Source organism: Gambusia affinis, linkage group LG05 (genome assembly GCF_019740435.1).
Source record: "Gambusia affinis linkage group LG05, SWU_Gaff_1.0, whole genome shotgun sequence".
In the NCBI taxonomy this organism is placed as follows: Eukaryota; Metazoa; Chordata; class Actinopteri; order Cyprinodontiformes; family Poeciliidae; genus Gambusia; species Gambusia affinis.
In genome coordinates, this window is record NC_057872.1 from 21,281,046 (window position 1) to 21,425,224 (window position 144,179).

At 36.6% G+C, this 144,179-nt stretch overlaps 6 protein-coding genes and 1 long non-coding RNA gene across 8 annotated transcripts in view; 3 read left to right on the forward strand and 4 right to left on the reverse strand.

Annotated features, from left to right (window-relative positions):
- Positions 1-15,534: 15,534 nt before the first annotated feature.
- On the reverse strand, positions 15,535-29,624 carry tlr18 (toll-like receptor 18). Its single transcript, XM_044116548.1, has 4 exons — positions 29,499-29,624; positions 20,942-21,946; positions 19,200-20,382; positions 15,535-18,286 (listed from the first exon to the last, which is right to left on the reverse strand). The coding sequence occupies exons 2-4, from the start codon at positions 21,934-21,936 to the stop codon at positions 17,954-17,956; spliced, it is 2,511 nt and encodes an 836-aa protein (XP_043972483.1). The 5' UTR covers positions 21,937-21,946; positions 29,499-29,624; the 3' UTR covers positions 15,535-17,953.
- An 8,387-nt stretch (positions 29,625-38,011) lies between these two features.
- si:ch211-113g11.6 (uncharacterized protein LOC559008 homolog) lies at positions 38,012-77,364 on the reverse strand. Its single transcript, XM_044116549.1, has 14 exons — positions 76,973-77,364; positions 68,770-68,909; positions 65,104-65,166; positions 60,021-60,116; positions 59,624-59,729; positions 56,091-56,198; positions 55,631-55,770; positions 52,945-53,123; positions 51,357-51,465; positions 50,942-51,152; positions 43,789-43,904; positions 43,147-43,319; positions 42,633-42,688; positions 38,012-40,999 (listed from the first exon to the last, which is right to left on the reverse strand). The coding sequence occupies exons 1-14, from the start codon at positions 77,049-77,051 to the stop codon at positions 40,650-40,652; spliced, it is 1,926 nt and encodes a 641-aa protein (XP_043972484.1). The 5' UTR covers positions 77,052-77,364; the 3' UTR covers positions 38,012-40,649.
- Positions 50,163-51,006, forward strand: LOC122830838. The gene is made up of 3 exons (XR_006370602.1): positions 50,163-50,246; positions 50,733-50,798; positions 50,928-51,006. It is a non-coding gene; the product is annotated as an uncharacterized LOC122830838 (long non-coding RNA).
- A 7,849-nt stretch (positions 77,365-85,213) lies between the features above and the next one.
- lingo4b (leucine rich repeat and Ig domain containing 4b) lies at positions 85,214-102,643 on the reverse strand. Of its 2 annotated transcripts, none has more exons than XM_044117397.1 (3): positions 89,503-89,646; positions 88,343-88,453; positions 85,214-88,258 (listed from the first exon to the last, which is right to left on the reverse strand). In XM_044117397.1, exon 3 carries the CDS (start codon positions 88,244-88,246, stop codon positions 86,432-86,434), a length of 1,815 nt encoding a protein of 604 aa, XP_043973332.1. In that variant the 5' UTR covers positions 88,247-88,258; positions 88,343-88,453; positions 89,503-89,646; the 3' UTR covers positions 85,214-86,431. The 2 variants fall into 2 exon arrangements, with proteins under 2 accessions (XP_043973332.1, XP_043973333.1); XM_044117398.1 differs by lacking the exon at positions 89,503-89,646 and adding an exon at positions 102,340-102,643 and having other exon boundaries at positions 85,217-88,258.
- Positions 102,644-112,649: 10,006 nt separating this feature from the next.
- On the forward strand, positions 112,650-124,554 carry ctsk (cathepsin K). Its single transcript, XM_044117406.1, has 8 exons — positions 112,650-112,802; positions 113,876-113,999; positions 116,483-116,605; positions 118,827-118,979; positions 122,194-122,412; positions 123,126-123,291; positions 123,843-123,951; positions 124,139-124,554. The coding sequence occupies exons 2-8, from the start codon at positions 113,877-113,879 to the stop codon at positions 124,236-124,238; spliced, it is 993 nt and encodes a 330-aa protein (XP_043973341.1). The 5' UTR covers positions 112,650-112,802; position 113,876; the 3' UTR covers positions 124,239-124,554.
- A 2,537-nt stretch (positions 124,555-127,091) lies between these two features.
- ctss2.1 (cathepsin S, ortholog2, tandem duplicate 1) lies at positions 127,092-134,288 on the forward strand. The gene is made up of 8 exons (XM_044117407.1): positions 127,092-127,208; positions 129,516-129,640; positions 130,131-130,253; positions 131,080-131,226; positions 131,503-131,727; positions 132,827-132,992; positions 133,156-133,258; positions 133,950-134,288. Exons 1-8 carry the CDS (start codon positions 127,190-127,192, stop codon positions 134,047-134,049), a joined length of 1,008 nt encoding a protein of 335 aa, XP_043973342.1. The 5' UTR covers positions 127,092-127,189; the 3' UTR covers positions 134,050-134,288.
- A 635-nt stretch (positions 134,289-134,923) lies between these two features.
- onecutl (one cut domain, family member, like) overlaps positions 134,924-144,179 on the reverse strand; it is a 14,471-nt gene continuing 5,215 nt past the window's right edge. Inside the window, exon 3 of the mRNA XM_044117408.1 lies at positions 134,924-140,232. Within this exon, the coding sequence (XP_043973343.1) occupies positions 139,922-140,232 (311 nt within the window). The 3' untranslated portion in view covers positions 134,924-139,921. The remainder of the gene's footprint in view (positions 140,233-144,179) is intronic.

The following is a 144,179-nucleotide window of genomic DNA, read 5'->3' on the forward strand; positions in this document are numbered from 1 at the left end:
AATTTTTTACATCAGGTCATTGCTTTTTTGAGCGTTATATGACTGATTTAATCCAATGACTGTTACACATGGGATGACTTTGACCCTTTCAAATGAAGCTTAACAAAAATTTCAAAATAAAAGCCTTGGGAATTTTTACATCATGTAATTGCTCTTTTTGGCTTTATGTGACTGGTTTATCCAAAGCACTCTTACACATTGGATTAGTGTGGGCATTTAATATGAAGCTTACTGCAAATTTCAAAATAAAAGCCTCAAAATGCCCCTCTGGACAGTGCACCGGAGGCGGTGCAGTGATATCATTCTGCATTATCTGTTTATCCGAGGTTAGGGAACTGCCTTGCGCAGCAAGGCAGTTGATTAGCATTAGCCTTTTAGCTTAAATAAGCTATTTTCTATTTTTCAGACTTATTAGCCATGTTTAGTATACTTAATGGAGTAAGTAAATGACAGTAAACATTCTAATGATACCCCACATGCTACTGAAAGTATTTATGCTTACATTAGCATATTTGCTCATTTTAGCTAATACACTTACTTTATCATACTGAATGTTGCATGTCCAGCTTACTTAACATTCTTGTGATTCTCCACATGCTATTGATTACATTGCAGCTTTCTTTAGCATTGATGCTAATTCTTAGCATCAGAACGCTGGGTCCAAACCGACGGGCACACTTTGGCAGGCCCCAGTTAAATTTCTTCAGGAATTGGGGCCTGCCCATAGCAATGCATAAGGAGAGCAGTGACTGACTTGCGAAGCAAGTCAGTCACTGCCTCCATGCATTGCATGGCAGGCACCTATTGTTCTACACCCAATAGAATGTTTCTTTAATACGTATTATTTATTATTCTTCCGTTACCGTTAATGCGGCTCGTACCGCTGCGAGCCCACCCACAAAAGTGGTATCAAAACGTGCGGCTGCTCCCGGAAGGGAGCTATTACTTTGGTGGGATTTGGAGTTACCATGGCGGCGTAAAAGCAAAAAACGACCCCAAAATCACTAACGAGCTCACCAGGTGCAAGTCTCGTCGTCAAGGGGAGAGGCAACCAGTAAATCCTGAAAATACCCTATTTTTGAGGATTTTCTGTGTAAATCATAACCTTATGTAGAGACGCCATTCAAACTTCATTTTGTAGATACGTCCGTGATCTCTTTTAAAGTGAAGACAGCACGTCAATATGTATTATGGTTTGTCCACAACTTCTTTCTAAGCGACCCAAAGTTTTTGATTTTTGGAAAAATCAGAGTGTGAAGTCCGCTCCGCTAGAGTGAGAGTCAGAGTGAAATTTGACCCCAAATCATTTTTAACTCGCCCTCACGCTCACAAATATTGCATGATTGGTATCAAACTTGGTCATGACATTGATACGTGCCTGCTCCGGTCAAATGTTTTCAAAAATTATCTAGCGCTTACAGTTTTCTCTCCAGGTGCTTCAGAGCAAAGTCATGCGCCAGGGTAGCAGACAGATCTCACTGATTCACTTCCATGTATTTCTGATAAATTTCAGACCTTGGCACACACTTTTTTTATCTCATCGCTGTTAATACTGTGAGTGAGGTAGAGATATGAATGGCGGGACTATGTGAGACGACAAATAGCCCTCTCATATGCTTCAAACGGTTTTCGAATATGTATTACGGTTCCCAACGGAAACAGTTTTTGCCATGCTTTTTTAGTCAAACTGGCTGGCTCAAACAGAGAATTGTCTCCCCCTGGATGTCTCACTCACAGCTGGCAGAGAGGATTATTTACCATGGCAACGGAACCCAGAGCAGGGAGAGCTGCTGAGGACTTCAAATACGCATCACTGTAGTTCGAACTACTAGTTCAGTTAAAACAGAGGAGGACTGAGATGGCCTTTAGAAAAACTTGCTGCTATGGGCTGTATATAACTAATTTAACCCTGTCACTGTTACACATGGGATGAGTCTAGCCCTTTGAAATGAAGCTTACTGAAAATTTCAAAATAAAAGCCCTTGAAAATTTTTACATCAGGTCATTGCTTTTTGAGCGTTATATGACTGATTTAATCCAATGACTGGTACACATGGGATGACTTTGACCCTTTCAAATGAAGCTTAACAAAAATTTCAAAATAAAAGCCTTGGGAATTTTTACATCATGTAATTGCTCTTTTTGGCTTTATGTGACTGGTTTATCCAAAGCACTCTTACACATTGGATTAGTGTGGGCATTTAATATGAAGCTTACTGCAAATTTCAAAATAAAAGCCTCAAAATGCCCCTCTGGACAGTGCACCTGCAGTGATATCATTCTGCATTATCTGTTTATCCGAGGTTAGGGAACTGCCTTGCGCAGCAAGGCAGTTCATTAGCATTAGCCTTTTAGCTTAAATAAGCTATTTTCTATTTTTCAGACTTATTAGCCATGTTTAGTATACTTAATGGAGTAAGTAAATGACAGTAAACATTCTAATGATACCCCACATGCTACTGAAAGTATTTATGCTTATATTAGCATATTTGCTCATTTTAGCTAATGCACTTGCTTTATCATACTGAATGTTGCATGTCCAGCTTACTTAACATTCTTGTGATTCTCCACATGCTATTGATTACATTGCAGCTTTCTTTAGCATTGATGCAAATTGTTAGCATCAGAACGCTGGGTCCAAACCGACGGGCACACTTTGGCAGGCCCCAGTTAAATTTCTTCAGGAATTTTCTAGTTATTCTTAACTTATTCTTCCGTCACCGTGAATGCGGCTCGTACCGCTGCGAGCCCACCCACAAAAGTGGTATCAAAACGTGCGGCTCGATCCCGTGAGGTGTGCTATTACTTTTGGTGGGATTTGGAGTTACCATGGCGACGTAAAAAGCAAAAAACGACCCCAAAATCACTAACGAGCTCACCAGGTGCATCTCTCGTCGTCAAGGGGATGAGGCAACCAGTAAATCCTGAAAATACCCTATTTTTGAGGATTTTCTGTGTCGTCATAACTTTATGTAGAAACGCCATTCAAACTTCATTTTGTAGATACGTCCGTGATCTCTTTTAAAGTGAAGACAGCACGTCAATATGTATTATGGTTTGTCCACAACTTCTTTCTAAGCGACCCAAAGTTTTTGATTTTTGGAAAAATCAGAGTGTGAAGGCCGCTCCGCTAGAGTGAGAGTCAGAGCGACATTTTGACCCCAAATCATTTTTTAACTCGCCCTCACGCTCACAAATATTGCATGATTGGTATCAAACTTGGTCATGACATTGATACGCGTGCCTGCTCCGGTCAAATGTTTTCAAAAATTATCTAGCGCTTACAGTTTTCTCTCCAGGTGCTTCAGAGCAAAGTCATGCGCCAGGGTAGCAGACAGATCTCACTGATTCACTTCCATGTATTTCTGAAAAATTTCAGACCTTGGCACACACTTTTTTTTATCTCATCGCTGTTAATACTGTGAGTGAGGTAGAGATATGAATGGCGGGACTATGTGAGACGACAAATAGCCCTCTCATATGCTTCAAACGGTTTTCGAATATGTATTACGGTTCCCGAACGGGAAACAGTTTTTTGCAATGCTTTTTTTAGTCAAACTGGCTGGCTCAAACAGAGAATTGTCTCCCCCTGGATGTCTCACTCACAGCTGGCAGAGAGGATTATTTACCATGGCAACGGAACCCAGAGCAGGGAGAGCTGCTAAGGACTACAAATACGCATCACTGTAGTTCTAACTAGTAGTTCAGTTAAAACAGAGGAGGACTGAGCTGGCCTTTAGAACAACTTGCTGCTATGGGCTGTATATAACTAATTTAACCCTGTCACTGTTACACATGGGATGAGTTTGGCCCTTTGAAATGAAGCTTACTGAAAATTTCAAAATAAAAGCCCTTGAAAATTTTTACATCAGGTCATTGCTTTTTTGAGCGTTATATGACTGATTTAATCCAATGACTGTTACACATGGGATGACTTTGACCCTTTCAAATGAAGCTTAACAAAAATTTCAAAATAAAAGCCTTGGGAATTTTTACATCATGTAATTGCTCTTTTTGGCTTTATGTGACTGATTTATCCAAAGCACTCTTACACACTGGATTAGTGTGGGCATTTAATATGAAGCTTACTGCAAATTTCAAAATAAAAGCCTTTATATGACCCTCAGGTTAATGCATCGCCGTAAGGCGATGCAATAATATTAGAATGCTTCATATTCTTCTCTCAGGTTAGGGAACTGCCTTGCGAAGCAAGGCAGTTCATTAGCATTAGCCTTTTAGCTTAAATAAGCTATTAGCTATTTTCTGACTTATTAGCCATGTTTAGTATTCTTAATGGTGTAGGTCAAGTATAGACAACATGCTAGTGAGCTGATTATCATGCTGAATCGTTCATGTCCATGTTAGTCAACATTCTTGTGATTCTCCACATGCTTCTTTTGAATTTTTGAGCTAAGCTTAGCATTGATGCAAATTTTTAGCATCAGAACGCTGGGTCCAAACCGACGGGCACACTTTGGCAGGCCCCAGTTAAATTTCTTCAGGAATTTTCTAGTTATTATTATTGGGGCCTGCCCATAGCAATGCATAAGGAGAGCAGTGACTGACTTGCGAAGCAAGTCAGTCACTGCCTCCATGCATTGCATGGCAGGCACCTATTGTTCTACACCCAATAGAACGCCTCTTTATTCTTAACTTCTTCTTCCGCGGACATTAATGCGGCTCGTACCGCTGCGAGCCCACCCACAAAAGTGGTATCAAAACGTGCGGCTCGTTCCCGGGAAGGGAGCTATTACTTTTGGTGGGATTTGGAGTTACCATGGCGACTTAAAAACAAAAACACGACCCCAAAATCACTAACGAGCTCACCAGGTGCAAGTCTCGTCAGTCAAGGGACGAGGCAACCAGTAAATCCTGAAAATACCCTATTTTTGAGGATTTTCTGTGTAAATCATAACTTCATGTAGAAACGCCATTCAAACTTCATTTTGTAGATACGTCCGTGATCTCTTTTAAAGTGAAGACAGCACGTCAATATGTATTATGGTTTGTCCACAACTTCTTTCTAAGCGACCCAAAGTTTTTGATTTTTGGAAAAATCAGAGTGTGAAGGCCGCTCCGCTAGAGTGAGAGTCAGAGCGACATTTTGACCCCAAATCATTTTTTAACTCGCCCTCACGCTCACAAATATTGCATGATTGGTATCAAACTTGGTCATGACATTGATACGCGTGCCTGCTCCGGTCAAATGTTTTCAAAAATTATCTAGCGCTTACAGTTTTCTCTCCAGGTGCTTCAGAGCAAAGTCATGCGCCAGGGTAGCAGACAGATCTCACTGATTCACTTCCATGTATTTCTGAAAATTACAGACCTTGGCACACACTTTTTTTATCTCATCGCTGTTAATACTGTGAGTGAGGTAGAGATATGAATGGCGGTACTATGTGAGACGACAAAAAGCCCTCTCATATGCTTCAAACTGTTTTAGACTATGTATTACGGTTCGAACGAAACAGTTTTTTGCAATGCTTTTTTTAGTCAAACTGGCTGGCTCAAACAGAGAATTGTCTCCCCCTGGATGTCTCACTCACAGCTGGCAGAGAGGATTATTTACCATGGCAACGGAACCCAGAGCAGGGAGAGCTGCTGAGGACTACAAATACGCATCACTGTAGTTCGAACTACTAGTTCAGTTAAAACAGAGGAGGACTGAGCTGGCCTTTAGAAAAACTTGCTGCTATGGGCTGTATATAACTAATTTAACCCTGTCACTGTTACACATGGGATGAGTCTAGCCCTTTGAAATGAAGCTTACTGAAAATTTCAAAATAAAAGCCCTTGAAAATTTTTACATCAGGTCATTGCTTTTTTGAGCGTTATATGACTGATTTAATCCAATGACTGTTACACATGGGATGACTTTGACCCTTTCAAATGAAGCTTAACAAAAATTTCAAAATAAAAGCCTTGGGAATTTTTACATCATGTAATTGCTCTTTTTGGCTTTATGTGACTGGTTTATCCAAACCACTCTTACACATTGGATTAGTGTGGGCATTTCATATGAAGCTTACTGCAAATTTCAAAATAAAAGCCTCAAAATGCCCCTCTGGACAGTGCACCGCCAGAGGCGGTGCAGTGATATCATTCTGCATTATCTGTTTATCCGAGGTTAGGGAACTGCCTTGCGCAGCAAGGCAGTTGATTAGCATTAGCCTTTTAGCTTAAATAAGCTATTTTCTATTTTTCAGACTTATTAGCCATGTTTAGTATACTTAATGGAGTAAGTAAATGACAGTAAACATTCTAATGATACCCCACATGCTACTGAAAGTATTTATGCTTACATTAGCATATTTGCTCATTTTAGCTAATACACTTACTTTATCATACTGAATGTTGCATGTCCAGCTTACTTAACATTCTTGTGATTCTCCCCATGCTATTGATTACATTGCAGCTTTCTTTAGCATTGATGCAAATTGTTAGCATCAGAACGCTGGGTCCAAACCGACGGGCACACTTTGGCAGGCCCCAGTTAAATTTCTTCAGGAATTTTCTAGTTGGGGCCTGCCCATAGCAATGCATAAGGAGAGCAGTGACTGACTTGCGAAGCAAGTCAGTCACTGCCTCCATGCATTGCATGGCAGGCACCTATTGTTCTACACCCAATAGAATGTTTCTTTATTATTCTTAACTTATTCATCCGTCACCCGGAATGCGGCTCGCACCGCTGCGAGCCCACCCACAAAAGTGGTATCAAAACGTGCGGCCCGATCCCGACAGGTGTGCTATTACTTTTATAAGGAATCGGACTTACGATGGCGAAGTAAAAAGCGAAAAACGAGCAAAATTTCCAACTGCCGAAACGCAGAGCATAACTGACACCAACTGCCGCTTTTTTAGAGTGAGAATTTAAGCAGATTTTTGACCCCAAAACAATTTTGAAATCGCCGTCACGCCCACAAATATCGCCCGATTGGTATCAAACTCGGTCATGACATTGATACGCATGCCTGCTCCGGTAAAATGTGTTCGATATTTCTCTAGCATTTACGGTTTTCTGTCAAGGTGCTTCAGAGTGAAATCATGGGACAGGGTAACTGACGCTCTCCCAGGTTCACTTCCATGTATTTCTGAAAAGTTTCTGCACAATTTTTTGTCTCATCACTGCAATTACTGTGAATGAGGTAAAAATATGAATTACGGTACTATTGGAGCCGACAAATAGCCCTCTCATACGCTTCAAACGGTTTTCAAATATGTATTACGGTTCCTGAACGGCAAAGGTTTGTTCGGAGTGCTTTTTCCATATTAATTGGCTGGGTGTCTCACAAAGATAGAATTTTTTTCCCCCCTTTCTGTCTCACACAGACATGACAGTTGGCAGCTGATCCATTACCATAGCAACGGAACACATGAGGTCAGAGCAGCTGATTCATGGGAGAACTCTCTGGAAGGAGCTGGTGTTTAGAACTACTTGTGTTTTGGGCATTTTATAACTGATTTTAACAAACCATTGTTACACACAGGATTAATGTGTCAATTTTTAATAAAGCTTAATGGAAATTTCCCAATAAAAGCCCCAATATCTCTGTCAGGTGAGTGCAGCGCTGCAATAATATCAGCCTATATTATCTTTTCCTCTCAGGTTATGGCACTGGCTTAGCAAGCCAGTGCAATGCATTAACCTTTGACCTAATGATATTAAATAGGACTATCAGAACAATAATGCATCGCCGTAAGGCGATGCAATAATATTAGAATGCTTTATTAGTCTTATCTTAAATAAACTATTAGCTATTTTTCTTACTTATTAGTCATTTTTAATATACTGAATGGAGTAAATCAATTACAGAAAACATTCTAAAAATGGCATTAACCTTTGACCTAATGATATTAAATAGGACAACCAAAACGCCATAGTGTGGGCATTTAATATGAAGCTTATGTTTATTTTTCAAAATAAAAGCCTTCATATTGCCGTCAGGTTAATGCATCGCCGTAAGGCGATGCAATAATATTAGAATGCTTTATATTCTTCTCTCAGGTTAGGGAACAGCCTTGCGCAGCAAGGCTGTTCATTAAGATGAGACTTTTACCTTAAATAAACTATTAGCTATTTTACTTACTTAGTCATTTTAAATATACTGAATGGAGTAAATGAATTACAGAAAACATTGTAATGATACCCCACATGCTATTGGCAACACTTAGGTAAAGATATGTTTCGCCTGCTTTGATCAGAAAAACTAACTGCTTCAAACTATTAGGATTCCATCTCTCCCTGTGTGTTTCACTCTCATGACAGTTGAGCTGCTCTTTAGAACTACAAAGACTGAAGTTTAGAACTACAACATGGTGGAACTGTCAGTTACTACAGAGGAGGACTGAGCTGGCCTTTAAAACTACTTGTGTTTTGAGCATTATAGAACCGATTCAACACAATCACTGTTACACATGGGATGAGTTTGGCACTTCCAAATGAAGATTAACACTAATTTCAAAATAAAAGCCTTGGCAATTTTTACATCATATATTTGCTCTTTTTGGCTTTATGTGACTGGTTTATCCAAAGCACTCTTACACACTGGATTAGTGTGGGCATTTATAAAGAAGCTTTCTGCAAATTTCAAAATAAAAGCCTTCATATTGCCCTCAGGTTAATGCATCGCCGTAAGGCGATGCAATAATATTAGAATGCTTTATATTCTTCTCTCAGGTTAGGGATCTGCCTTGCGCAGCAAGGCAGTTCATTAAGATAAGACTTTTACCTTGAATAAACTATTAGCTATTTTTCTTACTTATTAGTCATTTTAAATATACTGAATGGAGTAAATCAATTACAGAAAACATTCTAATGATACCCCAAATGCTATTGGCAACACTTAGGTAAAGATATGTTTGTCCTGCTTTGATCAGAAAAACTAACTGCTTCAAACTATTAGGATTCCATCTCTCCCTGTGTGTTTCATTCTCATGACAGTTGAGCTGCTCTTTAGAACTACAAAGACTGAAGGTTAGAACTACAACATGGTGGAACTGTCAGTTACTACAGAGGAGGACTGAGCTGGCCTTTAAAACTACTTGTGTTTTGAGCATTATAGAACCGATTCAACACAATCACTGTTACACATGGGATGAGTTTGGCACTTCCAAATGAAGATTAACACTAATTTCAAAATAAAAGCCTTGGCAATTTTTACATCATATATTTGCTCTTTTTGGCTTTATGTGACTGGTTTATCCAAAGCACTCTTACACACTGGATTAGTGTGGGCATTTATAAAGAAGCTTTCTGCAAATTTCAAAATAAAAGCCTTAATATGACACTCAGGTTAATGCATCGCCGTAAGGCGATGCAATAATATTAGAATGCTTTATATTCTTCTCTCAGGTTAGGGAACAGCCTTGCGCAGCAAGGCTGTTCATTAAGATAAGACTTTTACCTTAAATAAACTATTAGCTATTTTTCTTACTTTGTAATTGATTTACTCCATTCAGTATATTTAAAATGACTGACAACATTCAAATGATACTCCACATGCTATTGGCAACACTTAGGTAAAGATATGTTTGGCCTGCTTTGATCAGAAAAAGTAACTGTTTCAAACTATTAGGATTCCATCTCTCCCTGTGTGTTTCATTCTCATGACAGTTGAGCTGCTCTTTAGAACTACAAAGACTGAAGGTTAGAACTACAACATGGTGGAACTGTCAGTTACTACAGAGGAGGACTGAGCTGGCCTTTAGAACTACTTGTGTTTTGAGCATTATAGAAACGATTTAACACATTCACTGTTACACATGGGATTAGTTTGGCCCTTCCAATGAAGCTTAACACAAATTTCAAAATAAAAGCCTCAATATGAACTGAATTGAGTGCATCGCCATGAAGGCGATGCAATAATATTAGAATGCTTTATATTCTTCTCTCAGGTTAGGGAACTGCCTTGCGTAGCAAGGCAGTTCATTAGCATTAGCCTTTAAGCTTAAATAAGCTATTACCTATTTTTCTTACTTATCTGCCATGTTTAGTATGCTGAATGGTGTAAGTCAGGTATAGACAACATGCTAGCGATGCCCCACATGCTACTGACAGCATTCATGCTAACATTAGCATTTTGGCTAATTTTAGCTGATTCATTGGGGCCTGCCCATAGCAATGCATAAGGAGAGCAGTGACTGACTTGCGAAGCAAGTCAGTCACTGCCTCCATGCATTGCATGGCAGGCACCTATTGTTCTACACCCAATAGAATGTTTCTTTAATATATTTGGGGTTTGCCCATAGCAATGCATAAGGAGAGCAGTGGCTGACTTGCGAAGCAAGTCAGTCACTGCCTCCATGCATTGCATGGCAGGCACCTATTGTTCTACACCCAATAGAATGTTTCTTTATTATTATTCTTAACTTATTCTTCCGTCACCGTGAATGCGGCTCGTACCGCTGCGAGCCCACCCACAAAAGTGGTATCAAAACGTGCGGCTCGATCCCGTGAGGTGTGCTATTACTTTTGGTGGGATTTGGAGTTACCATGGCGACGTAAAAAGCAAAAAACGACAAAATCACTAACGAGCTCACCAGGTGCATCTCTCGTCAAGGGGATGAGGCAACCAGTAAATCCTGAAAATACCCTATTTTTGAGGATTTTCTGTGTCGTCATAACTTTATGTAGAAACGCCATTCAAACTTCATTTTGTAGATACGTCCGTTATCTCTTTTAAAGTGAAGACAGCACGTCAATATGTATTATGGTTTGTCCACAACTTCTTTCTAAGCGACCCAAAGTTTTTGATTTTTGGAAAAATCAGAGTGTGAAGGCCGCTCCACTAGAGTGAGAGTCAGAGTGACATTTTGACCCCAAATCATTTTTTAACTCGCCCTCACGCTCACAAATATTGCATGATTGGTATCAAACTTGGTCATGACATTGATACGCGTGCCTGCTCCGGTCAAATGTTTTCAAAAATTATCTAGCGCGTACAGTTTTCTCTCCAGGTGCTTCAGAGCAAAGTCATGCGCCAGGGTAGCAGACAGATCTCACTGATTCACTTCCATGTATTTCTGAAAAATTTCAGACCTTGGCACACACTTTTTTTATCTCATCGCTGTTAATACTGTGAGTGAGGTAGAGATATGAATGGCGGGACTATGTGAGACGACAAATAGCCCTCTCATATGCTTCAAACGGTTTTCGAATATGTATTACGGTTCCCGAACGGGAAACAGTTTTTGCAATGCTTTTTTAGTCAAACTGGCTGGCTCAAACAGAGAATTGTCTCCCCTGGATGTCTCACTCACAGCTGGCAGAGAGGATTATTTACCATGGCAACGGAACCCAGAGCAGGGAGAGCTGCTGAGGACTACAAATACGCATCACTGTAGTTCGAACTACTAGTTCAGTTAAAACAGAGGAGGACTGAGCTGGCCTTTAGAAAAACTTGCTGCTATGGGCTGTATATAACTAATTTAACCCTGTCACTGTTACACATGGGATGAGTCTAGCCCTTTGAAATGAAGCTTACTGAAAATTTCAAAATAAAAGCTCTTGAAAATTTTTACATCAGGTCATTGCTTTTGTAACCCATGTTAAAATCTGACATAAATAGGAATAAATAGTTGATTAAAAGTCTGTTGACAAGAAAATAGTGTCGCTGTTCCTTTAAGAGCGTTACAGGCGTGGTGCCTGGGTGACGCTGCAGTACGCAGACCTGAGGGAGAGAGCAGAGGAAGAATCGGAGGAAATAGAGCGTTGATTAATTAGCAGGAAAAGTTAGTATTATACTGAAACAAAAACATAATTTACCTGGTCGGGAACTGACGGGGATTTTATGAGAACCAAGTTACATCGGTTTTGGTGAGTTTTGTGTTTATTTTTCTGCATTTTTGTCGTGTTGTACTTTTTCTTTTGGCGGAGAGCTAACGCTAAAAACGTAGCTGACTTTGAAGAAAAGCTTCGTCATAAACTGTTATCCAGTTAATGTATTGAGTTTATGAAGAAGAGTTTATTTGTATAATTTAAGGATTTAAAAGGAGTTTTATTGTGTTTGTGGCCTGTTACACAGGTCAGGTTTTTTTGTCGGTCGGAGCGAGGATTGGTCTGCTTTGTGCGGGCGTGCACATTCACAGACGGGATTCAAGATGGCGAGCCAGACCTAGACATTCTGTTCATCTTCTCCATTGCATCAGGGAGGGATTCTCCCGCGTGTGGTGATCCGCTGCCGGAGCGGTAGGAAAATCAGGAACTAGTTCGAACTGAACTGAACTGAACTGAGAACTGATTGAATTATTATCTTTTTGGACTGAATCGAACTGAAACTTTTCATTGAACTGAGCATCTGGATTTACATTTGGAGCTGAACTTGAGTTTAAAGTGTCATACTTTGATTTTCATGTTTATGTTTCTGAATGTGATTTGAGTAATTGTGGTCCACTTTGATTTAATTGTGTTGAAGGTGTTCCCTACCTGTAAAAGAAAGGAAAATGAGTTAACTCAAGGAAAAAATAGTAATCTTAAAATAGTTGCAACCTAGGGAAAAGAAACTAGTCTAATTAACTCAAATTAGTCTAATTAAAATAACCTAGGCGAACTAAAGAGCAAAAAGGAAGAGTAATATACTTTTCTTTTCTCCCCATTTTTAATTTTTTTATTTACCTCATTATTAAGAATCTGCAGAGTATTTTTGGTTTTATGTATTGTATTTTATATGTGTGTTTTGCATTCAGTAAATTGCCGGCCTTTTTCACTTAAAGCAGCGGTCTCTGGTGTTATTATTTTTGCTCCCCACTCCTTAGAGCAGGGGTGTCAAACTCCAGTCCTCAAGGGCCGCAGTCCTGCAACTTTTAGATGTGCCTCTGCTGCACCACACCTGAATAGAATAATTAAGGCTCTGGAGAACTGATCTACACAAGGTGGAGGTAATTAAGCCATTTCATTACAGTGTTTTGTACCTGTGGCACATCTAAAAACTGCAGGACTGCGGCCCTCGAGGACTGGAGTTTGACACCCCTGCCTTAGAGCCTAGAACTGGTCCAGTGGCGCAGTTAGCGGTGTGATACCGGTGCTACACTTTTTTGAGCGTTATATGACTGATTTAATCCAATGACTGTTACACATGGGATGACTTTGACCCTTTCAAATGAAGCTTAACAAAAATTTCAAAATAAAAGCCTTGAGAATTTTTACATCATGTAATTGCTCTTTTTGGCTTTATGTGACTGGTTTATCCAAAGCACTCTTAGACACTGGATTAGTGTGGGCATTTAATATGAAGCTTACTGCAAATTTCAAAATAAAAGCCTCAATATGCCCCTCTGGACAGTGCACCGCCGCAGGCGGTGCAATGATATCATTCTGCATTATCTGTTTCTCTCAGGTTAGGGAACTGCCTAACCTGAGAGGCATTACCATTAGCCATTTAGCTTAAATAAGCTATTAGCTATTTTTTTGACTTATTAGCCATGTTTAGTATACTTAATGGTGTAAGTCAAGTATAGACAACATGCTAGTGAGCTGATTATCATGCTGAATCGTGCATGTCCATGTTAGTCAACATTCTTGTGATTCTCCACATGGTTCTTTGGAAGTTTTTAAGCTTAGCATTGATGCTAATTGTTAGCATCAGAACGCTGGGTCCAAACCGACGGGCACACTTTGGCAGGCCCCAGTTAAATTTCTTCAGGAATTTTCTAGTTCTTAACTTATTCTTCCGTCACCGTGAATGCGGCTCGTACCGCTTCGAGCCCACCCACAAAAGTGGTATCAAAACGTGCGGCTCGATCCCGGGAGGTGTGCTATTACTTATGGTGGGATTTGGAGTTTCCATGGCGACGTAAAAAGCAAAAAACGACCCCAAAATCACTAACGAGCTCACCAGGTGCATCTCTCGTCGTCAAGGGGACGAGGCAACCAGTAAATCCTGAAAATACCCTATTTTTGAGGATTTTCTGTGTCGTCATAACCTTATGTAGAAACGCCATTCAAACTTCATTTTGTAGATACGTCCGTGATCTCTTTTAAAGTGAAGACAGCACGTCGATATGTATTATGGTTTGTCCACAACTTCTTTCTAAGCGACCCAAAGTTTTAGATTTTTGGAAAAATCAGAGTGTGAAGGCCGCTCCGCTAGAGTGAGAGTCAGAGTGACATTTTGACCCCAAATCTTTTTTTAACTCGCCTCACGCCACAAATATTGCATGATTGGTATGAAACTTGGTCATGACATTGATACGCTGCCTGCTCCGTCAAATGTTTTAAAAAATTATCTAGCGCTTACAGTTTTCTCTCCAGGTGCTTCAGAGCAAAGTCATGCGCCAGGGTAGCAGACAGATCTCACTGATTCACTTCCATGTATTTCTGAAAAATTTCAGACCTTGGCACACAATTTTTTTATCTCATCGCTGTTAATACTGTGAGTGAGGTAGAGATATGAATGGCGGGACTATGTGAGATGACAAATAGCCCTCTCATATGCTTCAAACGGTTTTCGAATATGTATTACGGTTCCCGAACGGGAAACAGTTTTTTGCAATGCTTTTTTTAGTCAAACTGGCTGGCTCAAACAGAGAATTGTCTCCCCCTGGATGTCTCACTCACAGCTGGCAGAGAGGATTATTTACCATGGCAACGGAACCCAGAGCAGGGAGAGCTGCTGAGGACTACAAATACGCATCACTGTAGTTCGAACTACTAGTTCAGTTAAAACAGAGGAGGACTGAGCTGGCCTTTAGAACAACTTGCTGCTATGGGCTGTATATAACTCATTTAACTCAGTCACTGTTACAAATGGGATGAGTCTAGCCCTTTGAAATGAAGCTTACTGAAAATTTCAAAATAAAAGCCCTTGAAAATTTTTATATCAGGTCATTGCTTTTTTGAGCGTTATATGACTGATTTAATCCAATGACTGTTACACATGGGATGACTTTGACCCTTTCAAATGAAGCTTAACAAAAATTTCAAAATAAAAGCCTTGGGAATTTTTACATCATGTAATTGCTCTTTTTGGCTTTATGTGACTGGTTTATCCAAAGCACTCTTACACATTGGATTAGTGTGGGCATTTAATATGAAGCTTACTGCAAATTTCAAAATAAAAGCCTCAAAATGCCCCTTCTGATAGTGCATCACGGAGGCGGTGCAGTGATATCATTCTGCATTATCTGTTTATCCCAGGTTAGGGAACTGCCTTGCGCAGCAAGGCAGTTCATTAGCATTAGCCTTTTAGCTTAAATAAGCTATTTTCTATTTTTCAGACTTATTAGCCATGTTTAGTATACTTAATGGAGTAAGTAAATGACAGTAAACATTCTAATGATACCCCACATGCTACTGAAAGTATTTATGCTTACATTAGCATATTTGCTCATTTTAGCTAATACACTTACTTTATCATACTGAATGTTGCATGTCCAGCTTACTTAACATTCTTGTGATTCTCCACATGCTATTGATTACATTGCAGCTTTCTTTAGCATTGATGGTAATTCTTAGCATCAGAACGCTGGGTCCAAACCGACGGGCACACTTTGGCAGGCCCCAGTTAAATTTCTTCAGGAATTTTCTAGTTACAATATACACTGCATATAACAAATAGTGGCGCGCCATATATTTGGTACGTGGGCCCTTTACAGATTGTATAATGTTACAAGCTTCCTGCTCTTATGCATGATTTACACCTGGGATTTAAATGTGCCCCTGGTCATGATCATGATCATAATCATGATCATGATCATGATCACCTGGTCTCAAGGATTACTTCAAGCTTTCCTGTTTGTATTTGATGTTTGGGTTGAGCCAAGGAGAAAATCTGCTGCTGCATGTGCAAACTGAGAAGGAAGTTAAAAACTAGACAGTTCTTTCCGGGAGGAACAATGAGTTTGATCCCACTGAGGTATCAATGGGATCCGGAGGGGCAGAGGAAGCTCCAATCTACACCACCTGAACTACATTCATTTTTAATAACCAAAAGACATTTTCAGACCCATGCAAGGTAAAAAATTTGTAAATTGTTACATTATAACATTATAAATATATTGAATGATCATGAACATATTTATAACTTGTAATAAGATAGCATATTGTATGATATGTATTGTTAGAACAAGAACATTGTCACATTTAACCAGTCCAACATAATATATGGCTATTTTTATTTTGCCTGGGAGGCAGCTCTTTTCTTCTGTAGGGCAATAATTATCTAGAATGTTTTTTTTTCCTTGCTTGTTTACAATTTTCTGAACATAAAACATTTACCCACAGACAAGTTTATTATGGAAATTTTACCTTTGGAGTTAATCTTAATCATTTTATAACGAGACTTATGCTCTGATATTATTGTAGTGGGGTTCTCTTAAATTAAATCACAAGGCAAACTTTTCAATAAATTACTAAAATATGACATCAATTTATAAAATGACTCATTTCATTATATGTCCTGTTTTGCAAATGGCTTCCTATAATTTGCAACTTAGGCAGCTTTCAGTGCTTTACTTAAGGATACAGGGTGCTGTTCAAATCCTTAAACATTTGCATTTGCATCAATATTTGCATCACTGGCCTCTGTGTAAAGGTTTCATATGCATTTCCATATTTTCATTTTATAACAGTTAAACCAGACTAAAGTGGAGCTGATATCCTTAACAAGAATGCTGTTAAAACAAATACGGCCAGTGAGGTCATTTATGCAGCTTTCCATCTGCTGCTATGCCCTTTAAAGTCATGGAAACATATACATGCCCTTTTGTTTTTGAACGGTTTTACATATCAGATTATATTACAAAAATAGCCTTAATAAGATGTACAGTAAGGTACATCTCTATCTTGATATGTTTTGTAAGTATTCAGTTCAATTTAAGTCAAGTATTGTCCAAGTATTAAATCAACTAAAGTATTATTACACATCAGAAAATGCTCTATGTGTACATTCAATAAATCTGCAATTGTTCATTGTTTTTCCATTAAAAAAACATAAAAAATAAAAAAATATTCTGCTGTTGGGTTTCAGAAAGCCAATGTTGCTTTAATAACAGTGTTCAGCTAATGTCTATTATTGAGGCTGAATAATCCAGTCTTAATTTCAACAGTTTTTATCAGGCATGATGACCAGTTTGTTGACCAGTACCAGTTATTCAAGTAAGCATTGATACCAAGTATGGGTAGGTGCTAACTCCTGCTGGAAAATTAAATCTCTATCTACATAAAACTAGTCAGCAGAAGAAACTGCTCTAAAATGGTGTGCAGCTGGCCTTGATTTAGATTAGTATTATATATGAATTATAAATTATTTTTTCTTTTTATAACAAGTATTCCTTTTCTGGCAATTTCAGTCATCACAAGTTACTTTTCTGACTGAGAAACAATATTTGTCTATCTGCTGAGCCTGCTGTGACATTTGGAGGTCAAGTGAATGATGCAATGAAACGCAAATATTTTGTGTCACTGCAACAACTTCATATGACAACCAGGGGGAGCCAGTGAGTCAAAATCCAGAAAACAGAATCAGGTCTTGTGTGAAATCCGCGGTGAATAGCTGCAGCCAGAGAGGCGGATCCAAATCAGTTTCACGATCGGTTTTTCGGTAACATGACTCACGAAATCATGTTAAGACTGTAACTTTCAGTTTAATCGACAGCTGCTGTTAAAACAATAACACCAAAACTATAAAGTATTGTTTCCCATGTTATGGAGAGGGAACAAAACATTTAAAACAGTTACAATACAGAATAAACATTACTAATTACTATATACTAATCTCTCATCGCAAAGTGAGAAAGTGGTGGGTCCTTCTATCAACTTGATGTTATCAAGATGGACAAGTACTTGCCAAAAAGACATTGTGGAAATGTGAAAAGCCGCATTATATTTAGAATTTTTTCGATCTTGTAGTTCAATTTCAGTTCAGTGAATAATTTCACTTTGAATTTCTTTTTTGTTGCCCTCAAGAGGTTTGTCTACTTCTGGTATCCTTTCTTCAACAAACTCTCAAGAGTTTTAATAAGCTCCTGACAATTGTCCGGATGAGTTTCTACTCCTGATGCTGTTAGTTCCCTCACGAGTCATTGTGGGTTTACCCAAAACACTCCTCAGCTGTGCCCAGAAAAATGGCTGCTGGTTGACTTGTTGGGGCCACTCCAGGTATGTTTTGGTACTCAGCATCTTTTTGAGCTTGCAATATTTGCTGGGCAAGGAACTTGGATCAATGGGCTCCTTCAGCACCAGAATGACATCACTGAAGGTCTTTCCCATTGCTCTCTGCTGAGCAAAGTACAGCTCGTAGTTGCACCATTCACTGTTCACAAAGTGCCGGGAAAGGACAAAAATAACCTGTAAAAGACAATACTAAATTTAATAAACTCTCGATTAAAAGAAATGTGGTTGAACAAAACTACAGAAAGAATTTAGCAAATAAATATACATGTTCTGACTTCTGGGCCTAAGGTACTTGATTTTTCTGACTTGAAACTTGACAAATCTGAATATAAATACAATGCAACATAGGTTAAGCGCTTGGATAGTAGGCTCCGAGATAGCCACTTAACGAGCATAAAGCTTACAGTTAGCCAACTGTAACTTTAAAACACAGTCACCTTAACATATAGCTAGTACTTCTTTAGTTTCTGTAGAATGTGTGACAATTTTTTTTGACTGAACATAATTATAAATTACTCAGTTTGCATGTGTTTTGATTGAATGATGTATTTGTAGAAGCCTTCTTTCAGCCAACTTATCAGTAGTATGCAGCCACAGAGGGGGAGAGAAGAACAGCACTATGGTCCACCCAGCTGAAGAAAACTGGGACACTCCAGTACTTTCTCTGGCATCATCTTAAAATAAGTGCTGCCAATTGGTAACAAACCAATTGTTGAGTAATTACCTGTTGCCAGTTTTATTGTTTTTTGTTTTTGTTGTTTGTTTTTTTTTGTGTTTTTTTTTTCAGGAAAGTCTGGCAGCTGCAGCACACTGAACTCTAATCATTGCCAATTCATGAAATGTGATTTTGACTACCTGACATCTAAAACTGTGAAGGGCTGTATTAATAATTTTAATACCGGTAAGTAAAATTTCAAAAATATGAGCAAATCAACTAGCTTGTAACATTGTTTTCACATTCCTTGATCCAAAGCATTTTTGTTAAGAACAAATCTCACCTTGTTTTCTTGCAAAACTATTAAGAAGCAGATGAGGATATTTTTTTTCTTTACTGTTCTTAGCTGAAATCAAAAGTACTTTCTCTTACCTTACGACTGCTTTCAATGTTCTCAATTATGTTGTCAATGATCCATTTTCCTGGCATAAAGTCCCGCTCATGAATACACAGACGATAGGGGTTCTTGTTGTTCTCCAAACAGGGTAAAAGCTGGTCCCTCACCCAGTCAGCATCTGAGTGGCTGTAGGATATGAAGGCATGATAGTTGAAGTTCCCAATGTCCCCTGCTAGATTTTCCTTGTGCGCCCTGTATTTGGCTTGTATGATCTGATACGTGGCTTTAGTGTACCATGGGAGGTCAAAAATATAGCAAATTAGAACAAATATCAAGATCACTACGGCAGTGGTTGCAACAGAAATGATGATAACAAGTCTGATGTCACACGCTACTTGACCAGGGAAATATTTGGATATTAAGGTATTGAGGAACGGTTCTGGGTGATAGCATCTGTAATTCAATGGCCAGTCAGTGAGATTAACCTTTCCAATTGCAATGGTCTCCTGGACAAAAGCATGAAGCTCACAAGTGCAATGGTAAGGATTGTTTCCTGCCCTGAGCTGAGACAGTTGAGGCATATGTTGAAAGGATGCTTTGCTTATCAATCCAAATGAATTTCCATCCAAAGCTAAAAACTGAAGCGATGGGGACTCCCACTTAGATGGGATGAACTTAATTTTATTCCCACTCAGTAACAGAATTTTTAGGTTTGTGGCTTTCTTAAAGTAGGTCAAGTCCAGCTGGTCCATGTTGCAGTCAGACAGATCCAAGTAAGAAACAGTGGTAGGTAAACAGTGAAATGCTTCACTTGAAAAGTAGTTGTGATGTGCAATAAAACAAGTTATATTTTGTGTCCAAACACAGTGTCGACTTTCTTTTGCAGATCCCAGTTTGTTGTTGCTGAGATCCAGTACCTGCAGCTTCCTGAACTGCTTTGTCAGAGACGATAGGTCTTCTAGACTGGTCAGCGCATTGGTGCTTAGGTTGAAGGTGAGAAGATTTGGCATGGAACCTTCGTAATTACATCGCTTGTTGTAGAGAACATAATCATTCAATCGATTGTTTGAAACATCTAATAACTCCACACCTTCCATCTCGTCCCAGGAGTCACAAGGCACACTGCTGAAATACACATACTGGATTGACAGCTGCTTTATTCTCTTGAACCAGGTGAAGCGCCAGTCAAATCGCAGCACATCAGGATTGCTGATATACCTGTAAAAAATTCAGATTTACTTAGAATTTTTTTAATACCTTCTACAGATTCATCACCCTTAAGCTAACTCAAATTTTGCAACATTAAGAAAAAAAAATGCAAATATGTATTTCAATACATATTGACATTTTACATCATAGACCATCTGAAAGAACAACAAATTTGTAAAGTGTGCGTTTGCATCACCCCAGAATTTTGTCATTTTTGTCTTTCTTTGAAAAAAGAAAGCTCAAGTCGTTATGCTCCAACCATTTTGTTTCTTCAGGCATTCCTACCTATGTAACATCTTCAAAAAATGTCTTCTGTTTAAAATTTATTATAATCTGCTAGTGCGTGGCATTCAATTGGGCAAATGTTTGGGTACCTAATGCGGCTATAGTTCTTACTTCTCTATGACAGTAAAGAAGATGTCAGCGATGATATGAAAGGTCAGGCTTTTGAATGTCAGCATGAGCTAACTTAGTCAATATATTAAATACTTCATAATAACAACTTAGTTTTAGATTTTCCAACATTTTTTTAACATTACATATGTGCATAGCATTTGAAAACACTTACCAAAGATCCAACTTATCCAGACTCAGCTTGGTTATGCTAGAACCTGCTCCACTGTCGACAAATGTTGGTGAACGGGCAAAGTCGATGTACTGAAGTCTAAGCTGTTTGATGGGAGTCACTTGTAAGTTCAGTAATGCCATCTTCAGGAGATTTTCGTTAAACTTGCCTCTGTGAAAGATGAGCTGAAATGCTCTAATGTCTTTTAAGTTCAGGAAAATATCTTCATCACCCATGTAGTATGTGAATTCAAACAGGTTGCGGAATTGAATGGCAATGAGTGTCTTGTTGGCGAGATCACGTAGCATATGATGGAGAGCATTCGGTCGTTGATCGATCGCCATGTCAAAGCCCATCCGTTTTGTGTGGATGACTTCTAAGCTTCCTGGCTCGTAGTAACTTAAATTAGAGGAGCACTTGATGGCAAAATCTTGCAACTGGATGTTTTTTAGGGGCTGAAAATCATTTTTCTTTAGTCCCATCACCAAAGGGCCACCCAAGGACAGAACTTTGAGTCTGACTAATTTAGAGAAACTCTCTGCTAAAGTTGCATGTCTATAAAGGTTATTTGACATGGAGAGCTCCTTCAGATTGAGGAGGGACGTCAGAGGTGAAGCGGGAATTTCATGCAATGAGTTATTAAAAATGTTGAGATGCTCCAGTAATGGGTTATTTTTAAAAGCCTCATTGGCAATGTGTGAAATGTTGTTGTACTGCAGCAGAAGGATGCGAAGCTGAGGAAAGTTCTCAAAGTCAGCTGCACTGATAACATGAAGCTCATTATAGGAGAGGTCAATGCTTTCAAGTGTAACTGGAAGTTGTCTCCATGGAACAAAATCTAGCTGTTTTCCCTGACAGTCTGCTGACAGACCAAAGTTGTAAATCCGACATGGTCCTTCATCAGAGATAAATGTGGAAGATGAAGATGGATCTGGTGAAAATTGAGATGACACAGCTCCAAGAAGGAGAGCACCTACACTGATCAACTCACCAATCATGGTTACAGATCTGAAAAAAGAAAATATAAACATTATTAATTAACTTTCAACTTCAAAATTATTTTTGAACAATGGAATGTTTTTTTTAATATTTTCATTAAAAAGAAATGATTAAAATTTAACTGGGATGAAAGGTCAAAACTGTTCCTATCTATACCTATACCGAAAATGAATCTGCTGTTATTTCAGCCACTCAAGCATTCATTACGCCGAGGTTAGTGAATCTTCATCAATGCAGACAGAACACCTGCATAGTAAGACATGAAATGAAATAATGTAATCATGGTGTCAATGCTGCCAAAACTGCCAGTATTTACATCAATTTCCTAGCATTGATGACATCATGCCAAAAAAATTTGAGTGATTAACACATGCCTCAGTTCCAGGTGATTTAAAAATATAATGCTGGATCATTGTTTGATATGCCATGCAAAAGCAAATAAACCTTTAAATTGATAATGCTTTATCTGGCTTATTAATTTATCTTATGGATTTGGTTTTCTGAAGTCTGAAGTGTATTTTAAAGGGGGTGGAGGCTTTATTTCCTCCAGGCTTAATTCCCTCCCACAATTTAAGAACAAACACCTTCTGCCTCTACTTCTTTGCACACTGACATACAATCCCATGCACAGCCGCTGTCACACACAAAAACAAACACATATAGGACATTTGGTGGAATCATACCATTACATGAACACACAAGGATCATGCAACAAGGGGTAAACACACCTAAAAACTACAGTAGACACATTATTTCTGTCTCATTTTTATTTATGTATTTATTTATTTGCTAATTTATTTTTAGCCATTTTTATCTTTATAATTGTTGTTCTCTAATTTACTGTGTAAGCAACAGTAAAACTGCATCTGACACTGCAAGGCAATCAATTCCAACATGTCTTGGCTCTGGTTGCCTACTTATCTCAGCAAACAATACAGTACACAAAAAAATCTTCTTTTATATGTATGTTTTTCCTTTCATTTTTGTCACTGTTTTCTGTGCAACTTTTAAAATTTCCATGTATGTAAAAGTGTTAAAGAGAATCAAAATAATTTAATAAGGTGCACTTACAAAAACAGATAATTACCTGTGTTTGAAAAATATAGAAATATGTTTTTGTTCTAAATGTTTTCTATTTAGTTATAAAGGTAAAACTTGTGTGCCATTATTTGTCTGGATTAAATGTGCAATCAGTTTGTTAAAATCTGAAACCAATTTTTAACTATGCATTTACTAAACTGATCTAGTAACACACATCTTCTGGAAACCAACAGTGTGTTAAATATAATCAATTTGCGGACACAAATATGATCAGACATACTCACTCATCCAGGCGTTGTTCACTGTCAAACACTTAACCTGCTTTAAATCACCGAAGACTGTATTTGCTGTCACTTTTAATTAATCCGGTGCTCAACCTGTACTGATACTGAGATGTTTTGTCTTCATGTGAAGGAAAAATAGAGCTTTGTGATAACTTCCTGAACAAACAGTGTTGGTTTTATTGGGTCCAGGAGTGACACAGCTTGAATAAACACTTCTGCCTGCTTGGGGTTGTTGCAGAATAGAAATGGAACCATAATAAAAATGTGAGCTGGACCACACACAGACACAAAAATATGATAGACTAGACTAGTAACTCTTTTCAAAGAATCCACTAAAGTATTATTGAAAAATCCAAAAACATTGTGGAAGGTTGAGCAAATTGGAGATATTACTTATAGCTAAGAGGTTTTTAATATAAATTCCTCTGAATTTTATATATTTTTATATTAGGTGATTGTTTGAATTACAGCTAAAGTCACACAAAGTCTTTAATAGCTACTCTAAGTAGCTATTAAATTTTCAGTTGTTAAATGTGTCAAAATAAATATATTTTTCCACTCAATTAATCTCATAATGCTTCCTGATGAGCTGTTTTCCCTTCTTTTTTATGACATCATACAGGAATAGATTTACTGCTTCATTGATTACTCATCTTGTCAGCATCTGCTTCTTACTGTTGATCAAATTATCAGACAATATGTTTACAGGAAAGTGAAATTACCTCACATAAAGTCAAGGCAGGGCATACACTTTGTGGTATCACTTGTTATTATCAAAGGTGATAAAACGTAATACAAAAAAGAAAATGATAATTCATTTGTTTGGCTGATGGTCAATTCTCTTGCTGTCATTCCCATTTTAATAATATTGTATGAAATATATCTTGCTCTAAAATAATGTCCAATATCCCTGATATAGATCATATGATCTAAATCTGATATTAATTCAAATCGGTCCCATTTCATCTTGTGTTACTTATGGGGTGTTTGTTGCATCTTATTATCTTATTTATAACATGTGCCAGCTAATAAAGTTAAAGTCTTTTTTTTGTGTGTGACAGTGGGTGTAGTAACCAAACCTCTCCTGCAGGGGAAGTGTTGAGCTGTTCAGCTATGCAAAGAGTTTGCTCTTCTGTCATTCCTCACCAGCATAATAACAAGTGAGTGTCCATGCATTTTATATGGGATATTATCCATTTGACGTTTTTTCACATAGTTTAAAGAATATGCGGTTATTTTTAACAAACAGCTCTCCTTTTTTCAGACCGATGTACCTTTGGAAGAGCGTTTTCAATGTTGGTCCTCAAGACACCTTGCTTTATGTGTGTTGAAGCAGGGGAACATCTGAAACATTTTTGATTTGTTTGTGTTACTTGTGTGCCATTATTTGTCTGGATTAAATGTGCAATCAGTTGTTGTGTGTTGTGTGTGTTGTTGTGTGTGCATGCATGGGCTCTCTCCAGGTACACTGTCCACAAATATCCATGTTAGATCAGTTGGCCACTTGAAGCACCACTGAAGTGTGTTTTTGCAAGTCTGGTTGAGTTTCCTGTGTCACTCTGTGTCAGACTGGTGACCTATCCAAGCCGTAACCCTTAATGGATTTAACAGCTATAATAAATAATGGCTGCAAGTGGTTATTATACAAATGAAATCATTCAACATCAACTTTGGAATATTTAAGCTTGGTCCCTCTTAAATACTGATAAAATAAGATAACACTGAAGTTTGATTTGCTGATGAAAGGGAAAACATCCATCAAGCCATTCTCTACACCCATATAATCCTTGTGGGGGCAAAGAGGGCCTGGTGCCTATCTGTGTGAGTCACTGGGCGAGAGGCGAGTTACACCTTAGACAGGTTACCAGTCCAAAACAGGACACTCAGCCACACAGACACACCTTAAAGGAACTTAATACGGATTATTGGAGAAAATACCCAAGAATGCACAAGGATAACTTTAGAACAGTGCATGACAAAAAACGAAAACTGTTCCCTGGTCTATTTAGTGTTGGTAAAAAAAGAAAATACATTTATTTTAAATAGTATTTAGAGAATATTCAAATATTTTGTGAAAAAATATTTTTTGCATCCTCGATCTAAAATCATTAGCACTTTAAACTTGAGACAAACAGAGCTGAGTGTTTGGTCCAAACACAAACAGTTTGGATAAACTGTTTGAGCAAATGTACTCAGCCAGTAGCTTGGGAATTGTGTGAGGGGAAACATTGATACAAATGTTTTTATTTCCTTTTATTAAAATAATTAACATGTACAGGATGAATGAACATCTTATATACCACTGATCATCAATTGTGAGAGAAAATCACATTGCACACTTTTAAGTATCTGATTTGCATTTTATTGCACTGATGTTGTTTTAGGTACATCTGTTATTTGTTAACTTAATTAGTGAATTTCATCATGGATGTAGAGTTGACAAATGTGCAACTGACATTTGATGCCATCGTGTCAGTGTGGCTCAAATTCTCAGAAATGTTTCTGGCACCCTGCCGACCACCTGGAAGTGTGTAATAAAGGGCCAGTGAGTGACTTGAGAAAATTTTAGTACAAAATCCTGTAGCAGCATAAACCAAACTTTAAAAGAAAACACAGTACTCTGAAACTACACTGTACCCAGCAACTGCAACTACACAGTAACCAGCAACTGATTTGCTGGAAACGCAAGAATAAGAAACAAATGCTTCATAAATGATTAAACTGTTATATATCTGACATGGTAAGAAATACGTCATTCTTGAGAGTCCAGATCTCTATTAATGCATCAGATATCTAGTTGTCAATAACTAATGGCAAACAGTTTCTGGGTGGACATGCTTTTGCAGTATTATGTCGCCAGACCAGCTTCTTCTCTTAAAGAAGAAAGATTTAATTAGGCTGCAGACCTATGCAACTGATGTTCTGTATCCTGGTTTATTGAGGCTCTGTGTATACATGTTATCCACAAACACAGCTGCGCTTACATTGGACCGGTGGACACTGGAAAACTGAGCTTTCAGGTAAGGATGTTCATCCTGTACAGCAATAGAGGCTCAAAATGTTTATGCGCTGAAGTTCTTCCTTCCTTTTCAAGATGATTGATAAAACAGAGTTTTACATGGACATTTGACACCAAAATAAGCTTTTAACTGAATCATTCAATACTGGTTCTGGTTTTCTGTTTGGCGTTGATGTCTTACTTGACTCTGAGCCTCTGACCCATTTCCAAATCTTTTTAAATATTTGACAGGATTACTTTCAGAATTGCTCTGTACTTAACCAGTTTAACTATCTTTCTCTCAACTCTTATCAGTGTCTGCCGATGTACTGTAGCATTCTCATTGCTATATTTCCAACTTCAGTTTACAGGATGGGTATGCTCAGAGTGATATCCAGTGTTAGTTTTCCATCAAATTTTAGTCTCATGTTGCCAGAGCACTTTCTTTCACATGCTTGTTGTGTCCCCAGGATGGTTTGTGCCAAACGTTAGTCACAAGGTTTTATTGCTTTTTCATAGCAATAGTGTTAATCTTGCCATTCTTCTATAAAAGCCAGGTTTGTTGTGTGCATGGTTAACAGTTATTCAACATATTTTTCATCCTAACCTATGAAAGTCTGCAGCTTCGTTAGTTACTATTGATCTCTTGGTTGCTTCTCTGATGCATTTAGACTACGTCCTTATAGATTTCTGCATGTTTTTTTATTTTCAGAAAATAAATTGTATGCTCTTTCCAACATAGTAACCATTAAAGTGACTTCTTAAAGCAGTCAGCTGTGCTGCATTTTATTTAAGATTACCAGATTTTAGAGGGGTAAATGACTTTTGCAAGATTCTGTGTACCTCTCTAGTTTACATTGCAGACTTAGAGTCTGCTATGCCAGAAAATAATTAAAAGTTTCATTGCCTCTTACTGAAAAGTATCACTGTGTGCAATGAGCCAAAGCAGCTTTCTTCAGAAAGATAATGTTTCACTGCCTCATTGTTACCATGACAAAATAACAACTCTTCTCTGGTTACATACTGTCATCAATTTTTATTACATCAACTAATTTGTGAAATGGGGGCAACTATATTTATGCCTATTAATTCCATTTCTGTCTTTAGCTGCCAGAGCTCTGCAGTTGTACAGTCTGGCTCATTGTTGTGGCTGATAGCAGTGATTTAATGAAAAATGCCAGCTTAATTTGTTCCACCTGAGCTCATTTTGACAGCAGACAATCCCCCTGAAGAAATGTCTATTAACATTTTGGGGTTTGTTTCTGGACACTCTGGACAGTTTTTTAAACTCTTTCACACCAAAAATTAAAAAAACGCAAACAGCTAGTAAAAGTGAAGGGAAAATATGAAACTCAGGTTTACACCCTATAAAAAGAAACAAAATGTTCCCATGTGATTTGACTCATCATGGGCCATTGTCTTTGGGACCTGGTGTGTGTATTAACAAGTTGCTGAACAATGAACAATGAATCACTAAGTAATGCATGAACCAATGACTGAGCAAAGGGCTAAACAAAACTTGTTTTAATTTTTTTTCAACCTACAAATGCAACTGCCTTGGAACTGAAGTGATCCTGCAAAACATTGTCTGATCTAAGCAAACATGGAAGTTCGAGTTTCATTTCCAGTAAACCTTAGAGTGGCGCAATAAAATCAGCCATGTTCTCTACACGCCATCTAAATAAAGTCAACACTTAAAAGTAACCTCTTGTTATTTATCCCTATGTCAAACATTTATTTAATTCTGCATACTTTCTGCCCAGGTCCCCTTTGCAAATGAAATCTAAACCACAATGTGATTTTAATCTGGGTAAATAGAGGATATTTTATTAACTAAAATGAATTGAAACTATGTGGATATTATGTAGGAAGTATAAATGTCTCCTTATGAGGATCTAAAGTGATGGGATGTTAGACTTTGATGACTTTGATGACTTTTCAAATAGCATTTGGAAAGAATGCCTATCTTTCAGCAGTGCCCAAATGTGGGATCAAAGTAGGTGTTTGTCTTTCTGACTTTTCTTTACATTGTGAATTTTCCAGTTTTGGTTTTTGTTGGGTGGTTTAATCAACTCATGCTTTGTACCAACTTTGTGCCAAATACAACTATTCAAAAATTAGGCAACCAATCAATTAAAACATTTTTCTCTAAAAAGGTAGTCTTGTCATCAGTAGCATGTCTTCATCGTAAGAAATATCTGGAGTCTTTCCTGGATGAGCAGAACTGATTTGGATGGAGAAAATGAAAATGGCAAACCTCTTTTGTTGCTCAAGATTGAGGAAATATTGAGCAACACAGTCTTTAACCGCAAGTTACTCAAGATGAGTTGCCCTTAAAGGGTAAAGTAATGTTTGCTGTCCACTTTGTTATTGAACATAATGCTTGTAAGCGTGTCAGTGCAGCTAAGTGACACTGTATTCTAACAAAACAGACTAAAAGTCAATTATGTAATCAATAAATAGACCACCATCTGCTCTGTTACCTGTAGTTGTACATTACTTCCAGCTGGTCTATTACCAGATGAATATGGCCACAGAATTTTATTTTACTTATTATCTGTAAATATAATTTTAATTGAACATAAATCTATATGTAATTGAATTTGTGCTTGGATATTTTTATGTTTGCACAATTCTTCAGCAGATCTTAAGGTTCATCAAGTGCCCAAAAATCTAATGCTGTGGCTATGAAGATTAGAATCCTGTAAATCATCACATACTCAAGGGTAATTTAATTAAAGCTGTCACACCAATGTGTTTTATATATGCCAGGTCAGCATATGGGCACGGTAAATTTGGAAAGGAAGCAATAGAAAATAAATTTGTAAAATGATTGGGAGGAAAACATGCAAAGTGTGTTGCCAATGCAACGTCGGCGCATGTTTTTGAGTTCTCTTGAGCCAGCACACAAGGATTAAACCCCAACTATTAATAAACTCAATCTTCAGTTTGATTTGACCAGCACACTCTGGAAAACATTTTTCATGCAGCAATGCACTGCTTTGACAAAACATGCTCAGACAGAGTATTACAGTGCTATTACAAATCTTCCTTGTAGTAAACTTCCACCTCAGAATGTGTCTGACAACTCTCTTTTTGTCATGATAACAGGCAAGGCACCGTAAGCATAAAATTCAACATCATTAGTGCGAAATTTGCCATAGCTGTGGGATACTTTCTAAAACTTTAAGATTAGTTTTCTAAACCATTCAAACAAACTAAATCAGATACTACTTACCAGGTAATCTGACTCTTCCCTTCAGTTTTTAACCTGTGCTGTGGTAAAGAACCAGGTCGTTAGAAACTCAACTCTAGAAGATGAAGCCTGGAGCTGCTCTGTTCTGTCAGCTCACTTAATTTTTATGTCTCCCTCTTACACCCCCTCCTACTGCCTGTCTTTCACTCTCCCCCTGTCTGTGTGCGACTTGCTCAGGAATGTAGGAAGTACCAGTGGAGGAACTTATTTCCTTCCCACTGTTCCAGATTTTACTAAGAGTGAGCTTTATCTGGCAATGTAAAGGGAGCTGTTGCAATACTTTCTCAAAGTCAGTGTTAACCAAAATGAGACCTTTCACACTGTTTACTAAAGCTGTCAGGGCTTTAAAAATGTGGTAAAATATTAGTTAGCTTACTTATTAAACCTTATTGAGAACTGAATGTGCAAAACATTGCAACCCTACATGAATTTAAAGAGCAGGTGAAATCAATAACCATGTGAAATGTTTCTGGTCATGTGTTTAAGTCAGTGTTATGTAATTTACTGCTCTGGTTTGTGATATATCCCCTGTATTTGTTATCTTGCCCAGGTTTTTACAAACGAGAACTCAATGAAACATAAAAGAACCAGAGATAAATGAATTGCTATGGCCATCATATGAAATAGAGGTCATAAATATGGATAAGTCGGACTACTATATCTAAAGGAATTACTGGAAAACTTTGGGGCAGGCTTAAAATAGGAAAAATTGGGGTCAGGGTATTCTGTTCACATGACAACACATAACCACAAACATGACCCACATCTGTGGGAAATATGAGTAGACATAGCATATTGTGCAGTTCTGAAAACCTGCCTCTTTTCTGCCTCTCTGGAAACCAGTGTTAAATAACAGGAAAATATCCAGAAGGTTCACAAAATTCAAACAATGCTTTAGCTACAGTATCAAGAGTGGATTTTACTTATTTCAGATTTTACTCTTTGCACAGGTTCTACAAAAAGTGTTCAAAAAGAAAAGACGAGAACTGTGACGTCTACGAGTACAACCAAAATTCTTCTAGGCAAGTATCAACAACTCTCTCTACCTGACGGCAATGAAACAAATAGCTGAAGCTGTTATTTTTGGTTGAAGAACTCCAGCTTCTTTAAATGACTAGCAAAAGATAATTAATGCAAAAAGGTGTTTACATAAAATGTTGAAATACATTATGAGTAAGACTACCTTTCTTTCAAAATAAAGGTTTTGGAAAAAGTGCATTTAGGATACCAAGCATGAGTCCCCAGTAATATGTATATATACATTTTTTCATTATAATCCTATGTTATAAGAATCTCCTTGCTGTTTTTTTGCTGAGTCTTGTTGCATTCTATCATGACATTGACTTTTTCCTCAACATTTAGAAACATATAAATATTTTTTTTACTTATTTTTTTGCTGAGCAGGACTCCAGGTTGATATCCGTGTTGTGGTTTGGCACAGTTCCAGATTATGTTTGTGATTTCTTTTCAGTCCTTTAAAGGTAAAATGAGCAACCTTGTACTACCAAAGCTGCGCAATCTGACTTCAAAGTGAAACATAGACTTTGAATCTCTTTAAATTGCTAAGACCCGTTCTGCTTGTCGACCTGGTGTAACAATGTTTTTATCCTAAGATTGGGTGAGTCCATGGAAAAAATTGCAACTTCCTTTGCTTTTACAGTAAATCTGTCTCTGCTGTTGGACTGGAGTAAAGGCTCCTGGAATTTAAATGTTGCAGGAAGGAAATACAAGTCACAGGGAATGCGGCAGCATTCAGATATTCCACTATGAAGTTTTAAAGGTGACTTGCTTTAAAACTTCATTGCTATTGCTCTGTCTGCATGCAAAATCATGAAGTCTGATAACTGAACATAACTAGTCTTGGAATCTTTCAGAACTGCAAGGCCATTAAGATTCTCGGCACTCTTAATAGGCACAAAAGTAACATTTTTGTTTCAGCTATAACACCTGGAACACATATTAATCATAAAAAAAGACAAAAGACAAAAAAACAAACTGAGGCTCTGCTTCTCTGCCGACCTTTTAGCTGAGAGATGTTGATAACAGCAACTATATTCAGAATTAGTCCTAATGCACTATTAAAAAATAATAAATTTACAGCTTTAAATATCTACAGGTCAATACAGCTCACTTTGAGCATAATGGAGATATTAAAACAATATATTGGGACACATCAGGTGACATGTTGGACCTGCACAAAACTATTGCCTTTATGTGTGGGTAATGTTGTGATGTATATGTTGAAACAGGAACTTTTTCAGACACATCCAACTTCACAGTCCTTATTTTTGACAACTTCTCAAGCCCTTTTCAGTTAAATGGCTAAATCTGATTGTGAAAACCTTCCAGAGGTTGTCAAATAGGAAGGAGGATTCCAAATTTTTCACTTCTTCTGACAACTGGAGAAATTAAAAAATTTCATCAAAGTCTGAGCAAGTATTTCTGTAATATTTCTATCAGCAGAGAGAAATAGATGGCTGACTCAACTCCACTTGAATCATATTGCTGCTTGCGTGATTAAAAACAACCTTTGCGCAAGTTGTCATCAGTTTTTTGAAGCTTCATTTTGTGGCTTTTTGTTCTGCTATTTTTTTGCAAGGTCATTGGTCTCTGTTGAGTCATCATTTATCACTTTTCATATGTTCTGACTCATTTGGCTGCAGAATCTTTACTAGAAACCAGACTGCTTCCAAATGCACATTCATTCATGATGAAGGTTTGGGAGGACTCTCAATCTGCTCTGAATTCTCTCACTATTCAAACTTATTCAAAGCTTTTCCTCCACTGTTAATTTTGAAATAGTGACTCATGCTTAAAAGAACAAGTTATGTTTTTTCCTGGAAGTCTTCCCACTTTTTTCTCTAAACAACTTGTTTAGAAAATTCTATTGATTTTGAATGTTTTCTACCTTAGAAATTGCTCTAGTTTAATACAAGTAAAATTTTACAAACAGTAATATTGAAATTAAAAAAAATGCTTTCAATTTTGCATGTCCTTTAGTGAAAGAAGTATTTGTCGCTCTAATCTAGGCACTTTGTCAACACTAAAAGTAATTAATACTATTTTCAGTATCCATGTCCAAACTTTTGGTCTGTACTGTACATCTGCACGGCTTGGGTAAGACAGCTGTGCAGAAGTTATAGAAGATATTCATGGGGAGCCATTTTTCTGGCTGGAATAAACAACGTTACTGTACTGAGATGTCAATGACAGGGCCATGTACCATAAAATCCTGGACGACAACCTTTTTTGTTAGTCAGAACACTGACGATGACTCATTTCAGGGTTTTTAGTATGACAACAACCCAAGCCTTCTCCACAAGATGGCTAAAGAAGAAGCACATTAAGGTAAAAGAGAGACAATGCTGTTCTCTGGATGGGATTCTTCCTAGAAATCAATGGAGGAAACTAAAGCTCATAAAGGATTTAGGTTCTTTCTCCTACTCTGCCAGGAACCATTTTGAGATGTATGCAAAAAGAGACAAAAGTTGTACATTTAAATATCGGTGCAGAAGGTTACATGTGAACAGTTGAACAATCAGGGGAAAATAAGCATAAAGCCAAGAAGTATACTCTAAAAGACATAACCTCATTTTTTACACATTTTATTTGAGGCTTTAGGGCTGTAATTAAAAATGTGCTAATGATTTATGTGTTGAAGAGGTGTGAAAACACATTAGCACAATTGCTAATTAGCGCATATGTGTTAGCCCAGCACCCTTGTAGGATTTTATTTGGTGAATGCTGCAAATAATTCAAAAACTAATGTACTTTATAAGTTAAAGCAAAAAAAATGTTAAATTTCTGTTTTTCATATCCTACTGATGTAAAGTGTTACCCTGTTGTTGCAACACAATTGGCCTGAATCCCTTACAACATGTTTGTGCTTAATGATGGATAGAATCATTAAAAGTAAAGACTCCAAAAATTTGTAAGATGATTTTGTGATTAAACATATTCCAAACATATCTCAAACAAGATTTTGCAAGTCTTATCAGGACATTAACCTTTGACCAGCAGATGGTGCAACCTGCTTGTCCAATCAGGTCATGCCACCATTTTGCATTTTGGCTTGTGTAGACATACCGAATCTTTCCCGTTAGAAATGAGCTTTGGGTTCATAGATTTGGCTTGAAGCAATCATCAGTACATATGTATTGGTTTGCATTTACAGAATTATGCATTTCTGTAACCTGGTAGGCAAATAAAGTCTATGAAAGGCAGAAGTTTACATAAAAAGCTTTCAAAACTTGTATTCATGCAAACATCCCTAAAGTGTGGAGAAAGTCCCAAATAAACAAATAACAAATGATTTTCATTATACTCATAATTTTATTAATTTTCACTGCACATGTTCAGGGAAACACATGTCAATAGGAATTTGTTACATGAATATCTATTGCACTATAGATATCTGTTATTTAAAAATACATGTCATGAAATGGTATTAGAATGGCATGGCACCAAGACAGTATAAATCTCTTTTTCATATAGTAGAGTTTGGCACATTGCTATTAAAAGTAAATCTACCAAGACACAGAATCATGGGCATACATCAGGTACAGTACTTGACACTCAAAAGCCCCACAGCAAACAAAAAAGCAACCCGCCTACAAGAATGATTAATTTACAACAGATAACGGGATCCACCACAATTCTGCCCCTATCGAAAATCAAAAGCCTGCATTGAAGAAGATTAGCATTTAGCCAACTGGCTGACAACTACAGATGCCAGAAAAGCGATAACGTAATCTGCATGTAGCAACTGCCAAAATCCATGTCATAGGAATGATTCAGATGATCTTCTTAGGTTGATTGATGTCAGCAAGTTCAGGAAATTCTGCAAATCCTAAATCTAGCAGTAAGTGTTGTTTAAACAAGTACTAAAAATATTCTGGGTGAATAAAAATGTTGGGCAATGATCAATGGAGAATCGATTCCACCCTCAAATCGTGTCTTTCCTTCATGTGAGCAAACAAACCATGTATCCTGATTCCTAAACTATTGATGTAAACAGTAGTATTGGCTTTAAACCTGACATTTTTGATAATTCATATTATATAAAGCTGATTTATTTTTTTCTCGTCTACTAACAGTCGTTGGGAAACTGAAAACTGTTAGTAGAAGCAGAAGGTTAATGCCTCAATTCTACATGGCATACAGCGTGTATCAGAAGGGAACTTATAGCTGAATAATTGTGAATAGATCCTCTTATATGGTAGCGTTCAAGTTTGAGTTACTACATTTACTTCATATCTGTAGTTAAAATATATTTTTACAATTTTGATGTAATTAATGTTAACGCAAAACTATAATTCAAACATTGTACACAAAGATTCCTCTTGACTATATTAATATATTTAAAATCAAAAACAAAGTAATTCATATAAATATATGTATATATATATATATATATATATATATATATATATATATATATATATATATATATATATATATATATATATATATATATATATAATAAATTATAAGACACTGTAATAGGAATGTTTTTATATAAAGAATAGAAAGTATTTTGGATAATTATTAATTTTCATTAATGCATCAAATTAACATTTGATAATCTTTAGCTTAAATGGACACTGAAAGCAGTCGTTCTGTAGTTAAAGTATGTTTGGACATTATTATTCTAATCTAGTTCCGTTTCTGGTACTTTTAAATGACTGGTATTGGAGTTCCTCTGATCACAATGATTGACTGCTTTTAATGGATTTAAGTCTGCAATAGTTACAACTAGCCATGTGATCACCCAGCTATCCTTCAAAAACTCCAGCCTAATATTGTGTGCAGGACAGAAAAACAACATTTTACACCTGACACATTATCTTATGCTGACTTTTCAACAGTGCAAGAAAGGCTGCAGCTTTTTTTTTTTTCTTTCTCATATTTTTCTAAGCAACCTGATCTGAGGAGTGTGCTTAGACAGGTATGGAGGACAGCTGCAGATAGTGCACCCAAAACCCAGAATTTTAAAATGCTCAAAGCAAAGCGTTCTGTCAAAAAAACCAATAATAAAAAAAAAAGTCTTCCTTGTGTACACCGTCATGTAATGTTATGAGCTGAATTAACAAGATAACAAAGAAACATGCTAGCATTAACCTAGCACAATAGCAAACATTGGCAGCAGGAGTATGATTTTAGTTTATTAAAGACTGTAGCTGTAAGTAGGACTCATCAACGTATCAGTCACTGTGGGAAAAAAGCAGATACTGCTGTATTAGGTATGTCACTGAGGTAATACTGATGAGGTAATACTGAGGAAATGTACTGGTTTTTATTATGGGCTTGGACTCTATATATATATATATACATTTTTGTGGCTCTGGTTTGAACTGGAGACAAACCCCCCACCCCCCCAAAAAACAACAAAAAAACAGATTGAGAAGTCACTTAGTGTCAATCATTAGCTGAATTGCACTTTTATGAATCTTAATATTATACACTAATAATCTGCATGGCAGCTAAATCTTATCTAATCTTATATGGTTTATTTGAAAGGCCATAAAGCCATTTAAAGCATGGCCTCCCTCAAAAAATTAAATGTCAATGGACATATTTTTAGAAGTATTTCAGTTTGGCATGACATAGTTCATATTTGCGTATTTGTCTTAGAATATTTGATGCCCATATGTCCTGTTCAAATGTTTCAACAAAGAAAAAAGAAGAAAAAAAAGCTTGGTTATCCCAAATGAAACCACTAACAAATTATCAACCACTTATTGTTATCAATATATTTTTTTGGCTTTCACTGTAACTACAGTTACATGTTACAATAGAAGGGAGTGGTTACTTTCAAGTAGTTTTTAATTATGTCAGCTGTTATTTTTTTCTTTCTTAATAATCAGTTTTGGTATACATGAAAATTCATGCCACCAGGCTCAATCACCAAGTTGGACCTCATGTCCCACTTTACTCTGCATCTTGTGATAACAGCATCTCTAATCTAATCACATAAACACATACAGCAATCAGCAGTTAAAATTGCAGCATAAAGAGGTTATTTGTAAAAATGCCTCAAGCAAATCCATGGTTTTTGTTTATTTTCTGCCAAAACTCTGCGGCAGGTTGGAGTAAAACAGCCTGTTTTAAATGTTTAGTAGCACTTGGCTGAAGGCTAGAGTGAGTTCCCCACCATGGTGCTGACAAAGAAAAACACACACAGGTTTACCATGAACCTGAATTGGTTATTCATGAGTTTGCCTGTAAGGAAGACCGATGTTCTAGTGGTACTTGGGTTTTATCAGACACAAAATGTTATTTGTCGTAAGGAAGGAAGGAGTTCTCAAATGAACAAAAATAAAGCAAAAAGCACCAAATGAACAGTGTTTAAAGATGCCTTGCTTTCCTTTTTTTTTTTTACATTTTTATGTCACAGTCATTGGCTCACATGGGGGGGCAGCAGAATGCATGCAACTAAATGAGGAACACAATGCTTTGTCACACACCTGCATTTTCTCTGTGGAGAAGAAGATTGCAGTCCGCATCTCTAATTGCCTAAAATAAATTCTTTAAAAGAAAACATGACGGGCTGGCTCTGTTGTCTGATTAACAATTAATGACATTTCTACCACTGTGGAAGGCTGATCTCAGACAGATTCATGTACCTTTAGTGAATGATAATACTCCATTGCCTCAATGAAGGACGTGTTAATCCAATGCATAATTCATCACTGAAAAAAAAAAAATGCTTATTTAGTCAGATAATCATAATGTTTAAGGTTTAGCACAGTGTTTGATATTTTATGATTAATAGTGTGTTTTAGTATTTAATAGCAATATACTCCAATCTAACTTTTTCACCATTTTTGTCCACGGTCATAAAAATAAAATAAAATAAAATAAAATAAAATAAAATAAAATAAAATAAAATAAAATAAAATAAAATAAAATAAAATAAAATAAAATAAAATAAAATAAAATAAAATAAAATATGATGCTGCAGTGATTGGATTTAAACATTGCCTCTTGTTTCTGATAGAAAATGCTCCTGTTCATCTGTGATGGCCTGGTAAGCACAACTGTGAACTGCTTACACTCAGTTAATGTAAATGGTCTTAAATTACCAGACCAGGAAATTATCTTTGAATTATTGAAGCCTTTTGTTTCAGAGATTTAAAATAAAAATATAAAAATACAGCTGCTGTGGTTAGATGTCATGTTCAAATCAATAAATTATCAAAACAAATGCTAATATAGGTAGCCAGCAATGGTAGAAATCAGTATTTGCAGAAAAAAAAAAAAAAATCCAAAACACATTGTCAGTTGGTAAGCCTTTTTTTCTTCTCCTGGAAAACTATAAATGAAATGTATGGTTTAACTTGGTTTCAGCTGTTTCTGTGTTTATCTAAGCATGTTTACTGAAATGATTATAACATAACGTCTTGCTCATAACTTTAGGCATTGTCTGGTACAGTGGCGGTTTTTGCATAAATGTTGCATGACAGGAACAGAATTTAACTATGTTTTAGAGAAAGCTATGAATCCCACATTTTTTGCCGTATTTTATTGTCTAAAAGTACAGTTTCACCAATTAAGTCAGTCTTTTCAAGACTCTGTACTTATGTTAGTGTTTTTAAATATTAGTAAGTCAAAACGGATTTGAACGAGACAACAAAAAATTTCAGGTTAATAGGAAAAAACAGTGATATAGCCCTTTAGTTTGGAGCTGAACATCATCAACTGGCTGTGGTGCATTGTCATGTTTACTCACAGTGCTTAAACTGTGCACAACATAGGAGTGCAAACAATCCCCATTGACATGCAGATGCACAATAAAAACTCAATCTGGGTGCAACTAACAGAACAGGACAACCTTCCTCGAGACAAAAGGGCAATCTGGGCAAAAAGTAATTTCGCCCATTTCAAAAACCGCCACTGGTCTGGTATAGAGAAATAATTTTTCATTTAAAAGAAAACTGCTCCTCTTTAACCAGGAGCTATCTGTTCTAATTTCCCAATTTTGACGTACATTAATGGATTGTGGTAATGATATGCCATCATCTACTTGAAAGGATCATTATCTCTGGACCTAACTTTAAATAAGAACAATATTTAATTGAATATCTCAGATTATGAGGACAGGATAAATGAGAGATGATGGCATGATGAAAGAAAAAGAACAGTGCACGAAGCTGTGGACAATGCAAAGTGATGTTGTTTGAAACTATCTGCTGTAACATTGCTAGAAACTGCCCAGTCTGAGGAGGAAGTGCTGAGACACAGTGATGTTCGAGGCCCATCCTACTTTCCATCGAAAAGGTGTCACTTCCTCCCAGCCACATTGTTAGACTCAGCTGCACTGAACATTTCCCCAAGTCCAACTGAGTCTGCAGTTTTCACCCTCAACTGCAAAATTGTGCTTAGGAGTCCATGTCCCAAAAGTATTAAGGCTTTTAAAATCTCAATACCAGACATTTTTAGGTTCCAATGAGCTTAGACAATAAAGTTGAACAAGAGGAATGAAGAGATGTAATAGCATTATTAAAGGTTTACATATCCACAAATAAGCACAATCAAGGTAATTTCAAAATATGTAGAGAAAAGTTTAAAAGAATTGGCCTGGTATTGGTGTTTTTTTTGCCCGACTCACTGTGTATGTTCATCTTTTTTAGTAAGAGAAGAAAGGTTCGCAAAGCACCACATCATGACTGAATTACATTATTAGTCAGCAAAGTTCTGAATTTTACAGTTTTTATCTCATGCAATCAGTTGCAGCTGTAGATATGTTATTTTTGACCAAGATATCCACCTTATTTTTAACAGAAATATAGACACGAATGGTGTTTTTTTGTGCACGACTTTTGGTCAGGCACTTCCGGTCGCTGGCTAGCTAACTCACTGTTCACCGTCTTCATAATAACTAACTTAACACTATGGCTTTGAGAAGATATTGTTTCAAAGGAAAGGAATACTTGGAGCAGAAGTCGTTAAGTCACAAACCACTTTCTAGACCTGAATGTGGATGTTTGGTGCTCTATGACCTTCATCCCCTGCCAAAGGACGAGGAATCCCTTTGCCTGTGGTTAAAAGCTTTACGTTTGAGAGCAACCATATGTTTGCTCTTTTCATTTGATGGACACAAGATCAAAGGAAGACCGGGCAATGAATGTATGCATATATGTAAAATATACTTATGTGTATGGGTATACATGCGTGAGTGTACTCTGAGAGTAAAGTGACAACATTCTTTCTTTACAGTACCATCCTTTCTGTATATTCACTACTAGTAAATGGCACAAGGTCAGCAGTAAGATGGGGGGAAAAGAAAAGAAGAAGCAGCCTACAAATAAAATGAAGTCTTGCTTTAATGTAAACTGTAGGTGTGTTTCATTGTCGTCCTCATCTTTGGGTAAAACAATGTTTGTTCTCTATTCAATGAAGTTACTCGTATCAGATGGAATATCCCAAAATTTTACTTAAGAGTAGCAATGCAATATGATTATTTAAATGAGCAATAATAGAGAGGATGGGCTTATGTGGTTTTTGTTTTGTAGAAAATTAACTGATTTGCAATCTAATTACAACAAAGATGCATCTTGTAAGTTAGCATGCACTGAAGTGACAATTTATCAGCCTAGCTTCCATAATATCACCAATGCATGACTGCAGGACTTCTCCTCACCCGCGACACAGGAGCACCTGGCCACCTCCGCACCAAGTGACAACATAAAATAGTTAAAAATGTCCTCATATGTTAAATGAGGTCACTTCTTCATATCATCATTCCACTTGTGAAAAGCTTGAGGGTGCTAACCTGCCATTTCGATTGTTCAACAATTTTAGGAAATGTACCCACTACAAAGTTCACAAGTTTAGCTAAGCTGCTGTTAGTTAGCCCAGAAAAGTGGAGAAATGAAAGGGTCACAGAAAAACCGGAAGCTGCACCTACATTTAGTTCCATGTTCACAAATAAGGTGGATAGGTTAGTTTAAACATTTTTATACTAACGTGTTCTTGATAGAAACGTAAAGAAAAAAAAAAGTTTCAGTTGTCAGTGCACAACCCAACCACGAGTGCCGGTGCAATGCGAACCTAACTCCCACAATGGCTCCTTGTTTATCCTGTCAGTTGGAGCCACTACAAAAAAGAAGATAGCATCAGTGTTAGCTATAGTTAATGAAGCCATAGGGTCATCACAGCAAGCAGGGCTGAAAGGCCCAAGGTGGAGGCAAATGAAGCAGATATAAGCCTGCCATCATTCACCAGCCTGAAGGAAACAACTTCCACCTTGAATCCATCCTCAGTGGCCATGCAGCGGAAGACACCTTCCTTCAAGGGAGTGTTAACAACCGGGCCCAGTACGCAGAAGTCTCCGGAGAACAGGCACGGGTAGTTCCTTTTGCAGTTGTCCTTCTCCCAGCGGTAGGTGGCATGAAAGGAGTGAACGGGGCAGGGAAGAAACACGGTGGTGTTTCTTCCTTTCACCACAATCTCTCTGGGCAAAGTTTGCCGCAGCTTAAGTGCTGAGTAAAAACACAAGCAAGTTATTCTATTAGTAGTTCAGTTGCTCAATTAATACAAGGTCAAAAAGAAGGTTTTTAAAAACTTCTCAACTATTTACATCTCTTAAGCTTTTTCCCATCTTGTCAGCTTAATGTTAGTGTACTATTATGAAGATTTTATGCTCCAGTAAAAAATATTTCCCCCCCTTACAGATTTGTCCTATTTTGCAATAAATAAAACTTTTAGATCACCCATTGAATGTTAATATTAAACAGAGATAACGTAAATAAGAATAAGCTTTAAAATTCTGATTTTATTTATTACGGAGACCTTTAGGGAACAAACGTTAGCATTCCCTTGCAATATTTTGTGTTACATCACAATAGGTTTTGCGTTCTCTTGCAATAATGTACTGATTATTTCATGTGGCATATTTGAATACTGTAAGCTTTATACCAGGCTCGCCATTATACTTTCTGCTATTATGTAAGGTTTTCATAAGGTTTTTCTCATGTATGTTAATATCTCATTGTGAAATATCTGACATAAGCGTGCAGTGAATAAATCAATTTTCAATTCGTTTTGTTGCACCAAAAATTTAAGAATAAACACTGAGGCTTTTCTAAAAGATAAACCAGCAAATATTGCAGTAAGCAAGGGAACGCAAAAGAATTTTATTTCCCCATCTCCTCTAGAGGGCTCCGTGCTTTATGAAAGAAAAACAAAAAACTAAGCCAACCAAAAGGTACTAATGACATTCAAGAATGTATTGACAAGATCACAAAAAGGTCCATCGCATGGGGCAAAAGCAGCATCAACAAAAGGGTTGTGAGGTGAAAACCACTGATGTCATGGGCTGCATTAAATGAGCAAGCTTTTTAGGAACTCTAAATGTCTGCCACAGGAGATTAAAGAATAACTCAAATATGCATGAAAGAATCAAAAGCAACACTCGAGGTATGTTTTTGATGACGGAATAACATAAAGAAAAAAAATAGATTTTACATAGTACCCCCCCTTGGATATAAAATGCATATCTGTAGGGTACTGATTTCATGCAGGAAAAAACTTGAGTCAATGGAACATTTTAGTGGGTCTGCAGCTCTGCTAAAATAAACAATATCCATGCTACTGTAGGGTTTACGGTCGTGTTTGGGAGTCATGAGACTGTCGTACATGCTAGCTTTGCTGCAAGACTGACCGCTACCGGAAATCCTTTCTGCCCATGACATCATCATCTAGAAAGACACTTTGATGATTTCCTGGATGATTTTCCTTGATGATTTTCTGAGTTAAGACAACATTTAATTTTTCTTTGGGATAAACAAAGTGTTCTTTCATTGAATTGAATAAGACTAAAATATATTGGCTTTCAGGAACCGGAACCAGTGATACAACTTGAAACAGATGCAATGTCAAACATCAGATTAACTAAGTGCCTTCTGTCGTTATGCACAGTCAAGGTTGCGTTGGGTATGAGATTTGAGACAGGGCAAGTCATGAAATAGAAAAATACTGTCCCTTTGGGGAATTTGGACACTGCTCAATTATATGATAGTAATCTTTTGTTTTTTGCTGTAGTTGCACAGAAACGCTACCATTTTGGCTTAATTAAGACAGGGAGAGAGTGGGAGAGTGTAGATAAGAGCTCACCAGCAGCTTCCTCACAAATGGAGGAGTTGGAACTATCGAGATTTTGAATAAGAGTTCTGTAAAGAAAAAATGAGAGAGAGACAGAATTAGGAGCAGGCAATCATTTCACAATGGGGCTAATGAGTCTCTTTCTTTCATAAAGCTGGCATTACTCATAAATTAACATAAGGAGAGCCATAACAGCAAAAATAGAGGGGAAAAAGAGAAATTATTCATAGGTTAGGTTGCTGCTATTGTTTTTATATTGGAAATATTATACAGAAAAGCTTGACAGTTAAAACATAACATAGCTTTACATTTGAGAATCTCATCCTTTAACTTTTTTATACATCTTGGTATTTGAAGCTAGTTTCACTATTCTAGAGCAGGAGGTTATCACACAGACCATATAGGCATTTTCCCTGAGTGTCTTGAAAGGTGTTAAAGAAACTCAGCTGATTAAGTATGTTCTATTTGTTGGTTGCATTTAGATGAGCCAATAGTGCTGTAGTGATGACATCATATCTAAACTTACCCAGTTGTGACGTTGTATCCGGGCGGGATGGCGATGCACTTCCTCCTGGCCTTGTCCCAGCCACAGTATGGATCCCTGGAAAGGATGCACTCTCTGCATGTGTGGCCATAGCGCCTGCAGTCAGCCAACGGCAGACGCTGAACTTCCATAGCGGTACCGACATACAAGTGACCCTAGAGAGAAAAAGATTCAGCAATTTCGTATACATATATCACTGAATGCCGCTAATTTTTGTTGTGCTAGATCAGTGGTGTCTAAATAAAGTTTTATGTATCCATTTTGTTTGAACCTGACCGCTTTGACAAGCTTTGAATTTATGCACCAAATGCATGAGATTCTTGTTCTGAGTTTATCACATGTCTTTCATTTGACTGTCGTATTCAATCAGTAAATTATATATATGTAAATGTTTAAGCTTTATCAGTGGTAAAAAGAAAAGCTGAATTTCTCCCTTTTCACTGACAGAATAAGGTCACATGAAGGAGATATTGATACAGAAAAGATTTTCTTTGCCATGTTTTTTAAAGAGGTTTCTGCAGCTGTTCCTTTTTTTTCTTTAATACACAGAGTATCATTAAAGATTAAAAGCATAAATTCACCTAAATGAGCCTTTACCGGGTTTTTTTGAAGCATCACTTGTACCTTTTGTGAGTCGATGGCCATATTTAGAACAGGCCCTTCATTGTGGAACAGAGAATACTGAGATATGATGAAGACATCCTGGATGGTGTGAAGAACCTTGAGAACTTTGCCTTGATCTGCAGAAATAATGAGGAAAACACACTTGACATAAATTGAGGAGGTTAGATGTGACGTTTTTTAATCACATCAAAAGAAAACCCTTTGGTGCCACTCAAGCTTTAAAATTGGATGGATTTTACTTTTATCTTTGCTTAGCTTAACTGGCAGTCAGTATGCAATTTGATGGCTTTGCAACTGGTAACTCCAATGTAAAAGGCTGAGTAAAGCATAAATTAACATTACTGTGCATGTGTCAGAAAATGTTTTTATTTCAAACAAGTAAAAAACTGTCTTTTTATATATTCATTTTTTCCTTCTGCTATTTTTGGGGTCAATTTCATCCATCCATCCATCCATCCATTCATTCATCCATCCATCCATCCATCCATCCATCCATCCATCCATCCATCCATCCATCCATCCATCCATCCATCCATCATGTACATATTAAAACAGTCTTGATGTAAATTAATTTTGGTCTAATATATTTAGGTGGGGCAGATTTCAGATAGCTCATGAAAATGTTTTTCTCATTTATGCAGAGTGCCATGATCAGAGAAAAAGAAAAGCACAACATTTCAACACAAATACTTCATACATACAATCAGCATAGAAATGTGAAATGCTTTGCAGCCACAGGACCTGAAGACATTACAGTTATTCAGCCCATCACAAGAAACACTCCTTTACCCAAAAGTATTCTAAGGTCAAATCGGACGTAATTTGTCCAACAGTTCAAACTCGACCCAAACTAAGTCAACAGAGCAATGATTCCAAACCCACCAGGAAATCTACAACAAAATGGCTGCGGTGTTACAATGGTATGTCACTGCTATAACAGTGACAAGGGAGCTGATTACCAAGAAACTCATTTATTGTTCTGCTGTCTGGATTTGAAGTTCTCCTCTAATGCGCAGCAGGCTGGGGGAAAAGCAAGATAAACCTCTGACTAAATGAAATGTATTCATGTTGTGAAGTTAAATGACTGAATTGTTTCGATTGGCCAATTTCACCATTTGTGTCCATTTTGCTTTTGTTGTAAGTAACAAGCATTGATTTCTAACACTAGACAACTTATGCAGCCCAGTCAAGAGGAATGTATGAAGCTTTGTAATTTAAAATGGAAAAATTGTGTTTTGTCTGTTCTATAAATAAAAGTGCACAAAGTTACAACAAATAAAAAGGTGCAGCTGAAATTCCAGACATGACTGTACAGCTTTATTCTGTTAGTCAATAGAGCATGCACTCTCAGTTTGAAAGATGAGTCATTATTTTCAGCAATGAGCCATCACTTTTTTGCCCAACAGGCTGTGCCCCTACCATCTGAGCAGCTACAGCTTACATTGTTTACAGTATCTCGCTCTTGCCACCGTTGGTTGCCATTTCCCTGCAGGGCTTTATTTCGAATAGTTAATTTTTCTTCTTACTTCTTAACAATGCTCATTTTTATTGTCTACAAACAACTTCTTCTTGTCCAGATAACCTGTCAGTTTGATGTAAAAATTAGTCCCAGATATTATTATTTTTTGTCTTTTGTCACATGAAAGATTCTTTTACCTTCTCCACTATAAAAATGGGAAACTGTGATGCCTTTGATTTCACATTTTCATTTCCTGAATACTGTGCCTGTCAGACGCTTTCTCATTTATAATCAGACAATAAGGTTCCTGCTGTCACTTGGTTTTCTTTTGTCCCTTTTTTCATGGACTTCAAATTCTTCTGTGTTGTCAAAGATAACTTTCTCCATTCTTTCCTATTTACTCTCATGATTCTTTAATCCAGTCTGCAGCTATTTTCAGCTCTTTTATCAAACCAGCGTATCAGCACAAAAAGAAATAGCTGAAGGGGAAAGGGTGACGTTACTGAACTCCTGTGACATCTGCTTGGTGAATCTGTTTTTAGCTATATTTATCCAGGCAGAAACTGCTGAGGGGACATTTACTTAAAGGTAAAAAGATTCACACTTTACCTTAAAATTTCCACAATTACACAAGTTCATTTTTAATTAGTTGAAGACAAGAAACCAGGGAAGCTTTTTCATAGCTTTGACTCAAACATCCCCTTATTTTATGGAAATAATCAGTCTTACTTCTCTCAACTTTGATATTCTTTCCCGACTGAAATGTTGATAAACTAGATGGGCTTCTCCTGTGTGACTTTCCAAGCACAGCAGCAAATAAAGGAATATAACTTCTCATCTGGAACATGAAGTCAGGCTGAAAAAGATGTATACCTCTGACATTTATTCAGCCCTGAGGAAAGCTTCTGTATAATCTCCATCGCCAAAACACTCAAAACCACTTTGTGCCTGTGGTGGTAAATCTTTTTTAGTACGAATCCTTATTTTTTTCACCTCTAACAGTCTACTAATGGATATATTGACTGTTTCAGTTACACTTAAGGTCTTTAACGGGAAACCTAAATAAAGTCAATTTTCAGAGGAAAATAAATCAGAACAAATTCACTGCCAAAATTGTTAGCATAGCATTTCATTAACAGCCACATTGAATTAAGATAAAGAAAATAAAAAATGGTAAATTTATACATGGTCATTTAGATTGAGTCCAGTTTACTCAATTATGTATTTGCTTGTGATGGTTAGCCAAAAAGTTTGTTTTATAAAGTAAAATTGTTTTATAAACTACAGTGCAGCTTCTGCTTTTTATAGAAATAATTAATGGTTGATCACAAAAGGTATGTATCCTTAAATTAATTGCTTTAATAATTTAATTCACCTGACAGTAGAAAAGACTTATTTGTATTAGTAGGGGAAGTGTTTAGGCTATGCCACATTTGAAACCTGTAATATGTAAAAACAATGTATTCTGTGAAAGAGTAAAGTTAATATGCTGTGATTCCTTTGTTTCTGGAAAGACAGAGAATAACTGGCTAAAACTGAAACCAGCCTGACAGAGTCAGAAACCAGTCACAAAATCTCTGATTGTTGCATCTCTAAATTACAATTTTAGTACTACTGGTTTTACAATTATATTCTCCTGATGAAAACAGCTATTTTTCAAAAATCAAGATTCCATACTTAAGAAAATGTAAGTTAAATAAAAGCAGGCTAATTTGTTTGGCCTGAGTCCTACTGAAAGGGTTCTTATGTATTGCTTTTAGGAATACATTTGCATTTCTCTTGGCTCAGCCTGAAGTGAAGCAAAAGCTCTAAGAGCTTCTTCTAAAAAAAAGATTACATGTGAGCTTTCCATCCTATTGCATTGCCATACCAAGGAGCAAGTGAATCTCTAAACTAATGCTAATTTTTTTAAGTCTGTGTTTTTCCTTAGTTATAATAGACAAGTAGATACTTAGAGTTTGGCAGAGGTCTCAGGTGTATATTTCCCAACATCCACCCCTGTGATTTTGCTTTCATATTGCTCTCAAAGTTTAAGAGGCATCACTTAAGTGTGTTTCTGAGCTTCCACACAAATCCCTGTGGAATCACATCAACTTTATACATTTATTTTTCATGAATGCACAGATGTCCTTGAGCCCTGTGGGAAAGTTCTGTGACTCACCTCTTTATGATACTCGTGATAAAATGTAGCTTCAGTGAAATTAGTATCTATAACACGATACCAACAATTTTAATTCCAATCTTATTCCATTGTGGTTTGTGAATCAAGTTGACTTTATGTGGAAAAGTAAAGTCTTTGCACCAATTATTTACCTTTCACAGCATTGTTCAAGGAAAACACAATATGTCCTTGTTTTGTTTTGGTGGCTACAGATACAAATAAAAAACACGAACTGGCATTTTAAAAATCAATTTAATCCTTTAAAATGTTTCCTGGGTCGTGATCAAAAGCTGAAGAAATTAATTTAGCCAAATACTGCTTCACCCTGCTAGCTTGGTTCACTGTATCCCAGCGGGACCAGTACAAGGTGTTTTAAATCACAGTAAACTGTGCTTTTACTTATTAGGAGCATGGCGACACTTTGTTAGTTTGTTCAAAGGCAGTATTCTTAAATTATTTCTTTTAGCTTCCAAACCCAGGAGACTTTCTGGTTATATACAAGATTTGTACCTAGCCACATTACTAAATAATAACTGTTTTTTTCCTACCTCATGGCAGTTAATTTGAAAATAACTTGGAAAACTTATTTTCAAAGAATGAAATGTCATCTGATTTCAAGACCCAATTTAAAACATATATATTTAAACATATTCTGTGGTTCCTGTCCAATAGACATTTCAACTGACCTACAACAGGGGAAGATTAGTCTAATTTAATATCTGACAGTGAAAAACGTGTGTTTGTTTATGCAGTGTATGTACGCTTCTGGTTTAAACTGTTTGTGGTTGTCTTGTTTCACTTCATAAGCCAGTATTATAGCTATAGCTTGAGCACTCAGTGATGTTTGCTTTACGGGGTCACATCTTACAATTAGCTTTTGCAAAACCTATTTTTTCAGCCTCTTTCATATTTATGAAACATATTTCCTGGATTCTTGCTCAGTGGTGAGGAGCTATAACCCCAGTCTGCCAAAATGTTCTTTTTACCATCGCTGGACTCAATGCAAACCCACAGCTGCTCATTTGATTGGCTTTGGCTTTTAGAATCTAATCCTATTTCATTTATTTGGCGCTGAATAATTTCATAGAGGTAACTTCCCTCCATGATTTGCACAAATATAAAAGGCTCTTTGAAAGTAATTATGATGACTGATGAGCTTCACTTGGTACATGATGAATATTAACACCCTGCACTCTGAGTGAAAGCAAGGTAACATCATATGTGTTTAAAATGAAACCCTTTTTTGGCAAAAGTTTATCCACAAATGACAATGCCTGCATGTATGGGTGCAGAAAACAAACAAAAAAAAAAAACAAAAAAAAAAAAAACAAAGATAAAAAGTACATTCCTAATGCAATGTTTTTCCTGGCCTCAGTTGGAAGAGTGAATAAAAGTGTTCTACTTTCTTTTTAGGCCAGCATTGAAATCCACAGCTGTTCATTACTGTCCCCTTCCACAGCTATAACTGACACAGTTAGTAAAGCCCACAGTGAGTGGCCATCAACCTTTTCCTTTTTTTTTTACTTTACATTCGTGTCCGTCTGCTAAAAATACACCCACCCCAGAAAGGCCTGATGAATGACAGGGACACATGAGAGAACCAACAAACATCTTTTTGGTGAACTTCAGAGTTATGACACATTCAGAACATACAGAGCATGAGGATCCAAGTTGTGATGGTTGCCATAGTAATGCTCTTGAAGCGCAACACAATTTTTAGACAAACTGCTACAAGCAACAGCTGTGCCTCAGAGTCACTGCTTTGACTGAAGAGAGCTGACAGATGGAAACTCTTAGAATGTATGTGGACACGATTTTGACCCTATATAAGTTTTCAAAAAATTCTTTTTTGAAAATTTTGCATTTTTAGCTCAGTAATTATGTAGTGCAATCAGTATTTTTACTCTGCTTAGTCCTTCATACGTTATCTCTCTTGCTCTTGTCATTACCCACTAAGGGCGTTTTCACACCTGACAGTCTGGTTCAACTGGAAACCAAAACGGTAACATTTGTTACAATTTCAAATGGAGCAGTTTACTTCCACATTGCACGGTGTCAAACAAACCAAAAGCTTTGAGTAACTTGTTTACCTCCTCACCTGTGGTGGCGCTGCGCCAAGACCCACTGAAGGAGACAACACAAAAGCTTTTGAAGAAAACACTAAACCGCAAATTGCTTCTTCACAAAATGTACAGAAAAATGAAGTGGTGTTAAACATTAGCAGTTATAAGATTTTTCTGTTCTTTGTAAAATGGCAACGAGCCATTTAACCCGCTAGTACTAGACTTTTTGTTTTGGTTGTATTCATAAACTTTTGAACTGCACTAAAGTTCAGTTGAGCTGAACCGAGAGCAAGGTTTGTAGGTGAATCAAAGCTTTCTTTTTTGGTCTCAGATAGAGTTTAATTATACATTCACACCTCCCCAAATGATCTGGACTCTCTAGGCAAACAAAACAAAGTTTGATTAAAGCAGACAAGACAGGACTGGTGTGAATGCACCCTAAGATCCAGTAAGAACCTCTGAAGATCTAGTGATGTGTGGAAAATCAGTAACTTTTTACATAAAAAGACATGGATGGCCTACAGCTCTGGAAGCCAACTAGTTCATCAATCAAGGACTCAAAAGATTAGCTTTGCTATGAAATAGAGGCAAGAGATTAAAACTGATGCACGTAAAACTAACATCAGGATCAATTAATGTACACATTCTACATTACCAGCAAGTAAGTGAATGCTGTGTTTTTGATTTTTAGCATCTCTATAGAAACATCTCTGAATCCTACTGCAATTATTACTGGTGCTTGGCAGCCAAAAGTGGTGGATCTGCTGTATACCCTGTATCCTGATGCTGTGGTGTAATTCTGCTCTGATGCAAAGCAGTAAAATACATGTTGGTAACTAAGGCTGCCCATAGTTACCCGGGAGATATTCAATACAGGATGGTGAAAAGACATCACTAACCAATAATTTACATGCCTTTCTTAGTCAAGTTCATCTGATATGAAAACTACTTGATTATTTTGTTTTTTTTTATTAGTAGTATTATTTTTCTATGGACCTATTTGTGTCTTTAATAAAACTGATGACGATGATGAAAAGTGTCAACATGAGTTTAGTTCTCAGTAGCTCACAAATACTGCCACCTCCTTAACCTGAGGTAAATGAATACTAAAATAAACATCCCATAAATTCTCCTCTACTCTAACTGAGGTAAGATTTTCCAAAACTGTTTGTTCAGCAAAACAGTTACAAAAATTGAATTCTTCACACTGTAACACTGCACCAATGGAGAGTAACAATGATCTCCTCTTTTATTCAGTCAGGAATCAATCAGATGAGAGGAAATGAAAGTACTGGGTTCAGAACAAGCAATTTTCCAGAAAGAACAGGTATAAAATGAGTTAAAACAGCCAGATTTGGAAATTTTGTGGTGCAAACATGGATTTTTTTTTCAACAAATGAAAATTCTGCAAACAAAATGTTACACATGTATCCACTGTTAACATTTTGACACACAGATGTGCACACGCACCTGTTCCGAGGTACAGGACAGTGTAATGCTCATCATTGACTGCCAGGACAATATCTGCAACAGCGTGGGTGATTTGATCATCTGTGGGGAGGTCGAGTGGATTCACACCAACCGGCCGAATTACATCCTCAATTTCAGGGTGGTATCTGATCACGCCAAGGTTTTTGACGTTGTTCTGACTTTCTGCTGTTGATGGACTTTTACGTAAACACTAAAGAGAAAGGCAGAATAATCGATTTACATCAGACTGGATTGTACAACAAGCAAAATATCCTGGAAAAAGAGCACAGAATTGCTTCTCCCCTATTACCTTTGTTAAAATAGCATTTTAGTCACTAAATTACAGACTGACTCATTCTTTTACACATATCGTCTCTGCACTGCGACAAAGGGAAAAAAAGGCAAATTTTCTTACCATCCCTGGTCGATGGACACCAAATGGGGTGCTATAGCCTTTCAGTTTAGAATTAGAGAAGGCTCGATCAATATCTTCGATGGAATAGGCACAAACCACCGTTCTTCCCCTAAAATAGAGGAAAAAGTTAATTAATTCTCAAAAAGGTATTTAGGTTGTATGTGGGAAACTTATTTATTCAACCTTTCACCTTGAAACAAGTAATTGGAAGCATTTTTTTGTTACCGTAATATTTAACATCTTTTTAATTTTTGTGCAAATTAGATTAGTTAGTGGTGCACTAAAGATTAGTCACTGCTCATGGTCATTTACTACTTCCTTTTTGATATATGAAATGTCTCCTTTTTTTCCTAAAAGTGCATCATATTAAATGAAAAATAATTGAAAACAACATTTCTGTAGGTAATTCAATTCAAAAAGTGAAACTCAAATTGCAGTATGAGGGACTGCTTTAATGGCGGCCTTCAGGTTCTCTGCATTATTGGCTCTGGTGCCTTTTGTCGTCTTCTTGTCAACACTCCACAGATTCTCTGTGAGATTCAGGTCAGACTAATTTTCTGGCCATGGCTTTTAGAGCAAGTATTGGTGCTTTTAGCAGTGTGGGCAGGTGACAAGTCCTGCTGCCAAAAGTAATTTGCATCTCCAAAAGGCTTGTCAACAGAGGGAAGTAGAAATTACTGGTAGACGTCTGCGTTGACTAAACTGGAATTTACTTCTTAGAGTTGATTGCATTTGATTTCATTTAGACATTTCAGAGTAAAGAGGGCTGCAATCAAATGCAGCTCACATGTTTTAAATTTATATTTGTAAAGAACATTTTGAACTGAACTTTGTGTTGACTTACTACATAACATCTCAAATTATTTTAAACTCTGTGGTTGTAATATGGCAAAAGCAAAACATGGTCATATATTTTTTATTAAAACGATTTGTCTCAACACCACTGCTTTGATGACAATTGAGCTCAAGATAATTGAGTGGATTTTATTCATACAGCATAAATGGAGAATCAAGGTTATTTTGATGCTCTTTGTAAAAAACTGAAAGATCTAGTTAGTACAAACCTTGTTTTTTTTAATTATTCCATCAGCCTTTAATTCACTCTAATCCATCAGTTAGAGTTCAGTCCAACACAGTCAGGTATAAATTCATTTATAATGCTTAGCTTAAAACAATCAGATTCAGTAAATTATAAAACATCAGTCATCACAAAGTTAGCTGAATGGTTTAACATGTTCTATGTTCTATATAAGTTTTTTCATTATTTATTTGTTTAAAATAGAGTTTAATTCATACAATTTCAAATAAAAACTGAATCATCTCAATCTCAACCTCACAGTAAGCTGCAAATAACTGATATACCCTTAGCCAAAATAATGAATTTTGACCCGATCTTATTAAATTCATCTTGATACTCACTCACTGTACATCTTTTTTTTTTCCAGAGCCAAGCCCAACATTGAATCCAATGAGCATTATGCTGAGAGATTCACTCCCATCAAGTTGGTTTAACATGTCCTAAGACGCAGTATTCCAAAATTGTACATATGTGTTTAGCTTTCTTACAGGTTGCCATGTTTGCACCTACCATGCATTGGAAAAAAGGCCATACATGACCCCAGCCCTCTTGTCCTGAGCTGTCAGGACCACAGCCTGCTTCATGTTGTTGTACTGCTGCTGTGTGTTGCCTGCACCACACATCACTCGAGTCTTCATAAAGGTGGTCCAAGATTCTGGCAGGATGGCTTTGATGCCCCCTTCATCCACCTGGAAATAACACAGAGGGGTTCTTAGTAACAATGACACAAAAGGGCACCCAGGTCTGCAGGCTGATTGTGTTACTGATCGCTTTGTGTTTATTGCCCGTGACACAGTTCTGTCCCACGACACAGAGCAGCAGAACCTAATTTCCCTCTGAAAGAATTATTTCACTAATTATTTTGGAAAGCTTTGGATATTAAGTCCAAGATCTTTATTATCTACTTACTTCATTTAGAGCTCAGTGACTAAAAATGCAGTTATACTTTTTATTGCAATAAGCAGTCTCTGAAATAATAATGTCAATTTCTACTGAGATGTATAAATTTCACATTCTTTTTCAGTGATTTTGTGGAAAAGGAGAAAACCTGTTTTATGTTTTCCTTACAGACTGATCTCAGTCATATCAGTGGTTTTGCAGTTTGAAGGAAACTATTGAACCTTAAATATATTTTCCCTTTTGCTTAGAGACACGGCAGAGCTACAATAGGTAGACTCATTCATGTTCCTCCCAAAAGCAGAGCCAAGAAATGCTAATGAAAAAAAAAATACTTAAGAAATTAAGACATTTCAAAAGAGCTGTGACTTGTTATTGATCAGTAAATATGAAAATATACCTCTTCAACATTTCCTCATTACATTTAAGGTTCTTGATTTGAATTTAGAGGATGAGTCGTGGCTCACACAGAGCTGCAGGTGTTTTGCCTTTGAGTGCTAATTAGAAAAACACCTGATTTGATGCTGCCGATTGCAGCGTTTGATTAAAAGCATCCTCCAAGCAAAGCATCAGTACGTTTTCCCTCTACAATGACAGATTCAGTCTTCTGAGCGATTGTAAAACATTAAAATTATTTTATAGGAAATGTAGTGTAGTTCACACCTGGAGATCCATTGCATCTTCAAGTGCCTCACTATTTTGTATTTTTTGTTTAATGATTTATTCATCAGAGCAACTAAAGTTGTGCGGAAATAGAGCTAGCAACCTGTAATGTTTTTTTTTACTTATCTGTTATTTTCAGTCAAATCATTTCATCCAGAAAGGCTCTCCCATATTATTGCTTATTTAAATGAATATTTACTCCTCCACAGATGAACAACATTCAAAGCTACTAGTATTTATTATGTTAAATGCCAAGCCACCGTTTTTCTCTGAATTTGGGTCTTTTTTAACTCCAAATATGACGGTATTATTTGAAATGTGATTTATAATAATTGTTTCAGATGTTGAGGTGCCCAAATGAATAGTATTCATACGTCTGGGATTCTGAACAAAATGTTGTGGAGAATAATGAAGTTGTTGTTTGCATTACTAATTGAGTGTTCAGAAAGGAGAACATTTTATTTCTTGCATGAATGACATTACCACAAATACAGTGTTTTAAGTTTTAACAGGGCATGACAATCAACCTCCTCTGATTGGCTCATCCCACTAATACACCTGATGACAAAGTCTTATGTGGAAAATATTTTTAATGAACAATAACCTAAGAAAAGAAAACAGATTAAATTAGTCTGAATTATGTATGTGGTTTATGTATTTATGCTTATGTAATCTTTGACCCTTAATCTTGTGAATATTATTACAATCCTGATTCCCTTCTGGGTTTTTACTGTAGTGTGACACCCAAGTTCAACACTTAGCCCCTCCTGGCCCTCTTTAAAAACTTACTGGATGTTCAGCAATCTTAAGTAGCCATTTAATATACATTTTATTATGTAAGCATTGATCAATTTTCATATTTTGAATATTATTTACTAAGTTACACAATGTGAAGAAATGCAGCCAATAGAAATACAGAGACCTGTTAATCTAATTCTAATCCTAAATGATTCAGCTCCCATCTGTCACCTAAAGTCTCTGCTCCAGACAACAGATTTTGGTCACAATGTTATCATGCATTTGCATATTAGTACAGTAATTCATCAGAGTTTTTTCATCACAAATAGAACATATTTGTCACACTGTACAGCCCTGGAGTTTTCGATATTTCTTTTATTGGCAATATATTTGCAAGGTAAGAAGAGAAGCATGTTGGTCACCTTGATTTTAAGTTTTATGGTGGATGAAATGAAATTATGCTAGTAATGTATGAGACACTGTTGAAATAAGATTTTTTAAAATTATTACTGGGAATGGGGGAGTGTTTTTTTCAAGTCAGAGTGACGGTTTACATTTTCTCAATCAACCGTGAGTGCACCACCAATAAAGGACACTAGTGACTTTTGTTGATCTCTTGCTGTGACCCAGCTAGAGTCTGAACATCTGTGAAGAGGACTAAAAATGGAAGAGTGGGAAGACTCCCAACACGATTTGAAACCACTGATGCTGCCAAACGTACTGAAAAGCGTAGACACAAGAATTTAGATGTTTGTATAGTATGCTGTATGTTGGGCTGATGTTTGGCAAATATAAATTTTGGTAATTCTAGCTTACCTGACACAGAAAAGGTTGGATTTTATGCTTATTCATATAAGGTATATATAAATTTGGTAAAAACTGTATGCAGACTCTTTACCGTGCAGATTCGACCTATGCGGGCTCTGTATGGCTCCTCATCCACTCGGGCTGTCTTGTTGAACTCCGTGAAGAAGAAATAGATCTCCTCTTTGTTCTTTTCCGAGGCAGGAATTATGGATGCTCCAGCAAACTGAGGACCTAAAGATGGGGCATTTTAATAGGTTAATTATAGGTGAGATTTAAATATATCCACTAAGATCAAATACATCAACGCTTAAACTAAAAGCGTTGCTTAAATTTTTGTGCCGTTATTTCCTATCTCAAAAAAGAACCACGTGAGATTCTACAGGAGGATCTGAGTGGAAAGACTGTTTGACAGCAGTCGTGAATACACCTACATGGTTTTGTCCCTATGGGAACGACAGTAGATGATTTACAGAGAGCACCACCCACCATCTCCATATGTAATTATCTAAACGTGTGCACCTTCTTCGTGACTCCCCCCCCCACCTACTCACTCAGCAGCCAAACATTTTCCGTCTTCAGGAGTTTCTGGGGGCCAAATGTACGACGGATCGAGCCGGTGTGACCTCCCACTGATGACATGGCGGAGTACAGACTCCCATCTGAGACAGGCAGAAAAAACAAAAGATGCACAGGAGAAGAAATGATGAGTGGCAGGTAATAAAAAACAGGGCACAGGTGATGAATCAGTACAAGGTTGAAATGGAGGAGGGGGGAGCCTGGAGTGACACAAGAAGAGAATTGACTATGGCAAAAAAGGGGAAGTCAAAGAGGATACATCAGAGTTTAGAGGGAAAAAAATAGGGCCTGCAAGACAAAGACAGAATATAAAAAAGCAGGGCAGAGAATAGGAAGCCAAGAGCAAAGTAAAGACAACATTTTAGCACAGCAGCCTTTTCTTCAAGAGCTCTATCTCCATAGCAATGCAGAGGGGGGAGCATTTGAAATCATGGCAGTAACATCTTAATCAGGACTGATCAGTATGTAGATGCCACTGAGCTCAAGCAAAGGGGTCGACTCATTGCATGCACAATCATCTCCCCATGTGGAGGAGCATCCCGCAGCACAGCCACTGATTTCAGTGCCTCTTCAAACAGCCCATCTGCATTAGATGGTTGAAGAAACACACAATGTACAAGTCCCTCTTCATGCACAATGACTACTGAAGGTCAGTTTAATTAAATACAGCCCTATTTAGGCAATCTTATGCAAGACTTAAGAACTACATGCTCAAGGGTTTCCATTGAAGAGTCTTATTTTCTGTGTTGTGAAGCTTTGTCTGTAATTTGCAAATGCAAGTAAATGCAGCCTTACATATGAACTGTCTACATAAAAAAGAAATCTAAGCTAGATTTGAAAAATATTGAGTAAAAATCTTTACAGAAATAGGTCAGATGTCATACCATTCACATCAGGTTTGGCAATCTGCCGATGCCAAGTTGTAACAAAATACTACGTTTACTAAGATTAATGTATGCATTATCTAAGTCTTAACTGGGGACCAAACAAAACCTGGGGAGCAAAGCTGTAAAGTTTTTCTTTTTAAAATTTATGATAGGATTTACATCCCTGGATGAAGCAAAAGTAAAATAAAATTGGTCTCAAAAACTTACCATAGCACTATTTAGGACTGTGTCTGTTTTGGCAGTTTTTAAAATAACTATTGTAACGCTTTATCCCTCTATGCCTTATAACTCTGGTTTAAGTTGGAACATTTTATTAAGTTGCTGTTGTGAGCCACTCCTATGCTGTACAAACAAACTGTAGGTTGTTTTCACAACTCTCTTCACGACCTCTTCTCCACGGCAATATCATAAATTTACGCAGGAATACTTGACCACAGAGCTGATGTAGGACATGTATAACTACAGAAAAACTACTGGAACAATATACCTGCAGAATACTTGAGGACACAGATGATGATAGAAATGCCATTGGAATAGTCGAACTACAGAACACACTACAGTATTTTCTAAAAGCATCCAACTTTGTGACGTAAATTGCAACTTTAGTAACTGCAAAGGGTTTATTGAACTCAAAAGTTGGAATTTCTCAGTAGCAAGACTGATGAATTAACCTGTTAAAATAGACTTCTTCTGTTGGCTCTGACCTCAACATAAAACATGGCTGCCCTACTGATAAAACTGCATTCAATCTCCAAGAACAAAATTGGATTTCTACTTGTTTAGTTTTTACCTCAATAAATCCGTCTTGTATATTGTACCATGTTACTACCTCTATGAATAAATGTTCTGGTACAGAGTCTACATACATACAAGTGCAACTCAATTCATTCTTACCAAAATTCTTGCCTGGTCACTGCATACAATAATGATTAAATCCTACTGTTTTTCTACTATGCATTTGGAGCATATATGAGAGCGATGTAATAACAAACTTTGTGTTCAACTGGAACTCAATATTTCATTTAGTTACGCTGAACGTGATTTTCATTTCTTGTCTTCAACTGTAGCTTAAGAACGCCTTTGATGCAAATAAGTAATTTGTTCTTATGTTAGGATTAGTCATCTGCCAAAATGAGTGATATTATTTATATTGAAAGAATGACTCATGTTACTCAGCCCACAATGGATTTTATAACAAATCTTTTTTTAGTCAAGATTAATAAACCTTTTATGTGACTAAGTTCCAACTATAACCAAATATAACTTAATAATAAAGAACCAAACTATAGTTTGATTATGAGTCTAAATAAATCAGAGCTTTCAGTACTAGGCAAGATAAAAAATTTTATGGCGAGTCTGTATAATCATCAAAAAGTATTTTACACTTAACATTTCGAGGGACTTGAGAGAAAGGAAACCTTTAGTCATCTTCCTGATATGAATAGAAGACAATTATGAGAGCAAGATTGCTCTTGGCAGCCCAGGATTAACAAGTGCCACGTTGTTGCTCCTGACACAAATAGGCCGAGTTAATATGAGGAGCTCAAGGTGGCTTTACTCCAGAGTAAGACAGGTGCCAAGGAGACAGCGTCAGAAATAGATTGAAACACTTCTAGAAAACCAAATGCTAAAGAAAATTGATCTACTCATTAATTTCTAATTTCTACTGCATTAAATCACTCACTTACTCCCTAAATAATATTTATCTTGTTCATCTCTATGCCTCAAACAAATGCATGGAAATTAGACTTAGATTCAATGTACAGAAAAAGCAGATACATAGAAATAAATTCTGCATCAGATACAAATATGGGCTAGGCATTAATATTATTTCAAGTCAAAAGAAACATTTTGGCAAATTATTTTAACCTAAATATGCAAGGGGCAGCAAAACCTTTACGCTTTACAGTAAGTGAGTGGTGGAAAACTAAGATTGAATGAGTGACGTTCAGTCAGGAAAGGCACTGACAAAGCTATCTGCAAAAAGTAATCTCCAACATCATAACATGTCTGCTAATTTTATTTTGAAAATAGTATCATTTAATCATTTTAAGGCAGCATGGAGATCCGAAGCATGGGTTAGAGAAATAAGATTGTTCCCTTCTGGTCAGACATGTTGACTGTATATTTTATGTATTTGCATGATGATTTTAATGATGACATTTGATAAAATGTAATGTTTCATAATGTGTTACTGTATGATGTTTATATGGGGTAAGGCACTTTGAACCACCTCGTTGCTAAAATGTGCCTTACAAATAAACTTGAACTTGACTTGACACGCAAAGAACATGTATAAAAATATACATCATTTCCACATGCACCATCCCTTGGCTGCCTTTTATCTTACTTCCACGTTTTCATTCTCTTCCTTGCAAATGTAACTCATTGGACACAATTTTGGGTGTAAAACGGATTCAGTAAGTGTCCTTAATTTAGAACCAATACTTCAAATGATTCAGATTTTTCACCAACTGTTAAATGAACCACAGAGTCTAATGTCTTGCAGCAGTTGCTTCCTCAGATATTAAATTACAAAAAGAATCTTTGATGTTTCCTCTCTTTTCATCTAAACCTGAATTTTTGAATGGAAAATAGTTTTTGTTTTTGGAGTTCTTTACCTGCAGGCAAGTTGATTGACTTCTGCGAAGGGAAGGGAGGTGAGATGTGAGAGGCTGGCGCTATCGTCCCACCGCCTTGGACGTCTGTCAGCACTGTGTCATTTACCTGCAGGGAAAAGGTGCAAGATATTAGAGACAAGCAGAGGTCTCCTTGAGGTCTGTCTCATTACATGTTTTAACGTCAATTTATCAGTGATGGATCGTATTGAAGTCAGAACATTCTCTTTGAGTGTAAATAACTGTTAGCCTTCATTTTATGAACAGAAGAAATAAGTGAGAAAATAGATAAATGCTGTTTGCAGCTGCTCTTTAGATGGTTCAATTTATTGCAGAAAGCACTTATGACAGCAGACATAGAGACAGGGAAACTTAAAGGGATATATCTGTAGATTTTTACCAGCATCCAGCATCTGGGGCTTCCAGCATTCGTCCCACATACTATGAATGTGTCATTAACTTTCTGAAGGACGGTGATGAAATTGTCGCACTCCATCTGTTGCAGAAAAATAAAGTGAGTGAGACAGAAAATGGGAAAGCATCAAGGAAGGATACAGAGGATAGGGGAGTAAAATATGCTGTTTTTTTTTAGGGTTTAAGGATTAAAGAGAAGGGGAGAGAAACAGAAAAGGGTGAAAAGGGGATTAAAGGAAAAAGAGAAGAAAACGAAAGACAACAGGAAGCCTACCATGGAACTCAAGCAGTGGAAGGTAGAATAGAAGGATGGAGAGACAAAGCAAAAGTGCAACAGAAAACAAACAGATTACTGGAGAAAAATGGGCTGCTGAGAAAAGATTGGAATCCATCCACGCTTGGCACGTTTGGCAGACAACAGAAAAGGCTTAGACCTGCAGTACAACACTGCAATGCTGCATATGCATCACTTCATCAATAGGGACAAATAATGGACTGCACTGCACACAAATGGATGCAGAATGAATATGGTCACAGAAATATTCTTAATGAATAATCAGTTTTTTAGGAAGTTTTGCTCATTCTTTATCAAGATTTTTTAAAAAGTGTGTCTCAAGAGGTGTTTTTTTTTTCTCATGTTGAAAATAACAAGAACATCAGTTTAGGTACATATCCAGTGATGATAGAGAAGCATTGCTAAAAGCCAGAATGAGGATTGGACGTGTGTAGGTGGGTATGTAGGTGGCTGGATAGGCGGTAGAGTGGGATGAGATTTTATTTTACTTAGCTTCTTTTATTTTGTGTGCACACGCATTTTAGTTTTTGAAAAACATAGTTGCTGATACATGTTTGGGCATTGATTTTTGATGTTCAAGATTAAATGGAGAGTTGAAGTTAAAATGTGTGAGCTGTAGAGTCACGGTTGCATCTGACACTGGGACTGATATTTTCTACCTGGCAAGACAACACAGGGTTATATGTTGTTGGGTCCATATGTCACCCCTCAACCAAATCCTTTGACATTTCTCTTCATTTCACATGCTGTGTATGTTTTATGTTGTTTTTGAGCACTTTTGCAACCACCTTTAGAAATGCAAACGAGGAACTGCTAAAATATAAACCTATATCTCTTGAAAAAAATATGTTTCTAGTGGATAAATTGCAGCTTGTGTTTATAATATATTGAAAGAGCTGTGAGTGACTACAAGCCATTGTAGTTGTTTGGATTTAAACTGTGTATGTCACATTTACTTAAACAACTATTTCATATTTCAATTACTTGTGACAAAGCTTGGCTTTAATCCTCTGATAGCAGACAAATTGACTGGGAACTATAATGAGCAGAAACATCAGAGTCCCCATACACCTTCTCTAAACACACAGTAGTTTCCAAGTCCACAGCATGATCACCAAGGATCGCGAGTGAAAAACACTTTACAGAGATGGTTTTACACACTGATTAGTACCACCTGGAATTAATAAACCCATCTTGCAGAGTGGGAATGTTTTTATATCAGCCTGAAAAGCCCCAGGAGAGATTTGATTGAGTCATGCAGACTTTCTAGGTTGATTTTTTTTTTTTTTTTTTTACTCCTCCCGTATTCAGGAATATCTGTCATGTTCAGCCCCAAGAAACAGTGAGTGTGCTCCTAATAAACTTATGCAGAGGTAGACAGAGTTCCCACATGCAGAATGCTTGATTCATCTCCATCTAACCGTCTGTGTTGCTTCCAACACAGAAGGTGAAACATGCTTCTTTTGCTCACGTTTTATCTGAATTCCAAGTTTCGCAAGTAAATGGATTCTAACTATCTATTTATTGTTCAAGTTAATGGATAAAAGATTGATAGTTTCATAGAAATAAACAACAGAAGTGCTAAAACACTGAACTCGAGTCTCTCTCACAAATTAGTTGGGTTGAGCCAGAGATGAGTGCAGACTGAGCACATCGCATCGAACACTCAGACAGGCACTCGCTGCCAAAAAGGTCTGACTTTCAGTGTGAATGTCAGAGTAAAGGGTGAAGTCAATCAGACTGTTACAAAAGAAATATAGTTGTTAGACCAAATTCACTATTCCTGGCTTACTTTAGGTTATGCAGTGGAGTCTTTAATTGTTGAATCATCTGAGAAAATATTGTCAGGTCAAAAAGGATGCCATTAGCATGAAAACATTTCACTCATATCAAGGTTTAACAAATGTTTCAAACCATTACATCACATAGACCTTTAATCTTTTAAATTATAGTGTGAAAGTGTATCAGTTTTATTGTAATATAGATTTTTTTTTTTCATTTAACCCTTAATTAACCAGATGTGTTATTAAGAACAAATTCTTATTTTCATTAATGACTTGGGAGAGAAGGAAGAGCACATAGAAAGATAAAGCAGCACACTTTTACAGTAATCAACAAACAGCAACACTGCTGAGGTCATAAAAAATTAAAAAAACAATACTTAGACATCTGCAGGTTTCAGACCAGCATCTTATTTAGAATATCTTTAAATGTTGGTGATCTGCTTTAATACTGAGCACCTTTGTATTATTTCTCTATATTTTGATTTAATTGTGGGAACATTGACCATAATGTGTTGGGCAGAGCACAGATTATTGGGAATCAAAGACAGGGCAGAGATAAACCTATAAGACAATTATAAACAAACACATATCAGTGTTTTCCTTCGTTTTTTTTTTTTTTTTTTTTTTTTACTTTATTTTTATTCAGTTTTTAAACATACAATTACATACAATCGAACAAGAGGGCTAGAGCAATTAACGAGTTTTCCTTTGTTTTTGAAAGACGATCAGTTAATAGAAGACTACATACTACGGACTACAGCAATGTGTGTAAAAAGAGTTATGAAAAATACAACAGAGTGGTATGAATCACACCACTTTATGAACTGTATTAAATGTTTATTTTTATTCATGTAAGGGGGTTTAAATGCTTCAATTTCAGTAATAGACATCAATGCAAACACCTTTTGAGGATTCCAAATGTGCTATTTTGAAACAACTGTTACACTTTCCTAAAGGCATAGGGCAAGTCAGCTATAGATTTATTTAGAATGTAGCATGAGTTGGAAAGGGGGCTTCACAACATAATCAGTGGCAGACCAGCTCGCGGTATTCACCACTGACACCATGTAGCTGTGAGTAATATCGCAGCCTCGGGATGACACAGCTGTCAGACTGAAACGGTGGTTTATTAAAGCTGCAAGCCGAAAAATGCAGCACTACGTGTGTTGACTGAAAAATTGTATTAAAGCTTTTGTTTTCCTGCGCTTCTGTGACGTTGGTGGCATACCGGTGTCAGAAGCAGAGCAGGTTCAAACTGTAACAAGAAGATTAAACCTAAGCAAAAACAATAAAACATATCCTGCTAAATCCTCACCCACATAAAAACAGCAGAACAATCAGCCACAGGATGCTGATAGAGATTAATTTCCAAACATGAGTAAGGTTGATGCACCAAGAAGTCATAACAATCTTTAGACTGTTACAAAATAAATGTAAAATTCCAGGACTGAACTGGAGGCTGTATTCTCTGGTAATATACATATTTTTTCAGGGGAATGCAGAAGCTATTGTGTGAGGAGGCACTAACATGCATAATAAAACAATGTACCTTCAGGCACTAACATGTAGGAGGTCCAGCTGATTCTCCCACCAAGGACTGAGACCATAAACATGATGTTGAATGACTTTTTTCTCAGATCAAAAAATATTGTTTCAATGTGTTTTCAAGTTTCTAGTAAGGATTCTAGCTTGAGTCTAAATGAAAGAAATAAAACACATTTTGAAAAAAATAAACTTGTGCGTGCGTGCGTGCGTGCGTGTGCGTGTTATAAGGATGCATACTTATAACACGTACACAGTAGTAATGCCGTAGTATTACTACTGAATTACTACCTAATGCGATAGTATTAGGTAGTAATGCTACCATAAAAGAGATAATGACATCATTATCTCTTTTATGTCTTTTTCAAACTAAAGCTGCTGTCACGCTGTTTATCTTTCCATGTGTGCTGATTTACTAAAAATGTGCTTTGCACAAGTTTAAGCATGAGTTAATATAAAGTACTGGTACCTGAAAGTAAAATTTCTGAACATGTGTAGCTTTTTATGTTCTTTTAATTAGCGCATATTAGTATTAAAGGTGTGATATGGACAGCATTCTTTTTTTGTTGTTGTTGCCATATTTGAGTTGTTGTTGCAGATAATTCTAAATCAATGGTACAGATGATGTAGTTCTCTCTACTCTGATCTATGGACTTTAAAGAAAGGCTTAAACAAAAGTATTATAACAAAACATTTGGATTGTAACATTCAAAACCTCCATAAATTGTCTTTCAACGCTACAATTGTCTAAATCGAATCACATAATTAGCAGCACTTATGATGATTTCATAATTTCTAATTCAGCTGGTGGTTAAAAGCTGTGTAGCAGTTTGTTGGTTCTACTTTTAAAGATAGCATACCGTTTGCCTGACGATAGAAATTCAAAAGAGTTATGAAGACAGTTGTGACACTTTAATGATTCTTTCATCTCCCCTCATTGTCCTCTGCAGAAGCTTCTTACATCCTACATTAATGTGGATTTACCACAAACATTCAGTTGTTGGGAATCCTGTGAAGATGCAGTTTACTTAAAAAATAAGGTATTTTCTGGAACAATATTTCATATTTTGTAAAATGTTATCTACCTTTACTAATTCTTAATTTCTCTTTTTCTCTCTGAGAACTTGATGTAAATTATTCAGTGCAATTAAGTGCTCAGTCAAGTGTGCAGTGTTTGTTTTGAGGTAGGACCATCTCATGTGTAATTGTATTCCATCTACATAAATTACTACTTGTTGATGTCTTTATGTATCATTGTATGTTTATCTGGTTCATCCAAGTCTAGAAACACAGGTCTTTCGCAGTCAGACAGTGTTAGAAAAGAAGCCTTATTGTGCTGAATATAATAGTGATGAGAAACAGCATGCTAGTGAGACAAATGCACTGATTGAGCTGGTTAGGGCTGTGCAGAAACGATGGAGGTTCTGACAGTGAGGATGAGTTTTTACCTCATCTGGAGAAGCTTTTGCCTTGCAGGTATCAATTGCAGTCTGATCCGATGCCGCTGGGATCTGTGGGAGGAAGGACGGCTTATTTTGTGCCAAGTCATTTCACACTAAACTCTTTCAGTCTCTCAACAGCCTCTAGAACACAGTCCTCACAGATGACATTCATATTGCTTGCTTTTTGTCAGGATGTGGGGTATTTAATTCTATATATTTTTTTTATTATACTTCTTATTAAATGTGCTCTTTTCTTCAACCTGCCTTGACATTTTCATGCAGACCATGAGCTCCTCTAAGCAAATTTGCAGCACAGCACACAGCACAATGATTCATATGACATTAAAAAGGAAATCTTTTGTTGTAATTGGTTCATTATTGAAAATCTGATGATTGTTCCTGACCCTTTCATTCCACATCTACCGTAAGTTGTTGAATTTCAAAAGAAAAACTTTGGTTCATTCATTTTTACATAAAATGGATTGATGTTTGCTTTTGATGCTTTCACGTAATAAAATATTGACTTTACTTCCACTGTGTTCCATTAAACCACTCTCTGCTGGAAATAACAAGCAAAGTGTAATTTCATTATTTTATTTTTTTTAACGACAGGTACCAGGGTTCTGAAAAGTTTAAACATCCCTGTTAAAATGACAAGTTTTTGTGAGGTACAGAATAAGATCAAGATAAATCATTTCCAGATATAGTGTGACATTTATCCTGGACAATTCAGCTACAAAACAAATTAGTTTGAAGAAAAAATATGAAAAAAATACAACGGATACCACCCATAAGAATGAATATACTAATACTGTGTAGTAACAAATTTTGATTTGATTTCAGCATCCAGTCTTTCTTGGAAGCAGTCTGTTACTACCTCACCTGATGACCTAGCAATAATTGGCCAACCTGTTTATCAAACTGTAAGAACACCTCTCTTCTTCCCTTAAGTGACTCCAAAGATTTTCTGTCAGATTTTGTTCTGAATTTTGAAAACTTTACATTTTCTTCTGGCGAAACTATTTTGTTCTTGATTTTGATGTATCCTTGTACTCACAGTGAAGCTGAAAATTATTCTGAAGGTCCTTCAAAGTTTTCTAGATGACACGTTTTGTGTCAACACTGATTGGTAGTTTTCACAATCTCATCTAAAATGACAGCACGTTGAGTATCACCTAAAGAAAGCAGACCATGATTCTGCCACCACCATATTTCACTTTGAGAATGGTGTTCCTTTGGTGAAATGCTGAGCAGATTTGTGCCAAACTTTCCTTTTGGACTTTTCACCCTTTTCCAAACAGATATGAGATACTGAATGATGCAAATAAGCAAATGAAAAAAATCCTGCTAAGTCAGCTCAACTATATTTCAGTTTAATTGATGACATCTGTGAACTAAATGTTGAAACTGAGTCAAAAAATGATTCAAGAAAGTGTTACTTTAATGGTGTTCATGTTTATGTAGCGAGTTTATAGCTGATGTTATTTTCATCTTTCAAAAGATTTTTTAGTTGAATTTTACAGGATAAATGTCACAGTTTATATGAAAAATCTCAGAAATTATTAATCAAAAATATTTTTATCACCAGTAAACCTGACATTTTGACTTGGGTGCATTCACTTTTCAGACATTTGTCCAACTCAGAAAAATGAAGCAATCTTTACAGATCTTTTTATTCCCTTTCATCATGTTGAAGGACAACCCAGCACACTCAAACTGCAAATATATTAGAAAATATCTCTTCAATCTTTAGGCCAGCTAGTATAGTGCTGTAAGATACACAAGGGAGTATTCTTGGGTCTATATGTTGGCAACATTAGCTCAGTTAAATATGTTCATCCCCCTGACAAATAGCTGCAGCTTCATTATTGTATGCATGACCTAATTTCCACAGTTTTCTCTGGATCTCAGCTGCTGCTCAGGGTCAGCTGTGGGTCAGCCAGTATATCTCCCTCGGCATACAAGGTTCACCATGTCACATTCTAGAAACAAAATAGCAACCACGCTTAGATTCATCATAACGCAAACTCCAAAAGTCAAAGAGTAGAAAGTCAAAAGCGAGAGTCATTAAAATTGAATTGGGAAATAAACACCAAATATCACATCTCTGAATTCATTTTTGTGTCATATCTTATTAAAAAAAGTTAAGTGCTGGATAATGATTGAACATTGCACCACCTTCAGCGACTAAAAACAAGAGACACAACCGATGAATTTATAATCACAGTGTCTACCAGTGTTGAGAACCTCCATCTTTCTCTAACCTGCACCAAAGCACATTAATTGTCTGAATCAGATAGCCTCTCCTTAATTCCACTGTGGTCCATTAATGGAATTTCTTTAATTTAAACATGCTTAGTTAATCACAGTCAACAATTTCACTTCAGTTAATGAGCAACAAAACTGTTTCTATATGCAAACAGCTGTTGATGTGAACACTAAGCAAAGAATAGAGGACTCCCTTTGTTACTTTTACTTGCACTTATCATGCTAAGTTAACAGGGAAAAAAACAAACGGGGGAGGCATCACCTTTCTCATAATGCTCCACAAAAAAACAAACTCAGCGTTATTTTCTAACGACTGGAAAGAAAAATTAATTTAGCTCTGCTACCGAGAATGAGTTGGAAAGGTCTGCGCATTCACTCGGTGATTTATGTTCGACAGCAGCCTAGAAACTAAGACTGAAAGTTGTTTGACTTTAAGGCACTTCACCTTTGAATATTGGTTGGCAGTAATGCAATTTTACAGTTGACCACTTGTTCATGATGCCTCTATGCAGACATTTTATTCACAAACAGAAAATAAAAAACTAAAAAACTAAAAACAGGTTCCTGTTCTGTCAAGATAAACATCTTGGTAGCTTGAAAAAATCAGCAATTTGTCCTTGAGATGACAATTTAGATTATGATAATGAGTAGTTTTTGTGCTACACCCAATTTCACCGTTTAATGTTGCTGCCATCATGACTCCTGGGGGGATCTTTAACAGTCCATTCATGCATGCACCAAGAATTTCATCTTGATTTAGGAACTTGTGCTATCAGTGACAGCTTGTGCTTAGTGCGAACCTAGGCGAGTCATTTCAGTGATCACAGATGACATCCTCCTCTATGAATTTGCTTCAAATTCAAATACTTCCTTACAATAAAGTTACTATGTTTCCAATGTATCCTTATGGCTCTTCAGCAACAAATGTCTGAGCAAGGTTTTATAATTTCACTTTGGTCAGACATTTTGGGCTTTTACAGTTACTTAAATAACTTATGAAGTTGCACAGATAACTTAATCAGAGCTAAGAAAAATCACATGTGAGATACCCCAAAGCTCCAACTTGGGGTCCCTCTTATTTGATATATTTGTGCTCCCGCTATCAATACCAAGTAATGCAATTAGTTACTGTAACTACACTGATGACACACAGCTCTACATTAAAACCCATGTAAAACCATTAAAGTACTGAACAAATGCATAGAACAAATCAACGTGGGTGTGTGCCATAACTTTGTTCAGTTGAATAGAAACTAATTATTTTTTGGACCTAAAGAGGATTGATCCAGAGTCAGCACACAGCTTCAACTATTACAGCGAGAATTTACTCATCATGCATGTGATTGACTATAACAATAAAGAATGACTACAAACAAACATGAAAATCAGTTTAGTTGAATTTACCTGCATGTCAACAACCCTTTTATCACTGAATGTCAACACGTAGATCGTTGCTTGGCCGCCGACATAAAGCGTGTCACTTCCTTCCTGGTGGTACATGCTGATGTAGTTCTCAGGCTTGTTGAAGTGGAACCTGGGGGGTTCTGAGTGGGAGAATGAAAATAATTTTAGTAAAATATGCAATGTTGTGACAAATCCTAAGTAATGCGAGTAAAACATGACGCATCAACTGAACATGTTTTAATAAAATAACAGATTATGCTTTCAGCAGATAAGCCCAGAAATCTACAGACATTGTCTTTATAAGAATACATATTTTTTGTTTGGTTTGTGATCATTTTTAATATATTTCACAAATTATAGGCAAGGCTGTTGTACTACTGGTGGTACATCACTATAGTTGGTACTAAGACATTATCATTTTAAAACTATATGGCCCATATCTAGTTGTGAGTGACTTCTGCCTTAAACATTTGATCTGGCTGTGATTCCAAGTTGCATGACAGATGTGGGTGTCAAATTTTGGTCAAGGTTGGGCCTCATGTCCTGTCAATGAAACTAACCCTTTCTGAAGAGTGTCTATGATTATTATCATGTAAAACCTCTGACCTGGATTGTAATTACATGTACAACAACAACAACTAGGAAGAGGACACAATGTTGGCTTCAGTTAAAAACAACTTTCAAGCAACAGGAAATTAATCTTTGACCACAGAATACACTTTGAACGCAATAACAAAAGATTACTGCATTAAGCACAAATGTATATTCTCAAAAGTATAATAAAAAGATTATCGAGATTTAGCCAGCCTAAGCTGCTCTTGCAGGTAAATCAGAGTCGATAAGTATTCATTGCAAGGCACTCAATCCCCACTTTTTTTGTTTTTTTATTTAATCTCCCATCAATACACCAAACCAGTTGAGTATTTCCTGGCAACGAACCAGCCACATTTACAGGAACATCACTGCCCTTTCTGGTTTCTCATCAGGCAACAACCCAGTCAACTAGAGAAGTTGGGTGCTAGAGGAAAAGGGCATGTAGTGGGAGCATAAATATCACTGAAAAAAATCATGTGGGCAAATCCTATCACACATTCTCTGTCACCGAAGACACCTCCAGAAGGCTTTAAAGTGCATTTGAGCATCTCTGAATCACACTTACCTACACTGCAACTGTGCCTTCAGTTAGAAATAGATTGAAATTACTGCTGCTGTATGAAATATGTGAGTAGTTATGTAAATAATTATAACTTCAGAGAGATTTTGCCACATATGATAAATGCACTGCAACAAAAGGAGGGAAATCTAAAAATTATTACCTTAAACTTTCAAGACTTTAATCAATTTTATCAACCAGAAATTGATTTCTCTGTTTCTTTTCCTGGGATGTGTTTTGGGAAATTTCTTGCCTTCAACTTACATAGCAGATAAATGATTACTTCTATAAAATTTATCTTCACTCTTGTAATAAAAAGGACATTCAGTCTGACAGCAACACCAGAATGAAGAGAGAGGAGGCACTATAGGTTGCTAGCCAACCATGTTTCTATGGAAACAACGGCCTCCTTCGTTGATGGGAATCTAATTGATGAAACTTGTTGTTAACACAAAATGAGAAATACCGAAGGATACCCAGTGTGGCGTTTGGCTGTGGGGGAAATTATGAGGCAATGAAACAAACAGAATTATTGCAATATTTAGTTTGGCAGCTGACACAGGGTAGTGTTATGATTTCCTGACCATGTCTTTGTTTACTCAATGTTATTTCAATAAAAAAATAATGCCTGAGACAAATTTACAATAACCTCAAAGCACATTTTTAAAACAAGCATGACTTTTTTTTAACTAAAGTCATTCCCTAAGAGCTAAAACCAATGACTAAATAACCCTAAAGGACAAGAACGTATGAAATCACTTCAATTAATATTTTTGCCAAAATTATGATTTTAAGCCTCAGTCAATTTTAAAAAGTTACATCATAAAAACTTCTTAAACAACTTTATTTTATGAAGAGACTTCACATACTTATGGTTTACATTTTGTTTAACATAGCAAACAAGTCCAAATCCAGGTCTTAATGGCTATGAAGCTATGTCCTTTACAGCCATTTTAAATTATAAAAGGCAAAACATTCACAATTAATTTATGATCCATATAGAGGCTTGGTTTGCTTAAACATACCGGGAAATACCACAAACTGGAAGGAGGGACACAATTAGGTTTAGAGACAGGAAGCGTTGTTGTCTCAGTTCAAAGTTTTCAAGAAAAAGAACTGAAAACTAATGAGCAAAGCAGCCAGAAAACATTTAAAAAACTATGGAAAAGTGTTTACAACTGCTGTTTAAGACCGATTTCAAAGATGAAAGGTATGTCTGAATGGAAAGAAATGACAGCTGAATCAGGTCATTTACAAGCTTTACAGGGTACTCATAAATATGATAATGCTCTATGTATAAAACTGTGTTGTTGCTGGCTTTGTTTCAAGAGGGTCAACATAAGAAGATGTAATATTGCGATCCTGCACTTGAAACTGTCTCTTGTACAATCAGCAGATCAGTAAGTTTAACATGCACTGAAGCTCATGTTCATGAGGAAAAGTCAATATAAAGACATAAAAAATAATTCCACTAAATTTATCCCTGCAATATTTGGCAATTTATCAGTGTTTTGTTTTTTTTGTTGTTGTTTTTATCTGATGATACCAAACAACACTGACAATCAACATCTGAAACTTTGCTTCTATAATGAATATATCCATCCTTCCTATTTCAGTTACTTGTTTTGTACCAACCTTGCTTGAAAGAGCACTCAAAGTTAGTCAAAGAATTTTTCTTAAAGTGACCACTGTTTTTGTTATATATATATATATATTCAAATTTACTTGACCATTGTATTTACACAAACAAAGTTTAAATCTTCTCGATTTTCAGTTGTGTATTTTAACCTCATGTTACCAACTGGGAAAACCAAGAAGACTTACAAAAATATATTTTACTCTGGAAGATAAAAGTTAAGTGCCTTGCAGATGTTTTCATATGGCATTTGCAGTTGTGTCACTTTACAACCAAAAATGCCAATGCATTTTATTTGAATTTTATGTAATTGGCCAACATAAAGTGGTGCATAATTGTGAAGTCAAAGGAAAAATATTATACATGGCTTTATGCAAATAGAAATTGTAAGGTTTTCCATTTATATCTAGCCTCTCTGACTCAACACTTTTTAGAACCACCTTTTGCTGCAGTTAAAGTATTTTAAAGAATCTCTCTCTATTGACAGACTGACATTTCTGTCAATTATTCTTTGAAAAACAGTACAAGCTGAATCACACTAAATGGAGAGGATTGGGGAAAACATGGACTTTTAAGTTTAGAGTTAGGGTGGTGTTATCCAGGGTTCAGCAGCTGCACCTGGTCACCAAATTGCATTGCTCTTGCTCTTCTGTGTATTTAATGAGTGACAGCAAGTCATGTCACTTCCTGTTTCCTCACTTCCTCTATCAGACTGAGAGACCTGTTTAAAAGGCTGTTAAACTTTCAAACCTTTGTAGACACAATCAGTGGTCAGTTCATTATGTTCAGTAGTTGTTAGTAAAACATCTTATTAATCTAACCAATTTCATAAATTTACTGCTAATGCATAATCTAACACTTGTATTTAACTATTTGTGTGCTTTTCGCTGTTACTGCTTCATAATCAGCCTTTTCCAACTTTCCTGCTACTTGCCTTTGAATTTTTGTAGCGCAGCTTGAAATGCAGGGTGTGAAATGTAATGTAGAAATCAGCAGTATTTATTTAGTATATGCAGTTCTAGAAGGTCATAAACTGCCTAGGACAGAGCAGCTTAGGGCCTGAACATTAATGCTAAAATACTGATGCTAAAGAGTTGGAGAAATGTACTCTGAAAACATGCAAAGATATTCATAAGCCCTGTGGAAACCTGCTTGTTGGGGATTTTATGTTCTCTGGGGTGCAAAACAGAAATGTCCTGCAGATAGCAAAACACAAACAATGAAATGAACAGCTGGTCCAAGTTCTCCATATTTTTATTCTATAAAAAATATGTCAAATATGTTTTGAAACAATTTATTGAAACCAGTCGAGATAATACCTGGCATTAATCTGGACTCAAGAATATTTATTTCTGTGTTTCCAGTGGTAATATAAATATGTTGTCCTCATCTTCTTCCTTATTTTATTCTTACTGTGTAAAAACCTTGAGTTCTCTCAAGGCTTTTCCCAAACTGAGACTCATTTTTTGCTTAGTTTGAAAAAGCTGTCCATAAAGACAGCAAATTAAGGCTTTTTCAACTCTCAAAGGACAATGTTTTCCTTGAAGTTAAGACATTTTGAAATTAATGAGTCACTCTTGAAGAAACTAAATTCGAATTCCTCAAAGAAACATGAAAAAGAGTGAAGATGTTGTTTCTGTTTAAGAAACAAAATTTCAATGTTGGTTCCGCATTTTAAAATTGCAATAATGTTTTTTTAGATCGACCTCCAATTTTTCTCTTGATGGGTAAATCTGTAAAACTCATTTAAAGTTAAGAAGTATGGTTTTGCGAAAAGGTCAGCGCAAATAAATGCACATAAAAGGTTGATTCTCTGATTCTTTTATTTTATACATTTTTATTTATGAGTACATTTTAGTGTCTTTAATTTCTTTGTTGTCTGTGTTTTGGGTTTTTCCTGTTTTTCTCTGTTCCAGAAGTAGCTGTGCACAGGAAAGCGAGACTGTTTTTCATTTTTAATCTATTGCCTGCCTAATCCAGATCCTAAGATTGGAGCAGGTTCAACAAAACCAAAGTAAAAAAAAAGCCCAGAAATGGGTCCAAATAATTATTAAAGACAAAAGCTGTGGTTTAGTTTTACTGTGATTCAAGCTGCACAAATCTATTCATATTGACAATAGCTGGATTTTATGTGTATGCATACAGTGAAACATAGTACTCATAGCAGCAGCTGCCTCAAATATTTATCCTACAAATCTACGGTTCCCTTTAGACCCCCAAGGCTTTTTAAAATACACCAGTGAGTTGTTTTGCTTGCATTGTTTTTAGTTTTACTCCTCTAGATCTGCCACTCAGTCCATTTTCAGAAGCCAAGAAAAAACTCAGAGAGTAGCTAAACCTATTATGCCCATCACTAAAAGGGATCCAGACAAAGTAAGATCAGCAAGATGCTGGAAAGTTGAAGAAATCAGCTGCTTGAAAGTCACTTGTTGTGAGAGGTTGATCATAAAATATCAAAGTAGCTTCTTGATGGGCGCGGTTGGGATTCTCAGGGTAAAATTAATGCCGCAGTATCAAGCATTATGCTAAAATTTTGCACCAAAATGCATCATGCTTTGTTTGGTTTTGACAAAAGAGAAAAATATTCTTCCTGTGATTACAAAATAATACATCAAAATATTTGTTTTGTTCTATTTTTTTACTTATAATTATTAATCATAGTTTGGTCAAGTATAAAGAGCCAATTAATTTGGCTGAAAATGTGTTTACGCAGAATGTTTTGCTGTTCTTCTATTTGTACAGTAACACTGGGAGTTTGACAAGTTGCTAGCTGAACTATCTCTTCAGGCAGCCAGCTACTTTAGATACTTTAACTGAGCGATGAGTGCTATTTGTTTAGTTTCCAACTAAGCAAACAACGCAATACGTAGCAACCATGTAGAAACATTCCTTACCACATAACCATTTTCTAAATAAAACTGAGTTTTGCTATAATCCAGTCAAATTTAGTTATTGCCAATTAGAAGTAAATTATTTAAGGATGCTCAGCTGCTTCAATTAAGTTACTCTTAGCAATCTGTTTCTAATTACAACTTAGAATAAATACTGAGGCAACCTAAGGGTGAGTTATATGGGCCTTAAATATTCAGATAATATTCTGTTGTTTTATTGCAATGACAGTGACAATAGTATTTAGTTTCAATCCATCACAGTTTTATCAGCAAAGTGCCTGGTAATGCTTTACCGAATACACTGTAGCTCTAAAAGTAAGATATTATAGGCTATTTCAGTTAACCTTTACACTAATTAATATTTCAGTAGTATTTCTATTAATATTTCTAAACAACACACAACAACTTTGCTCAGTCAAATATAGTGACAACAGTTAATGCTCCTCCATAGCATAAACAACTGAAAGAGCAAAAGTAATGATCCCAACCTGGCTACATAAAGAAAAAAACACTAACATGGTGAACAAATTGAGACCAATGATAAACAAGCAAGACTGAAAGGTAAATTCTGGGCTCTCTGCCCTTTTGCCCTTTATCAGAGGTATGCTGATGACACAATAAGTTGAAGAGATGAAAATGGTTCAATTTCCAATGATTTGTCTGCCAAAAAGTATCTCATATTTCTTAGTATAAAATATATTGATATTTCACCTGTTTAGACATGCCAGATGCTTCTATTTTTGTGTGAGACTAGTCATATTCACACTTTATGATTAGGATAACCAATTATCAAGCCTGATTAATAAAGACACTTTATGCAGTCCATAAATCTAGCATTTATGTTGCTATAAATATCACTTTTTTATGATGTTTGTTCATGGTGCTCTTTTTGCATCACATGCAGACAAGTTCATTTGTATCTATTAATGAAGTTGCCCTATTGTAAAGCAATAGCGTAGCTCTAAGCCTGTCATTAGAGTTGAATATATTGCTCCTGCACTTTCAGAATTGTTTATTGTACTTAGAGATTTCTGAGATATCTTGTTTCTCCTGAGATTTAATGCACTTACAGTAATAGACCTGAGTGGATGCAGTGCAGTGTGTCTTCTAGCTCTCAAAATCCCAAACCAGCCTTAACACAGTGTCTGAAAGATATGAGAACCTCCTTAATGTCCTCATTTGGCTCAAGGGTGCCAAATGAGAACATCAGAGAGTTCCTTGGGGCAGACTGAGGCTTTCGTGGATTTACTCCGACATTCTCTACCTGTACTTCACAGTGTGTCCCGCCTGCAAATGCATTTCAACGAGTTTGATTGATATGACACGCACGTTCACAGACGTCATCTGGTGGTGCGTTTTTTTGTGCTGCCCCATCCAGAGGGAGGAGAGCGATCCAGATCCGGATAACTTGACACACAGCCACATCGCTATTGATTGCTGAATATATTAGAGGTCTGTGTGCGGCGTAAAAGTGCGTGAGTGGAATGAATAACGGGGACTGGGCTTGAAATTTTCCACTCAATGCTCTCTTGTCCGTTCAAGTTCCCTTTATGAACCAGTATATATGCAGCCATACATGTTCCCCCCCCCCCTGTTTTTACTGTACAGCAGCCTTTTCTTATACGAGCCTGATTCATCTGCTGCAGTATGGAGCAGCTGCCGCGTCCCGCATTGCAGCTCCGCAAGGACACGGCAGCTACAATGAACGTGTCAACCTCCATAGACTCGTATATCATAATAATGACGCTTTCCGGCGATGCCCGGCCGCTCTTAAAAAGACACAGCCTTTCTGGAGCAAAGAGGCGCCATGAAGCCCCCTTTGGTATAGAAGAGTTGCTTTATTAGTGCCTCTGGTCCTAATCTCTCGCTGTGCGTCTGCAGGATGTGATAGTGTGGGAGGACAAATTAAAGCATCGTCGTCCTGGGCATTGCAAAAAGATGTGGATTTAAAGAAATGGAACTCAGAGTTTGTCAAAAGGAACGACAGAAAATCCACAAGTTGCATGAATAGCCCCCAATTTTATGGCACTCCACAACTACAAATGCAAACAAATTGAAATAGTAAAAAAACAACAAAAAAAACCCACTAATCTCATAATAAGTATTTTCTAACACAAGGTTAATATGTGAATTTGATTTTGTAAAATAGTTGTTTCTAAAGGTGCAAATGCAATTAAATGCTTTGATAATTAGTGCGAGGCCTGAATGCTGGAGCGCGCAATTTACACTCCGGTTGGCAGATGAAGAAAATTGATGAAGTGCTCCGAATAATAATTTTCTGTTTGTACTTTTCTCTTGCAAAAAAAACAAAAACAAAAAACAGTGTCGAATTGAGGGGAAAGGGAGGGGGGGGCATTTGAGAGCATCAGCTAAGAATGCATTCATTCACTCATCTCTCCATCCAACCATTCAGTTATTCATGTATCCTAATGAACACGACATGAAAGAATAAGCTTGCAGATATTAATATTAAGCAGACTTATCAGGCTGAATCTCAGAAACGGTCCAAAATAAATGTCTTACCGTTCACAATAAATTTCAGGCGAGGTGACTTTCCGGTAACCACCGTGGCCAGAACCGACAGGAGTATAAAATAATTCATCTTTTCGTGCGGATCTGTCGATCACTGTCGGTTTGTAGGATTTGTAAGCTGATTCCTTCCCTGAAGCCGTCTAGTGAGGTTCCCTCCCCGATTTGCGTTCCAGAGACTCGCCAATGTTCGCTGGTCCCGGTTCTCCTCCTTCGTCTCCTTCGTCAGCAGTCAGGTTCGGTAAAGTCGGGGTGTCAGGCTCCACCTCGGAACAAAAGGCGAAAAAATGGGGGAGTGTCGCTTGTCAGCGTAGGAGAGGAAATCACAGCTGGAGGGATTGGAAGTCACAGTAGCCTAAATCTTTCGCCTTGGTCACTGATGTGTGGAGTAACGTCATACCTGTTGCTTATAAAGATGATTTTCACTGATAAGTTCGTTTTTGACAGTGATCTCATTTTCTAATGTTCTCGCGTTTGATCTCACGTCTTTGATTTGAGCATATTTACTTGGAAGAAAGAAAATCCCCAAATAAAATATTTATTTCCTTTTTCCAAAATCATTTTGAGAAATGTTGTTATGGATGGATGGATGGATAGATGGATGGATGGATGGATGGATGGATTTCAGTAGAAAATGTTAATGTTGATTTTGTCTCTGATGAACCATACTCCTATAATATTTTGAATTATTACCTTGTTCAAATACCCAGTGATAACGGAATTTTCTGATAGACTCCACCAGATTTGTATCTGAAATGTCCTGCTCTGTTAGGGAAGCAAATTAAATTGCCAATATCGACACAGAGTAATAGTTGCACCATTTTTATACAGCTGGAACTGTGATAAATTACGTTGGACAATAACCAAGAGTCATTTTTCTAGTGCATATCAACGAAGAGAAATAAAATTAAAAAATAAAAAATCTCTGTAAGGTAGCAAATTACTGCAGCACAGAGTGGTGTTGGAAAACAGACCTTTTCCATCAATGTCCCCTAGATGACACTGAGCATTTCAGAAATAAGCATACAAGGTAGAGCCAGGCTGACCCCATGTGAAGCAAAACATGATCATGTGGGATAGAACCTCATGCTCCCTGTTAAATACAATGAAGTATAAGTGAAACTGTGTGCCTGTCTCTCTTTCTAAAACCATGAAAACCTTGATCAAGAGCAAGATATAAACCCTTAAAGGCTTTTTTCTTACTCCAAGGATAATTAATTGATAGGCATGTTGTCTTGTCTTCTTCAGTTTGAGGAGTGACAAAGAGAAACTAATAATTGTTTTCAGATCCCTTGGGAAATTTGACATGTTAGGAATCATTGATAGTATCACACATTTCTGCATATTTATCTGTATTGCACCTGCATTCTAATTGCTTTTCATGTGTTTTCAATGTTTGTTCATGTTTTCAAACTGATTGTATACCTGAGTTTTATTATAAAAGCACTTGGTCATCACTTAAACATATAAATTAATGATTTGATTGATTGAAGAAACCAGTTGGGTAAGATATCATCTTACCCAACTGGTTAGTTCTATGCATCTTGTAATGCATACTTTCTTTTGTAAGTATGCATTAGAAGATGGGGATGCTGAGGTTATAAAGGAACAAACATGGTCAGTAACCAGAGGTGTGACGTAACTAGTTACTTTTACTCAGTTACGTTTACTTGAGTAACCTTTGGGGGGAAGGCATTACTTTTTGAGTAGTTTTATGACATTTTTTTACTTTTACTTGAGTAATTTTATTATGAAGTGTCACTACTCTTTATTAGTAATATTTCTGGATAGTCTTCTCACTGTAAATAACTTCACTTAAAGAAGAATAAACATGTTTTAACCAAAAATGTACCAGACTTGGACACAAACCTACATTTCATGTTTAACTAATTTTTCCTGTTTGAAAAAAAAAAAAAAAACTAATTTCTATTTGCTAAACCTGATTTGGGAAATGGTTTCCTTTGCCTTAATTTGTCATTTCTGAATTGCTATTTATGTTTTTATTTTTATTTTTTGTCTTTCATTGTAGTCTTTAAGGTACCAGAATTTACACAAAACTTTTTTTTTTGTCTGATATGATTCTTAAATATTTTATCAGATCTTAAATTCAGTTGCTCAGTACTTCAGTTCATTTTTTACAGAATGTTTTTTTACCCTTAATTGAATAATTCCTAGGATGCCTACTTTTTTATTTGTAATTCAGTCAATATATGTTGAAATAGTGCAAGTCTTACTTGAGTATAAGTTTTGGAGACTCCACCCACCTATCAGCAACACAACTCAGGCAGGGAATGATTCTCTGTTGGTACTAATGGGTCCAAACAGGGCATAGAAAGGATTCCCCACACCATTATGCAACTACCAACAGTCTGAACCTTTGCTACAAGGCTGGATAGACCCATGCTTTAATGTTGAGCATATTCTGACAACCAAGTTTGCTTTGAAAATACTTCAAAATAAAAACTTACTAGAACAGGTAGCATTTTTCTTTTGGTGCCTAATTTTGGTGAGCTGTCCAAATTGTTGCCTCACTTTTCTGTTCTTAGCTAACAGGAGAGGAATTCGACGTGCTCTTTTTCTGCTGGTTAATGTGTTGTAACAAGAGGTTGTTTGAGCTCCTGTTGTCTGTCATTTCAAACCACTCTCCTCATTTTCCTTTGACATCTACAAGGTTTTTTTTTTTCTTTTTTTTTGCTTTCTCAACTGCCCACTGGACATTTTCCTCTTTTTCTTTCTGATTGTGCAGAAAAATCTCGGCAGATCAACAGTTTCTGAGATATTGAAATATAAAACTTCAAAATTCATGTGATGTCTTTAGTGATATTTCATAGATACACACCTATGGCTAAGTTTGATTTTTGCCTCATCAACATCCTCCACTGCAATGTCCAATCAATATCTGCCAATAGTGCCCAAGTGCCCTATTTGAAGTGGTTCAGCAGTTTCATTCTGCTGTGCTTGCATTTGTGAGCAAAGCTGACTGAAACGTACAAATCTGAACAACTATAAACTATGAATCTCTGTTGATGGAACTAATAAAATGTATTCCTTCAATTTAGTGAAACTGATCTCCTAAGTGCCATTCAGAGAATAATCTGACTGTTATGAGAACTTTGACAGAGCACATGCAGTTTGCCCTGTGCAGAGGGATTTTCATTTTCCCTTCCAATCAGAGAGCACTACATGTCTTACAAAGGTTGAAATTTCCTACTCCAGCCTGAATCTGTCATTATATATCTCATTCAAAGGCTTTAATTGTCTCCACATGTTGCCACTGAAATTAAGACTTTTGAGCACAATCTAAAGAAGCATCGTTATGGCTTTTATTCAAGACTAAATTTCACTCACATTCAGTTATCTTACTGCTCTATAAGACTGAGAAAAAGTATTTTCCCTTTGTACTTTTATTTTTCCCTTTTTGTCACTCTCAAATGTTTCAGATCAGCTTCAGTTTTATTCCTATCCCAGAGGAAAATTCGTTTGCAGCAGGCATCAGAAAAGAAAAATAACAAACAGAAAACATCCACAGATGACATTGCATTCAGTCTGTTAACACACTTATTAGAAAAAATAACTCATGCCCTAGTGCATTAGATGCATGACACTTTCAAGATAAGAATATAAAATTTGGATTCCACAAAAACATAGAAAATGTTTTGGGTATTACAGTCTAAACTAGGGAGATTAAGCTCCGCAATAACTGCAGGAATGAAAGAAACTCGATCGGTCTTTGGCGTCCTAAAGCGGTGCCCAGATGGAAGATCAAACTCTACTGAGGATGTTCATCATCATGATGTTTAATATCAAAAATAACCTGAGTAAATACAAAAAGCAGTTTTCACTTGATGAAAGAACATAATCTCAAAACCTACCTGGCTTTATGGGGTTTCCTAAATCTAATGACTAGTTTTGACATATTTGACCTTCAAGCTTTTACAAAAAAATCTGTTACATCTGTGTGGAGAAATTTAGGTTTACTCTTTTTTTACTTTTGCAGAATAATTTTAACTCAGCCAAATTGAAGGTTTGTTGAGTATGAATAACCTCTTTACTTTCAAACTGAGTTCAAAATTTGCACAATCTTCCTTTTGTTTTTCTAAGCTATACAAAGTGATCCCTGGATGGTGTATTTGTTTGTATCATTGCTCTGCTGCACAACCCAAGCTTGAGGTCAAAGATTGATACCCAGGCGGGGTAAAGAGCAGAATTTGTGGTTCCATCAGTCAAGACAAATTATTCAGATGATAAAGAAACAAAAAATTCCCAGACCATTAGTCTTCCCCCATCCATGTTTGACAATTTCTATGATGTTCATTTTCTGAAATACTGTGTTGTTTCATGTCTAAAAGTAATGGTTATTTTCTCAAAAGTCCTGGGGATCAACAACATTAGGCTAATTTGAATTGAGATTGTTGTTATTTTGATCAATAGAAAGCTTCCTCTTAAGCTCTTTCATATATATATAATTTTTGCTAAATCTCCCCCCTATTTTTATTTTTTATTTTCATCTGTCGCTTGATCTATTGTGGCGAAATGGGGTTATTTATTAATAATTGTGTCATTTGGCTACTTTGGGTTAAGGAATGTTTTGTATCAGAAGGAAATGTGTGTGTGCATGTGTGCAAGGTACTGGGTCATCCTAACCTTAAAAGTTAGGAAAGAAATTATGACCTTTCAAGCTGTAGAAAGATAAGTTGAGTTGTTGTGTTTTAATTGATAGAAAACTACTCTAAGGATTCCGAGAGACTCCCGATAACAGCCCAACCAACAGAAAGCAAGCCATAAGATCTGCTCCAGCCTAGGAACGGACAGGTAAAAATCTCTGACTGGCTTCAATATAAATACACCCAGCTTAGTATTAAAGCTGGGGTTCTGAGAGATACGTGTGAGTACTGAGCTTATGAGGCAGGTGTGCTAGAAGAACCCTCCATGTTCAGAGTGATGATTAATTTTTGTCATGTGAGATTTTTTTCCACTCCCTGCAAAGTCTACCCAACAATCTAGTTAACCTGTTAATCCATCTGCTCATCCATCCATCTTTGCATAAATAAGAGGATTCTTTCCCTGCTCTTCAAGGCCATGATTAAATCTAGGTTCTGAGCACTAGGTGGCAGCAGAAGCAGAGTTTTAAAAAAGTATTTCATTTCAACAGGAAACAAATGGAAAACCTAATCTTCTGATGTTGCTTGATGAATAATTGATTTGGATATTTTCTGTTACATTCTGGAGTTTAGTGCACTAATTTGTGTTCGTAATATTTAGCTTTTTTTGGTAGGAAGTCACATTTAGAATATGGCAATCATTGGCTTTAAACATTAACCACTACTAAAATATGTATTCGTTTTTTGTTTAATGAGAGCTCACTACATGGAGGTCACATAAATATTCCAATTGAAAAAGAAAAAAAGAGTTTTGCGTATTTTATTTATCAAAGTCACAATGCAGCACCCGAGTGAAAAAAAAGGCTAATGCAGCGATCTGTTAGAGTGTGATAATTGTAAATAGGGCTTTTCAAATATGAAATTGACTGAATAATTGTTTTTTGCAGTGAATTGGTATTTTACTCATCAGCCACTTTGCTAAAGTTGATTTGTTTGGATTTAAATTTCAAATAATTATTTTTTGCAAAATCACATGGAACAAATAACGTTTCTAAAAAAAAAAAAAAAAAAAAAAAAAAAACTATGGTGATATCTTATTCTTTAGACAATACAAATTTGCAATGGAAAAAGATGCAGTTCAGTGAAAAAAGATTGAAATCATACATCAGTTTGTATTTGGTAAAACTAAATGAAATTGTGGAAGGTCTTATTTTCATTGTAATTAACTTCAATAGATTCTCTTTAGTCTAAAGTGATTCAGGCTTAGGGGTTTGCTGTGTTTTACTTAAACCATGAAGCAAATTGAGGCGATTTACTTCTGCTTGTTAATTCTAATGAGGCTACCTAATTGTGCTTTCAGCACAGACTGCAGTATTAAGTCAATATACATCACAGACTGTTGGATCAGACTGGTAATAGGCAAAAAGATAAGATAATAATTGCAATACTTCATGTATTTGTAGTGTTATTACATAAACAGGGCAGATGAAGAAAGACAAAAAAATGTACTGAAAGTAGTCTGCATGATTGTGATCATCTTATTAAGCTCTCAGCAAATCATGCAAGGTGAGCAACAAAAGAAGACTGTTGCTTACTTACGTCTTGCATTTTAAGCCAAAACTCTCTATGAAATTTGAATAATGTTGAAAGCACTCAGTATGATTAAAGTCAAATCTCTGGTGAGTTCTTTACATGGACTGTTTAAAATATATATTTCGCTCACAGTTTTACAGCTCGGTTGCATCTTGGAGGACTTGGAAGAAAATCTAAAAATAACTAAACTCAAAGCTGAACACGCAGTGGGCTCCCGAGCTGACAAGCCTGATGAAGACGATGTAAAGTTACATAACAAAACATCACATTTTATAGTTTAAATAATGAATTCGAATAAAAGTAAAGGCTATTTATGTAGCAGATGTTTTTTCTCTGATTTATCAAGCATAGCCAAAGTAAAAGTTTACTGCATTCTAAACTGTAACCTTTTTGAACTTCTCTAATTTATTTTATATATATGTTACGGTCCGTTCAGTAAACCACAGGGACAAAGGCATAAAACGAATAAATTCTATTTATTTTCCTATTATTCTTCAAAAAAAAAAAGAACGTCAAATTCCAAAATATGACAAAAATGGGCCCAAAAGAAATCAACTAAAGCATACCTAACTCAGGATAACAAAACAAAACTGACCTTCCACCATGAACACACAGGGGAATTTAAACACAAAGGCTAGCCTACACACACAAGAAGGGGTGGGAGATGAGGCAAAGACAAACAACGTATAAACATAAACAATTAATTTAAACCAACATATTTTAACTACAACACCATAACAAACGCAAATCAAACCTAACATCAAAATATTTAAGGACTTAGGCTATAACTAGAAAGAGGAAAGTTCTTTTAACATCAGGTCCCCTGCTTCCAGCAGCCTGATGGTTTGTTCCACTTCCTGGTTCATCTCTCCATCAGTCCTCTTTCCCAGCCAGCCCTTCAACTCAGCAAACAAATAATTAATAATTACCAAACAAAGGCGTTTACTAAATGTGTGCACCCATAATAGTAAACAACCTAAAACAATAAACACACAAACAAATGAAATTATAAATGTATGGCATGAAACATTTAAATAAATACTAACACTGTGTTAATTGTGGAGGAACCTCCACAATATATATTTTATTGTTTATGCAATTTTGAATTTGAAGAAAGACAACAATTATCACTCGTTCTTCTGACATTTAGCAAATAAAAATAATTTGTAAAAGAATCTTCTATAAGAATCTTCATTCAAACCAACAGCAGATGCGTAGAGACCATAATATTCCTGGGGGATGTTCATGTCTGTTTAAGTTTTGGGGTGTGGTTTATAAACTGTTTCTTTAGCTTTCTGACCAATGGGAGCCAATAGTTGTATTAAAATAGACAATATTATGGGCCCAGCTCGGCCAAAGGATAGCACCCACCAGACAGACCTATATAACAGATTGAGACAGGGAGAGGTAATCCTAAAGGGTTTAAATCTCCGCTCATACACGTGATTATTTTTTTTTCTCCCTTTTTCTGGGTTATTCTGGGCGACTGCATGAGATAAACGAAAGTATTTGCTGCTCAGGGGTTTTGCTAAGAGTATGGAAAGTCTCTTAAACCTGCAAACATGGGCAGCTCCTACGTTAATGTTTATTTTCCACTACTTTCTCCCATATTTTGATTTTATTTCAGAGTCAGCATTTAAGCACTTGGAGCAAAAGAGGCAGAAAATGTTGGTAAATGTCCAAAGAGATTAATGGTATTTCAGTTGGAACACACGTGGAGCCAGGAGAGAACGAGCAGCAAATACAGTATTACTTTGTACACATAATCCTTCATCTTTTTAGAAAAAAATTTAACTACATATTTGTAGGGTGGTTTTGTGGTTTAATATTGCAAAAGGACAACATAACCAGTTTGCTTTTTTAAACTAAAACTTATATTTGTCAGAATGGAATCATATGGTGAGGATAAAGCTTCTCCTTTATGCAAGAAAATGTGCCATTTTGGCAAATTCTCAACAATTCCAACTCTGATTAAACTTCTTTTAGGTTCAAAACCCTCAGGAAAATTTCTTTATAAACAGTAAAAGGACACAGACAATGAAGATCGAAACCAGCATTTAATAACAGGCTGAAAAAGAGTAATTTACAGTAACTGAACATTTTTAGTATGTGTGCCACATTAAAATCTTTTTTCTGGGTGTGGTTAAGCACTGTTTTTATATATAACATTGTGCATCAACTAAATTAAGCACACATGCACCAAGAGTGGCATATTTGAATGACACTAATCCCCAAAACTAGATAAAATGACGCAATAAACAGAGGACACATGTTGCCCCTGACCTAAATAACAACAAGACAATATTGTTCAGGTGAGCATTCTCTCTGTCGATGGTGAAAATGTTGCTGAGGCACATATTTTTCTGTTTTGTGTAGTTACATTATATTTAGATATATAAAAAAACATGTCATCAATATAAAAAAGAGAAATGTAAGCATGCTGTGATAGAATAAACAGTCCCCTAATATTGTAATACGGTGAATTTATGTAACAAAAGGAAAGGCAGATTTTAAAAAAAGAGTCAAATCTGAAACAGGAAGGATACATTCCCTACATACATTGTGGCTTGCTATCAGTGGTTTGACACTCCTATATCATGATTTAACATAAGTGTTATAAAGAAAAAATATATAGCTGGATACTATATATATATATATGTTATTTTTCTGCAACCTTATAAGTGACACAAACCCCTAAAGTCACAAAAAGTTTGGTTTAAAGGAAGAAATTCCTTTGCTGATCTATACGCCATAGTTGGATATAAAAGCTTTACATATATATATTTTTTTGTTTGAGAATTAAAGCCAGTGTAAAATTGATAAGTCAGTTCTGGCATATGAAGATAAGATTGAGTACATTGATAAAAGATGAATGATTAAACAGCATCAGGTCTGGTTTATATTTTTAAAGCAGTAGATGTTTCAAATTTATCACAGCTTAATAAAAGAGGAGTTAAACCTATGATAATGGTTAATTATTATTATAAAAAAAAAAAAAAAGGAAAACTGTGTAAGCACATGCTGATTAAAAGTATGATGTGTTTAAACAAATGCAAAGCAAATGCATTTTATTTCCTCAAATGACACAGAAAAGAAGCCACTGATATAATTTTCAGCTCTAAAACTCACAGAGGGACTAGCATGATCAAAGATATACCTTAACTGCTTTCTCCAGGACCATTTCAACTCTGGTTGCAGTCTTTGAGCAACAAAATGTCAGTACTTCATTCAGAGACTGGTCTCATCACCTTATATCTCTTCAAATGAGTTTCATAGTAAACCTGCCCCCTTCACCTCCATCCCCTCCTCCTCCACCAACAGAAGAACGAGGAACAAAGTCAATAGTTGCTGTGTGCTTGATCTGACCTTTGCTCTGACTCCAGAAAAACATGAAGACAAAACAGATGGCCACAGAACTGAGGAATGACAGAAATCCCATGGTAGTGGCAATTATCAGGGTCTTTGCGTCAAAGGGATATGGCTTGGCCATTTGAGCTGAGGAGTTGGCAGCTTGGGCAGTTGAAGGCTCAACCCAACCTTCTTCTGTGAACAAAGGGATGGATCTGTTATGTGGAAGCCCCTTCACATATAGACCCACAGTCAGGCTGTCATTGCCAGCTGCATTGCCTGCCAGGCACTGGTATGTACCACTGTCCTGAATCTGAGCAAATCGCACCTCCAGAGTACCATTCTGTAAAACTCTGATTCTTCCTGAAGGAGAGAACACAGTCTTCTGGGGGGAAATCCAGGTGATAACTGGTAATGGATCCCCATCAATCTTGCAGGAAAACAGAACGGTGGTACCCTCTTCCACTCTGGCCTCCTGCGGTCTGCGGTCCAAGACACGAGCAGGGCGACAGGTGAAAAGCTTTGGGAGTTCTTTTTCTGAGAACTCTCTGAATTCTCGATGTTTCACCGTATTGGGAGAAGAGCAAGTGGGCTGATGTCCATCAAAGTTCAAGCGCAGCCTGCGACGAACCACCCACAGAAGCCGACAATCGCATGCAAGGGGATTCCCGTCCAACCGTAACACCTGAAGGTTCCCCACAGAATGGAAAGCACTCTCCTCCAAAGTAGTGAGCTGATTTGATGTCACATTAAGCATGCGAAAGAAGGACAGTCCCCTGAAGGCTCCTGGCTCTATTTGTAGCAGACTTGACCCGGCAAGATGCAACTCCTGGAGTCTCAGGAGATCCCCCAGCAGGTTACCTTGGATGACAGTGATAGGGTTGTAGGACAAGTCTAGAAAGCGTAGGTACACTAGATGACGAAGGGCTGCATAAGGAATTGAGCTTAGGTTGCAGCTACTGATGACAAGTGAGGTCAAATTAAGACCAATTAGACTGTTGGCGGCAATTGAGTCTAATGCTGGCCAGTTCGAGATCACGAGACTTCGCAAACGGTGTAGTCGTCGGAAAGCATTGTTGGGTAGTGCAGAAATAGTTAGGCGTATCATACGAAGTTGGGTCAGGCTCTGGAGTTGAGACAAGGCTTCGGAGGGAATGGAGGTCAGGTTGCTGCGGTCTAAGTTAAGCTCTTGCAGATTCTGCAGACCAAAGAAAGCTCTTTGTGAGATGAAGACAAGGTCATTCTCTCCAGTTTCCAGCGTTTGCAGGTTGACCATTTCTTTGAATGTATAGTCCAGAAAAACGAGAATCTCATTCTGGCTCAAATCCACATAGCGCAGACTAGACAAGCCAGAAAACACTCCCACTGGGAGGATCTTGAGACGGTTGTTTTTAATTCGAAGTGTCCTAAGATTCCTAAGGCCCAAAAAAGCCTCTACTTCAATCATGGAGATTACATTATCACTGAGGTCCAACTCCTGAAGTTGCAGGAGGCCAGAGAACTGACGACGTCCCACAGTTTTAATCCTATTGCGGGATAAATCCAAACGTCTGGCGTCGTTGGATACACCCTCTGGCACTGAAGTCAAATATTTCCCAGAGCAGACAGCTTCTCTTGCCTCAGGTCGGCACGTACACCGTGAAGGGCAGCCTCCTGCAGATACACCCAGACCAAACTGTAGCAGGAGGCTCCATACCCACCATCGGACAACTGACTCCACAAACATCTTACACCCTTCCTGAAGAGAGACAAACACAATGTCACTGGATGATCAGAGGATTCTTTAAATAAAAAAAAATATGAGCAAAGAGTAGATACAAACCGTTTCAGACTTGGAGTGTAGATTTTCATAACCAGTTATGCAGGAACCATGGCTGATTTAGGTGCTCAGTCGGAAAGTTTTGTGGTTCAAAAGCATTTCTTCTAATATGTCCTAGATTAAAGAAAGAAGAAAAACAAGCATAAGTAAAGTGCAAAAATGATTAGACACTCAGAAACAAAATTTATATATTTTTTTGTACACACAGGTTTAATTTTTCAGTGAAAAGGCTGCAAACCTTCTTAGAATAAACAGAAAAAGTATAAATCCTGTCCATCTCATTAGGTCTCTGAATTAAAACTGTGACAAATAAGATGAGTTAAGAGCATGAAACAAAGGCAGCCTTCTAAGCATTCTGTTTTCCCTTAAGTGCTAAATGAGTCATTTTGCAGCACTCCGCTCATGAAAGGTTGAGGTACAACTACAAGTGGAGCTTAAATTAAGGGTAGCCAAACGTTTCACAAATCAGTCGGCAGTGATTCTAAACTTCTGATCCCAAGAAAAAAGCAACTAATTACAGAGATGGACATTCTTCATTGTAGCTATATAAAATAAATGACTTCTGTCTTTTGATATGACAAAAATTAAAATATGTGCTCATGATAAAGCTTATTTTAGTGATTTTTATGATTTTTTTTTTCTTGGCTGAAAAAAATTTTCATAATAATGTCAATTGCAAGTACACGAAGCCAACTGAGGGATGATGCACAAAATACAGAAAAAAAATGCAGACCAAAATTTTGATACAGTCCAAAGTATTTACAGAATTTTATGCAACAAGCAACATAAAACAAAACCAATAACAATGAATTGTGAAAAATGCTCAAACAGTAAAGAATCACATTCATATGGAAATTTTCTTGTATTGTTTCTTGACGTGTTTGACCTTGTCAGCAGCATGAAAATGTCATGAGAAGAAGTATTTAAAATGTGAACTTCCCTTAAAACAACCACTGGAATGACTGGCTGAAATACAACAAAGCTTCAGGAATTGAATTTTATCAGTAAAACTAAACAAAATTTCACAATTTAAACCTTAAACATTAGCAACACTTATTCACCAATATGTCCAGTTACAAAGAATGGACATATGTCTTCCAAAACCACACTCCAAAGTCCAAAAATTATAAAATAAAACATTCTAGAAACAGTTTAAATCTAACCTGGAGCAGCCGAAGCTTCTTAAACTTCAACATCAGACATCAGACCATTCCCAGAGTGTTGCCCCAGCTTCGTTGCAGCCTTTCCTTTTAGTGACAGCTACCAACACTCCCAGAGCTGTGCGGGCTTTGTCTCATCGCTGTTCTCCAAGCAAACACTTCTTATAGCAACTGGGAGGGAGTGCTGACTCACGAGCCAAGACTTGCACTTTTAACTCACTGCACTTGAGGTTGAGTTATACATCAAAGTGCTGGCAAACCCAAGGGACTTTTATACAACCCTGCCCTAAGATGGTGACAAGTAGCCATTTAAAGCTAGTCCACATTGACAACAGCTTGACTTATTAGTCAATTCAGACTCAACAATGAAAAGGTTTTGTTATTTTTATCAGGTATGACCTTCTCTAATAGAGAGTGTTGTGCATGCCCTGATTAAAAAAAAAGAATGAAAAAAACATCTCCTTAAAAATCAATACTCTATGGATAACTACAATACTTAATAGATTGTCAATAACAAAGAGCAGCTCTTTAAAACCAGTGGGTTTAAATGAGCTTAAAATGCCTTTCCTAACTAAGTTGTCAGAGACTGAGCCTGACAGGTGTGTGAAATCTCAGACTGGGCCAGTTGCTGAGCCCTTTCAGCTCATGTTGGATCAGGACCACTCCTCTCAGTATTTTTTACACACATCATAAAGCTGCAGTCCATACAAAGGTCACCACTTTGAGCCACAGCAGGGACCGACCCCTTCCATCAAATCAAAAGGGGAACAGGATAGGAGAGTGAAATGCATTCGGAATTTTGTCATTTATTTCTCACCCTGCAAAGGGCAAAGTCAAGAGTTTCACATTACGGTGTTAATTATTTTAACTATTTCTTATTACACAGAGTCCTTTGCTGTTTCCACTGCTGATGGAGATTGAAAACAGGGAGGTTGAAAAACAAGCTCTTACTGATGTCTAATAATGTGACATGAAAACATTTTTGGAATTTAGAAACTTACAAATTTTCTGAAAAATTTAGAGAAATATTTTTATTGCAGCTACTTAATCAAACAGTAAAAGAAATCTGAATAGTTTCAAATAGTTTTTTGTTTTTTTTTTACAGAAAAATTCCGCAATTAGTGGCACCCTGAGCAATCCTTATAAATTAAATAAAATTTGATTGCATGAAACCCTTTATGTTTAAATTGGATTTAAACACAAAATCACTCTTTTATAAATCCATTTTCAAAATGGGAAAGATGGGAGCTCATGTCACTTATGTGTGGACGGTCCTGACCACTTGGGTGACTGAAGTTTATCTTGCCCACACACACAGTATGCAGTCTAGTAAAAGACTGTCAGAAAACCGTAGCAAAGACTGATATCTTGGCATCCCTAATTCTTCATAAGTACCATGACATCTACACCGGTATTAAATGAGGGTTAAGAACCACAACCATCTAGAAATAGCTAAAATCTATGAATCCCCTCTAAAAAAAACCTATTTCAACAGCTAAAATAACAGCTATGCATTAATGTTGACAGTGGGAACCATCTTAGTACTACTGTAGTACAACCATAGAAGCTTTCTTATTGCCATTCTTAGACACACAGCCAATCAGTGTCAAGGAAAATGATTGCTGTATTGGCTGTTTTTTAAATGCTAGCCAATACCATGTTAGAATTGTACACAGTTTCCCAAGTTGCATATTCTTTCAAATAAGCTAGACATGCTGTACAAACTCTGTATTTTTAGCCATATATGTCAACCAACACCTATGTTGCCTATATAAGGACAAATATGAGACTAAGAATGCTTAGATATACCAGAATATTTTAAATAAAAAACTTATCTCTGGTAGAAAGGTAAAAAAATTGTCATCACTCTGTATTTCAAAAGGACATTTATCCACAACATGGGGCCACAACATGGGCTCATCTGAGTGCCCAGAACTAACCCCAACATAACAGCTGTGGGATCACCTGAAGAGAAGCAAAGACAGATTTGACAATACTTAGAGAATGTGTTGAGGCAAACAGCCAGACTGTCAAAGATTGCTTTATGTATTTGCTGCATCTTCATAATATGTCATAGGACAAGAAATATCCTAGACATGCTCTACAAAGTGCCTTAGGTTGGTGCCAGATATAGTGGCAGACAGGGCACCCCGTATATATGAGATTATTGGATGGGATTATTCATTTGAAGTTTGATTTCTGACCTGAAGACTTTGGCTACAGGTCTTCCTATCTTCTCTCAACCCATGTCCTATCTCAATATTTGGAATATATGTCAGTACTGCCCCAAAGTTTTAAAATACAAATGTTTTTTTACGTCCCTTTTTAAATCTCCGGTCCATTAGAGTGCTATAGTAGATACAAATTACCTTTAATTCCATGTTTGGCAGGACTTTTACACAATAACATTGGATGCCCTTAGAATAAAAGAGCAAATTTTCATTCCTGAAAAAAACCCAAACAAACAAACAAAAAAACTGCTAATCACTTGATAATAAAAACTTTGTTTTACTGCAGGAGAGAATATCATGAGACCACTAAAAACTATTTTAGTTTAACTTTTTTTGTTGCTTATTTATGGGACATTCTCCAACTGACTTTTCCAATTTGTTCTCTCTGCTCTTTCATCAGACAAAACTCATTAAGCCTCTCAGCTCGGGCCAGTTATCGCATTACATCAGTCTGTGGCCATTTGCCACCAAATGTTTAGCCTGTCTTTGGGGCCTGAACACAGACAGGGGTCTACAACATTTCTTTGTGCATCTTTTTACTTTATGATACTCTTCGTCTTTGTGTAATACAGAATAATGATGAAATTAATTAGTGTTTCTTTTTTAAGATGAGTCATTAAGAGTTCAACATTTAGCAAACTTGAAAAATGCATGTCAAAAAGCTAAAAAGAAATGAAACAGATGAAATACTTTTGCTGCTCATTTCTCAGAGCTCATATTTTCTGCTGTGGCACTGCCAGGAGGAAGCAAGGTGCTGCGATTTTCTGTTAAATCAGTCTGTTCTTATTGCTAGCATTATGGCCTCATTACTTTTGAGAATAAAAGACTCTCTCTGAGCATTGCTTCTTTAAGTTCTGCCTTATCTGTCACTCCCCGGTGCTCCTTGTTACTAAGTCGCTTGCAGCAAAATGTGAAAAACTGTGACAAATGTTCAATTACTGAGATGAATTCTTGAGGCAAAGGCTTCCTTTTGCAACAGGTCCATTAAATAGGAACATGACCTTAGTGGAGCCCCCACATTCAAACTGCTTTGTTTCCTTTGACTTGATATGCCCTGAGCATGACTCCCTGTGCCGAGCTGCTCTGTCCTGACTAAGAATGCACAATCTGAACCCGATGGGGCTTTCTGACACTTGTCAGAGACTATTTTTAGTTCATCACAGTGAGAAAGACAAGAGCCTGTCCCAAATCCCCAATTAAAACGGCTGGAACAAAACAACAGACAACTGGGTCTTTGCACTTAGTGTGGTTTCTGAGTGTCTGTTTGAATCCTGTTTGTCTAAAGTTTGGATGGGGAGTGTTTGAGCTTTTCATTTTTCCTTTAGGGGCTCTGGCAGCTGCTACAGTGTGACAGCCCTTGGGAACTTCTAAATTCAAACTGCAAATATTGAACTGTTTGCCAGCAGAACAGCTGTTGGGTGCAAAGCAGGCAAACAAAGGTCTCTGGGGTTCTCCCTTGGATTTGTCTGGGAGGGAAAAAAAAACGTATAAACAACATCCAGTCACGAGTCACAATTACTGTATGCCAAACAGACAAGATCTCTGAAATAAACCATGCAGAATTTGTTTTATTGAAGCAAAGTTAATGTGGCTTGATGTTCACACCACTTTTTAAACTGTTTCTATAATGGTTCAATCCAAGTGAGCTGCAAAATTGATCACTGAAGGAAAGTCTTGTTTCCCTAACTACACAACATGTTTCAAATGAAGCATGAATGAACAGTGACTCACCATATAAGCACTGCCACATTAAGGCATCCTTATTTACACATTGAATCAATCTCAAACTAACTGAAATATCTCAAACAATTATTGTCTTTATGTGTTCTTTTCAATGTATTTTTTTTATTTTTCCCTTTGACAATGACTCCTATACACAAATCCTTAAAGAAGGACTGCAGGACATCTATATCCACTTTTCATTTATTTATGAAAATGAGAATTTACCGTAGTTCTCCTGACATGAAGTTGAAATCTGTGGTACAAACTCCAAGTGTCTAAGTTTTAAGGGTCTTTATAGGCTCAGACATTTCTTTTCTTTTTCTTTTTTTTACTAGTTGTGTAATACTGGGGCAATGAACTACAAAGTCTTTTTACAAACTGTGTTGAAGAGGAGCTAAAATTGAATGTTGGCTTCAATACCGAGTACTGACTGACTGTTACATCACTCCAGAACACCAAATTCTGATGCAAATGTTCCCCATCCATATTCTATACCCGCTTAATCCAGCTCAAGGTTGCAGGGAGTTGGCGGTAAATTCCAGCAAGCGCAGAATGAGAGTGTGTGTACACCCAGGACAGGTCGGCTGTCCATCACTGGGCTAAAACTGGTATGTGTGAAACAAACAATGCTACCCTCTGCTCACTGTGTCACCTCTCTTTGTGTTTCTGCCAATTTCTGCCTTCATGTTCTTTCTCTATACGTGATATCGTGTCTTTTATTGCGTAATAGTTTCTCTCTCCCACTGAAGGAGCTAATGCTACTATTAACTAGAAGCGTCTTATTTTTCATCATAGATTGTTCTACTGGCTCAGATCTTATCTGTTTAGGTAAGACTCACTTCAGGAAGAAGACATTTAGGGAGTAGCTGCTGCCTTTACCTCTGGTCACACTGGTTCTTTACTCCTGAACCCAGATTTTTGTGTTCAACGTTTTTTTCATTGGTCTTTTCTGTCAGTTTATGATCACTGTGTATGTTTTGCAACACTCATTTTCCTTCAAGCATTTAAGATAAAGCAGACCAGCATGCTAAATCTCCTTTGAAATTGGTTCCCTCTTCAACTGAGCCAGTTTTAATTGCAGCAATTCTGGCTTTGAATCCTTTACAGGATTCTACTGTCACTGGCTTTAAGTTATGATCCAACATTTGACCAATGACATCACAGGTAAAAATTGGGCATCTGTTGTTGGCGTATAATCTCCTTTGTGGTGCTACAGTGCCATCTCTTTCGGTAACTCAGGTCGGAATTATGTAATATTTATGGACAATGTGAAGGTAAAGCCACTTTCAATTTCATTACTGTTTCAATCAGCTGTTTCAATCAGCTGTGACATGAGCAAAATTCATAAGTGTGTGTAATCATTAGATTATATAAAAATTACGTAAAGTGGATGCTAATTGTCTTACTTTTATGGATGCTGTTGCATTTTAGGGCAAATAATGATAAAGAAAGTGACACATTACGATGAGCTTCAGAATTTGCATTATAAATGTTTAGTTAAAGTGCTTCCATTCACAGCACTTTAACTCCCCACTGTCTGTTGGTTGGTTAGCCACTTTGCTGTTATTCCACATTCTGACATCACATAAAGTGCAGTGTCTGCAATATTAATAATAGTGCAAATAAATGAGGGAAGGGAATTAGTCTCAGCACAGCACCTATGTAATGTGATAAATTAGGCCATCTCAGCTGACAGAAATGATGCACCGGATCCATCATCGTACATCAGCGAGATGTCAGGAGGTCATGCGTTAAAGGCCAGCTGACTGATGGGAGACTGAGGACTACAAATCTGAACCGGGTCGTTTGTTATACACAGATTGTAATTCAGGGCAATGCACCTAGTGATCATAGTTGCACTCATCTCTTTATAAAACCTGCTTACAGCCAGGTAATATTCATTAAATCCATGACCTTCACCTTTTAACTAAAGAAGTTCTTCTGAGTAAAATAAAACAAGATCAAGGAGCAAGTAGCCAGAGATTTCCCTTTTTGTTCACATATGTGTGAGAACCAGAGCACAATGAAGCAGAAATGGCTGAGCAAAATGAAAAGACTGAAATCTGTTAAACAAATGTGAATTTGGAAGTTATAACCTGCAGAAAGAAAGAAATGCATTTAATTTCTTTGTTGCCATGTCTCTTTACAGAAATATACACATACGTGTATTTTCTAAATTATTTATTTTAATTCAGGCTTGCCATTCTTTTTTATAAAATTTTTTTCTTCGCCCCCTCCAAGGGTTCTTTTTGTGGGCTCTATGAAAGTAGGCTCACAGGAAAGGGGGAGTGAGAGAGGGGCAGACGTGATAAATGTCGCTGGGAGTTGAACCCGCGATCACCGCGCCGAGAACTCAAGGCCTCCAAACGTGGGTCGCGCTATCCTCTACGACACTGCAGCACGCCCAGGCTTGCCATTTTTAACAAATAAACAGTATTTTTGTTTCTATTATGGAAATTTCTCTTTGGAGTCTTTTTTATTTTTCAATTTTAATATGTTTGCCTAAGTTGAATGTGCATGCTTCAATTATACAATGATTGTTTTTCTATTCTATATATAGAGAAATAAAAATAGAGATTTTATGTAAAACATAAGATTAAGTAATTTATAATTTCGCAAATGTTATTTTTTTAACAGATATTTAAATATTTTTTAAAAATGCAGATTGGGAGGATGAAATACTTAGGTGCAATGATATTTTTCACACTATTTGCTGGCATTTGCAAAGCAGCCAATCCAGGAGCGCCATTATTTTCCTGAATACTGATTGGCTGAACCCCTTGGAGCAAAAATAAGGAAGACCATGGATGTCAACTTCTGCAGTGATGTAAAGACAGTTTCTACTGTGCGTGTCAAGGCATATTTGGTATTTGAACAATTAAAATAGGACATTATAAACTTTTTTACAGGGCTTAAGAATATCCCCTACCTACGCATACTCAAGGTACATATTTATTCATATACATAAATATAACAGCATTAAGTCATGGCATCATTTTCAAGGAAAATCAAACATATCCGTAATCTGTCTTCATTGTTCAGGTGGAGGTTTTCCTCTGTGTCTGCTGGCATGCTAATCTGACAGGACCTCTTTATAATCCCAACTGATTTCCATCTGAGTCAGAGCCAGGTATAACAGCACAGACGGGAAGGGAAAAATGGCCGGATGACTGACAGAAGTGCTTAACTGACACTCCAAGAAGATACATTGTATGCTGTACATTTTTAGATTCAGACTTTTTGTCTTGTGAAGCATTAACTTAAGTTACAGCAGTAAGCAAGAGGTTTGCTGGTGTTGAATGCTGCGTCTGTGACATAATGGAGCTTTATGAGATAAAATCTCAAAAGCATAAACTACAACAAACAAAACAGACATACAGGTTTACCCTTATTTGATGACATAAACATTAGCATTTGTGAGAACATAATTGAGGAATTTTGCTCCTACTCTGGCATTTACAGGCAGGGATGTGAGCGACAGAGAGGTCAAATATGTTACATGTTTAAAACTTTGCTTCAAAAATGATGTTTGCAGTCCATATATTGGTTCACTAATGTCTGCACATCTGAGTTGTGACATAAAAAAACAAAAACAAACTATGAAAAATAATGTCAAATCTTTTCCATAAACATGGTGAAACACAATTTCGAAGGTGAAAGCTCAATAGAAACACAAACAAATCTGTATGTACACCTCCTAGTCAATTTCTTTATATATATATATATATATATATATATATATATATATATATATATATATATATATATATATATATATATATATATATATATATATATATATATATATATATATATATATATATATATATATATATATATATATATATGCGTGTGTGTGTATGTGTGAGTGAGATCATTCCACTTCTGCCAACAGGAAAAGAAATTAACTAAAAGATTTATTCATTCTGAGAAATTGGCAACATGAAGAAGCAGGTGGAAGGGCACATTACACAATAACTGTGGGAAGAAATCATTCAAATTATTTAGTTGAGAAAAGTGCAGAAATGTTAAAAAATCAGCTTTTCAACAAATTGGGTTTTGCAACCTAATAGCCCTCAAAAGACATATCTTTGCCTGAATGGGAACAAAAGGCACACTGGGAGGAAGATAGGCCAATTTAATGGAGGGTTTTACTTTTAAAATTGTCAGTGTTTTGCTTTTCCTTTTGCCACCATGTCTCCAGGACAGGAAATGATGTTGATCAAAGCAGAGAGATACATTAGTTCAGATGAAGAAAGAAAGAAGATACAGGGATGGCACTTTAGCAGACATTCTCTGCCATCAAACGTGACACAAAAGTATCCGATGTTGAAAGGTGGCAGCATAAAAGTGCTTGACCAGATTTCCTCAGCTTTTCAAATATTACGTTTCTCTGCATCTTTGGTCTTCTTCCAATAAATTAAAAAAAAGGCCACACTTTTGTCCAGCTGATATGGAGTAACATTAATAAAACTGCAACAGTTTGAAGTCAAAGAAAGTGATGATTTTAGCAAAAAAGTCTGTCTCTGACACTTTTTTTACACCTCCAGGATTGAGTGCTGCTATAACCCAGACCTCATTAGCTTCAAAGAAAATGTCAAAAAACGAGACATAGGCACCCCCACTTCCTGACAGGTAATCCATACATATGAGAAAATCCAAAACGCAGGGGTAACAAAACCTGATTCTTTAAAGCAGGTTTTGGTATTTTTGGCAATGTGAACATGTGCCAAGTCCTGCTCATAAATGAAAACAGCATGTCCTTAAAGCTTATCAACAGAAGAAAGCATAACATGGTTTAAAGGTTTCCAGTAGAAGGCTGGAGAGACTTTTGATGCTACTTAAGTACAGTACATTTACAATCAGACAGCTGTAGACAATCTATGTTAGCTCTGGGTGGTTCTTGAAGCACTGACTCCATGTACGTTTGACAAACAATTAGATTACACGTAACAAATTATTATTATTATTTTAAGTTGGAGCTTCAATGTCTTTGTTTTAGTGTAACCTTTGTCTTCCAGACTTTTTCCTTCAATGGTATTTTCCAATAATTTTCTTGGTTAAAGTAATACGTGAACTACCAGTTTCTGTCACAGAGAGCTTTTGTAGATTACTATCCTTGTTGTTGTCAGTGACTGGAGTCATCCACGTATTTGTATCCTATTGAAACTCCTTATTTTAAAATGTATTTTATATATAATTCTTAAAAACTGAATTATGAATTTGCATGGGCTGTAAACCAAAATAGTTGAAATAAAAACCTTGCAATAGTTTGCAGTATGTAAAATACATCTTGCTAATATACAAATTTCACTTTATGAAATAAATAACTGAAATAAATAAAATTTTTAATAATTGTGTAATGAATTGAAATGAACCTGTTCATCAAAAATGCTTTTAAAACTGTATTTCTTTCTACTAAAATTTATAAAGTTAAAAAAGAAATTGCCCATGAAAGCTTTTCTGTTATGTACAAAACAAAACAGATTTATTTGTGTGGAGTAACCCAGTTTCCTTTCAAATGTGGAACAGCTTCATATTTCCCACATGAGTGAATAAAAAGGAAAGGAAGGGATGTCTCTTTTAAAAGTAATACATGATGAAAGAAACCCTCTAATCTATAGATGCTTTTTATCTATAGTCCAAAAACATCAGCCTGGGGCAAATATTCATTTCTTATTCCTACTCTAACTGTATTCCTCCAAAAGCAGAAAACATCCCGTCCTTCTCTTCATCTACGAGAGAACTTCAAATCACAATGTGGCCTAAATCTTTAACAGCAGGTTCAAAAGTGCTGTGCACTATTGATTCCTCCCTGAAAAGATGTGCGAATGCTCCAAAAGCAGTTAAGACTGGGATGAAAAGACAAACAACTGCACATGGCACAGACCTCATGTGCAAATTGAGAGATTTGTCCTTTGCAGCTTTTGAAAAAAAAGTAAAGGGCTGAAGATAATCTCCTGCCTGTTAAGACTGAAAAAACATGGAGGCTGGATGTGAGGATGCTTTGTTCTGAGCTCTGATACACCTTCCCTGACAGAACCATCTTGACCTGACCCTGGTATTAAAGCTCTGGAAAAAAGGTCAAAGGCACAGTCAGACAATGAGTTTATCAACATATGCACGTGGCTTTTTGTCGACAGATGTTTAAGGCTTAAAGCTGTTAACGCTAGTGGTTTGAATAAAGATTAATATTTGCTAAGAGTGTTTGAGGATAGTGAGTTCCACAACTAGAAAATAAAAAAAAAAGATGTCTTTGGATTTTATCCTGTCAAATAACAGTTTGACACAGTTTTGCCAACCAGAGTCTGACAGTATTGAGGACAGCACAGGATACAGTACTGTCAGTAAAGTGAGCAGCTGCTGAGTCTGTGCTTTTCTAAAAGTATGTTCCCTTATTTGTTTCTGCTTTGAATTTCTCCTGCTCTACCACATCCTAAAGGTGCTCTATTAAATTGAGATCTAGTGTGAAGGACACATCAAAGGCCTCAGTGTGTGGCAAAACAATTTTCTGCCAGCTTTTCTTTTTTTTTAACCCTGATCCCGACAAATGGTTACGCATAAAAATGCGTGTTGGTTGTTAACACCAACAACTAAAGCCACTTAAACTCTCTGTCTTCTCCATTCTGATCTGATGCTCACTTGGTATTTTAGCAAAATATCTTCAGCACATCTGGATGTTAAAATATTGAGTGATTCGCTAGACTTAGCAAGCAAAAACACCAATGATTGGATTATGGTCAATGAATCATTAACAACATATGATTGCCCAAGTGCTAAAATTAGGATTAACACTGCCAATCATAATCCGCGTTTTTCTATAGAAATGTTACAGTTTCTTTTATGATAAATTGCAAAACAAAAACAATATCATCAACATCATTATATCCTTATTCCAGACATAAAAAGGTCCATAGTAAAAGGATAAAAAGATAAAATACTGTTTGAACATGATTTCAGGATTTTTTTAAAGCTTGTTATATTCCTTGGATGTTTTGATTTTTGGATTTTGATCATTTTGTTGTGATTTATTCATGATTTTTAGGCCTTGCCATATTCACTTCATTTACCTGTGTTCATTATCATTACTAAGGTATTGCCATATAGGTTTATTCCTCCGTTTAGTTTCAGTTTATTCAGATGTTCTGTTCTTTGTGCAATTGAATTTACTTTTCTTGACTATTGGTAAGCCTTTTCCATTTTAGTTTGTGGGTACCCTACTTCGAGTTCTAGTTCAGTTCCATCTGTACTCATCAGTCTCCTCCCTCAGTTCCCTGCTTTCTTCCTGCCACAGCTGGACTATGTTTCCTCTGGTTCGTTTGTCACTTTCCATTCTCGCCTCAGTAATAAAGCTTTTGATTTGTCTTTGTTCATTGCTGGATTCTTCTGATTCGTTTCTATGACAGATTTTTCTTCTGTTCCTTATTCCATGCTCCATATTGTTAAGAAAAAAGATCCTATACCCTGCCAAGCTTGAACTAAAAGTGACCCATTTGAGTAAAAAATATAAAGTTCATTCAAAGTAAATTTAGCCTGCAAAGTCTGAAAATATTTAATTACATGAAATTCCTAAGACTATCAAAATGATGAAGGTCAATGAGCCCATGAACTGACCCATTAAAGGTAAATACACACAGAATCACCTAGAATCACCAAGGCAAGAAAGCTCAATAGCTTCCTCTCCCGAAGCTCAAGTCAGTTGCAGTCCAAATTTCCCTCTGAATATAATAGTTCAGGTAAATCATTCGCTAAGGAGTATGACATAATTCAAGTGCATAAAATGGCCTCTGATTAAATTGCCCATTTGGCTGAATCCCAGGCGTAAATCCTTGGTTTTCCCTTGATGGTGATCTGCTTCTCCTGAGCTTCAACTGATGTGATGTGTGTCCTGATTATGATGGGGAAGGGAGGACTAACAAGTTTCCTTCTGCTCTAAGTTCAGATCTGCAACTTTTTTTTTTTTTTTTTTATAAAAAGGGTAAACCTTGTTCATAACAAGCTGTACCAAGTCTGGTAATACAGCAGTTTTAAATGGACTTATAAAGGACTTTGATGTAAACACCCACAAGTAAACGCTGTCCCATGAGGAAATGAGGCTGCAGTTGTTGCTGTCTGTAATCCTGCTCAAAGGCAGTTAAAACACAGTCTGCTGCAGCCCTTTTTAGGTTTATGGAACAAATTATGGAGAGGATTACTGCTCAGAGGCGCTCCACAAAAAACAGCAACAGATCTGCACAAGCAGGCAACTCAGGATAAAATAATATTAAAGCCCTTTTACACATGTGTGAAGATAATTTCAAAAGAAGAAAATTGTGAGTAAAGATGCATTTGGCATCCTCCTGGAAATCCACTCAATCACTATAACATAAATCATAAACATAAAGTTGCTATGGGCGTTAATATAATAGTTTGCTGCTGCATTGACTGATCTGGGCTTTCTTAAAAATTTTGAAAGGTGATACATTTTTCTGAATACCAAAATGAATAGACACCATTACACTACCACAAAAACAGGCAAAAATGCAGTAAAAAAATATTTACTGTTAAACTTGGCTTTTCTTGATCTTATTTTTCCTTCAATCCTCTATACTACATATAAGCTTTACAGAAAAGTAGGCTTTGGATGTCAGGTGAGAATGTTTTAAATTGTTTTGTACGTAAGCAGTTAAAATAAAAGTGAATATTTCCATCAAATTTATTGTATTCAGTACAAAAGTTTTTTTTATGCTATCAGATTTCAATATGAGTCAAATTCATCTTTACATGTGTTATTATTGAAAAGGTACCGGAATGTAAGAAGATGTTTCTAAGTTAAGAGCAAACCGAAGTGATGGAAAATTGTGTTAAATTTCTGCAGAAAAGCAATTATTTCATGAATGAAACTCACCAGCGGATGTTTTCAGGGTAGGAATCATCGCAAATCCTTCATGGCTTTAACGCTCACATGCTCATCCGAGTTCAGGACAGTCTCCCTCTCCCTCCTCTTCCTCCTCTTCCTCCTTTTCTCCACGTTCAACAAGACTTTCCCAACATCTGTCGCACCACAGTTCACTCCGCCCTCCTTATTTCATTAAATCCTTTTCCGACTGTAGAATACCTTGGGGAATTCTCGGATAATTATGGCACTAAAATAATTTAGGTCGGCTCTGTGTGCCTTGTTGTGTGATGAGGTGGAGAAGCGGCTTCACTCTGACGCGCTGCTGCTGCTGGTGCCGCTCCGCATCTCTCCACTCAGCTGCCAGTCTGGTACAATAACAAAAGTCCTGCAGATTTAAAGGATGGATAAGCGCCGCATGTCTGGCTGTAATGCTTTAAATCCCGAGGAATACCTTCAAAAATAACACCAAAAATCCAACCTTGTATAGTTAAATACAAAAGAGTTGGGTTCTAGATTTGACCCAGAATTAAGGTATCAACGCAAAAAAGGGCTGACGTTAACTGACTAAACTTTAAATCAATAGTTGAATTTAGGAGGATAGAACAGTGGGCTAGAACAAGTTTTAGAGCCCTCTATAAACACAATTTTTGTTTTCATATGCAAATTGCAAATCAATTCAGATCAATACTTGATTTAAATAGTGCCCAGTCACAAGAAATTCACTCTCAAGTAATATAGAAACAACCCATAGATGTGACATTATTCTCCTGTGTGTAACCCTCAAAGGATTGTGTTTTTAACCAAAGAACTCAGACTGAAAAGTGTGTTTCTTTCTAGCAGACAAAGAGTGTTGAATCATTATTTTTATAACAAATTGAGCCTTTAATTACACAGCATGTTATAGTTTTGGTTCAGCCTCACCTTGTGAGAAAGTGGTGAGGGGTTGGAAAAGAACTGCCAGAAGATTACTCTAAGATCACAGCACACTGATATTTGGGATCAGCAACAGTTCTTTAGTTTTTAAAACTAAAAAGAATGAATTACATTTGTTTCTGCAATATGTTGTTACAAATTATACTTGTACAGTCTGGCAGCCTTCTTTGTTTTACTACAATTCAACAAATTGAATTGCCTATGGCAAGTAATAATAAACTGCATCACAATACATTTGCATCCAAAGTGTGCTTGAAGTAGACACAATGCAGGCAAGAAACCAGGAGCAACATAGTGAGTTTGAAGAATTTAATGGTAATTAAACTGACAGGCAGATGCAAGAACAAAATGTAAGAAAACAGAAGAGGACAATGAAAGCAAGGAGGTTATACCACACACCAGGTGAACATAATCTGGGAATGCTAATCGTTTTATAGGGATTGGTTTGAGAAGGGATGGTGTCAACACAGAGACACAAAGGGTACTGAAGTTAAACACAAAAAGAACTTAAAAATTAATGGATAAAAAGCCAACACTAATATGAGCTAAATACAATTCTTTTGAACTTGTATATTCCTTTCAATATTTTCATATCACACAGACTAAATGAAATGCCTTTGCTTTAGTAGCATATTGAAAAGTCAGGAGTACAAAATAGTTGCATATAACCAATGATTTTACCCTAAATTTAAATTGTTTTCTCAGACCATAAGCAGATTTTCAGGATGCTTGGACTTTTTCATTAGGTGATGGTGGTCTGAGGCTAAACTTCACTTTTCATTTTAATTAATCCCTGTTGCTTCTGGTTTGCTGCGTTCTGAAAGACAGCTATGCACATCTTCCTTTCCGCTGCTCAAGGGGTTTAGATCAGCTGGCAGGAGCGTCCACACTGTGGCTTTGGAGGAGGCAAGCTGCTTAGTAAAACAAAAGTCACGATAAATATCTTTGAGGCTGGTCAAAATGGCTGCAGACTTAGTGTACATTACTTAAAAAATACCAAAGACAATCAGTCATCACAATTAATATTAAATTTAATAATTTAATGGAAACAGCCTGAGAAAACCGTCATCAATGAGTGTATGCAGAAGTGACAGTCTTGCCCAAAGGTACACTGATGGTTGTCATGTGAAAATACATCGATGTATCACTTTTACCCAAGGGTTTAATTATATCAAAAGCTGAGTTGAGTTTGTTTTGTCTGAGATCAGCATCCGGAAGTGAAGCTAATTAGGAAAGAGACATCTTGAAACTTGAACTTTGGTTATCAGAATTAGCTCCTACTCAAAATCCCAGAGCTAACAGCAGTGCTGATGAAGAAAAGAAGAAGCTTAGTTACTTCTGCACCGCCTTCAGAACTCTGATATTTTTAAGAGCGCATCAGCTGTGCACTGCTTATTGCCTGGCATGAAATAAAGCCTTTGTGTTCCCCTTCCCAGACGTTTTAATGTCCTTTTTATTTATTGTGGGTAGCTTTAATGCTATTGAAGAGATATGAGCAGATGATCAACACTGGAGAGTTTTCTGATGTTAATTTTTTGTTTGTGAACACACACACAAAAAAGAAAATGAATCTGATTTGGTTGATTTTCTCTTGTAGTTAATGTTTACTCTCTTCTTGTTTGTCGAGAAAATCAGAAAATACCTTAAAATGCTTCGATATGTTGAGTAAAAATAAAGTTTGCAGGAGGAGAAAATATTTCTAAGAAATCCAGCTAGCATTTATGTTGTAACAACTGCTGTTAAAAGCCACAGTTTAAAATAAATGACTCCATAGACTGAAGTAGTTACTTATCAGTCTGCTTGTTCTGCGATAATGAAGTTTATGACCTTGTTTTTTTACTGTTGCAAAAAAAAAGTGAACAGTTAATATTATGCCTGTAATTGTTGACAAGTTTTACATTTCAGTTCCCATTTGCGTATTTGTTGTCCATTAGTCTATTTAGTTTTTGAGTGTCCACATTCCACCCTACATCAAGACCCACTAAGGGATACAACATGAAAAATACACTAAGCACAACTTCCTTCTTCATGAAAAGTAAACAAATGGAATGGCCTCAGAATTTAGCGGTGGTAGGATTTTTCTTTTGCCAATGGCAAAAGACCATGAGCCATTTCTCTCGACGGTTTATTTTGTTATTTACTTTGAAATATCTCCATTTGTCCCAAAATTTGATCTATTTCAATTTGTTTGGCACCAAATAGAGTAATACCACAAGAAAACATGCTTTTTTTTCCCTTTTAATTATTTTTTTTAATGCTCTACCATTGGCGTTGGAGTGAAAATGAAAAGTTGGTATTTTAGTCCCACGCAAAATGATACTGCAGTTGTTGCAGGAATTCAATAACCCAGGCTCTGTTAAGTATTGACTAAATAACTACAACCATTTCTGTGCATTGAACCTCTCTGTCTTTGCTCCCTTTAAAGCCATTTCTGGAACCAAGCACAGTCAGACCATTTAGCTTTTAAGTACATGCTGAGATCCCAGCTGTTGCTCGCTCTAATGAGAATCCAGGGTTACACTGATGGTGCTGAAGACTTGTATTATCAGCACTGGGTTAAAGAGTGTGCTGCTACAAGCCTTAAGCTCATTTCTTAAGCTCTTTTCGCACATCAGCAATTTCTCTCCAAACCTCAATTCAAATCTTTTATCAATTAAAAGAAAGAGGCACAGAGCATGACAGCACTTTAAAATCTAATGTTGCCGCTAATCTCCAAAGAGCAAATGTGGAGACCCATCAGCATGTGACGGATAAACCACTGAAAAAATTATGAATGTGTGCTCCCAGCTTGTGTTTCTGAAAAGGGCTTTCATCTCACGGCGTGTGTGCGTGCGTGTGTGTGTGTGAGATGCTGGGAGTTTTTGTGGCTGCTTAAAAATAAATACTAATCCCTTAAACATTATAGCACATGTGTGCATCAACAGATATCGCAGATGCCCAGCAACCAGGCCACGTAAAGAGATTAGACAACAGGAATCATGAATGACTTGGTTTTGCATCCAGTTTCAGACTGGGTCCGTTGATAATTCTCCTAAGATTGTGCAACAAACATTCAGAGGGTCTACAGCCAAGGCTCTGCACATGCAGACTTATTATATGCCCAGATGTCCCAGCTGGATTCAATGTCGAAGTCATTTGTTAATACTTTGAGTAAGTCATTATATATTTATCAAGACTGGTATGAATCTAAAAGAAATATAATAAATTAATCTTTTGTTGCAGTAGCGTAATATCACTTTAAAGGTGTAGATTAATCCAACCTATAATTTAAGCACATGTCTGCAGATTAAAACAAGATAGCTAAAATATATAATTTCCTTTTTGATCAAATTAATGGTGCCACCATTTTTGACACCCCTTCCGTCATTACTTTGTTCAACTCTATTTTGCCCGCATGTGACAGTTTTATCCATGTTCAGCAACATTTCATAATGTATTTGCATACACATAGAAGGATCCTTGAGTGTTGATCTTTTCACAGTCTCTTTCTGCCATGTGTTTCAGTTGTCCAAAGTACACTGTTCTAGTTAAAGTAACAATAGATTTTATGTTTGTGCTGGTGCTGGTGCAGGATACAGCCACCAGCACTACCTTTATGCCTGCATGCTGCCTCTCCTTCTGACATTTCTGTTGTTGTTCATTTGGTCATTTCCAAATATCTTAACAGTTTGAGATTTGCATCTCCTGTTTTTTGTTTCTTTATAGAATATACCTTTTGCAAACCACATTAAATTTCCCTATCATCTATACACAGGTTCACTGTTTTATTTGTCACCCTCTCAACATGAATTCTGGCATTCAGAAATAGCGTGTTAAAATAAAATCTGATAATTAAAAAAAATCATTTTATTTAAATAACTGTTAGAATAAAGTCAATGTAGCATGAAAAAATAAAAAAAAATGTCTCATTCATTTCACAAAATCCTTATTGACTATGCTGATCTTTTGACAGATCGCTACAGTTGGAGTTTGTGTCAAGCTCCAAATTTCTAATTACTACTCAGTCAAATTTCCTGTGATTGAGTTTTGCTTTGAAGCTAGCCTGATAAAAGTGTGTATTGAAGAAGCTCTGTACTGTCACAGCTCCTTGTAATTTATGTTTAGGGTCTTTGATGGATCTTCAAATAACTAACGAAGTATTAAGAACTCATTACTTAGTAATTTAGATTGTTCCCAGAGCCATTGCCAAATAGCCCCCCCTACAGTTAAGAAGAAACACTGCACCATTAGTAAAGTTTTCCTTTGGAACTTTTTAACCAGGTTCCTGTTGAACTTTTTCAAAACTGTGGAACAGTTATTAAAAATCTCATTCCTCCCTTTTCTACAGTGCTACACCTAAAGAAAAAAAAAAAAAAAAACATACAATCAAAACAAGTTTGTTTTGATTACAATTCATTGGGTGTTTTCGGCTGTAAAATACAATTTGGTCACTTATTGAATGTTTTGTTTGTCAAATAAAATAAAATGAGACTATAAAGTTGTCAAAAGCTGATGACTTTGAAAACCTTTAAAGCTGTTATATTTCAGTCCTTGGGAAAAGCTTTTTGCATTTGCTTGCTTTCATGACCATATCTTGTCCATGAAATGATTTCAATCATTGGTGACTTTAACTCATAATATTTTGAGCACTTTTTATCCTTCCACTTACATGTCTCCTCATACTGAAATTGAAAAGAAAACTGGGCAGGGCAGACGTGGCTCAAACAACAGGAGCCTTTCCAACACTGTAAACACACAATGTCTTTGCTTTCCCAAACAATCAAAAATTGGAATGGAAAAAAAAAAGACATCATAGTTTAATCTGCTGGAATCAAAACAAGCCTTTTCAACCTCATTGGTGTCTGCTGGCCTAATCTCTGAACTGGTCAGGGAAAAGTCTACACAGTTCAAATCAGGATTTAAGGCCTGTTGGGCTGTCTCTCCCTCTATTGGCTTGAGGGCTTGATGTTTTCAAGGGCTTAGGCACATTTACTTCAAACCTGGAGCAAAATTAGGGTTACATAATCTGTCCCCAGAGGAAGTCAGTGGTATGGATTCATATAGAAAATGGGATGCCATTCAATTTCCTCTGTGGTGCCTCACTGCAGTGATGTAAGGTTTTTCTGCCTATTCTCACAGTGCCAAAGTGGTTTTATAATGGCAGGAAGCTGATGCCCCATGACGTCTGAGTCAGCGAGTTTATCAACTGGAGAACTCTGGGAGTTGATCTGCTTCCACATTTGTGGTGCCTTTTGCCTATATAGAAAGAAACACTCGACATATAATTTATTCCAAAGCAAGGGCTTTAATTTTCCATTATTTACGACAACAGCAAGGCTCAGGCTGCCAGTGATCACATTGGAGACAAAAGACTTCCACCATAGAAATATATTCTAAAACCGGAGCACATACCACTGAGGATTATTGGAAAATAAATCTATCTCCCCATACATAATTTAACACTGAGGTCATGACCCTCTGGGTGATGTCTGCCTGAGCCAAGATGGGGTAGCTGGATGATAGATCAGTTTAGAGACAATACCTTTCCTAAGTTTCATTATCTAAAGTGGCCAAAGAGGAATCTGAAGGAAGAGTCTTAAAGCAGCTTAGGATGCACTTTCCAGCCCAGAGAAAGCCAGCGGGGCTCTAAAAAAATGGAATGGAAAAAAAAGGCGCTCAGATAGATAGAGAGCAGTCAGTGATGAAAGCCAGCGCCTGAAGCTGCTCGCCTGCTCTGCACTTAACACAACAAAGATCTTAGCACAACAGAGATCTCAGCACAGCACCCAAGGTTTTGGCTGACCTGAAGGAGCAGAAAAGAGAAAACAGATGGAGAGGAATTTCAATGATATTTTCTTGACTTGTTTCAGAAAAATTCCCTCCTATATACTACACTTTAGCGGCATTATAAAACCTTTATTTGCAATAAGTGGAAAATTTGAGAGCCTGCAACCTCACACTGAATTATTACAGGCCCTTTTTCAAATTTATAAACATACTGATTTATTTTTTGTGATTTTCCTTTTCATTTCAATTGAAGCAAATAAAGATGTAAGAGGGAAAGGAAGCAGACATACTGTCTAATAAACAGAGTAATGTCATTCACTTAGTATGAAAGGCAGAAAGTGATTGTCGGTAAGTTTTTGCAATTGTTTTCTCTTTATTCAAAGAGGATGTAGTTTGCATGCTACATCCTTTGAAAACTCGACCAAAAATCAACAATCACCGGATATTACCAAAGGTTAATTAATTAATACAATTTTCAGCACCATGTTGCTTGATGTCAGACGTCACCAACAAACCTTTCTGGCTCTTAATTGCCAAAATATATGCTTCCATTACATTAGAAAGAACATAAAATGTATTTCATCTTAAGAACTCTCCATCAACCTGCAGCAAACACTAATATGTTTTAGCTGATTGCTAAATGCATTATTTTCACACTCAACTTTATAGTGATTATTATGTTTTATTGTAAATATATTTTCCAGAAAGCAAATTTTCATATTTCTAGTATTGAATAGATATTTTTATTGCTTTGGGTTTTGTGAAACCATTTTTTAAGTTTACATTAGGTTTAGTACTGCAGCTGCTCTTTGGAGCCTCCTTGGCCAAAGGGAAAACACTGTTTAAGCTTCTGCCAAGCCTGGTAAACTTGCATTAATGTTAGTTTATCTGGAAGTAAAGTTGTCCTTCAAGTTTATTAACATTGATTAGCGAAATACCAAATTCAGACAAAAGTTAGAAACATTTATATTCTGCCTGACTTACATGTGAAACGATTACATAAAATCATAAAACTCTGAAAGTAAAACAAAAACAAATTGCATGAATTAGTTTACTGATGGACTTACTTTCCTATTTCATATCCATGGGTGGGATTCATTTAACTAATGCTTATAAAGAACCTGTTGGAGATTTAGGTGATGGAAAGGTTTCTAAGCCCAATCAATGATTCAGCATTGAGTTACTTCCCTTTTTGTTTTGTGGGCATTGAGATTATTACCAAAAGGTACCAAATGACTGGCTTGTAGCATTGCTAAAGTAAGAGGCAATTAGTTATGAAGTGTGTCGTTAAAGTACAGAGTTAATTCATGAAGGCAGTGTGAATGTTTCAATAAAATAAGAAAACTTAATAATAAACTTGATAAGTTTCAATGAGAAATGAACTGAATATGACAAGCCCTGTTAAACATGAATAAACAAGAAAGTGATCAAGACACAAAATATCAGATCACTTATATCATAATGTTTAATTGTCATTTTACATAAATATAGTATTTTTCAGTTTGAACTGTTTTTCATTCAATCAGTTGATTCATTAGTACTAAGTGGTTCATCCAGGCAAAAATAACCTGACACATTTAAGTACAAGATGTTCAATGTGTAAAGATGGGATAGGCTCTAGTCTAAATGCAGCATGATAGTAGTTTAAATATTGTTTTATTAATTCACCTCAAGTGTTGATGCATCAGTCCAAGCCTATTTTATGAAGTGAAGAGGAAAGATGCTGAAATTGAAGTTTTTCTTAATGATCAATGAGCATCTGGTCATGAGCATTGCTTCAGTGGGAAGGGGAAGAAGAACAATGAAAACAAAGAAGCTTTTTGTATTCTGGTGTTGTGCAAAGGACAACAAAAGGGCAGTATAATAATTATAAAGGCTTTGAAATATATCTGTGTATAATCAGCTTACTGCATATAGATTAAAACAGTAACGATTCTGACTGATCTAAGGGAAGACTTTCTATTTTTTCTGTCTTTGTTTCTTTGGAGCTTAAGGATAAAAAATATCATCACATGCATTCATTAAATAAATTTAATAAAGGACTAAGGAACACTTGTATTTAGCGTAGCTGCATTCATTATATTTATACGAATCATAAACAGCCATGGAAATTAAGCCGAACATTCAAAATGTCTCATGACAGACTAAGCATCTGTGATCACATCAAACATAAAATCAGATATGAGATGCAATGTCAAGCCAAAAGAAAATTCTTATGAATAATAAGATTTTTTTTTTTTTTCAAAGTGAAGGTGTAATGATAATGATTGCATACTGAAGCTGTTCCATTTAAGCTGCTTTATTTGATAATAGAGGAGTGATTGCGTGCAAAATGAACCAGTGGCAATACAGTCATATATCACTGGACATATGAGGCATAGAGGATGTTCTTATATTTAGATTGGTGACTGGATGTTCTGGTCTGCTGTATGACAATAGAAGTCACACGACACATTCATATATACACACATGACTTGCAGGACAAGGAAGTACTTCACCACCCGACAGCAGAAAGACCTGCAATATGAATATGGCATCTATTTAGGCCATGCTGTGGGAATTTATTTACTTCAGGTGTTTATATGAGTAAATCCTTTGTGCTGTGTTGCCATGATCTTTATTTTGATTTGCCTGAAATAAGGTTTGAGTTTGACTGTTGATAAATAAACATAAAATGTTTGGGCTTGGGAAAATTTTTTATTATTTTCCCAATCTTCAGCAAGCATTTTAAGAAATTGTGTTCAGGGTAGACACTGCTTTATTTTCTTTCATCAAAGGTTATTTCAGCATTCACTGCTTACACATAAATATATCCCATTTAAAATAACAAATGGAAACCTTCAACTTAAAGACCTTCATATTTGATAGCACTGCTAATGTTTATGGTCAAACTTTAGAGTCTGAATCTGAAATGATGCAGATTTTTTTTTTTTTGCATAGTAAATTTGTTCAATCTCTGATCTACTCTACGATAAAATTTAAAATTTGTAACAAAAAACATTTTTCATCCTACTAAATTCACCTCGAATAGTTATCACAGGGTAACAGCTGTCAGCAGTACAAGCTATAGTACTTTTTCACCTGCGCTCCAGGAGTTTGGACGGTATATTTGATGTGTTGTGTTGAGTGAGAACCTTCAACTTTCCCACTGAGGTCTGACACATTTCAGTTAATTTTTATAACCAGAAGCGTTGAAATTTGAGCTTCTGACTCAAAATGGAAAAAATTGAATCCTTTTGTGATTCTTTCTGTCAATATGGTAATACTTGAAAGACTTTTTAGTGCATTTTTAATGGTGGAACTTGTTATAAAAGTCACAAGAATAAATAATATTTTATGACAAGCTCAAAATACTTACAAGATCTGACCCATTTCCTCAATTAATTAGATTATTGCCCTTTATAGTCACAAATTCCCTAATTATATGTTCTCATTAAGATAAAGATAATTAATATTAATGTAATTTAATAGTATTCATTATTTTTTTAATGCAGCAGCACAGAATTTGCAGCACTTCAGTCGTCTTTGTAAAGGTTTGGACATTCCTGTGTAACTTGACACTTGACATCATCCTGCTCTTCCAGGAAAACCAGATGTAGCTTCCCTATATGGAAAAACAGAGAAAAAAAACTCCTCCCCAGACATGGAGTTCCCATTTTACTTCCTTAAAATCCTGCCAATATAAACTCGCACACTGACCTACTTTAGCTACACAGGCACAGAACTTCACACCTAGAAGACTTCTCGAAACTTTTCAAACTTCTGAGCCCGAGGTAAGTCTGCTTATCATGCACGTTTACTTTTGTGAAGCCTTTGTGTTGAGCAGGGCTCGAGTCAGAAAACGCTTTAAGCAATTTGAAAGCACAGATGTTGTGTAACCTACTAAAAGCTGACCGGCTGGTGTAATAAAACAGGCTGTGGTGTGAAATGAAGCTAAACGTAGTTGGCTCAATTGCAGCTAAACTTTTTATATTTCACTATATAAATAATCCATGTGAAATAAGTTAATTTCTGCAACTTAAAAGAACCCTCGAGAGGACTATCTGTGTGATTCATCCAGAAACATAGCGCCCACACAGGTAATTAAATGCACATTTGCTTTTTAGGCAAAGCTCTCTAACAGATCATCACAAAGGTGAAGCTATAGCTCTGCATATATAATCAATGTGTGTAGGAAGCAGACAATGCAAAGCCATGCACTTCTTCAAAACAAAAGGAAACAAGCTGGTTCCTGTTGTTTGGAATGAAAACCCCAGAAAGTCATTGGCCTTTAACTGAAAACTGTGAACAAATGCAGATTAGATGCACAGTTTAATAAAAAGAGACTCGATAAAGTGAAAGCAAAGAGCTGTAATGGCTGCAAAATCTTTAAGATAAATTTATCTTGGTGAAAAAACAAGCTTTTTTTCACATCATGAAATGGATCCTTTGTCCTTTTGTTGTACCTATACAATATAGAATATAGTATGTTTTTTTTTTTTATGTTATCTGTCTACTTACTTGAAGCAAATCTCAGGCAGCTTTCACCCACAGCTTGTATAAAGTTTTCCAAACAGAAAAAAAAGTGTATGCACATTGTTCGCTCTTTAGTCATCAGCACATGACTGAAACCCGGAAACTGAAACCAGAGAAAAGTTTGGACAAGAGCCAGGTGATGGTTGGGGGCTTCTTTTCTTTACTCAAACAGTTAACGTTCTTCACTGATGCAATGAATTAAGTAAATTGTAATTGCAAATGCATTTATTGCCAAATAATGGGATAAAAATAATACCAACTTGGGTAAAAAGCACTTGGGTATTAAATCTGGGTGTGATTATTATTGTTATTATTTTTTTTTTACCTTCAGGATGTTGTCGTGTGTGTGTGTGTTGCTGCTGGCTGTCTCAGCACTAAGCCACATGGATGAAGCCTTTCTGGAAGCTCAGTGGGAGCAATGGAAGACTACACATCAGAGAGAGTACAATGGTTTGGTGAGTGACTGCTAAAACAAACTCTGTATCACACAACACTTTTCTGCCACTGAACTTGTGGCGGTTTCTAATGTGGGTGACATGGGCAACATCCCAGGGCGGCATCTAGTGGGGAATGGCATGAGCACCCCCCTGCGCCCTCCTTTCTTTTATTACCAAAAATATAATTTATTATATTAATATCAATATTAACCTTTTACTGTTGACAACACAATTAAGTTCTTCTCTCAGGTCAGTCATGTTGATTGCAGAATTTATAAAGCAATTATAATAGAGGAGCTTATTCACCACAGGACACCTTTGTTTGTTAACAGTAACTGACTTGTGTGGGGTTTAAATGGGTTAGATAACAACTCCTGCCTGTAAGTCCTGAAAGAAAGAAAAATGTCTTCTGGGGAAGAGGGGAATGCAAGACCAGTGATGTTTGTTTGAGACAAAAAGAAGCAGAAGTAAAAAAGGACATGCAGAGTGAGAATTGACTATTCTGATCTTTTTTTTTATTATTCCAGCCATTGCATTCAGAAATGACTTAGAGAATGATAAAAGACAAGAAACAAGTTAGTAAAATGTGTCATCTCTGTCAGATAAAAATCCTAAGCATTATTATATTCATAATAATCATTCTTCCATCAGCTGAAATCATGAGGGAAAATCCAATTAGCCCATTTGCTGAATAGCTTTTACTAATTTGGGTCATCTTGATTCTGATGGTGAAGCTTAAGAGCAAGAGTCAGAAATTCCCAACAGAGAAAACCTCCATCACCTCTGACTTATTTTCTGCCCCCTTTTTTTAGAATTTGTCTCTTCTGCTAAATTTTCACTCCTCTGTCACATAGATTTAAAAAAAAATTATTTTTACATTCTTGGCTGTGAGACTATGAGTTAGTTGGTGTTAAACCAGAGCTGACTCCAAATGAATTTCGTCAGGGCTTGCAGAGCATCTGTCATCCCTGTTTGTGCTTCACCTCCGGCTAGAGGTCAGCTCTCTACAGCTGTAGAGTGTGTTAGCTTCTATGTTGTGTGAAGATGAGTGTGAAGATGCATGTTTGCTTTGCTCAGTCTTGTTTTTCTGTACAGAATATGAGCATGACTTTTATACTACTTTAACTGACACGGACGATATTTTATGTAGTAGACAGATTAATCTTTAATGTTTTTAATTAGCATTCCTTGAAAACATCCTCTAGATCAGTTCTTTACCTCTGCAGTTTGTCCAAACTGTTCCTAAAGGATTGTTATTCACTGATGCATGCATGTATGGTATGCTTTAATGTGATCTCCATATTATGTAGTTGTATAAAGTCATGAAAAATTAATTTCTTTGGGCTGCACCAGCATGTTTGTTTTCCTCACAAACAAGAGTCAGAGAGGTTGGTGAAAACCCAACAGCTTAACTGGTGAGTTTGCTTCTCAGTCAGTGTCTCCAGTTCCTCATCATCACCTTTCAAAAATGCCTAAACAGAGATAAAGGTGATGTTTAGCAGCTGCACCACAGCTCATAGCCTGTTACATTTTGTCCTTCAGACATATGGCTAAATGTAAATATTGTGTTTTGACATAATAAAGTGCCTAATTCTGAATAAAACAACTGCTTAAAAGAAAATTACTGGGTAAATCACTGGTTAAATTGTCCTAAATAATTAAATTAGGCTACAATACACCAAGGTTTTTTCTTCTTTTCCGCATGCTAATTATAATTAAATTTGCCCTGTTTGCCCAGTTTGGTTTGCATCAGCTGTCAGGACTTTATACAGATAGGAAATAACAAGTGTATTTTTTTTTTCTATCATTTTTTACACTTTCCTTTTTTTTCCTCCTAAGGAAATACATCTGTGTGGAGCAAAATTAATTGGCTCTTGCTTGCAAGACTTGAAGAAGAGTTAGAAATGTATATATATATATTTTTTTTTTTTACGTACCGTACGTTGTTCTAAACAAAACTTAAAGTGTTCTTTCTGATACCTTTTCCATATGTAGAGATGACAAAGAGCGCTTGCTGTATGTAGGTCAGCATTTCACAGAACAGCTCTCTTCCATACACAGCCTGGTTGCTGGTTTTATGCAGTCACCAAGTAATGGATTCACAGCCTGCAGGTGTTATGAGTTAGTTGCTATTTAAGCTTGAAAAATGGGAATGTGTATTCAACATCGATTGTGATTTAGTCCTTGATAACTTAGTTTGCTTTTCTACATTTTTCTTTACTACTAAAGAATAAAGTTTTTGGTTCTGGTTTTCCACTGCTTTCTGATTTTAACACTAAAGCTTAAATGAACTAATTTCAAATGCAAAAGTGCACGCTAAAATGTAATTAGTTGGTGAAACATAAGCATTTTAAAAATGTCTTATAATAATGCTTGAAAAACTAAGAATGCAGGAGAAATGTTGCTTTGAAAGGAATTTCTTTATGAGGCTTTCGAGGATGAGTGCAGTTGTGCCTTTTGAACTGACATCAGGATCTGAAAACTGTCTTTGTTTGACTCAGGATGAAGAGGGGATCCGCAGAGCCATCTGGGAGAAGAATATGCGAATGATTGAGGCTCACAACCAGGAGGCAGCACTGGGCATGCACTCCTACGAGCTGGAGATGAACCACCTGGGAGACATGGTATGCTAATGCTTCTTTCTCCATCTGTGTACCGTTAGGTTAAAGTACATTACACATGCACATCTCAATAAATTTTATATATTTTTTGGTTCCAGTGTTTCACTAGAAACACACACATATCTATTCTTCTTTTCTCCTTTTTGTGATCATATGTGATGCACCACTGTCTGCATTTTCTTAATCCAGAACTGTATTTCTAACAATTCTGTGACTTTTAGAGTTCCTGTTATTGTTGGAACACATTCTTTTTTATCCACCACATTTTAGGCTTGGTCCATTACAATAGACCTGCCACACTCTAGATGCAACCTACTGATTATATTCTTTATTCAATTAAAAATAAGTTAACATGAAAACTTCCTTTAACAAGTGATGTCTGTAAATGTTTTGGTTTTACTTACGTACATGGCTTTCACCATATGATGTCATAAAATATAATCGAGATAGTTCAAGTTTTAAAAAAGCAAAAGTGAGAATCTTAGTATTTTCTTAATCTGCTGAAACACTGCTCCTTAATTTGCCATGTATGCTGGCATATCTAAGAAGTGCATGGGGCTTAAATCTAACTATGTACATTGGGATAAAAAGTAAAAGAAACTACAGTTTCCTGTCACTTCTGCAGTGATGTCACTGTCTATTTTGTTTTCGCGATCTAAATTCATTATATGATTACCTTCAAGTGGCTAATTAATTATTAGCCAATTTAATGAAACTGTTTGTTGGACTAATCATTTGGAGTCACACCAAGCCTTTAGCATGCAGAGGGGAGTGAATCTCAATCAGCGCAGACAGAGAGTCTGCTTAGTGTAGTATGAGATCGGGTCAGGTAATTATCTGGTCTTTGCTGCAGAGTTAGAAAACTTTCAAAGCTAAGGCATTCATGGGTTTTTTTTTAAATAAGAAGTTTTTTTTATTTATTTAGCATTATTTTCAATATTTTTTATAAAACAAAATGTTAAATTGCTTGTTATGTGTTTTAGTGTACTGTATTTATATTGATCTGATGGCACTATAGATAAAAACTAGACTGTATGGTTAACTCTAGCATATTTTGTAATTTTGTATTGTACCTTTTGAAATTCATTCATGTCAATAAATTTTTCACGTCAAAAAAAAAAAAAAAAAAAACTTTTGCAGATTGGCTTAACTTTAGATTAAACTGATTATGTTGCAATATTAGAGTCGTATAAAGGTGGTGTTGGAGATATTTTTTGTTTGAAACCATTAAATTATGGTACATATTTCAAACATTAGTTCTTCAGCATTTCTTTTTGTATACACAATATCCTACTGTCAGTTTTTTGGGGCCTACACTCTGTATGTTGCAGCAAATGCTTAGCTGTCTGAAATATTCCATAGGCGATGCCATACATAACTGTCTTCCTGCTACTACATGTTGTTAATCAAAGACTGATTGGAAAACAGAGTTCATTAAGTGCAGCATGCCAGACTTTGGACTCATTTGACGAAGGCAAATTGTGTACATCCAAATTCTAGATTAAGGACTAATTTATGTTCTTGTTTAAACAGGTGGCTGTAAATTAATGATGCCTTCAAATTTTCATTTTGACTAGAATACATTAAATTAAATGAAGGAGCTCAACAGATGGCTGTGTTCCTTTCTCCTGCCTGTTTTTAGACCGAGCTGGGCTGAAATCTCAGCATAAAACTGCTAGGAATGAAAGGAAAACATAATCACTGAATACCAAGTAACCAGCTGTGTGTTATGACAGCCAAATACAAAACCAGAAATCACATAATATCCCCCGTGCTGTTCTTTTTTTTCCCTTTTAATTCCCCTTACATACTCTTGGGCTTTATCTTGTTTCGACATTGGTGTTGAGAAAAATGACATTTCATTTCATGGTAACCTGTGTTAAGCCATCTTTTCATAAATTCCTTTTTATCCTCTGTCACCTTGCTGAATCAATTCCTCTGTCTCTCATATCTCTGTTCACTTGTCCTTGTCATAAATCTTAAAATGAATCCCTCTGCTATTACTAAGTTTAAGTCCTTAGACATTTTTCTTATTATTTATTCTTTCTAGAAACAGAGAAACCATTTATTATTGAGATGGGACAGTCTGATCAACTCAACCTTTCTTTCCCTGGTTATAAAAACTAACACTTTGAGAGACACTCTTTGATTAAGTGTCATCAGCAGCACTTTTATCTTTGAAACATGAACAATGTAAGTATTAGGCATTTTTGTGGTCCTGCAGACATCTGAGGAAGTGGCGGAGAAAATGACTGGCCTACTGGTGCCCATGGATCATGAGCGTAGCTTCACCATGGCATTTGATGAGGCCGTGTCCAAGCTTCCCAAATCCGTCGACTACCGCAAGAAGGGCATGGTGACCCCAGTTAAAAATCAGGTCAGAAAACAAAACAAAATAAATAACGATTCTCTTTCAGATCAACTTCTTTTATTTTGGAAGTTATTTCCAAAAAGCACTCCACTTGCTGTGTTTTAAGGACCATAAAGTGTCCATCTTATTAAATATGCAAAGCTCATTAAACATAGAAGAAACAAAATATGGAAATATGGGATTTTGCAGAAAGGCTCCTTCATTGTTCTTCTTTTTATTAATGGATAATATTGTTTGAGCATGTTCCAGCTGTCATTGGGCACCCTGCACTGTTCACTAATTATACGACCAATGCATAAACCCAAATAATTTTTATTTTTAGGGAAATTTGTGGTCATTATTTACCCTTTGTATGGATATCCTCGGACATTGAGAGAACAGGCGGGGAAATTAAGAGCTTATTTTGCTATATGTGGGCATTCACTTTGAGGTGAACTATGGCTTTTGCCTTTACATTTTATTAGTCTTAAGCCTAAATAAGCCATGACAAAAATCTAATGTAAAATTGAACATATTGACCAATCTGCTGGGTGGAAGGGTAAATGCTAAGATCCAATTCCTAGCTTCTTTAGCCTTTAAATGAGATCCCTTTCCTCTGTTCTTCATAGTTTCAGAGGAGGGTCACACTGTCTAGCTTTATATACCTACAAGAAACTGATGCCCTGTCCAGTACGATGGGATATTTTACATAAACTTGCTGCAGGAAAATCAGTACTAGGGCACTGTTTCCACATCATGAGGAAATGAATCTTAATCTCTGTCATTAATTATGACAGTACAGACCAATTTATCAATGATCAAAATGAAAAATCTGTACTGTCTTCACCATAGAAAATGGATGGATGGATGGATGATCTTTTGTCAGACTGTGGAAGAAAATACAGATTCTCCGTGTCTTGATTAAAGTGGATCGTGACACTAAAGGCAACCAAGCTAAGGTGTTGGTTGACTAAAGAGTTGGCAGATATATTACAGTGCCGTAGCACAGACAGATATAAAACAGGGACGTACAGCTGCCATTCTGGTAAATATGATGAACAACAAAAAGCATGTGAGCACCAAAGGAATAACAACATGTGATCAAACCCTGAAGGCATGTGAGGAAGCAGAAATGTTGCAAAGCAGGTACACAGACTGTAGACAGAAAGGTGTGATTATTAGTCACCAAACAGCAATGTTCAAGGTGCTTATCTAATGAAAACTACGTCTTTGTAAGTGTTTCATGACTTTCATAGCAACTATCATGTTTCTAGGTATCTGAAATGAAAAAGATTTTGGATATTGTTTTTACATAAAACGTGATGCAAATGTTTCAAAAGCATTGAGAACAAAGTTCCCAAGCTTTTCTCGGAAGAAAGTTAAGAAGGAAACACAATTGGTGCAAATGATTAATCACCTGGGAACTCATGAGGTTGCTTTTAAAAGAAAATTGAAATGCAAAGTGAGAAGACTTCAAATAATTACTTGTAACTAAATGTAGAAAAAATAACATGGGACAGATGTTGCTTGACAATGAAAAAGCTCTAAAGCCATTTAAAAAAAAACATCAATCAGCAGGCTACAATGACGTATAGAGAACAGCAATTTTTCAGCTTTGAAATACTGAAATTGATGTGAAAGCGAAGAGTATATTTAATACCCTCAGAAATACCTGCAAATGCATTTTTCAAAATATAAGCTTCATTTACTCTAAACATAATGGATAAAGCAATTATCGCAGTAAGAGCCCAGTCACGTAACAGGGAAAAAAAGCCTGTGTTCACTGCTAATGGGTTTCAGACACAAAGACCAGGCTGTGATTATAAAATGTAATTAGTCATCATGAGAGAATTCAACACTCTGGGGTTATTTATGCAAACTGTTGTCCCGCAGAACTGGAAGTGGACTAAACATAGTGAAATCTGGTTTACATCTGTGATTCCTGCTAATAGGCAAATCAGCTTCAGAACAATGTCATGTTATCTAATGAACATCAGAGATAGTAGAGACACGCTGAGCCCACAGCTGCCTGAACATTTTCTCTTTCATGCTTATAGGTTATAGATTAAAAAATTCCTCTGGGATGAAATTTTGTTTACTTAAAATTATGCTAAATCTTCAGCTTACTTTTTTAGAAATTTATGAAACGTATAAGTCATGTCTCATCCTTCATCTCTGTGGTAGAGAATTTTAATTAACACAAGGAGATGTCAAAATTACAAAAAATGACAAACTTATGAATCTCTTTTCTTGTTTTTTGTTAGGGGAAAGAAAGAAGTTAATGTTTAACTTTAAGATTCATTTTGGTATCTGTATTTTATTAATTTTCTGTTTTGATTCAAACACATCCACCCTAATTTGTAGGATATAACTCATTTCGAGAGTTTGTCATCTAAGAGTCTTACTGACCAAAAATGACATTATTGTAACGCCCCCTTGTGGTTCAGTTTCATACCTGCAGATTCAACATAAATAGGTTGATCTAAGCGTCTCCTTTTCTTCCTGTTATTCATGAATTATTCAACATCGTGGCAGCAGTCTCTGCATACTAACAGCTCTGCTGATGTCTCACCCTCAGCAGATTTTATGCTACTCGGTTATTATGTCCTAATGTTTTGTTTGATTGTATCCTATTTTAATTTTCACCAAGATCAAACAGATTATCAGGGCTCTAAATTAATCTGGTTGCACATTTGTAAATCTTTTAAAGAGTAAATCTTGTTAGAAAGATTTATGTGTGGAGGAGAAGCTGTTTAAAAATTCATGGTCAAATAATTAGTGGAAATTTACAATTTTGTGGTGGAGTCACTTCAAGCAGCATTATTCCTTTGAGTTTTTAGGTTCCTGGGTTAAGCATTCGTTTCTCAGAATTTTGAGTTCCAACTTTAAAGTGTATACTTCAATCTGTTTAACTGTTAGATACGTGCCACAGTGCACTTAATGATGCCGAAAAGGTACCACAGAAACAATTATCATTAAGTCTCTCATCCGTCTGAAGTCAAATGTATTCTTAACAAACTCTGCCCTCCAGCGTTCAGAGAGTATAATGCAGCCACTACTTTCTAAAACATTTCTTGCACTGGAAGTGTTTGAGTCAGCTGACTTTACAATAATAAGGTTTTTGAATTTTTAAATTTGCTCGTTGTTATTGCTAAATAATATATTTCTGAACAGTAGACGGTATAACTACTTCTATAGTACTAATTTAACCTTGAGCTCTCGGTTATGTCCTTTCTGACAGGGTTCCTGTGGCTCCTGCTGGGCCTTCAGTTCTGCCGGGGCACTTGAGGGCCAGCTGGCCAAGAAGACGGGTAAGCTCATCGACCTCAGCCCTCAGAACCTGGTGGACTGCGTCAAGGAAAATGACGGCTGTGGAGGCGGATACATGACCAACGCCTTCAACTATGTGCAGGAGAATGGAGGTATTGACTCAGAGGAAGTCTACCCATATGTCGGACAGGTGAGAAACTCATTTATTAAAGCTTTATCTTTTGTATAATATGTGTTTGTTGCAAAAGCAGAGTGAGATTCTCATTTTTTCCATACATCTACTAAATCCCTGAGGAACTATGAGCAACCTTTGGATGGATTTAATTGAAAACCTCACTTGACTGATTTTTATTTTAGTTTTTGAAACCCTCAATTTGGCGGTTTTGAATGGTTCAACAAAAAGGGAAAGAATTATGAGAGCTCCTAGGTGTTAGCTTCAGCACAGCATAAATCTGTAAAAATCACCAGTTCTCCTTTTGTCTGTCAGACATGGAGTGTTGATCACCTCACGTGTCACAATGTCATTACCGTAATATAGAAAGTAGACATTTTTTCTGTAAAACACGAGCTAAAGTATGACCGAGATGTGACTCAGCAAAAGTGACGAGGTAGAATCTTTCCCGCAAACAAAATAAATGTTTCCTCTTCTTTTTCCAAGAAAGTTCATTGTTTCTACTTTGAGAATGTGATCAGTCATGTCATGTGAGATGGGCATTTGAATGTAATGTCACAAGGTGTTCAAAATCATCTGGAATACATTCCATTCCATTCAAGATTTTTTGTTTTTTTTTTACTTCTCTGTTACATTTATTTTTTAGTTCCTCATCTTTCCCTTTTAACTAAAATAAATTTTAAAATTCCACCAAACCCCTTCTGACGTTTTCATCTGTGTTGTGTCTGCAGGACCAGCCTTGCCGTTATAACTCATCCGGCATGGCAGCCCAGTGCAAAGGCTACAAGGAGGTGCCAAAAGGTGATGAGCAAGCGCTGGCAGTTGCGCTCTTCAAAGTGGGCCCAGTGTCTGTGGGCATCGACGCCACGCAGTCATCCTTCCAGTTCTACCGCCGAGGTCAGTGACAGATTACAGCTTTTCATGACTTCAGTAAAAGCTTTAAGGTTTTGAAAGTAAAGAAACACAAAACCAACAGTTAGACTTTCTTTTTTTTCACAGTTGAATCAGTGTGAAATATGGATTTTAAAGTTTATGCTTTATATTCTTTCATGGTGAAAATTTTATTCCACACTTTACCTGAAGCTACTTAGAATCCTTAGTAGTGCCTACTGCTGACTAGGCGTTTTTTAACTAGCAGTTCAGCAATGAGACTCCTGAAATCAGGTCTTATGAAGTCTGTAATTGCTTGAGAAAATATTTATTTTATTAAAACCTAATTTAAGTATTCTTAAACTAAATTCATACTTGCTTTCTTAAATTTGGCGTCCTTAAATGTAGTCTCGTTGATGTAGATAAGTGATTTATGAGAGAGAGAAAACTGAACTCACATCAGAAATACTTTATATCTTATAAATTAAAAGAGAAATGAAATATATATTTTTAGAAACTGCAAAGTTTTGTGGACTTTCAGCTCAAGGTTGTGTGTCTCTCATCTGTGACATTATCAGGCATTTACCACGACCGCAACTGCAACAAAGAGGACATCAATCACGCCGTGCTTGCAGTTGGCTACGGTGTGAACACCAGAGGAAAGAAGTACTGGATCGTCAAGAACAGGTGGGACTCCTCAGCTTTCTAGAAGGCATCAGGTGGCTCTTGGTGTCAACTAAATAAAAGCTGCATTGTTTGCTGCTCTGCCGCTGATTTGATGCCTGATGTTTTCTTCTGACAAACTGATAAACTGAAACGCTGCTTCTTCCCTGGTGATCTTCAACATGTGCTGTTCTTTATGTTGTCACGGCAGCTGGGGAGAGACCTGGGGGAACAAGGGTTACGTCTTGATGGCACGCAACCGTGGCAACCTGTGCGGCATCGCCAACCTTGCCAGCTACCCCATTATGTGAACAAAAGTCTGCTGGAAAGAAGGGAGGACAAGAAAAACTTACATGGACTTTGAAACACCACTACAACAAAAATATCAACTTGTTTGCACTGCAGAGTTTTTCTGATTCATTGTGTGAAAACAAGACAGGACATGAAAACATTGCTGGCAATGTAAGTTCCTCCCTTCCTGTGGTAGGAGAGTCAGTTCCTATAAATGCTCTTTTTTTTCTTGTGATCATGTGTTTTGTTCTTTTGTTCAAGCACTTTTACTAATAATTCAAATCCAAGTTGTTGTTTTCTATTAAGATGAATAAAATTTTAAATTTGAAACTGAAATCATGTTTATTTATTCTCTTTCTTTTTTGGCTCAACCCCAAATTTCCATTTTCCACAAATTGCCAAACAAAAACAACCCCTTTTAGGTTAACTAAACTTCATCATGCTAAACCCTGAAGCCAAATAAAGAGGAAAAAAACAATAATGGTTTCTGTATTCAGCTCTATAAATACAGATTTGGGAGGATGTAAGAAGAAAAAGAATTCTTTGAAACCCTTATCTATTTCCAATGTATCCATAATAAATCACCTGAAAACAAATGAACCAATCTGAGAAAACCAAAAATAAGACAGCCGCCTGACTCATCAACAAAAGTTTCAATTCTCTATGGAACTTGGAGTTATGCAATATCCTGTTTGGTACAGCGACCAAAAACAAGTTGTCTTTGAACAGAACTTCCTCAGAATCTTTCACATTTGTTTAAAAATTGACAAAGTCCTGAGTTGCAGTTTGTAAGGATAAAATGCTTACAGATTTTGCATTTATTCCAGAATATGTTATTATTTGTCATGGCATGATTCCCGTATGCAACAAAATAAGTCAAACACCACCAATAAACAAAATTGTGAGAGCTAACATATTTGTTGACATTATGAATATGGAATTTTAAGTATGGAGCAAAATTACAATTGGTGAAAGCAGACATCATGCATCACTGGCTTCAAACAAGAACTCATATCATTACTGTGATCATATTGTTCTTAGAAATATCAGGACTCTAGTGTAACACTCATTGCATGTCAATGTATCCATACACTGCTACCTACCAGGCAGCCAGTACAAAAGCAAGAATGTCTTATAAATGTCTTACTGGTCCTTCTGTAGTAATACATCTGTGCATAAAAAACTATTAACATTAATGAAGGTAATAGCTGAAGCTTTGACCTCTTCTAAGCATATTTATCTTCAAAATACTCCAACAACAGAACATTTTTATAAACATAGTTTGTTATTGTACTGTAACTTGTGGTCTTTGTAACCTAAACATTGTGTTTTTTAGATTAACTTGTACATTAAATTCTAGTGGATTGTGTAAAACTCTCGTTTCAAATATTCTGACCAAAAAAAAAAACAATACCAAAATAAAAATAACATAACATTGTTTCAAAAAGTTACAATAAAGTGTGGCTCATGAATGTGATGAAAAACTAATAGCATTTGTGATTCAAAAATGTATTCTGCACTTCTCCGATGTTCAAGACCCTTTCATGGATTCCTCCTCATAGTTCACCCTGTCACTGACCTCCAGGAGCCACTGTGAACTCTTGACCTCTCATCTATAACTCTTTGAGGTCAAATTTTCAACTTGACCTCCACACTTTGGTCTAGCGATCGCTCCAGTTGGAGCTGAATGATGGCTGGATAATCAAAAAGTCTTTGCTGCACGTCAGAGCATTTTTTGAGACCTTCTTGACCTTTAGTTGTTTCGACAAAATGTTCATTGTGTTTAGATTTAGAAAAAGACTAAATGGAAAAGAAAACCATAATATAACCAAACATAGCAATCATAGGTACTCTAAAGCAATTCCAAAAAATAATTACACTCTAGGATAAATTGTTAATATTTCTCTGTTAATGACCAATAAACTTACAATAGTCACAGAATTAACTAGAAACTGACAAAAGTTTTATTTCCAACTCTGCATTAATAAAAAAAAATCCTGCAAATTAACCAATAAAATTCAGACATTGTTATTCAACAGAATCACTTAAAAAAATAACTAATAAAGCAGGATAAAAATGATGGTACATGCAACTTAATACTTTGTTGCACAACCTTTAATAACAATCATTTTTATTTACAAGTCCCTTTCACGACACTCAGGGTTAATTTACAAGTGCAGTCATTACAATTAATTTCCAAATAACTTTCAACAAGACTTCTGCTCTTGTCCAGAAATATTTTAGCCAATCCCATGTGTGAAAACTGCTATTGCAAAGATTCCTAATACAATTTCTACAGTATTTTGTAACCATTAAACAGCAGATTGTCCAAAAAGCCACTTTACAACATTACAAGAAGTTGTGACTGCTTGGAAAAATCACAAGTGAAGAACAAGGAAGAAAGACTTGGAAGCATGTTTTCTCTAAGGGCTTGAAATGTGAATATAGTTTGACACAAATACCATGATATACTGAAGAAAAATGTAATTCTTTAATGTAGACCAGAGATTTTAAAGAAAAAAACATTTTATGTTACTAAAATGTGAGCACTAAATGTTACTAAACATAATACATTATATAGAATAAATGCACACATATTTTTCTGCTTACAGTCAATGAAATTTTCATGGTTTACATAAAAAGTATGTATAAGACCTGTTCAAAGGTCATTATTAAAATGTGTTTTTAATCTGACATATGAACCTCGTTTATTAAAAATGACTAAATGTAAGTTTTGTTAGAAGAGCACCTGTTGTTTTTTTGTTTTTGTTTTTTTTTTTTCCAGCTCTGCCATGTTAGAATCTTTTTTTCCTTCAGTTTAGTTATGGGGTTGTTAGATTTCGTCTATACTTACCTTGCTGCGCAGCTTTCTGTTTCGAAAGAGGAAGAACAGCGACAGATCATGTGACATTTTCTGTATAAAAACCAAGCAGGAAAATACAGTGTGGGGAAGTTCAGTACAGAATCAGCGATGTATCCGGATCAGAAAGGTCAGTCAATACCGTTTTAACCGCTTAAATGCTGTAAATTATGTTAATATCAAGTAACTTAAGATACCGGATACCTGCTCTTGAGAGCTCCTGCCTTTACTTTCGATTTTCGGTGCTTAACAGAAGCTTCTTTTGTGTTCGGGCGTGAAGGCATTTTAACGTCGTTTGTCTGAAGTACACGGACATTAAATTTCACTTTAATTCTGTAATTCTCCAACGTTGTCCTTGCTCTTTTATTTTAAGTATTACCTGAGCGCAGGCGTAGTTTAAAAAATGGATTTTATTGTAGATATTTTGCTAAGGATTTAACATATAAAATATCCACTATATTTTCTCTTTTTCAAAAGCTTTAAAAATCAGTTTTATCATTCGTCACTCACTTTAGCAGGTGGAATACGAAAGCATTATAAAGCCTTGGATGCGAGAACAAGTCTCTCTAATGTCTATTGGCATCTTTGTTTTTTCCTGGTAGCTCATTAGTTTCTAGTCACAAGATCAAACTGTTACCTCATTTGTGCAGTTGCTTTTTCACTGTTAACCACATACATTTTTGTGGAAGCGACACTTGCTTAATGTTTAAGTTCTTTCACATACTGAAGACAAATGCACATACAGAAGAAGTGTTTGGAAAATGTGACCTGTCAAAATGTTCGAGTCAAACGTGTAACACTGAAACTGAATTACTGACTGAAATCAGTATAAGACAAGACTGGTACCATGTAATGCATCAATCAGCAGAAATCAGACATACAATGCTTTGATGCATCCCTTCTGTGCAAACATAAGTGTTGCAAGTCATCCAAACACACCTTACTTCACTCTTGTTGACAGATATTTGCACAAAATATCGTTAAACACATAAATATTGCTCATTTTCTGCAATGAAATATTGAGTTTTTCTTTTTTTTTTTGCAAATAAAAGTGTAGCATGATAGAATTTCTATGTGTGGTTATTGCTGTTACCAAACAGGACCACTGTTTGGTAACAGTTTGATGTGTCCTAATCAGGAAATGCCCACAAACTCTCAGAAATCCTCTTTTGTGAACACACTTTTAAAACCACGAGAAGTCAAAAAAATGTCAGAATTTCTAACGTTACAGTTTTAATTAGATATTTTTTTCTAGTTATCACTTTTAGTCTGACATTCAGCAGCAAACATGACATTAGGACATGTGGCATTTAGAATTAATATTCAGACTTGCAACTGTTCTATGAGGTCTGGTAAGTCAGAGTCAGCTGATGTGTTTTTGTTCTTCTGTTCCACGGAAGCCAGAAAATGTTTCAGGAAGCCACACCTTCCTTTAATTACCTCTATGACCTGTTGGTTGTTGGAACTAGAGCTGTTATGTTTTTCTTGTTTATTTTGCAATATATTGCCAAATTCATTTATCAATCAATCAATCAATCAATCAAATTTTATTTGTATAGCACATTTCAGCAGCAAGGCATTTCATCATATCAGACACAAAAACATAATGCAACATAGAATCAACAACAAAACACATTAAGTCAAGTTTCGTAAATAAATTTGTAATTGATTACGTTTCAAATACAATTCTAAACAGGTGGGTTTTTAGTAGAGATTTAAAAGAAGTCAGTGTTTCAGCTGTTTTACAGTGTAGTGCATAGATGCTAAATGCTGCTTCTCCTCGTTTGGTTCTGGTTCTGGGGATGCAGAGCAGAACCAGAACCAGAAGACCTGAGAGGTCTGGAAGGTTGATACAACAGCAGCAGATCTTTAATGTACTGTGGTGCTAAGCCGGTCAGTGATTTACAAACTAACAAAAGTATTCATATAACTGCATTTATATAAAATGTTTTTAGCTGCACTAAACAAATCACAAAATACTACTTAAATTAAATAGCTAAGAGGTTATATCTTAGTTTACAATTATTCCATTTTGTTAAGATATTAAAAGTGAAGACTGAAGCGTGCAGTTTCACCATGAAGGTGTTTCAACTGGAATGTTATATGACGTTTTAAGTGTTACTGCTTATTTAAGGTAGTGACAGGCACAACATCTACTTTTGAAAACCATTTCCTCCACCAACCTGAAAACCAAAAAGTTGCTCTTCCTTGTGCGTGCTTGGTTCTATAAACCATAAACGTGTCTGTTCTGTTGAATTTTATGGATTAAAGAGGTAGTTGAACTCTGTAAAGGACTGAAAAGTCAATTCTTTAAATATTGGTTTTTATACAGTAAATGTCTGTGTTTCTTAGTGCTAAGTTTCTTTTACTTGCATAGCAAACCCTACATCTGCCTCATCAAAGGTCAGATGACATCCTGTGTTGTCTGTGTTTGCAGGTTTGATGTCGGGGAGCTTGTTACTCATCTTTCTCTGTGTGGGAGCCGTTGTCTCGCTCGACAGCAGGCTGGACAACCACTGGGAGCTGTGGAAGAAGACACACAGCAAGAAGTATCAGAATGAGGTATGCAATTCAAGATATGTAGGCAATGCTGGTTGTTGCATGTACAACATTTTAGATTTTCTCCTCCATCTGCCTCCTTGCACACAACAAAACAAACACTCACTCCCCTGACAAAGCCAATTCTGTAAAAAAGCTTCTTGTTCAAGATCTGATTCTAATTTACTATCAAGATTCTATAACAAGTTTAAAATTATTCACTCCAGATTTGACTAATCTAATGTGTTTGTCTTAATCTAAGGTGATAAAAAAACAATGAAATGAAAGATGCTCTGTTTGTGTTTTCACAAGACCAAAGGCCCCATAAGCCTGACATTGTGTTTAAAAAATGCTTCAATGTAAAATAATCAAAATGAGGAATAACCAATCTGAATAGTCAAAATGTTTATACTTACAATAGCTGCAAATGTTAGGGAGCTTTTTTTTGTCAGCCCAAATTTCAATAACTGAAACTGCCTTTGTCTCGTTTTGCTCTTTTCGTTTGATCATTTAGGTGGAGAATATGCACCGCAGGACTTTATGGGAGAAAAATCTGATGTTTATTACTACGCACAACCTGGAGGCTTCAATGGGGATTCACACCTATGACCTGGGCATGAATTTCATGGGAGACCTGGTGATTTTTCTTGTTATTTCCACATCACTCTTCAGTATTTAATAAGACTCCTAAATGAATAATTATCACAAGAAGCCATATAATTCGCCTGGAATCAATGCTTTTTTGGAGACCTACGTTAAGCTAGAAAAGTAAAATATATTAACTTAATATGAACAAGACTAATTGTAGCTTAGAACACTTTGGTGTTTTACTCGCAGCTCAAAGTGAAGCATTGCTCAGACAGTTATCTAAATATAGATCTGTTAAAACTCTGAAAATGAAGCACTGAATGTGCATAAAACCATTCCATTGAGTAATCGCCACATGTGAATCTCAAGTAAAGAGCAAACAGGAAACCAAGACCAGATCTTACCCCAAGTAGCTTAATAAAAAAAGCAATCTAGTGATGTAGCTTGTTTAGCATTTTTTTTGTTTGTTTGTTTGAATAAAATTTAAACTACAGCAAATATCTTTAGCCTTCCACTATAACCAGCAAATAATATGTGAACTAGTAATAAATATTGTGTTACATATATTTCCCAGCTGTGCTTATTAATGTTTAAACAAATGATCAGATAATGTCTTATGTTTCTAAAATTGTTAGTGATCATTTCTTTTTTATTGACCTGCAAGATTGCTCAACCCCCAGTCAGCAGCTTGCAAGACCTATTGATTGAAACAGTGGCTAAGCAGCACTTTAAATTAGTAGAAGAACAAAATCTATATTAAATCTTAATCATCCAGAGGCATTAACACCTTTATGATAGTGCTAGAAAACTAATTACAAATTCCTCTGCTATGCTGTATCTTGACTTTTCAAGTTTGTTTTTTGTTTCTTGCTCAGAGTCCAGAAGAGATCGTACAGTTTTATACTACACTCTCTCCTCCTACTGACCTCCAGAGGGCGCCATCTCCCTTTGTAGGGGCCTCTGATGTACCAGACACACTGGATTGGACACAGAAGGGCTTAGTCACAAGTGTAAAGTATCAGGTAAAAATTTACCAAGCAAAAAAAAAAATAAAAAATCCATACAGATGCTAAGACAAACAAAACTTTTATGAATTGTTGAAAAACTTGTTTCAGTTCACATTGTCATTGTTTGTGTTCACCTTTGCTGAATACTTCCTGTTCTGTGTTGCATCAGTTTTTTTGCTGTATCATAATCAAAACCAGTTTAGCAGATATATCCACCACATGTGAGTGTGATGAGGTCTAAAATCTCACCTGCATTTCAACCTCTTCAATTCTGTCTTCTTTTGAATCCAGGGTGCTTGTGGCTCCTGCTGGGCCTTCAGCGCTGCAGGGGCCCTGGAGGGTCAGTTGGCCAAGAAAACAGGAAAGCTGGTGGACCTCAGTCCTCAGAATCTTGTGGACTGTTCCTCAAAATATGGCAACCATGGCTGCAATGGAGGATTCATGAGTCGGGCTTTTCAATATGTAATTGACAACCAGGGTATTGACTCTGATCAATCGTATCCATATACAGGACAGGTGAGCAACTCAATTTGACAAAACACATATGAAATGTATATTTACATCTCTCAGTTATGATGTAATGGACTTTACTTTTAATAACTGTTACAAACAAAGGTACAAATAAAATAGGAAAATGTATTTGTTGTCTGCAGTTTTAGTTAAAAGTGCATTCATATTTTTAGGGTAGATACTGATATTCTAGTTGTACATAAATTATCTTTAAAAAAATGTGGCAAATCAATATACTAGCTTAATTTTATCCAGGAAGTCCCTTCTAGATCATTTTACAAGGGAGACCTGGCCAAGATCCTAAGCACACAAATCAGAACTAAGTTAAACAAAGATTTAAAAATTAAACATAAAACTGTGTAACTATTTAAACACAGTGACCAAAGAACAACAAAGAGCATTTTTCTTTCACATAATTTATGATATAAATTATTAATGGATATGGGTGTTTGACATTTGCAGAAGTTTTTGTGAAGTTTCCCATGATCAGATGCGTGGTAGAAAAAGGCCGTTTGGCTCAATTGTGTCGAAGCCCTGGGAACATTAAAAAGCAACCAGTGGGAAACAGGCAAATTATTGCTACTGGAGCTGATGGAGAAATATCACTGAGACACCAGGGAGTTTACCTAACGGAGTCTTACAAATAAAAACACATCAAAGTTGTTGTCTACGTATATTTACCGTTGTGTAGCTAGCTAATTCATAGAAAATCCATTGGGAATTTGCATTTGAAACTAAAGGAGTATGCTATGCTAGAATATATCAAGGTTCTTTAAAGTGGAAAAGGCTTGTATATATGTACAGTACAGCACTGTGATTAATCATATTCAGAAAGGTGGCTTAAACCATTTTTTGCTTACTCCATATTGAAGTACTTATATGAAAATACACTTTCAGTCATTGTATAATCTAACTTATACTCTCTGATGATCTGTTACATCTGCTTCTTCTGAATTTTAGAAGAAGCAGATGTGTGGATAATGATTATAATCTTCATACAATTACAATTTTAAGTAAATAGGAGCCTGTATGCAACTGTAAAAATGTACAGTGTTTATATTACTTCTTTTATGAGATTTTTGTAAATTTTTGACTGTTATTTTAGGACCAACCATGTCGGTACAACCCTGCAACCCGTGCAGCCAACTGCTCCCAGTACAACTTTCTATCCGAGGGGGATGAACAGGCTCTGAAGGAGGGAATTGCAACTATTGGGCCTATTTCAGTTGCAATTGATGCCAGGAGACCCAGATTTGCTTTCTACAGAAGTGGTAAATTGGATGTCATTACATGATTTGGTTATTATAAACAATTAAATATTCATTTACTTTTTAGCAGTCGTTTTTTTTGTAAAAATTAAGCTATAAGAGTTTCAAATTGCCTGAAAAAATAAATGACAGAGGTTTTTTATTTTTTATTTTGTTGTTTGTTTAGGAGTTTACAATGACCCAACCTGCACTCAGAATGTGAACCATGCTGTCTTGGCTGTGGGCTACGGCACACTGGATGGACAAGATTATTGGCTGGTAAAGAACAGGTGAGACATTGTGACAGTCCTTAAATTCTTGCTAACTTTATAAAGTTAGCAACTTAAAAGTTGTTTTAGGTTTCTTCACTAAGTTTCAGATGTATTAAAGTTCACAGTTAACCACCTAAACATTTAAGCTAAGTTCATACATCCACTACAAACTACTTCTCTTTAGAAGTGCTCCATGTGAAAAAAAATATAATGCAATAAACAAACAAAAAACATTACATTACAATGGCAAAATAAAGTAATGAAAGTTGCACTTCACGCACACAACAGTAGCCAAGATCTGACCATAGAGGGTGAGATCTTTAGGTTCATATAAATGAGGACTCTGTAGCAAAAACAAACAATAACATGACAAATTGTCAACAATTTTGGTAAAGTTTGACTCAAAACCTTTTTGGAATGGGGGTTAAAATATATATATAATGATAATTTCATTTTAGATATTTGTTCATCAACAAGGGCAGTTGGAAAAGAAACCAAAATTTTTTTAAATTATTTCCAAAGAAGAGTGAAGAATTGGATGTAATGTATTTTTTTATATTAAGTTGTAAAAGTGATACATTCAAAAATACATATATAAATATTGTTGACTTAGATGGAAATACTTTTCAAGGTCCGGATTAGGCCATAGTCATATGTATGGAAAATAATTTAACCATGTTTGCTTCTTTTTCTCACTCTTTTCATCCAGCTGGGGAACTTCTTTTGGAGATCAGGGCTACATTCGGATGGCACGCAACAAGAACGACCAGTGTGGGATTGCTCTGTATGCTTGCTACCCCATTATGTGACGATAAAGGGAATGGGAAAAAGAAAAATCTGAACAACAATATAATTTGAGTGTTACTACAAGTAATCAAATACTAAGGTTTGAAAACAGATTTGATGTTTTTCTTCCTTTGGTCTAAAGTTAATTCTTTGAATTTTTCTACATGTGTAAACAAATATATTCTTTCTAGAACTGTATGTTTATTTTTGTCCAAACTGTTTGTAGTTTTTGATTCTAAAATAAAAAGATGTTTTAACTTTCCAGATGTGTTTTTTTTTTTATTGAAATTATAATATAAAGATGTTCAGTTTAAAGATAAACAGAGTCTCTACAACCTAATAGTGTTTGATTGTTATGGCCCCGTTCAGCAGGATAATGCACCGTTTTGCAAAAATGATTCTGGAATGAGTCAGAAAACACAAAATTTAGATGTTGACTTACCTACCAAATTCAATTTAATTGAGCTTCTGTGAGCTGTTAGGGGCAAATAAGAGGCCCCACCTCACAACTTAAAGGAGTTATGATGCATGGTGCTAGCACACCTTCTGGGCTGTGGTGGAGTCAAAGTCTCAAGAGGTCAGGACTGATATCAACAAATTATGATATAGGTGGTCATAATGTTATGCCTGATCTTTGCAGATTGTTTCAAAAAGTTACTATAGTGAAATATATCTCGAGGAGTCTCAAATTACATATTAAACAGTATTTTCTGTTTTTTCTTTTTATATAATAATTGTTTATTTTATATTTATCTATTGAATTGCTGGAACTAAACCTTACCAAAAATCACAATTTCCTTTAAAACAGAGTAAATCCATTACAGTCCTTCAGTTCCATCCTTTAAAATGTCAGAGGCCTGGTCAGAATAAAGAGGACAGAGCACAGCGTTGGGTTACAAATGAGTCATTTTTATTTTTTAGTGCAACATCACAACAAACAATTTTCACATGAGGTATTCAAAGGGATTTTTCTTTAGTTGCTGATACAAAACGTCCCACCATGATTGATGTTTAAAGTGTTGTGTATCTTTTTTTTTTTTAAAGCCTTTGGTTGGTTAGCCACATTCATTAGTTAAGTCTAACACATGGACAAGAATGGCACAGGAAAGCATGGTGGGTCGATGAGTCCAAGCTGAGGTAGCGCCAACATTTCCCTCAGCCTGTCCTCAGTTAAAGCTTTCTGTATGGATTTCATTAATTCCTACTTACAACAGTGGGATCGAACAGTATTTCAACTACACTAAACATTTGCAAATAACAGGGGAAGGGAGAGGGTGGCTTACAAATGTGGAAAAATAGCTTCTGTCTCCTTTGACCTTTCCTTTTTCTTATTTCAGGATGAAGGCTTGATTCTCGGGGGATAATTTTAGTTTATGGAAAACAAGGAATAGGCAACGTTGATTACAGCAAGAACCTCCTTGCTTAGATTGTCACCTCCTTCTTTTTTGGTCTTGAGAATGATTTCATATATATATACAGAACATGGATCAATGGGACTCTAGCGTACTGGAGTTCAGCTTTGGCTGGATGGAAGCCTCATTCAGGCTCCTGTCTCGGATTGATTCCAGCACATTTGGTTTGGAGCAAAAAAGGCATGAAGAAGAGACGGATGGACAGACAAGATAGATAGATAGATAGATAGATAGACAGATAGACAGACAGACACCCTGACAGGATGGATTCTTTGGTTAAGAAATATCTTTGCCACACAACAACTCACACAGTTGAGGTAGATGGGTAAAGTCTTTGTGTACACACAGGGCAGGAAGGCAGGGACAGACACGGACACACTGGGGTTTCCAAAGTCCAAAAGACTTCCATCTGAAGACGTGGCCTCATGCCAGTTTCTCAGTTCCAGCTATACATAAGACTGTTTTCTGTAGCATAAAGACTCAGCAATCCCTCCGGTGCTATTTTTAATCCTCTGAGTGCTACGGTCAGCTCTAATGGGGAACCCTTAAAATGATTCAGCAGTTACCCATTCATCTTTGGTTGTTTTCTTTTTGTTAAAACAAAAATAAAAGAAAATATATATTTTTTTATTCTGAAAGGGTGCCTTATATTTAATTTCTGCTATTTTACCATCAACATGCTGCTCAGGTTTCTGTCTCAGAGTTTCTGAAGATGACACTAGGGGGTGCCGCAAGTTAAAAAGGCGAAGGAATCACCTGCAGCATGGAGGGGTGTGTTCAGCCCTCCCTGCTGCCTCTCTGCTCATAGACTGAGAAGGAAGAGGCTTTCTGCTTGACACGGAGCAGAAGGTGGCTCAATACAAACAGATCTGTCTCCATTTTAGGCTCCCAGTCAGAGAGACAAAGAGAAACCTGAAAGGTGTCACCTCTGCTTTGATACGATGACAGCAGCGAGTAAAGGTCGGCAGAAGATCCTTCAAGCTCTTTTATTTTTAATTTTTTTCACCATGGTACTGCCTTGGCTACTCACCCCCACCTCTAGCCCCCCTTAACTCTCAGCATGCTTACAATTGTCACTCATTAAAGTTTAATTCAGTTCCATGCTCCAGTCCTCCAGCACCTCCTGCTCCTCAAACAACCCCCCTTCCATCCTACTTTTTTCTACGCACACACACACTACCATCCTCATCCTGGATGATTCAGCCTCCTCTCTGATGTCTCACCCACTCCCTCCACCCCTTTCTGAATGCCCCCCTAAAGCCCACAGGTCTGGCCAACAGCAGACCTCAGTCCAGAAACCCAGAGAGGAGACGGGATAAAAAAAGCCTCCACTTTGAAGTCCACGAAAAAGTCGATGGCCTCTTTCATGACCGCTCGTCTTTCAAGTGCACGCTGTGAAGGGGGCTTCACCGAACCGCCCCCTTTCTAGGTGTTAAAGACTGAGAAAGAGAGAGAAAATGAGAGAGGGGGTTCAGGGCAAGAAAAAAAGGCAGTGTCAGCCTCGCTGACGGTTGGAAGCGTTTCTGCAGGGGGTCGGAGCGTGAGGTCTTCAGTGACTGTCCTGGTTTAAGCCTCCAAACAAACAAAACACTAGGAAATCTAAACAGTTGTACTGTGCAAGTTAATCAGGCAACCTCAGAAGTTGATGAAGTTACAAGACAATTGGGAAGGGTTGTTTAAGAAGTCCCTGCAACAAAATGTAGATAACAAAATAAGTCCAAAGACTCTGCCAAGAGACTAGGAAAGATGGACACCAGAGTTGTTCAGAGGAGGAGGACGTTCTCAGACCCTAAGGAGCAAAGGATGGTGTTTAAGACCTTCTGCACTTACTTTCTGAAATACTGCTACAACAGAGTTGAGGAAAATACGGAATATATCTTAATATCAACAAGAACCCATAAAAAAACAGGAGTAAACTTAAAAAAAACCTGTTGGAACTAATAATCGGCTGGTTTGTGATATCAGAGTATACTTAGATTATGCTTTCAATACTGAAAATTGTCAATCATACAATTTCTATAATTCAAAATCCTATAGATTTTCCTGAGAACATACAGATTTGACTGGGTTTTAATCAATAGAGTAACAGAAATGACCCTCCCCCACCTGTTGCTATGAACTGACATCAGCTGGCTTGAACTGCACTTGTAAATGTGTAACTATACTGAAATTGTGGTCCCTACAACATTAGATCAAAATCAAAACTACTGAACTAGCTGTCATGAATTGTATTGCATTGACTTCAATAATTAACGGGCATAAGGAATAATTATTTCTCAGTTTTAAATAACAGCAATGCAATCATGTTTTACATATTTGTTACAAATAATGTTATTATACTGTGATATTCTCATACCAGCCCATGCTTAGTTGGAACTGAGATAACTGTCAGAAAGTCTTGCTATGTGTGGGACGGCGGCATTACACACAGACAGGAGTTCCTGCGCTGCGCCATGGAGGAGTTTAGGTGAAGGAGACACGACGGTCACAGCCATGCATGTTGAGCCCAGCAGCAGCCGGCCGGTTTGCATGTGACCACGGTGGACTCCCACTTTCGCCTCAGACAACGCTTTAAGTGGGTCCCCAGACGCTTCATCCCACTCCTCCACATGGCATCAGTCTGAATGTAACTATAACAAGCAACTCGTGAACCCATGGGATGCCACATCACCGTTACCGTCATCTATAGCGTAATTATTTCTAAATATAATCACAACATTCAAACAAGCTTTGGCCTTGGCATTAAGAGAGGACAGCAGAGACATTTGCAAGAGTAAAGAATTCCCCATTTTCCTACAAAAAAATAAATAAATAAAGACAACCAAAACAAAGCAAAATAACGGGAAAAAAGGCCAGGCCTTTTAGGATAGAGAGCTAGAACATCACATGGTGGATCGGGTCGGGATTGGGTTGGGATGAGGAACTGGGTTCAGGGATTCAGGTCGTACATTCAGGGAGGCAATGTTAATCTTTGGTATTACGATGGGTTTCTACAGCTAAAAGTGCCCATCAGAAAAAAGTTTTCAGTTTCACACAGACATACGGAGCATTGTTAAATAAATACTTACAGTATATAGATAGCATAAATTAATTACCAAATAAATACAGAGAGGAACACAAAAGGAAAACAATAAATACACGAACGCAGTAATAAATATCATAAATCAGATCAGCAATTGCATTTGAAATGTTCTTGGTTTGATTTCACTATTGGCTAGAAGAAGGCGTGTTAGAGCCTTTCCTATGCAGACCAAAACAAAAATTAACAATGACCTTCAGCAGGGCTGAAACAAACCGCCCCACTCTTCCAACATGTTTCCTATAAATAGGGCGATGTGCTTGAAATCTGTACAAAAAGGGCAGAAAGAATCACATTCCTCCATTTTCTAGACATCTGTTAAAAAAACACTTCAGAATGGAGCAGAGGTGAGTACAGTTATTTGTAAATGAGCTGAAAAAAATACTAAAATCTTACTATACACTGTGTCAGGTGTACCTCTTTTCTATGAAACCTTTTGTGTTCAAATTTCTTTCTTTTTTTTTCTCTTTTTTGTGGCTTGATTTTGAGTCAGAAAATGGCTGAGGAGCTCTTTTTTGGAAGCTCAGCGACAGTCTTAAAGCTAAAACGGTTGCATCAACAAGTCTGTTTCCGCGTCCTACTAGCGTTTATTGATTCTGTACTGGCATAACATCGGTGATCCCCCCTGAAACCTCTGATTAATTCAAGGCGAGACCGTCCCAACAAAATGCTGCGGATGCTCTCGTTGGTGATTTATGATTGACGGCTGGGATTTACAGATGCTAACAGAACCCCGTCCTGATTATTCCAGGCTCCAAATTTGAAACAGCACCAAAACAGTCCTGGGAACCATCACCATGGAAACACATGCTAAGAAAAGGGAATTGACTTCATCACAAAAAAATAAAGGAATTAAAAAAACTGCCTCTTCTTCCTCTTTCACCTTGATTCTTGAGGAAAAATAGAAGCACGGGGAGAGGATTAACATCTTTGGATGACGGTGAACACTTTTGATTAAAAAGTTACACAATGGAGCTCTCCAGGTGTGAGTAAACGGCACCTCTTGATTCTTCACGTTTGGAGAGATGGGAATAGATTTGAAGGTAGATGAAAGTATGCTTCCTCCTGATTTGCAATACCCTCATTATCTCTAATCTACATAATCAAAATAATGCAATGAGATGGTGTCTATGTGAGGGTGTTAATCTTCTTCGCACCCTTGACTATACAAGCAGGATCTCACATCCTGCAATTTTATCATTCTAGGCATTGCCTCCTTCTATTTCAAAGAGGCAATTGACTTTGGTTTGGGAAAATGCTTCATAAAATTATCTGCAACAGCTCCGTCACTCCTTCTGATAAAGAGGAGGACATTTGTAACGCCTGATCTCCACCCAGATCAGTCTATGTGCCCCCCTTGCTCCCTCTGAGACTTCCCCAACACACCTGCGGGACAGCCCATCATCACGCGGTGCTGCAGGACACCGCGGAGGAAGAAACGCTGGAGCCCGAGGAACCGGTGGAAGAAGGGCGGCCCTCGTCGGCCCACTTGTTGAGGTTGCGTCTGCGGGCGTTCATGAAGAAGTTGCTGACGGTGGAGAGCTCCAGGCCCAGCTGCTGGGAGATGGTGACCTGCAGTTCTTTGGTCGGGCGGTGATTCTCCCTGAAGATGGCCATGAGCGTGCGCCGCTGCAGGTCGGTGAACACCAGCCGGGTGCGCTTCGGGCCCTGGTTACGCTCCAGCTTGCTCTGCTCCTGCTCCTTGCGCTTGCAGGCTGCAGGCACACGGATGGGAGATGTATTAGAGGGAGGGAGGAAAAGGGGAAGCAGGTTAGCTAACAGACTGGCTGGCTAACTAGGACAAATGGATTAAGCTGAGGGAAAGTGGATTTGTTGAAAGAAAACAGATTAGCTAAGCAACTTTGATTAGTTGAAAGAGATGAATCAGCAACTTGTTTCATTGTGCAGTGGAGGAATCAAGACGTTCAATCTTTCACATCTTGTTGCCAGTGAGCTGCTGGTGGCGGCTGGGGAAATTAAAAAAAAAAAAGCAAAAAGCACATCCAGGTCAAAGCTTTGATGTTTCATTGTTTAATTTTAAAGGCTCTATAATTACTTTCAGAAAAAAAGATTCCTTTTTAGTCAAATCTAACCAGGAAAAAAATCTAAACCGTTTATTGGTATTAACTATGTGATTTAAAGACATAGAGGTATAAAAATTATTTCTATACACAAAATTTGTTATTAAAACCAATTTCAAGCATAATTGTTCTGTTTTCTCTATGTTTAAGTCTAATATTTTTTTTTTATTTTCATGTTTTAGGGATTTTTGAAATGTTATTGTTGCATTGCCTTATTCCAACATTTTATCTGTGTGAAATTCACACACATTTTACCTTTAATACAAATTAAAACTAAAATGTTCAATAGGATCTTAATGCATACTTTTATGCTAAATAGTAAATTATTCTTACTGCTTTGAAAAATAATATGACATATTAAATATTATAGCTAAAATTTGTCCCCGAGATTTACTGTTATCAGCTTCAGCTTAAGTAGAAACTTCTAGTAAACATCCATTAAATTCCACTGCAGTTTTTAAAGAAATATCCATAATGTCACTTTTTTGATACTTCTGCTCTTGATACCAGACCTGGTTCAACAGTTGGGGTATCTGCTCAGACAGAGCCTGCAGTCAGCTGCTTTGCGCCGCTCAGAGCTCATTTAACGGACTGCATGAATTATACAGTTTTAGTCTTGGCACCATGAAAACTTATCTGAAAATCGTTGAAAGGACATTAAATCCTCTTTACAGTTTGAAAAATGCTATTTTTAAAAACCTTGATAGGCCTTGACACTTCTAATCAATCCGTGTAATATCACAACCGTAAAAAGGAGACATATGAGCTTTAAATGAGTATTTCACCCAAAGGTTAATAAAAAAAATATCATCTTTGCAAAAGAGAGAACAACATATTTCAAATTTATTAACTGCTACCACTATTTAGATAGACCTTTCACATTTATATTCATTTATTTCTGAATCTGTGCTCCAGAGTATATTAACATCCATTGTTTCTTGTTAAAGAGTTAAAGTTCTTGATACTCAAACAGTGCAAAAAATGAGGTGAAAAAGTCCTCTGATGATTCATTTGTTTTAAATATATATATATATTATTATTATTTTTCCATGTCAGCTTTGAATGCATCAACAACAAAATGAAAACCCTAGGTCTGGGTTAAACACCACTGCAGCCTGCACAATCACATAATCAATGCTTGCTTATGAGAAAGTGTACAAATCTAAACGATATAAAATTGCCCTGCCAAATAAACCAGTGCAGCTCAGAGAGAAACGAGAAGCAGCCCTGAGTGTGTGGGTTGAGGACAGATCCATTTTGAGCCTCAGACGAGAATTTTGAATTCAAGCTGCATGTTCCTCTCTGCATATCCATCGCTGAACCCTTCACCTCTAACACGCTGTAATTCTGTATTTACAGGAAACACAACACCAACCTCTGCCTTTATGCGCAGAGCCAACTCCCCACCACCACCCCTTCCTCCACCTCCCTCTTCCTCTATCCATCTCCTTCCACTTCCTCTCTTCCTCCTCCTTCTTTCCCCTTAGTGGATGCTACAACATCATTAGCCTCACATAAAAGTCATTTACATGTGGCGGCGGTGAGTGAGTAATAATCACTTTAAAGCTGAACTCGTTTATTTTCTGTTTAGGCGAGGTGACGTCAGGGGTGAGTGAAACAAGCAGAGTCGGCATTGCCCAAGGTGTTTCGATGCCTTAAGTGGGACTAAACATATTTAGGGGAATCACGCAATTACCTAAATGCACACTTTTAAGAGGTTTCAATCAGCATTGTGTGGTTGTTTTGCTGATGGTATCAGATGCATTTGTTAGAGTAAGCAGCGGAGTACAAAGCACAGCAGAGCAAACACATGCACACCAAGGCCCCAAAAAAAGATGCTCAATTTTTTAGATGTTAAAACTACATTAAAATGTTTTTAAATTGGCATGGTATAATTAGGCCTGTTACGATAACATCCTGGATGATAAATTGTCCCAATAAATATTGCAATAAACAATAATATTGTTTTGAGGCCATTCTCTAGTAACATATTGATAATAATATAATATTGCAAGTTCCTCCTCTCAAAAAACAGTGAACTTTAATTTTGTTAAGAACATTTCACATACAAGACATTTTTAAAATATAAATAAAACAGGAAAATATACACTTACAACCAAAACAATGAATAAAATGGATTATGATCCCTCTCTTAACATACCTGCCTTTCAAAAAATATTAGTCATCAGAATGGAAATTATCAAGGCTGTTTAAAATTATCATGCGATTAATTGAGTAATTGCTTATTGTGACAGGCTTGGGGAAAATATGCAACTAAAACTATAAATCAAATTTCACTTGATCTTTTAAATCTTTTGACTTTTGAAAAACCTTTAAACCTTTTGATTATTTTGACCTTTTAATGTAAAATCAGCCTTGACTTGAAATAAAAAATATATATACATTTAAATTTGCTGTTTGTTTACTTAAATGAAGAAACTATCTGAGTATTTAAGGGAAAAATGAAAGTGAAAAGTTAATTTTAAAATGAACTTCTTATTTAACAATTCTTTTATTTATTGTCTCACAAAGATACACGTGGAGTTCTAATACTCAGATAAATGCCTTTTCAAGATGGAGAGCCCAGCAAGTGATAACTTTAACCCCTTCATTTGAAACTCTAACACACGCACTCAATCCAGTTCACACATGCTACAAACGTAGATTTTGTAAACCACCGATCCTGCCTTTATCTCTCACAGCAGCTCTGACACGTCCAATTGATTGGTCTACAGCTTCCCATTGAGAAACATATCAAGGCGCCTGCTGCCGCTGCTGCTGGTGTTTACTGTATGACCAACTCTTCACTCCTCCAACTCGCACCAGCAAATTTCTCTCATTAGCAAGGTGCTTGAGAAACAACCATGACCTCACTCCGCCGCCTTTCCCATTTTCCACACGAGTGCCGTCGCAGCGGCAGCACCCCAGAGCCCCCCGCTCCACGCCCCCACCAGCCCGAGAGATGCTGTTTGCCGCCTTTTGTGCCTTCAGGGGCGGTCAAGCCAACTTTGTGAAGCATAAGCACTCAAGTAGAGCTGAATAAATCTGTATCATGAATTCCCTGTGAACATTCAACTTCAAAATCATTATATGAAGGAAATGTTTTGACTTGGGGATGCGCTCTTGTCAGCTTGAGATTACAGGAGTCCGTTTGGCTTTTAGGGCATCAAGAGCTCGTTTGCATTTCTGAGAGTTATCGAACCACGTCTCATTAAAATCTGAACAGGTCGAGATGTCAGCGGTGTGTCAATATCACCACAAGTACATTTCTCTTTTTTTTGTGCAAATGCTACATTTTTTACTGCTGTTACACCACTTTCACTGTCAATATTTGTTGGTTGGGGGGTTGGGTGTAAGGTGTATAGTGTACGTACAGTGGTGCACTCTCAGCTTATGTAGTAATGAAAGGAATGACATGATAGTGCAGACTGTCTTCCTTGTAGCTCGGATTTATGGCTTGCTGGAATAGTCGCTGTGTCCTGCCGCTCTCCTCCTCCTCCATCCCGTTCTTGCCACTCTCCCTCACAGACGATCATAACGCCAGCCATTAAGTAAATGCTTCCTTATGCTGTAATCATGTG

What these genes read in the sequence shown, in the direction of transcription:
- ctss2.1 (XM_044117407.1), top strand. An exon ending in GCAAGAAGTATCAGAATGAG is followed by an intron (nt 129,641 to 130,130) that starts GTATGCAATTCA and finishes TTGATCATTTAG; the next exon opens with GTGGAGAATATGCACCGCAG. An exon ending in TCACAAGTGTAAAGTATCAG is followed by an intron (nt 131,227 to 131,502) that starts GTAAAAATTTAC and finishes TTTTGAATCCAG; the next exon opens with GGTGCTTGTGGCTCCTGCTG.
- si:ch211-113g11.6 (XM_044116549.1), bottom strand. Translation starts at nt 77,051, where the DNA reads ATGAATTATTTTATACTCCTGTCGGTTCTGGCCACGGTGGTTACCGGA. An exon ending in GGATACAACGTCACAACTGG is followed by an intron (nt 42,689 to 43,146) that starts GTAAGTTTAGAT and finishes TTTTCTTTACAG; the next exon opens with AACTCTTATTCAAAATCTCG. An exon ending in CATTTGTGAGGAAGCTGCTG is followed by an intron (nt 41,000 to 42,632) that starts GTGAGCTCTTAT and finishes GTTTTTACTCAG; the next exon opens with CACTTAAGCTGCGGCAAACT.
- tlr18 (XM_044116548.1), bottom strand. Translation starts at nt 21,936, where the DNA reads ATGATTGGTGAGTTGATCAGTGTAGGTGCTCTCCTTCTTGGAGCTGTG. An exon ending in CTGGATAAGTTGGATCTTTG is followed by an intron (nt 20,383 to 20,941) that starts GTAAGTGTTTTC and finishes AATTTTTTACAG; the next exon opens with GTATATCAGCAATCCTGATG. An exon ending in ACATTGAAAGCAGTCGTAAG is followed by an intron (nt 18,287 to 19,199) that starts GTAAGAGAAAGT and finishes TGTCTTTTACAG; the next exon opens with GTTATTTTTGTCCTTTCCCG.
- ctsk (XM_044117406.1), top strand. Translation starts at nt 113,877, where the DNA reads ATGTTGTCGTGTGTGTGTGTGTTGCTGCTGGCTGTCTCAGCACTAAGC. An exon ending in TCTACCCATATGTCGGACAG is followed by an intron (nt 122,413 to 123,125) that starts GTGAGAAACTCA and finishes TTGTGTCTGCAG; the next exon opens with GACCAGCCTTGCCGTTATAA. An exon ending in TACTGGATCGTCAAGAACAG is followed by an intron (nt 123,952 to 124,138) that starts GTGGGACTCCTC and finishes TTGTCACGGCAG; the next exon opens with CTGGGGAGAGACCTGGGGGA.
- lingo4b (XM_044117397.1), bottom strand. Translation starts at nt 88,246, where the DNA reads ATGTTTGTGGAGTCAGTTGTCCGATGGTGGGTATGGAGCCTCCTGCTA.